Source organism: Bombyx mori, chromosome 23 (genome assembly GCF_030269925.1).
Source record: "Bombyx mori chromosome 23, ASM3026992v2".
In the NCBI taxonomy this organism is placed as follows: domain Eukaryota; kingdom Metazoa; phylum Arthropoda; class Insecta; order Lepidoptera; family Bombycidae; genus Bombyx; species Bombyx mori.
In genome coordinates, this window is record NC_085129.1 from 19,426,333 (window position 1) to 19,549,054 (window position 122,722).

The following is a 122,722-nucleotide window of genomic DNA, read 5'->3' on the forward strand; positions in this document are numbered from 1 at the left end:
TGAACACATAAAGAAAGTGCATATCATTATGTGCTTTTTTAGGGTTAGATGATGACAATTATTTTTCTATTAATGTGGACCGTCTTTATATCGAGAGGTAAAAGGCTATTTGGTTTAAGCGAAATTTCTTTTAATACGCAGCATTTATCTTTGCAATTAAAGGTCCGTTTTATTCGGTATGAGAATCAACAGTTCGATGTTTTTAATTGAATATCAATTAAGATTATTTTTATTGCTTACATGGGTAGGCGAGCTCACAGCCCACCTGGTGTTAAGTAGTTACTGGAGCCCATAGACATCTACAACGTAAATGCGCCACCCACCTTGAGATATAAGTTCTAAGGTCTCAAGTATAGTTACAACGGCTGCTCCACCCTTCAAACCGAAACGCATTACTGCTTCACGGCAGAAATAGGCATGTAAGTTCACTCCATTCAAATAGTTGAAGAAGTTTTGTTATAATATTTTTGCAAGTTTGAAGCTTCTGTAATGTTGCAAAAATGTCGTTTATACCAAATTGCCTTTCACCCCTCGATAAAAAGTAGCTAGAGATTAACAAGCCTCCAAGGTTGAGCCCGTGAGCTCACCCATCAAGCCACGGATAGAATAATAGCCCAGTATTAACTACTAACGTTTTCCTTTGTCGTATCGCTCTTGTCAGAGCGGTCGTGGTCGTCATTCTGTATCATTGCTGTGGGCAGATGTTGTGGACCTCACGAGCAATCGCCACTCCTCCCGGTTTGTGGTGAGCCTGGTACACTCATGCGAACAGCCGCCAACTGTCGACTTACTTGGGCGGTCCATCGCATGGACAATTAACAATTATATAGTAGTACCTAGTAGTTTTATTTTTCCAACTGAAAAGCCAAAGGTGTCATACCATACAGCCTAATCTTTTATATGTATATTATTATATAAAACATGACATGAAATGAAATGAAAAGAGATGAGATGATATGGGATGACACATAATCTCAGTAAAAGGGTGGTCATTGGCTAAGACTTTTTCAGTGGCCTTTTTGAAGGATCCCGAAAAGTTTTTTTTCTTTTTTATTGCCGTATAGGCAGACGAGCATACGGCCCACCTGATGGTGAGTGGTTACCGTCGCTCATGGACGTCAGCAATGCCAGGGGCAGAGCCAAGCCGCTGCCTACCGTTTAAAAGTTATGTCCAGCAGCTTTGTTTTATTTTCCTCCATTTGTGACCTTACACAGTTATACTAAACAGTTAATAAACCACCGTTATTACGCATTTAAACCTGAAGAAACACTAAATAGACAAAATAAAACAAATCACACAACTTCAATCCTCGCGTTCCCGCCAAAAAGTCTCTAACGATTAATTAGGGGAAAAAAGTCAGTTCTACACTAACATACATACGAACCTGTATATTTCTGCCTAGGTGCTGATTTTATGTATCATTTTAAGGAGTTCCCGCAATCACATTTTAAGGTAGTATTTAAATAGAACACTTTCGCAAATGCACCTTTAGTTTTGGAGGTGTTTTTGACGTTAATGGCAAATGAAAGATCTTCCACTCAACTGCTGTTTTTTTTCGGTAGACCGATGCTCCGAATGACCTTAGAAAATTGCAAAAAAATGTCATAAATTAATTTTGAAAACACTTTTAGCTGAACCATCCACCTGAAATTTATTTGTCTCAAGTTCAAAGTCAAGAACGGAATTATCTTACAAATTTACCTCTAGCCGACACAAAGCTGGATAATTTGTATCACTGAGCAAAAATCGTCCAACCCAGCCCGATTATTTACATCGTAAGCGTTCAACAATCAAACAATGTTTAATGTATTTCAATCATTGATTAGTAAATATTGTTAAAACCGACGCACTGATTTATCTATCCAATCAGAATTCGTGTCGCGTTAACACAAATCAATCCGTGAAGTAAATACTGAAATGTCATCCTTGTTGTGATTTACGTTTAATTTTCATGTGGTTTTCGTCACGTTAATCGTATTTAGTGAATAATAATAGACACGAGCCGCTTAAAGCATAGCGGTGGACATAGGCAGTGACGGATTTACGCCTAGGCTATTTTACTGGTGGTAGGACCTCTTGTGAGTCCGCACGGGTAGGTACCACCACCTTGCCTATTTCTGTCGTGAAGCAGTAATGCGTTTCGGTTGGAAGAGTAGGGCAGCCGTTGTAACTATACTGAGACCTTAGAACTTATATCTCAAGGTGGGTGGCGCATTTACGTTGTAGATGTCTACGGGCTCCAGTAACCACTTAACACCAGGTGGGCTTTGAGCTCGTCTACCCATCTAAGCAATAATAAAAATTAAAAAATAGGCCTGTAAGGTACTCACTCTAACCGGCGCTATCAAGGCGGGCTTCGGATAGCCTGCCGACCGAGAGGGCTGGTGGCCGTGGCGCCGACGACCGCCGTTCCGGCGTCCCGAGGGGGAGGGTGATGGGAGAGATGTGCTCCGCACTAAGCGCTTCACTTTCCCCCCTTTGCCTTTTAATGAGTTCTGTCTGATGCGAGTCTTGGGCGTTGGTTGTTGAGTGACAGGAGGTTTTAGTCGGTTCGACTCCGACTTTCCCCGCCCTCCATCCCCAGCCTGTGAGGTCTGCGCCCAGGGCGACAAGGTTTGAGGGGCGGTAAAATGTTTGAAATGCCAAAATATCAGAGACGAAAAAAAGTAAAGACAGTAGTCTCCTTTCAAAATGAGTTCAGAAAGTTATTTTAATATACAAATAGTCGACTAAAATTAATAATATTTATTCTATTATTAACCTTTTAACTGATATGTAGGTCACCGGTACCCTACGTGACGCACTGAAGTAATTATGTCGATTTTTGGTACTAAGGCGCCGGAATATCTAGTAGACACCGAAGATACTGGAAAAGGAATATGTTTCTAAGAGACCTAAAAGACAGACAAACATTAACAAACAAAAGAAGGCAAAGTTAGGCAACTCAGGCGCCTTAGTAACAGAATACAACAAATACTTTAGCGCGCCGCGTAGGGCACCGGTGACCTACATGGCAATCAATGTGTTAAGGACGGCGCAATAAACAGGGTCTAAGGCGCCATCAAGTCTAAATCCATTACAGGACTTTTTTTTTTTCTTTCTTTTTTTTTTTTTTTCTTGTATGTGTGGACGAGCTCACAGCCCACCTGGTGTTAAGTGGTTACTGGAGCCCATAGACATCTACAACGTAAATGCCGTCACCCACCTTGAGATAAGAGTTCTAAGGTCCCAGCATAGTTACAACGGCTGCCGCACCCTTCAAACCGAAACGCATTACTGCTTCACGGCAGAAATAGACGGGGTGGTGATACCTACCCGTGCGGACTCACAAGAAGTCCTATCAGCAGTTTATGTCAGTATATACCTCTGGATTTAATTAATTCAATTCTACTTGTCATAGCTCGCAATTTTATTTAAGCCTCCGATAATTTTGTTCTGATTTCATTACCCGACGTTCCACCGTGGCCCATCTCCATGATGACCTGGACTTAGAGTCCATCAGTAAGTATGTTTACTTATTATTTTTCTATGGTTGATGATATATTTTATTACAAAGTGCATACCTATGTAATTTATGTATGAAGCATTAACGTAGTGAATGTATCATTTTGTGTCAAGTTTCAAGTCGGGGTCAAGTGTTTTATATTGGCAAATACCGGTTCGTTAGCCCTTGGTCATAGATAAATGTTGCCATTAAGTCTGGACAATAGACACAACTTTTACAGAATCGCACAGAATACTGTAGGCAACTTTTTTTTAGGTATATGGAAATACTAGCACAGGATTCCTTACTGTTTTTTTGTTTTTTTTTTTAATTTTTTTTTTTACACGCCATGTTAACTTGTCCCTTGATAAGTTCGTAAAGAACTTGTGTTACAAGTACCAGATAACGGAAATAAATATAAGATTTTTATTATACACATACATATATTTTTTTAATATACATCCATAACCCTGGAAAAGACATTTATATTTATCATACAAATATCTTTCCCTTAGCGGGATTCGAACCCGCGACCCCCGTATGTAGTGACCATGTCACTTACCACTACACCAAACGGCCGTTTGAATACCGATACCCGAATTAAAACGAGAGTCTCAATTGACTTTACGAGGACGATAAAGAGGAGGGATCTTCCACCGAGCGGGTGTCTGTTCTGTAGACCGACGAAGGGCGGAACTTAATGTTACGAATGTTTTGTAAGTTGCTGTTTACAACTGCACACTTATCTCCAACTCTACCCTTCATAATTTAACAGATTACTACGATCATCAATATACTGGCGGCTGGACATATTGCACCACCTAATGGTGCAACATCGACCTGCCAAACTCTGATGTGAAGTAATCACAGTCTGGTGTGAATAATTGAATATCTAATTATACAATTGAGGTTTCAATCTAGTATCTCGAATTTGCGGCAAACATTTTGTATTATCTGTGGGTTCTAACTGAATAACGGTTGAACCGTGATTTAGTTTACCAATCCAAAAAGTTAGCAGATTCGTTTAAACCATAATAAAACGCACCCAATTTTGACTCCGCTTGAAAAAAATAAATAAAAAAAGGCAATTTTGAGGCTTAAAATTTTGCTATTTTGCATAAATATGATGGCAACATTACAGGTTTTAAAAGAACTAGTTCATTCACTATATTAAGGGTTGCAATATTTTACACATGACTATTATATGTTTAATATGGTATACCCTAGTTTAGCGGTCGGCAACATGCGTCTCTTTGAGTCCTGGACTATGTCTCTTCCGCGAAATGCTTAGTTCAAGCAACGAATAACACTTATTGTCTGGCCTTGTTAGAGACGAGTGAACATATAGAAATATATCGAGGGGTGGTTTAAGCGAGATTTCGCTGAACACGCGACGAGGTTTTTAATTGAACTTCAAATAAGCTTACTCCATTCAAATAGCTGAGGAATTGTTTTTAGTGGTATTTTTTTACAAATTTTAAACGTATCCCCTGTAAAGTTGCAAAAATTTCACTTGAATCAAGTAGTCGATAGTATATTTAAAAAAAGTGGCTCTTTAAATAAATGTTCAATTGTGTGTTAGCTATATTTAGCTCTTTGGTTGACGAGTTTGCTGACCACTGCCCTAGTATATCGCTCTAAAAACAAATTGCTTACTTAAAAAAAAAAAACATTAGGCAATTCCGTTTTAGGAAGCAATTAAAACTATTTTTCTCGATAGATAAAAAGGTCGGTGACCCTTTGACAATCATCCACGGAAAACGTCTTAGATGGTTTCTTATCATTTGAGTTAGTAACCTTTTTTATCTGTGGTCGAAAAAAAAAACCAATTTATGTAATGACTTTCAAAATCGTATTTTATTGCGTCGTGTACGTGCATCTTTTCTTTTTTTGAAGTGAGCTCTCGGGACTCAAACCAGGAGGCGTTGCTAACGCTAGCCCTAGCAAGAGCAGTGTGCTTACTTAGTACGAGTTTTTGAACATTCTCGATAGCGTAAAAGTTAACTAAAATTTGTATGGAGTGGCCTGAAAGCTTTTACAGCTCTACCAGGCCACGTGGGTGAGCGCGCGGTTAGCCAGTAGGATTTGCTAACATTCGCCCGAGTGGCCCTGAACAAGACCTCGAAGGCAGCTGCCTTGCGAATGCGTCTACTTACGGATCAGGATCGCGACCCGCTGAGAAGATCCTGCGAGAAACTCAGCGGGCAGATGTTTCGGTTTGAATGGGGGGGGGTAGCCGTTGTCTTGTAAAAACTGAGATCTTAGAACTCTTCTCTCAAGGTGGGTAGTGGCATTTCGTTGTAGATGTCTATGGGCTTCGACAACCACTTAATATTGTCCGCCCATCTAAGCAAAAAAAAACAGTTCATAAAAACATATAAATAAATTAAAAGTTCTTACAGATACTAAACTTACTATACAGATATACTTAGGAACTACCTGATTTAACAATTATAATTATAAAAAAAAGAACACAATATTCCTAATAAATTAAACTAACTAGCTAACTACATAAATTAAACATCAACACTATTGTTATTATTGCTTGAATTCAATTTTTTAACGTAACCACCTCAGAAGCACAGGGTAATGCATTCTTTTTCTTTTCATTTTCATTTTCTTTTTCTTTTTCTTTTTTTTTTCTTTTCTTTTTCTTTTTCTTTTTCTTTTTCTTTTTCTTTTTCTTTTTCTTTTTCTTTTTCTTTTTCTTTTCTTTTCTTTTCTTTTTCTTTTCTTTTCTTTTCATTCTTTTTCATTCTTTTTTCAACTTTTACGCTTTAGAGAACATTAAAAAGCTCGCACAGTACTTCGCAGAATCTACCGCCGGATCGGAAAAGCGACCCACCGAGAAGATCCGGCGAGAAACTCCGCGGTCTACAACGTTATCGTTATAAACACCCGTTATCGAATTTACCAGAAGCTCGAATAGCCGATTTATCACTGAAATAGTTTTTTTTTTTACATAAATATTTTCATAAACATCTTCGCTGATACATCAAGACTTTAATTTATATTTATGTATAAAAATTTTTTTTTTTTTTTTGTTTGTTTCTGGAACATCTGTTATCTCTCTCTTTATCTATATAATAATATTTTGTTTGGGTTTCGCCAATCTTAGACATAGTTAACACTATTTTAACTGTTCAATATATTTGTCTGAAGGATAAGACGTCCGGTGCATTCGTGTTGAAGCGATGCAACGGTGTTCGAATCCCGCTGACGGATACCAATTTTTCTAATGAAATACGTACTTAACAAACGTTCACAGTTGACTTCCACGGTGAAGGAATAACATCGTGTAATAAAAATCAAACTCACAAAATTATAATTTGTGTAATTACTGGTAGTAGGACGTCTTGTGAGTTCGCACGGGTAGGTATGATCGCCCTATCTATTTCTGCCGTGAAGCAGTAATGCGTTTCCGTTTGAAGGGTGGGGCAGCCGTTTTAATTATACTGAGAGCTCATATCTCAAGGTGGGTGGCGGCATTTACGTCGTAGATGCCTATGGGCTCCGGTAACCACTTAACACCATGTGGGCTGTGAGCTGGTCCACCCATATAAGCAATTAAAAAAAGGAGCAACTTTTTTTATTATCGCCATATTAAATAACATTTGTCCGATTTATCAAATACTCAATAATGCGATAACATTGCGTTTGGTTTATATTACTCGTTGTTATTCCTACACCGTGGAAGTCAATCGTGAACATTTGTTGAGTAGGTACGTATTTCATTAGAAAAATAATAATTAATATTTAGTTAAAACTGAGTTATTTTTTTTATTTTTTTTTATTGCTTAGATGGATGGACGAGCTCACAGCCCACCTGGTGTTAAGTGGTTACTGGAGCCCATGGACATCTACAACGTAAATGCGCCACCCACCTTGAGATATAAGTTCTAAGGTCTCAGTATAGTTACAACGGCTGCCCCACCCTTCAAACCGAAACGCATTACTGCTTCACGGCAGAAATAGGCAAGGCGGTGGTACCTACCCGCGCGGACTCACAAGAGGTCCTACCACCAGTGAAATGTTATTACAATGTTACAACGTTATTCCTTGCATCTGTCGAATTTAATGTACCTACTGCCATCGGTCCGCGATGCGCGTGCAAATTCTTAAGTTTAACGAACCAACGTCATGAAAGTCGATTAAAATGACATTCCGACGACGTACGAACTAATTAAAAGCTAGATACAAATGTCAAAATCTATTTTTTTTTTTTTTCCAAATTTTTTTTCGTATGTCATTTTAAGCTGCCTGCACGTTTTGCACTCTTTTTTTTTTTGTTACTCCAAAAATATATTTAGCTCGCTGTGTTTGAGAAAAAAGGAAATAAAGATTGGTACCTAATTCATTACGCGACATTTACAAATACTAGGGGCAGAAATTTACCAATTTGTTTACAATAAAATTCACTGTTGTTTTATAATATTTTTAAATTGACTGAAGGCAACTAGCGTTTCTCCTTTTCTAATATTAAAGATCTATGTTTTATTATTCCAATATCAAAAACCTTTAAAAAAAAACAACTGCTAGAAGAATTTTTAAAAAATATGTAGTTTTACCGCCAATATCTACGAGTCAAAGTTCCGGTCAGCACCTAATACTTCGGATCTTCAAGGCAAAGGCTTCTAAAACACTTATTCGTGGATTATAATTATATGAAGGAGAGGCCATAGATGACAGATGAATGGTAGCGCGCTAAGGTTAAAAGTTTCGCAATAGTACGACTCGAGCCTTACCCGTACGACGTACGAGAATGCGCGCGCGCTTATTTCGAATATTTAAAAAAAGTTTTTAGTGAAAATAAAATTTGTTTTGAGGATTTGCTGTGCACGAAAAAATTGTGCGCTCTATTTTTGGATTCCGTGGTTTGTATTTTTTTCTTTTCTTTCTATAACCTATATTTATGAACCCTTTTAAGTTTACTATTAAAATGTATATTAATTTCATTGATGTATCGATATAAACACCTTTGCCTATAAATTGGTAAAATATATCTTAACATAAATACTTTTATTTGAAGTTTGATATTACATTACTAATTTATAATTTAATGAAATTTTTTAAATAAAAAAAATATATATAAATTTTAGAACTCAAATGCCATTGCCATTTGCCATCTTTAAGTTTTAAACTAATTTTAAAATCAATTCAGAATTGATAGCAATGTTATTAACATCTTTATTAACTTTAACTGACTCCGTGGTGCAGTAGTTAGCGGCTCTGACTGTTGCGCCGGGGGTCGTGGGTTCGGTTCCCACATCGGCTAAACATTGTCTGATGAACAGATTTGTTTGTTCTTCGTCTGGGTGTAACAAATAATGTTCAATTTCTGAACGTGAAAGTGTCAATGAGCGAAGTCCGCCATGACACCAACTCTCTTTCAAATTCAGCCGCCAAGAGCAACGCATCAATTATAAATTTCTCTTATATTTAATCTTTAAATATGTCTTAAAAGGACAACTACTTAAATATCTCAAAACAATAAATACAAGTCACGCTCAATTACCATTACGAAACAAATATATTTATCTATTTCTATTTATCTATGTATATATTTAAACAATATTACGTAATTTTATGTATATGTATGTACTGGTGGTAAGAACTCTTGTAAGTCCGCACAGGTAGGTACTACCCCCTGCCTATTTCTGCCGTGAAGCAGTAATGCGTTTCGGTTTGAAGGGTGGGGCAGCCGTTGTAACTATACTGAGACCTTAGAACATATAATATCTCAAGGTGGTTGGCGCAATTACGTTGTAGATGTATATGGTCTCCAGTAACCACTTAACACCGGGTGGGCTGTGAGCTCGTTCACCCATCGAAGCGATAAAAAAATAAAAAAAATATATGTTTATCGGTCTCCCGTACCAATAATATAGGGTTATTATAAATAGGTATGACCTTGCGTGATTTGTTCCCAGTTAATTAGGTATATGTATTTATTAATGTTTCTTTATTTATTTATTTTTTATCAAAACCACAAAATGAATATTTCAAGTTATCAATTATATGTAGGTAATTGGTTTCCAGTTATCAATTACATGTAGTTACTAGCTGGCCCGGCAAACGTTGTTTTGTCATATAAATAATTTCTAGGAAAGATAAATAACCTAGATACCGACTGCAGCGCCATCTGTCGGGCTGATTTGTAAATCTAAACCATTCTCGAATCCACCTGAAGGTACACAGAAAATTTCCTTAAAATCGGTCCAGCCGTTTATGAGGAATTCAGTCACAAACACACGCACAGAAGAAATATATACTTAGTCTGGCCATAAATACTGTTACAATAAAAAATAATAAAAAATCTATTGCAAATAACATTTATTACTTTTACAGTGTGTTAGTTTAATACATAAATATAAAACAATTTAAAGTATAAAAAGCTTATTCGAAGTGGTCTCCATTAGCTGCAATACAGTCCTTTAAACGTTGAGGCCAGTTATCAATAGAAGCACGCACTCTTTCCATGGGAAAATTTTTCACTGCCAATCGTCCGGATTGTTTTAGCGACTCCAAATTTTCATGGCGTTTAGAGCAAGCCGTACTCTCTAAAACATTTTACTAATACCAAGCGTATGGAGAGTTTTAAGAATTGCATTTGGCTCCATACCTACTTTGTGTAATGCAATCACAGCGATTCGGTTCTCTTTATCACTCCACTCCATTTTAATATCGCAAAATATTGTACAATGTATTGGCGCCAAAATGAGAAAACTCAATGAGCAATCATATAAAAATGACAAATTCCAAATTCAAATGTAATATTTTGTTTATTTTTAATTGTAACAGTATTTATGGCCAGACTAAGTATAGATTAATGTTTCTGATTTTAAAAGCACTAAAAAAACCACTATATTATGAGTAATGTTTTAGAACTAAATATCTTCGACTGCGCAATTTGTAGTGCAGTTATGACCATGAACCGTCTCTTATATTTATAAATCAATAAAAAAAAATCGTAACCCGAATAAGTAACTTATTTATTGAGAGTTATTTATCATTTAACAGTCCTTGGATTGTAGTAGCCATTTTTGTATGTGTTTTATTTATTTATTACGTAGATGGGTGGACGAGCTCACAGCCCACCTAGTCACTGGAGCCCATAGACATCTAGAACATGAATGCCGCCATCCACCTTAAGATGTAAGTTCTAAGGTCTCAAGTATAGTTACAACGGCTGCCCCGCCCTTCAAACCGAAACGCATTACTGCTTCACGGCAGAAATATGCAGGGTGGTGGTACCTACCCGTGCGGACTCACAAGAGGTCCTACCACCAGTAATTATGCAAATTATAATTTTGCGGGTTTCATTTTTATTACACGATGTTATTCCTTCACCTTGGGAGTCAATCGTGAACATTTGTTAAGTACGTATTTCATTAGAAAAATTGACACCCGCTTGCGGGATTCGAACACCGTTGCATCGCTACATACGAATGCACCGGACGTCTTATCCTTTAGGCCACGACGTGTTTGTCTGTTATACTGTTCTATATTATAAAATTTTATTTTCGATTGAAGCTAGTTGTTAAAGGTTACATTATTAATAAATTACTACGGTCATCCGTGACCATGAAGACTGGCGTTCGAAATTTCGGAAACAATATCGAGTTTTATTTTATTTTATTTATTGCTTATGTGTGTGAACGAGCTCACAGCCCACCTGATGTTAAGTGGTTACTGGAGCCCATAGACATCTACAATGTAAATGCGCAACACACCTTGAGATTTAAGTTCTAAGGTCTCACTCAGAATAGTCACAACGGCTGCCCCACCCTTCAAACCGAAAAGCATTACTACTTCACGGCAGAAATAGGCGGGGTGGTGGTACCTACCCGTGCGGACTCACAAGAGGTCCTACCACCAGTGGTCAAAGGCTAGCTATTTGGTTTAAGGGACATTTTTGCAACTCACACGAGAGCCATTTAAGGTTTGGAAAAAATATCATAAGAAAAATACTTCTTTAGCTATTCGAATGGAGTAAGCCTAATTGAAGTTCAATTAAAAACATCGAACCGTTGATGCTAATGCCAAACAAAACGCACCTTTAATTACAAAAATAAATGTAGCGTGTTAAGCGAAATATCACTTTAATCTAATAATAAATCGCCTTTCTCCCCTCGATATAATGGCGACAGTAACAAAACACGGTAAACAGTCGACGTCGCCCTAAACACGTCATTACGGATCCTCCCGATCCACTGACGGTGCTTTTAGTTACCTCAAGCACCGGTCATCGTTCTGGTCGAATCCCCACTTTTTACCAAACAACTAACCCACAGACACACCCCGCTGAGTTTCTCGCTGGATTTTCTCAGTGGGTCGCGTTTCCGATCCGGTGGTAGATTCTGCGAAGCGCTGCTCTTGCTAGGGTTCGCGTTAGCAACAACGTCAGGTTTGAGCCCCGTAAGCTTACCTACTTGCTCGCTTACGCTAGCATAGCCTCTCAAGGCTACCAGCTTTGGTAGGAAAGAGAAAGAACTAGATCAAACCGTAAAAGCTGGTTCTAACCATTAATTAATCTATACTAATAATGTTTTAAAGCTGAAGAGTTTGTTTGTTTGAACGCGCTAATCTCAGGAACTACTGGTCCGATTTGAAAAGTTCTTTCAGCGTTAAATAGCCCATTTATTGAGGAAGGCTATAGGCTATATAACACAACGGTAAGACCAATACAAGTGGAGCACCAATAAAGAATGTTTCAAAATAGGGGTTTAAATAGCTCCCTAACATTCTATAATTCAAAAATATTTTCACTTTCTACGTAAATAAAGTGGGCGGTAAAATTTAGCGTTATGCCAAAGTAATTATTCCATGCGGACGGAGTCGCGGGCAAAAGCTAATTTAAATATAATTTAATTTAAATCATTAATAATATAATCTAATTAGTAAACGGAGAACATAAAACACACACACATACACACACACATACACAAACACACACAAATGAGCATACACGGAAAAAAACTACATGAACCCGTGAACCCTGTAATCGAAACGCTTTGTAAAAGTTCCATTGTAACTTGTAATAATCACTTGTTTACTTTCTTCGTATCGTCAGTTCAATCTGTAAATGAAGCTAATGGAACACGATCAAAAATTCTTATTTGTAATTTGTAATTTTGTTTTCAATAGCCAAAGCTATGTACATTAATAGGGGTTTGCTGAGTGCACAAATCATTTTGATTGAGATTAGATCTAGGCACTACTTGTACGATTTAGCTAATATGTACTGTAATGATTGGAATTGGTTTTGTGCATAAATAAATTAAAAAAAAATACAAAAAAAATTGTGTCTTTTTTAATTGCATAGCGTTGGAACTCTTGATTAATGAGGTTGAGGTTTATATCTCAATTGCTAAAGTACAGAGGCTGTCTTAACCTTAAATTCGCTTATCAATGCTTCTTCAAGGTGTGTGGCGCATTTACATTGTAGATGTCTATGGGTTCCAGTAACCACTTAACACCAGGTGGGCTGTGAGCTCGTCCACATACCTAGGCAATAAAAAAAAAATAAAAAAATCATTGATCCCCGAGCTATTTACGAGCGGGTTTGATTTTTGTTCCACAATGCTATTCTTTCATCTCCAAGTCACTCGGGAATTTTTCTTCGAGTATGTATTTAATAAAATAAAAAAACTTAAATTAATAATAATCTTACGCGCTGGGGTTCGGGATAAATAAAAATTCTACCGAAGTACAAATTGCAGCTGGTTTAACGCTTAGAACACTTTAAAATTCTTAATTCACTTCTTCCGCTTCGCTTCAGGTGATCCGTTCGCTGTTTCGCTTCGAGTAGATCCGATTACTAACTGACTTCGTGTGTTGCGTCTATTTCTTAGATGTATCTTGAGGTGGCCAAGAAAATGAATAAATGCGTTTACTTCTTCAAATACTCATTATATTGTTTTTAATTATTTTACAAATACAAAATTGAAATGCGCGTCCATCTTTTTTCTTCGTGTTATATTAATTTTAAATTTTGGCAATTGGTGCCACTGTTGCGTTTCCTGTTTTGTGATTGGTTCGTGCGATATGACGTCATCGTTGGCCAATCACAGCCATCAATGTATCACGTGACGTTGATTCGTTAACATGCTCCCGGCCTTGGAAGCACCAGGTTCCAACAATTGGCGATGATCATTCAGGAACCCAGCAGCTGCTATCGTGCGTAATCATTCTTCATGTAAGGGAAGCGGACAGATTTTGGAGAATGCCCGTCTCACTATCCCATCCTCTTTGCGAATATCAGCCACACGTGACAAGCTGTCTTTGCCTGGATATGTTTTGATAATTCGTCCCAAGCTCCATTTCAATGGCGGTAAGTTGTCATCTTTTATAAGAACCAACATGTTTTCCTTGAGCTCACCCTTATGTTGGTACCATTTGCTCCTGGTTTGCATCTCTGACACGTATTCTTTAGCCCAGCGGCTCCAGAAGTGCTGGCGGATCTGTTCAACTCTCTGGTATCTGGTAAGTCGACTAGCCGGAACATCGTGAAGGTCATCAGGTACAGGTGCAGTTAGCGGACGGCCAACCAAAAAATGAGCTGGGGTAAGTGGAAGAAAATCCTGTGGATCTGAGGACATAGGGTTTAAGGGTCGGGAGTTGAGGACAGCTTCAACCTGCGATAGTACTGTGCTCATTTCTTCAAATGTAAGGTGTGCGTTGCCAACCACACGCCGCAAATGATACTTACAGCTTTTAACACCAGCCTCCCACAAGCCCCCAAAATGACTAGCATAACACGGTATCAATCTAAAATTTATATTTTGAGAAATCGCGTATGCCTTAATGTCATCTGAACAATAATTTAAAAACTTTGCGAATTCATTCATTGCGCCTACAAAGTTGCGCCCGTTATCGGAGTATATTTCAATAGGTTTTCCTCGACGTGAAATGAACCTCTTCAGTGCCAACAAATAAGCATCTGATGAAAGGTCGGTCACAAGCTCGAGATGTACGGCGCGTGAAGCAAAACATACAAATAAACATATATACGATTTTTGTAATCTTGCTCCCCTACCCCTACGATTTAAAATGAACACTGGTCCTGCATAATCCACTCCACAGCGTAAGAAGGGAAAACCTGGCTGCAGTCGTTCTCGAGGCAGGTTCCCCATTATGGGATTTACAGTTACTGCGCGCAATCGAGCACACTTCATACAACTATGTACCACCTTCTTGGCAAGATTACGACCTCCAATAGGCCACCATGACTCTCGTAACGTATACAAAAGAAGTTGCGGCGCAGCATGCATCATTCGAGTGTGTTCATATTTAAACAATAAAACTGTAAAATTATGTTTAGAATGTAACAAAATAGGATGACGTTTATCGTAGCTAAAGTCGAGTGAATTCTGAATACGTCCACCGACGCGTATTAAAAGATTATTATCAATAAATAAATTCAATTTTAATAACTGAGCACTAGCTTTTATTTTTTCTCTTTTTACTAAAGACCCGTATATATCAGGGAAAGATTCTTGTTGACAAAATTTAACTAAAATTATTTCAGCACAATTAAGCTCATTTAATGTTAATAAACCAGTCCGTTTGTTATTCTTGTAACGCGCATTGTTTATAAAACGCAATACATACGCTGCTGCACGCTTCATTCTTATGAACTGAGAGTATCTAGAAAATGGATATAGAATATTATCATTATTACAATTAGCTACTTGACAAGCAATATTTGACCTTAGTTCAGGTAAATCTTCTTCATTTAGATATTTATTATTGACTACATTTGGTACCTCAAAATTGGAATCTTTCAAAAATTCAGGGCCTTCCCACCATAATGATGATGTACTAAGCGTATCTAGACCTATACCTCGCGAAACCAGGTCAGCTGGGTTTTATTTTCCAGATACATGGCGCCATGGATGATCTTTCGTTAAGCAATGAATTTCTGCAGTTCTATTTTGAACATATGATTTCAGTAAGTTAGTCGGCATACCCAACCACCCCAGGACAATAGTTGAGTCTGTCCAGAACACAACCTTATTGAAATTAGAACGCAAAGATTCATTAATTTTTTTATATAGTCTCGCACCTAGAACAGCGCCGCATAGTTCCAACCTAGGTATAGTTATAGCTTTAAGCGGAGCCACTTTACCTTTAGAACACAATAAACGCGTAACAACGCTTGAATCTTTATCAATAGTACGAATATAAGCGCAAGCACCATAGGCTGTTTGCGAAGCGTCTGTAAATATATGTAGTTCTATACATATGGGTTCAATACACATAGCATAGCGCGGTATGTGTATGTTATTTAACAATGATAGGCAAGAAACAAACCGATCCCATGATTGCGCGACGTCACAAGGAACCGGTTCATCCCAATTAAGTTTCAACAGCCAACATTTTTGTAATAATATCTTAGCGATAGTAATAACTGGACTAATTATTAAACCTAAGGGGTCATAAATTTGTGATGCGCCCATAAAATAATGCGTTTCGTAATGATGTTGTTGGCATCATACTTAATTTGCGTGTAAAACATTAATTCATCCAATACCTAAAGTTTTGCTTTGAACGTTATCTCCTGCTAGGCCGAGTTTTTTTTTTAACATTTTGCGCGTCGTCATTAGTAGCGCAGTCAAAGTTACAAATCCATTTACGTAAAATTAAATAAGCCGATTTTAAAGCCTTCGCAAATTTGATTTAATCTTGAAATACTATTTTCAATACAAATTAAGTCGTCCACGTAAAAATTATCATTAGGTTTCTTTCACGTACGGAACCTCACACTCTTGCGCTAAATGTTTTAAACACACCGTGATGAGGTAAAAAATAATGTGGTGTTTGATAACTATGTACAAGACTCATGTGGCCTAAGTTAATGTATTTGTGTATAAAGTTGATCTACATTTGTTTGTAACTAGGATTGCGTTGCAGCCTTTTCTCTAAGGCATAAAAACGACGTTCAGCTTGTGTGCGCGTGTCACCTTCACAACTTCGGAGAGTGCTTAAACGGAAATCGAACCTTAAGCCGCCCGTCGGCCATCCATGAGGCTGTTTTAATAAAGTGCTCCTCACAAGCGCGCTTCTCGTTACTTAACTTAGGAAAATTAATTGGTAATTCTTCGATTTCCCAAAAATTGCGTATATAATTGATCTAATGAGCATGTGTCACTGTCAACGGTTTGCGTAAAGTTGCAGCTAACATGTCTTTGTTTGCGTGTAATAGATTGAAATGAGCCCGAGATTATCCAACCAAGATGCGTATTTTGTAGATAGGGGCCATTTTTAAGTCGCATTTTACCTTCTCTAACTAATTCCCAAAACAAATCCGCGCCTATTAATAAGTCAATCGGCTGACTATCATAAAACGTTGGATCTGCAAGTACAATGTTATCCGGTATGGTAAACAAATTAACGTTATATGTCTTCATAGGTAAGTTTGATGTTATTTGTGGTAGAATTAAACACTGAATGCGTGCAGTATAACTACCAGTGCGTGATTGGATCTCAATATCACAGGACTGCGAACACTGTGTTATTGTATTCCCTACGCCGTGGATTTTTTGAGTGGACTGTAATATAGGTGGATTTAATTTGTCACAAAGTGTTTGTGTGATGAATGAACGTTCGCTGCCACTATCGAGTAGAGCGCGCGCTTGATGGTAAACACCCGACTGGCTACGTATTTCTACAATAGCTGTGGACAGCAAAACTGGTTGCGCTGGATGCATGCTATCAATTGTGTCAGTAGTTTGCGCCTGAAAAGAGTGTGCGTTCGAATTATCTTTCGTATTAGACGGGACTACTGATTGTTCACAAGATGGCAACGTAACTTTAGGGAAACTATGATCATAATTTTTAATTACATCGCAAATTAACGAATTATGTTTTTGATCACATTTTCGACATGGCCCGAACACACAGGTGTCAACAGTATGTCCTGGACGCATGCAATTAGGGCACAACTGTTTAGTTTGGATAAATTTTAATCTATTTTGTACACTAAGGTCCAAAAACTTTTGACATGAATATAGCGGATGTAAATCATTACACATTATACAGGGTCTGTAATTACGTGCATTCTTTCCTTGTGATTTATTATTATTATTTGGTTTATTTGAAACTATATTGCAATGAAATTTAGATGTTAACTGGTTACTGAATTGCTTTTTATTATTGTCTGTCGCGCTATATACGCCTGCTTTACTGTGTGATACTATAAGTGTTTCCAAAATATCCGCCCTATTTCTAAGAAACTGAAGTAAGTCATTTAGTTGAACTACAGTTTTGGTGTTATTGGTTGATGTAATTAAACTACACTTATGCTGTTCCCATTCCCGTTCGGTAATGGAATCAAATTTTGTGACAATGATGTAAATGATTAACGTATCCCAATACTCTGTAGGTTCCCCTAAAAGCTTTAAAGCGCGAAGGTTTTTTAAAATATTATCAATTAATCTGCGTAATTGCACTGGTGATTCTTTAGTCAACGATTGCATGGTAAACATGGATTTGACATGGTTATGTACTAATAGTTTCGTATTATCAAATCGATTTAACAGTAGTTCCCAAGCAACTTTATAATTATTAGCAGAGAATTCTATGGAATCTATGACCGATTTAGCGTTCCCGGACAAAGACGATTTTAAATAATGAAATTTTTGAATTTCTGTAATTGTTTCACTATTATGTATCAATGACAAAAATGTATCGCGGAACTCTAACCAGTGCTCATATAAGCCGTCAAAGGTGGGGACAGATATAGTGGGTAATTTAATACTTTTGGAACTTGTAATCGGTGGTTCAGACATCATACCTTTTGACTTTTCATCAGCGGTGGTCAGACATTCAGCAAGGGCAAGAATATTATAATATTTTTGCTCGAAATCTTCACGCGATTCTAACTGTTTTTCAATATCAATTTCAACACTAATGTCTTCTATTTGAGTCTGAACGAGGTTAAAATCATTCATTAAACTTTGCGATCCTGCCATCCGCAGTTTTAGCTCGGTACGTTGATGAATAGTTAATTCTACACCTTCGAATGAATTCACGTATTTTCCAAAGTTATTCAAACGACATTTAATAGATGCGCGTTTTTTTGTAAGATCTTTCATCAATAATTCTACCTTATGATCTGATGTAGTCATTGTGGAAACAAGTAAATGGTGGTGTACTTACAGTTTTTAAATAATAAAACAACAAAGTACGTACGTACGCAAAATGAAAAACAAAAAGGGTTTGAAGAAAGCAGAGTACTACTATATACGCGAAGGGGAAAAATTTTTTGCAAATTTTGGTTAGCACGCCTTGCCAAAGCACTGTAATCTTGCGAATTTGGTGAGATTTTTCGAATTTTCCTTTTCAATGGCCGATGCGTCTCTCAAGTAAGCGTCTGGTTCAACTTAATTGATGATCCGGTGCTGAAGGTCCAATAGAAATGTTGCGTCTATTTCTTAGATGTATCTTGAGGTGGCCAAGAAAATGAATAAATGCGTTTACTTCTTCAAATACTCATTATATTGTTTTTAATTATTTTACAAATACAAAATTGAAATGCGCGTCCATCTTTTTTCTTCGTGTTATATTAATTTTAAATTTTGGCAATTGGTGCCACTGTTGCGTTTCCTGTTTTGTGATTGGTTCGTGCGATATGACGTCATCGTTGGCCAATCACAGCCATCAATGTATCACGTGACGTTGATTCGTTAACATCGTGTCATTTCTGCAACGCTTTTATAGTCGATACGACATCCCTAGAATTATCGAGAGTATTCCTGACAAGTCGAGTAGTTTCAATATTTATTTCTGCCATTTGACAATAGACGGCGTTGTACTTCTCGAGCGCTCTCAATTTTACCAATTCTTTTAATATTCATTTCTCGTATTCGACGATAGATGATGTTGCTTTTACTGCGGCGTAACAATTTTTTTTTTATTCCTTACACAACCCACCTGGTGTTAAGTGGTTACTGATTACTGGAGCCCATAGACATCTACAACGTAAATGCGCCACCCACCTTGAGATAATATAAGTTCTAATGTCTCTCTAAGACCTCTTGTGTCCGCACGGGTAGGTACCATCACCCTGCCTATTTCTGCCGTGACGCAGTAATGCGTTTCGGTTTGAAGGGTGGGGCAGCCTCTGTAACTATACTTGAGACTTTAGAACTTATATCTCAAGATGAGTTGCGCATTTACGTTGTAGATGTCTTGGGCCTCCAGAACCACTTAAGACCAGGTGGGGCTGTGAGCTCGTTCACCCATCTAAGCAATAAAAAAACAATAAAAAACAATAAATAATACTTAATATAGAAGCAATATTGTCATACACTTTTATGTCACGATAATGTTTATAACAATACAATTAATCGCAATAGTTCTATTTATTGTACTACAGTAAGATTATCGGCGGGACATGGATAGCCCGACACTTCTGCGGTTAAAGATATGACAATCCATACTAAGGTCATAGGTAACTATACTGAGACCTTACAACTTATATCTCAAGGTGGTTGGCGCATTTACGTTCTAGATGTCTATGGGCTCCAGTAACCACTTAACACCAGGTGGACTATGAGCTCGTCCAACCATCAAAGCAATAAAAAAAAAAAAGGTCTTCGATTCTGACAATCCATACTAAGCTCTTACAAAGAACCTGCAAGACAGGTCACCAGCTAACCAAATCAACCCGTGTGTATGGCTGTGTTTTAATTTTATTTATCTTCAACCCTTTCATAGCCACTGCTAGGCACAGGCTCTCTCTTTTTTAATGCTATAATGTTCGATCACCCGCTACCCGCTTCGTTATATTGAATGTTGGAACACTAACGGGGAAGACAAAGGAACTTGCTTCACTCAAATGCAATGTTGTTGACGAGCATGTCGAAGACAAAGCGAAGTGAAGGAGTAGAATAGGGAAAGCCTACCACAATGTGGGATAAATAATGGAGAGTTCGATCACCCGCCAATCTCGTCCAGGTCCGCCCGTCCTGACTATCCCATCGGTCCACCGTGTCTTTTATTTATTTTTTATTCCTTAGTCCGCGCGGATAGGTACCCTGCTATTTCTGCCGTGAAGCAGTAATGCGTTTCGGTTGGAAGGGTGGGGCAGCCGTTGAGACATTAGAACTTATATCTCAAGGTGGGTGGCGCATTTACGTCGTAGGTGTCTATGGGCTCCAGTAACCACTTAACACCAGGTAGGCTGTGGGCTCGTCCACCCATCTAAGTAATAAAAAATAAAACTTCGGGCTACCAATTAAACCCGCTTAAAGGATCTCCCGTTGAAACACGAAACGTAAACGGTACAAAAAGGGTCTTTGAACTGGTCTTTCGTTTTGTCCCTATTAGCAATTTAGAAGCAGTTTGAATTGATCACAATCAAATATAAAATTTCGGTACTTACGTATTGACGCCACCGCGGCAAAAATTTAATGGTTAGCAAGTGTGGACAACTCGAAAAATATGGTATATTTCGAAGTCGTTGTGGCCTAAAGGATAAGACGTCCGGTGCATTCGTATGTAGCGATGCATTCGTATGTCGTCCGATGCATTCGTATGTCGTCCGGTGCATTCATATGTAGCGATGCACCGGTGTTCGAATCCCGCAGGCGGGTACCAATTTTTCTAATGAAATACGTACTCAACAAATGTTTACGATTGACTTCCACGGTGAAGGAATAACATCGTGTAATAAAAATCAAACCCGCAAAATTATAATTTGCTTAATCACTGGTGGTAGGACCTCTTGGGAGTCCGCACGGTTAGGTACCACCATCCCGCCTATTTCCGCCGTGAAGCAGTAATGCGTTTCGGTTCGAAGGGTGGGGTAGCCGTTGTAACTATACTGAGTGAGATCTTAGACCTTATATCTCGAGGTGGGTGGCGCATTTACGCTGTAGATGTCTATGGGCTCCAGTAACCACTTAACACCAGGTGGCCTGTGAGCTCGTCCATCCATCAAAAAGGAATAAAATATATATATATATATGGAAAAGCGAATCAGAGCACCCCACTTTCCACCTGGTCTTGTCTGCCCTACCCCTAGAGTGTATTTAAAAAACCGGAGGCGCGGAGGGAGAGCAGTTCTCGCCCGCTGTGACGGAGCACGTGTGACCGTGCTTCGGCACGCAAGGGCGGAAGGGCTGCTCTTCCCACAGCGCCGGAGATAAGGCGGATTCAAACTTAAGCTCCCTTCGAGTTTGACTAAATAATGCAATTTTAATCAAAAAAATTAACCGTGGATATCTTCATAACCACGGAGTTCCGGGGGGTGGGATTGGTGGGGGTAAACCTTATCCCCCCCCATCCCGACCCAAAATCAACGGACAATAGAGGAAAGTTTATCCGAATTTTTGCCGCGGTGGCGTTAATACGTAAGTACCAAAATTTCTTGCGATAAAAACTAGATCAGATTTTATTTATCAATCTCTGACCTAATGAACGACGATACGTTCTCTTTGTGACCGGCGAGCGAGCGACCGAAGACTGGACTAGCTCTGGTTCCAACTTAATGTATCAATACTAAATGACCTGAATAGATATTGATTAACGGTTCATTGAAAGTGAATTGGGTCCGTCAACCGCTATCAATATATGAACGAATTTATTGTTTCGTAATGAATTCGCAAGGAATTGTTTTCACTATCAAATACACAATAAAGTATTATTGAGTGATTATTTTCGGTTGGAGATGTTTAAGGGAGTGGAATTAAAAAAAAGCACCTGTGTTGTCGTTTCCACGTCTTAGGGTCGTTTTCAAATTTGGGCCCAAAAGCGAGTTATTTGATTTAATTCTCATAACCATAATGTTACCGTAATTATAAGTACAGTTTTGTTGTCATGACAACAGGCACGTGGTCCTTTAACTATATATTATAAATACCGTTAAATTAGGAGTTATACATTAAAAACTACCCCGAATCTCATTCGTGTCACTGGTTCGAAATTCAAATTCTAACTTGTTTGCTATTTTTCCAGTAATGCGTGTTGAAATTCGGCAATTTTATTTAATCAGTATATAATACAATAATAAAGGAAAACAAACTAGATATTAGAACATTATTAAAAACAAAAGAAGTACGATTTGTAAGCTTTTTAAAAAAGTTCCTATTTAAATTGTCATCCGTGTTGGCGTTGTCAAATGCGTAAAATGCAAAATAAAAATTAATATTATATTATATTATCAATAAATGAATGATTGACTTGATTGTGATGAAGCATTTTTTATTCTGAACATGTCTAAATACAAAAAAATGGAAAATTACAGAAAGCTTAAATTCATGAAATCGTTACTTTTTTAAGACCCCTTAATCGTTGACGTGTGTGGAAAGCTAATACACAAATACCTAGCCACTAGTAAACTATTTCTTCGAGGACTTTAACGTGAAAAAAAAAACTACCTCTTAATTTCAAATGACGCCATTACAAGTTTGTTTTATCTGTGGCACGGTTTATGCTGTCTAGATCCCTGTGCTCGGTGCTATTAAAACATACTCGATTTATCATTTATTTAGTATTAAAGCTACACATTTGCGGTCTCATACAGATGTAGGTGAGGGGACGACCTCCGTGCGAGTGCAGAGCGGTCAATGACACCTCCCGATGCACATTACGTTACGTCTCTTAGTTTAAAGATTGAAATTAATTTTGTGAGTACGGCTCGATATTTGTTGCTTAGAGATACTTGAGCGAACTCACAGCCCAGTTGACAGCTAAGCGGCTGCAGGAGTCCGTAGACATCATTAAAGTAAAGCCAAGTCCACCTTGAGAAATGCTTACGTACCCGATCCTGGGGACCGAATGGTACACAGTTGACGTCGCCCTAAACACGTCATTTCGGATCCTCCCGATCGTCGCGTTTCCGATCCGGTGGTGGATTCAGCGCGGTACTGCTCTTGCTAGGGCTAGTGTTAGCAAATTCTCTCAGGTTGAGTCCGTGAGCTCACCCACACGTCCGCGCGTATCTGGAATAGCCCCTTAGGCTACCAACAAATAGATGGGGAAAAAAGGTACCACCACCCTGCATCTCTCTGAGGCGAGGCTTTAACTTAAATATAAAAGCGAGACTTCGTGAGAGAGAACTCGTGTCTCAAGTAGCGTTTACGTAGTTGATGTCTATGGGCTCCGGTAACCACTTAACACCAGGAGGGGCGTGAGCTCGTCAAAAAAAGTTCGCCAAATTATAGAAGAGATGGCACATTGACCTACACCTGCCTCGCATCTTCGAAACAATGGCTACTTTCATTTAGGGTTGTCAGATGACAGGCGCGCGCCAAGGTTGTCCCGGAATTAGAGTCTATAGTAGATTTTTTTTTCCGTGCAGTTTGGGTCATACAATATCGGAGCGGTGAAGCGAGTATTTCGCTCTCTCTTCCACTCACGAGCCTCATGGACGGGCATAGTGATGCGCATTATTGCTGTCGATAAGCGTTATCGATAGTGTATTTAGTTTTGTCATTTAGTGGGTTAGTGATAAAATGAAAGAAAAAATCACTAATCGAACACTTACATCACATATCGCCGTAGAAAGTTAACGAGAACGGCAGAAATTAACACTTTGTAACTTTTCGGGATCTATTTTTATTTCAGTGAAAATTTTTAACACATTGTTGATAGCAACACGTACGTGCAAATATAATTTTGAATAAATTCTGCCGTTTTGATTCAAAACAAAGGAGTAGCCATTGTGTCACTAAAGAAATTCAAAGAACGAATGCATAAATACACATTTCTCTTCGACATAATGTACTATAATTTGCAGGTAAGTACAAATGACTCATAACATAACAATGTCTCACCACCCTTCGTCTACCACCCCGCCGCCGTGTACCTGCCTTCGACGACTCATTTGTTTTTATAGATAATGGCGTTACGCCCGCGCAACATGTCACCGCCCTAGCTGAGCTATGTTTTATGACCCAAACTGCACGGACAAAATAATGGAGCTATCAGGGGATTGAGTGCTCATATAAGTAATAAATAATAATTTAAAAAAAACTAAAGAACACGCTTTATATAAAATTCAACTAAAAAATAGAAAATAAATTTTAATAAATTTGCATTAAAATAGTGTAAGAAAAATGATTTTATTGTAAAAAAAGAAGCTAATATAAAGCGTGTAAAAATTTTATTAAAGGGGACGGGAACGAAAAAGATTGGGAAGCACTGGACATAAACTAACAAATGCCATACACGTGATTGTCCTATGAGACGCAAGTTGGCAAGAAAACGCTGAATAGTTTTGACAGACATCAATTAATTGCTGTTATAGCAAAGCAAGGAGAAATGTTGAAGTTAAATAAGTTTAAAAAGCCTTGTGTTTTTTTTTTGTTTGTTACATTCAAATTAAACAAATGATGGATTCGTTGTGGCCTAAAAGATAAGACGGCCGGTGTATCGGGCGACGCAATCGTGCCAGTGTTCGAATCCCGCAGGCGGATACCAATTTCTCTAATGAAATACGTCCTTAACAAATATTCACGATTGACCTCCACGGTGAAGGAATAACATCGTGCAATAAAACTCAAACCCGCAAAAAATTTAATTTGCGTAACCACTGGTGGTAGTACGTCTTGTGAGTCTGCACAGATAGGTACCACCGTCCTGCCTATTTCTGTCCTGAAGCAGTAATTCGTTTCGGTTTGAAGGGTGGGGCAGCTGTTGTAACTATACTTGAGACCTTAGAACTCATATCTCAGAGTAGGGGGTGGCATTTACTTTGTAGATGTCTATGGGCTACGGTTATTACTTAACCCGTCTAAGCAATAAAAAATAAAGACATAACGAACGACGATTGACGATAATCAAACCTGCAAAATAATTAACAAATCCCAGTACACCGAAATCTCGGAATCTAAGCCTGCAAGTCTGGCAATCTACATAAACCCTGACTGTGCGATTGTGATGTTACAAAACACGCTTTTAATATACATTACGAAACTTGACCTTGAAAACGTACATTCTAAGAGTCATATTAAGAAATTCACAAAGCTCTAAAACTGTTTAGTGCTGTTTATGCTGTTCTAATTTATTGAATCAACGCGAATTATTTCTGGAGGGGTGGAAGATTCATATTCACTTAACCTGAACAGCAGCCCGCTGAGTTTCTCGCCGAATCTCCTCAGCGAGTCGCGATTCCGATCCGATAGTAGATTTATTCGCGAAACATCTACTCTACAGTTCTTAGGTCTCCTTTGAAGGCGATCTGGTAGTTGTTAGCAAACCCTATCCCTCCTGGCTGAGCCCTTGCTCGCCCACCTGTCCTGGTGAAACTGGAGAGGCCTCCGGGCCACCAGTAATGTCACAATCATAGAAAAAATATTTATATTCTTCGGGTGCCGAATCGTCACGTTGTTCTGATGCCTTATTCGTGACCTGCCCTATCCATAGATAACATGCGTCATGTTGGCGATCGAACATTTGCGAGCTGATTTAAGCAAACACGTAGCGCTCGCTCAATGACCTCCACGATGAATAAATTTAATAACATTGAATGATTATGGTTATGATCTAGTTGACTATTTGTTGACCATTTGTGCTGCGAATAACGTTTTCTAAAGGACAGCCGATCCACAGTAAAATTATGAGACATCGATCTGAGATTCCGAATTGTGGCGATATTCGCGTCATGATGATCTTGTATAGACGTAAGGTCTGAGGAATCGTTAGAGGTGATAACATTGGCCTATCTAGATACCTAAAGTCACGGCATTCATCCACAGTGCGTTTCCAGAGATCTTTTTTCCACGTACCATCCTGCTCTGGAATGAGCTTACTCTCAACGGTGTTTCCCGGGCGCCGTGACATGTCCTTCTTCAAACGAGGCTTGTGGACAGTACTTAACGGTATGCAGCGGCTTGACTCTGCCCCTAGCATTACTGACATCTATGTGCGACGGTAACCACTCATCATCATGGGCCGTATGCTCGTCAGCCTTTTTTTTCTTCGTCGTTTTCTTCATTACTGAAGGTCATGTCCTTGAAACTTGACCGTAGTTTGTCTCGTTAGCTGTTTCCACTTCGTTCAGTACTCAGCATCTCGTAGAGCGCTTGCGACAGCCCAGTTAGGGTGGTTATTTGGTCACACCAGAGGCTAGGTAATCGGCCACGGTGTCTCTTTCCTTCCACCTTACCCATCACAATCACTTTGTCTAAGTTATCCGGCTGTCGGCGGGAAATGTGACCGAAGTAGCTGAGGATTTGTCTATCTATAGCAGATTGTACTGATAGTAGGACCTCTTGTGAGTCCGCATGGATAGGTACCACCACCCTGCCTATTTGCCTATTTCTGCCGTGATGCAGTAATGCGTTTCGGTTTGAAGGATGGAGCAGCCGTTGTAACTATACTGAGAACTTAGAACTTATATCTCAAGGTGGGTGGCGTATTTGCGTTTTAGATGTTTATGGGCTCCAGTAACCACTTAGCTCGTCCGCCAATCTAACCTCTACCTACAAGCGCAATAATAAAAAACTTGAAAATACCGTCAGAACGATTCAACTGGGTTCGGCCTTCACTTTCTTTCCTACTATAGTTCCAATGTAATGCACCTGTGAGCCGTCTACCCGTGAGCACCGATAACAATAAAGCCTTTGAGAATAATAAACAGTAATCTTTAAAATCCGTTCTCTGTTCGCGGGATATTCGTTTCCTCAGATTAAAATGTGATTGTAAAAGAATTGCTCGATGTGCCACTGACCGTGTTTCCTACGAGAATTCACCTTGGTTCGCAGCATCTTCCGAACCTTCTAAAGCCCCGAAAGATGCCTATCTAAAATATTTTTCTTTGTCGTATCACTCTTGGCAGATAGGTTGAGGTCGTCAGTTAGTATCATTGCTGTGGGCAGATGTTATATTATGCCTCACGAGCAATCGCCAATCTAAGATAATTATTATTATGACAAAAAAAAAAATTTACCAGATTTTCTTTCTTTTGAACTCAAGAACGCCCGTGAACATAAGCACCAGGGGTATATCTGAGTAGATGCATTAAACTAGCACTATTTTCAATCGTCGTTTGAAGAAGGTTATGTTATATTGTTAAGATTGCGGGATAGACAGCAGTACTCATCCAAGCAGTCTACAATACACCTTTTTTATTTTTTTGCGGGTCGAAAGTCAAACTTCACACAAGCGTGCAGAGTATGTGGGTCTGCAAACGTTGGCAGTAGACCACGGGCTCAAAGATATACGTGCTCTACCCTAAACGACTCCCTTTGCACTTTCTTACTCGACGTTCAATATCCAGCCGGGGTTAGAACCCGTGCAGAGTAAGGAGGTTCCCGCGATCAACCCTGTGTTACAATTCATCTATACTTTTTATACTTTAAACTATAACTATAGTTCGGTCATATTGCTCGGAAAACACCTGACAGCTTAGAAAGACTATTCGTGACATAGAAGATCGAGGGAAAAAGACCGTGCGGGTGCAGTCCGACAAGGTGGTTCGACCAAATCCGCACCACACTAGAGGTCCCATTCCACGACGCCCTTTATGCGGCCAATGATTGGAGGCGCTGGAGGGACATTTCAAGGAATAAAATCCTGTTGAAACATGATGGTCACGATCCTCAACAGGGAGGAAACGACGCGAAGAGGAGGAGGAGATACCCTGAATTATAGATCCATTGGTAAAATCACGAACCAGCAAACATTCTGTCATATTTCCTAATGCAAATATAACCGGCGTTGTCCGGTCGTGTCAACTCATTTTCTGTTATGATACCTATCACTTAGTGCCACATAGTCTCAGAACTTATTCACCCATCTAAGCGGTTCAGTTTTTTTTTTGTACTAATTAACCCCTTAATATTCCCCTAATACCTTTATTTTGTTTTTATTTTGGCACACGGTATTTTGTTGTTGTAATGAACCCTTAATATCCCCTTAATCTCCCTCATTAAGTTTTTATTTTGGCACACGGAGCCCGCGATTAAATGGGTAAGAGACTTCGTGTTTCTGTCGTATGAAGGTGGAGGAAACTTACATGTCGAATTCCAAAATTCTAACAAGCGTCGGTCATTTGTTCACTTCACGACTCCAACGATGAATCAAAGGATTTAAAAAGAAAACCGACTTCAACAAACTAAAAAATGAGAATACCGTCCATAGACACAGCCCAATGAGTTTCTCGCCGGATCTTCTCAGTGTTTCGCGATTCCGATCCGGTGATAGACTCAGCGAAGCACAGCTCTTACTAGTGCTAGCAAATTCTCTCAGGTTGAGTCCGTGAGCTGACCCAACCGTCCGCGCGTAGCTGGAAGTTATTCCACCAGGCTTAGGCTACCAGCAAATAGATATGGAAAAAAGAGAATATCATCAATGCAGTCGAAGTCAACTGAATATGCTGTATCGTTAAGAATACTGGTGGTAGGACCTCTTGTCAGTCCGCGCAGGTGGGTACCAAAACCCTGCCCATTTCTGCCGTGAAGCAGTAATGTGTTTCGGTTTGAAGGGTGGGGCAGCTGTTGTAACTATACTTGAGACCTTAGAACTTATATCTCAAGGTGGGTGGCGCATTTACGTTGTGAATGTCTATGGGCTTCAGTAACCACTTAACACCAGGTGGGCTGTGAGCTCGTCCACCCATCTAAGCAATCAAAAAATGTGTCTTCTCATTCTCTTCACATGCACTCCATTCTTTTAAGTCTCTTTCCTTTCGCATCCAGTCCTAACCAACTATTTTGACCAGGTCAACCTCATTGATGGTCTGTCCAAGTTACGACGTCCAGTACCAAGTTTTCATGGCCTCCGGGCCACCAGTAATCCTTTATTCCAAAAAACCTCGACTGAGGAAAAATTAAGGCGTATTTTATCTTTTTTTTATTTAGTGCCTAGATGGGTGGACGAGCTCACAGTCCACCTGGTGTTAAGTGGTTACTGGAGCCCATAGACATCTACGATGTAAATGCGCCACCCGCCTTGAAATATAAGTTCTAAGGTCTCAAATATAGTTAGAACGGCTGCCCCACCCTTCAAACCGAAACGCATTACTGCTTCACGGCAGAAATAGGGAGGGCGGTGGTACCTACTCGCGTGGACTCACAAGAGACTCCTACCACCAGTAAATAATAATCTAAGTATACCGATTACCTTGAATTCGATAGAGTGGGCTCCAGGAGGATTCCAACTTATGCTCAGCATTCGTCACTTTGATTGACTGAACCATAAACGTTAACGAATTGATTTTCTTGTGATCAGCTATCGAAATGTCGGCGGAAGCCATCCTGCCGGCGGTCGGCGGTGAAGCTTCCGGGGCGGCCTCCGTCAGATCCGAGGACAGCGATTCGGGAGACAGCGAGACGACGCCCGAGACGAGCTGCCACAACCTAGACACCGCCGACTTTAAGATATGCGCCGCGAGCCGCTCTGATGGCAAAAGAAGACAGACCAATTACTGCGGTGAGCTTTGTACTACCTTGATTGATTGAATGATTCTTGTTGGCTTCGTAGCGGACTCGGTGGCGGAGTAGTTAGCGCCGCTGACTGTTGTGCCGAGGGTCGTGGGTTCGATTCCCACATCGGAGAAACATTCGTGTGATGAACAGGTTTGTATGCTCTTCGTCTGGACGTTTATTATCTTGTACATATTTAAACGTATATAAGTATGTATGTATGTCAGTCTCTGGTGGCCATAACATAGGGAATTTTAAATTGGGGCTGAATGACCCCTGCGTGATTTGTTCCCAGTTATTATTATAATGCTTCGCTCGTGCGTTGACACGAAAAACATTAGTTTCTCAATTAATTCGGGTAAAGAAATCGGTAGTGCCCTACGACGCGGCTACTGCCGGTGTTTTATAATATTATCATTGCCTGAGATGGCCTGAGGTTTTTTTTGCTCTTTTCCTACCTAATCCTCGAGCTTCGCCGACCAAGTAGGTGAGCTCACGGCGCTCTAATCTGGTGACGTTATCATTACCCCTAGTAAGAGAGTGCTTCTCTAAATGTACCACCGAATCCGGAATGCGACCCACCGAGAAGATCCGGCGAGAGACTCAGTGGGCGGTGTCTGAGGGTTTAAACCCTTAATAATATCCCCTTAAAACCATTATTAAGTTTTTATTTTGAAAGACGGCGTCCTTGACCTAATGTGTAAGGCTTGGCGTTTCTGTCGTATGAAGGTGAAATACCAAATCTAGGCTGTGAATATAACCGAACTATTGTCTGTTAGGCTACCAAAAATCGCTTTTGTTATCTTATCCAGGGGCTTGTTGCCATTTACTCACGTCACTAGAATCTCTGAGGTGTTCAGAGACCTGATTATTTATAGAAGAAACTTAGCACGATCCTATGTTACGATCATCACGAACGAATTCTAAATGCAAAATTTGTATTCAGTCGACGCGTGATAACTATTTATGTAATCAGTTCCTAGGTCACTTATAGCCTGTTTAAGCCGCTCGTGTGTTGTCACAAGCGATAGCGGATTGAACAGTTTCGCAAAGCTTATTCGCGGTCGCATAAAATTCACATAATATGTTGCAAATGACAAATGCAACTGCAACAAAAAACAATGCAGCAATATTAAAGATCTTAATTAAATTTAAACAATATTTCATTTCTAAAATATAAACAATTAAAAACATTAAAATCATTTAAATTGTTCGTAACAAATGACGTCATTTGTGTCTAAAGGTTGTGTCTTAATGTATGTTTTATGAATAGCTCATATGTTTTGGGTCAACAAGACGTCTACATCATAAGTTCAAAATGGAACTTTCTTGGAAATGGATAATGCTGAGCTAATTAAAAAAAAATACCAATCGTAATCGTTTACAATTTTGAGGCAGATGTATTTTTTTTTTATTGCTTAGATGGGTGGACGAGCTCACAGACCACCTGGTGCTAAGTGGTTACTGGAACCCATAAACATCTACAAACGTAAATGCGCCACCTACCTTGAGATATAAGTTCAAAGCTCTCAATATAGTTACAACAGCTGCCTCACCCTTCAAACCGAAACGCATTACTGCTTCACGGCAGAAATAGGCGGGGTGTTGGTACCTACCCGTGCGGACTCACAAGAGGTCCTACCACCAGTGTTCGGTGATATATTACCGGACACCTTTGTCAGCATAATTCGCGTGACGCGTTAACTTCATTTCCACAAATCGTCAGTGCACGATCAACAACCGCGTCACCCGGGTGCATTCATAATATTAACATTTAATTTATTTTCTCTATATTTTAACAATAAACATTTTTAAGTAACATTATCTTTAAATAACAAACTCACACCGCACCCTACAACGAGTAAAAAGTTATCTTGTCCGCTCCGGTCGTCAACAAGACCTCTATCATTCATAATTAGGCCCATAGATTCTTTTGTTACAGAACATTAAAACAGCGTACGTTATTTTATAGTTCTCCCTACGTTTATAGAATAAGTGAGGTCAGAAAAGACAAAAGACTTTGTTGTTTCCTTGGATTTTTTTTATTCATCAGATGAGCAGAGAAGCTCGCGGTGCACAAAGCCTTAAATGGAGTCGGAAATAAATAAACGAAATAAGAAAATCCATAGTGACTATTTCGATACGTGTCGATGAATAATTGAGCAAATTAATCCACTGAGTTTCTTGCCGGATCTCCTCAAGTCGCGATTCTAATCCGATTGTAGAAGAAGCACTTTTATTGCTAGGGTCAATGTCAGCAAGCTCGTTCATGCTGAGAACCGTGGGCTCACACAACAATCATGATGGATGGTTTGTTTTTAAGAGATTTTATGACCCGGTAACTAAGACCTTTAAGTCATGTCTTATTTTAATTTATAAATACTCTTACTTTTATGAAAAATTATAATATGAAGTGAAATGAAATGAAATGAACTATAGATGATTAATTTGAGACATTAATCAACTGGGATGAAATTAAATGAAATGAGAGAAGAGAGAAATATAATCTCAGTACCTAGTATTAGCATTCTTAAAGTCAAATCTCGATCTCTGTCAGCAGTGTCTATGGACTATACTGGCTTTACCATCCATCATGGGCTTTTTGGCGGGAACGCGAGGAGTGAAGTTGTGTAATTTGTTTTATTTTGTCTATTTAGTGTTTCCTCAGGCTTAAATGTGTAATAGCGGTAATTTTTTAACCGTTTAATATCTGTGAAAGTGCACAAATGTGGGAAAATGAAAAAAGGCGCTGGACGTAGCTTCTCGGGATCCTCCAAAAATTCCATTAAAAAAATCTCAGTAAATGATCACCTGAGATTTCTGAGATTATATTTCATCCCATATCATCACATCTCATATCATTTAATTTCATCCCAGTGGATTAATGTCTCAAATTAATCATCTTCATTTCATTTCACTCCATATTATCATTTTTCATAAAAAAAAGAATATAAATTAAAATAAGATATGACTTAAAGGTCTAAGTTACCAGGACATAAAATCCCTTAAAAAAAAGCAAGCAATAAAACCTCAAAGCGATACCAGCAAATCTTTGATCGAGAAAGTTCGACGTGTTCCATTCTGACGCTGATGAAGCCGCGGGCCAAGTGTATCTATTACTTCTTTATTTTAAATATATATTTCTTAACATGTTGACTGCCGTGTAGGTCACCGGTGCCCTACGCGGCGCAATGAAGTAATTATGTCGATGTCTCTCTTCGATCTTTTTACTTAGGTGCCATAATTTCTAGTAGTTTCTGAGAAAGATGAATAATTGAAAGATGAAGAATGAATCTATTTCTAAGTGATCTAAACTACTATAACACACATTAACATACAAAAGAAGGAGAAATTACGTCTCGTTTCATCGCACCGCCCGCCACCGAAGTAGAGTTCATCCATACTACCTGGAGCCACTGCGGTTATCCACAGTGCGTTTCCAGAGGTCTTTTTTGCCACGTACCATTCGGCCATGGAATGAGCTCCCCTCCACGGTGTTTCCCGAGCGCTATGACATGTCCTTCTTCAAACGAGGCTTTTGGAGAGTATTAAGCGGTAGTCAGCTGCTTGGCTTTGCCCTTGGCATTGCTGAAGTCCATGGGCGAGGGTAACCAATCACCATCAGGCCGCATGCTCGTCTGCCTACAAAAGCAAAAAAAAAAAACTAAAAAAAAAGTTAGGTAATCCAGGCGCCTTAGTAACAGAAATCGACACAATTACTTCAGTGCGCCGCGTAGGGCACCGGTGACCTACACGGCAGTCAATGAGTTAAACAAGTTCGCTCACTTGTCATTCGATGAATAATTCAATCTTACGTAACACAATAATATTGTTTAAAATATTAAATTCAATAGAGCCACGAAGGACGTTAAATGTTATTTTCGTATTTATATTACAGTTGAGTGAATATTTTGTTAGATGAATTTATTATGGTTTTTTTGTCCTACCTATGCTGATAGCCTGAGAGGCTATTTCAGCTTCGCCCTAACATATAGGTGAGCTCACGGGGCTCAAACCGGAGTGTTGCTAACACTGGTCCTAGTAAGGACAGTGTTTCACAAAATCTACCACCAGATCGGAAACGCGACCCACTGAAAAGATCCAGCGAGAAACTCGGTGGGCTGTCTATGGGTTAATTCGCTCGCCGAGCCCTTCGTCGCAAGCGACGGGTTCGACGAGGGCAGTGACCGGTGCTTGTGGTACCTAAAAGTACCGTTAATGGATCGGGAGGATCCGTAATGACGTGTTTTGGGCGACGTCGACTATTGTCGATTTAATTTTATATGGTCAATACGCTTAGCGTGGTATGGACATGTGATGCGTAGAGAGGAGATGCATGTGACTAGGAGATGTATGGAAATGGTAGTGCAAGGGAGAGGGGGAAGAGGTCAACCGAAAAATACATTTTTATTTATTTATGGCATAGTGGGGTGGACGAACTCCCAGACCACCTGGTGTTAAGTGGTCACCGGAGCCCATAGACATCTACAACGTAAATGCCACCACCCACCTTGATATATAAGTTCTAAAGTTTAAGTATAGCTACAACGGCTGCCCCACCTTTCAAACCAAAACGCATTGCTGCTTCACGGCAGAAATAGGCAGGGCGGTAGTACCTACCTGTGCGGACTCACAAGAGGTCCTTCCACCAGAGGATGGAGTGTGTGAATGACGATATGAGAGAGAGAGAGAGAGAGAGAGAGAGAGGAGTGAGTGTTGAGCTGACGGCTGATAGAGGAAAATGTAGTAGAAAATTCGCTGTGCCGACCCTACCTAGGGGGATAAGGTGGACAAAAAGAGTAAGATTGTTAATACATTCATATTTATATTTACAGAAAGCGCAGTTAGGTCTTTCATTGTCTGGAGTATTTGATATCATTATAATAATAGCAAAATGAACTGCTACGAAGGCTTCTAATTGTAATTCCATAGAGACGACCCTTTGTTTGAAGATGGCGACTGAAGTGACGTCATTATATTGTTCGGAATGATTTTAGAAAATAGGGCAATGGGTCGTTGTGTTGTTACGGATCTATTCTAATATGGTTTACGATTTGCGTATCTATTACGTCATGTTGATATCGTCTACAAGTGGTAAATTTATTAAAGAAAGCCATGACGGTTGATTGGATTGATTCGAACAAAGGTTGGATAAGATCAAGATTTTTTTGAACATGATTTTGTAACTTAGTTTACAAAACAATCGGTGTTAAATCACATAGACTCTTTTTTTTATGATTGAAGGATTATTGGTGGCCTGGAGGTATTTCCAGTTTCACCAGGACAGATGGGCGAGCAAAGGCTCAGCCAAGAGGGGTGGGATTTGCTAACAGCTGCCCGAGCGCCTCCGAAGCTCAAGAGCAGCTGCTTCGCGAATGAATCTACTACCGGATCGGAATCGCGACCCGCTGAGCAGATCCGGCGAAAAACTCAGCGAGCTGATTCATGGGTTAGGTTCCACGTCGAACGCTTTGTCGAGTTCGACGAGTACGGTTACCGGGGTCTCTAAGCCTGCTCCTAGTGTTAGAGCTGAAGGCGTCTAATGCAAAGGTTATTGGATCTGACGGATCCGTAAGGACGTGCACATAGACTCATTACGCATCAAATTAGATTTTGGGGCTACAGGAACTAGAAGTACGTTACTATTTTTCCTACCTACTCGCTGGGAGCCTAAGAGGCCTTTCAACTACGCCCGGACGGGTGGGTGAGCTTATGAGAGAATGAACACTAGCCCTACCAAGATCAGTGCTTCGCTAAATCTACTACCGGATCTGACTCCATTCATGTATTCATCGGTCGACCTCTTCCCCTTCTCCCTTGCACTACCATTTCCATACATCTCCTAGTCACATGCATCTCCTCTCTACGCATCACATGTCCACACCACGCTAACCGTCCGCTCTTTAATTTGTTGATTACCGGGGCTACTTTCACACTTCCTCTGATATACTCATTTATAATGTTTATAATACCAAGTTAAAAATATTTGTAATACCAAGCATTTGTTAAATATTATAAATTATTTTTATGAAATGTATCTTTTGTTCCCAGGGCCCAAGGTTCAGTGTGTATTGGGCATCACCTTCATAGTGTTGTCCGTGATGGGGCTTATCTTCACGCCCCTGGATTTTATGCTGTGGGAGAAGCTTAACATGAGACCAGGTGCGTTCAATCATGAATACGTTGTAAGCGATCTACTGGTGGTAGGATGTATTGTGAGTCCGCGCGGGTAGGTACCACCGCTCTGCCTATTTCTGCCGTGAAGCAGTAATGCGTTTCGGTTTGAAGGGCGAGATAGCCATTGTAGTGATTTAAAAACTGAGACATTAGAACTTAGACAATTATTTTTTGTGTACGGAAACTAGCGACATCTTGTAGCGGATGCCCCTTAACTTATATGTTGTTAAAGTTAAGATATTTCATTATTGTTTAACTAAACATAGAAAAAAAAACATGAAAGTCTTTATTTGTTATAGGTAAATTGATTAAATTTTATCAATTTGTGGTTTCTGAAAATTTACGAAATCCTTCATTAAAAATAAAATTTAGGATAGGGAATATTTTACTGCCATCTACAGGAGCGCTGAAAATCTAATCGAAGCGAAGCCATCTAGTGGCCGACGCTCGTAAACCTTTTGTTGAGCGTTTGAGTTGCCTATCTATAACTAATTAATGTGTATTATCTATGGCTAGTCATTCGTGCTCGCCCCTCTGTACCCATTAGATTGCGCGGTCAATATCAGTGTGCTTAGTGCGAGTTTTTTAACGTTCTCGATAGCGTAAAAGTTAGCTCAGATTTGTATGGAGTTGGAACGTTTGCCTACGTTTGCCGCTAGGGGCGCTGTTCGCCTGTTAAAAAACTCGCACTAAGCACACTGCGTGGTTGTCGATTCTAGGGCTCCCGCCGTACGACTGGTGGGCAGATCCCCCCGATGAAGTGAAGCTCAGGGTGTACGCGTTCAACATCACGAACCACGATCGGTTCATGCAAGGACTGGATCCGAAGCTGAACGTCGAAGAAATAGGACCTATCGTTTATTTGTGAGTAACAAAAATTTTGTACCCTTTTTACGAAAATTGCGCGGACTTCATTTTCTATTTTTAGTTGCATTTTCTATAAAAGCGTATTTTTTTAGTTTTTTAAAACTATTATTTATTTTTCATTTTTTAGTTGAATTTAAATTTTAATTTCTTTTCTTAAATATTGAATTGTCATCGGTCCGTAATAAGTATGCCAAATTTCGAGTTAATCCGACGTTTTGAAGGGGGTCAAAATCATGTTCAAAGATTCCGTTACATAATACGTCTGAAGCTAATAAAAGCGTATTAAAAACATCACCTAGCTTGGTTTTGAACTTTAGCGCATTTCATTATATACAGGATGCAATATTGTAGATAATAATTATCCCGAGACAAATAAATCTTTAGATTAAGTCGTTGCATCTTAACGACGACTCTAAGGTCAATGATATTATGTACACGACGTGAAAGGCGCAACAGAAGCTAGAAGAGATGCGTTGCTACGCTATTTAATTGATTTAACGTGCTTGTTTTAAAATGACTGGTAATGGATATTTTTTATTATTTTTTATTATTGCTTAGATGGGTGGACGAGCTCACAGCCCACCTGGCGTTAAGTGGTTACTGGAGCCCATAGTCATCTACAACGTCAATGCTCCACTCACCTTGAGATATAAGTTCTAAGATCTCAGTATAGTTACAACGGCTGCCCCACCTTTCAAACCGAAACTCATTACTGCTTCATAATAAATAGCATAGCATAGATAAGCATGGCCCATTTTTTTTTTGTTTTTCAACGATTCTTCATCATCATCAGCCTATAGCAGTCCACTGCTGGACACAGGCCTCTCCAATTGTACGATCCTCGGTGTCTCTCATCCAGCTTTTGTCAGCTACCCCCATAGATTAATTTTAACCGATTACGTGCAACCTAAGGAGGGTTCTGGTTTCAACGGCGAAACCAAGTTAGGAGGTTCATAATTTAAACTCTTTGCGTCGCTTTCCTCATTACTGTGGGTCATAACTGCATCATTTTCTCACGTGCGATTTCCTTCTGACCCTTGGCCTCGTGAAGGGCATCGTGGAACTTGATGTCTAGGTAAAATCAAATTTGGTCCGACCATCACGTGGGATTACGTCCTCTGGGACGGTTGCCATATATTGCCTTTCACCATTAGATGTTTGAATTTGTGACTGTTTGAAATGTGTCCAAACAATTCCAGTACCCTATAAAGGCTTAATTTATTTTTAATAAGTATTTCAAACTTCTATTATACTATTTGCGAAGTTCAAATTCTTTACAGTTTTTTTAATCGCGAAAGACCGCAAATTCATCTTCAGCATTTAAATATGGTGTTTGCTACATACCCTCTATTTTCCTAATAAAATAATATTTCCAGATTTTTACGTGCTATTTCAATGTAATGACAATGAAAAGCACGAAATTAAATCTTAAAGGTAGTTTTTAATTGTCTGCTACACGCGAATACCGCAGGGAAGATTGGTACGTTTATTATTTCTGTTGTAGCTCCTAATGAATAAGTATTTATTGTATTGAATTGTATTGTTTGGATGGTTCATTAATGTAGATACCGAAGCTCTTACCAGCCCACTGACTTTCTTGCAGGATCTTCTCAGTGGGTCGCGGCTCCGATCCATTGGTAGATTCTGCACTGCTCTTGGTACCGTTAGTGTTAGCAAATCCTCTCAGATTGAGCCCGTGAGCTGTCCTACCCACCCACGCGTAGCTGCAAAAATCGCCTAGGCTACCAGCGAATAGGGAGGCTAAAAAAAAAGAAACTCGTCGCAACTTTTAGCGCCGTTAAGCTATAAGATCGAAGACTCAATCGTATATACAGTCCGCGCGCGAGCTCCGAGGATTTTTAAGGAATGTTGACGTAATGAGCTAGTGTTGTAATTAGTCGATATTGCGCTATCGATACTAGCACATCTTAAGCCTCCGTGCGAGTGTAAATTATAAAATAGTTTTATGAGGGTATTATGTACTTGAAAAAAAAAAAAAAAAACAATTGATCACGTATGAATTTCATTTCATGAACTGATTTTTATTGAACAAAATGAACGTGAAATCTTATTAATTACTCTCGCAATCAGATTAATCAGTAGTTGAAGAATTTTATGTACTCTCCTCTTGATGTCACTCTCCTCACATACTTCAATAAATGATTCGACAACGTCCTCCATTAAGCCATCCTTTTGCCAGTAATATTCCTCTAATGCTAAGACATGTTTATTATGCTAATGGTCGCCATTCCTTTTTCATCAAATTAAATAATTATTTGTGCAAACAAAAAGACTATTTGTAGAGTGTAAGACTATTTATATTAGAAATCATACGTAATTAACACTGCTATCGCAAAATTAAAAACAACGAGTCGGTAAGCGTACTCTCACGTTAAGGTCAACACTCAGTACTGGGAGAGTGCGGGGTATGAAGCGACGGTCGGGCGCGGTGCACACCCGCCCGCTTCCTCAGCCCCCGAATCCTCGGAGCTCGCGCGCGGAGTATATTTTGAGGCGCAAATAAGTAGTCAACCCTCAAAAATCTTGTTCCAACAAAATACCTTTGAAGTCCGGAAGGAAGCATCTCGCGTCCTTCAAAACACGATGTTAAACACGAAACGACACTCCAATTGTGCTTTGAGACATAACTATAATAACAAGTCGGTGTTAGCGTAACCTTGATGCAAGATAAGTTCATTCAGATGAGATTACATCATTCGCCCTTTGTCTCTTATCTCTCTCGGTCATAAATATCGTTATAAGGAAAATTTTTGTATTCTTGTTTGTTTATTACGTAAAACATTGATTACATTTAGATAAACAATGTCCGTTTAATTCGTGATTAGACGTTAAAAATTATAATATTTATTTAACCGGTTTTTACAGCGATTTATGTTTGTTAATGCTTCGCCCGATATTTTGAATTTGGTGCGATATTCCTTTCGCAGTCGTGTGAAGCACCATCATTTTGGAGCTTGTCAAGTTATTAAAGTAGATAGCCGCGGAAGCTTTACTGTTTGCTTAGTGCGTGTTTTTTAACATCTCGATCGCGTAAAAGTTAAATCCTTCCTTCCCTTCCTTTGCTGCTAAGGGCGCTGTTCCAACTCCATACAAATTTGAGTTGACTTTTACGTTATCGAGAACATTAAAAAACTTGCACTAAGCACACTGATGCCAGGTGTCTGTCTTGTGAGCCAGTACGGGTATACACCACTTGCATATTTCTACTATACTGTAGTTGTAACTTAGAACTGATAGAACTCATGACACGAAATGGGTGACGGCATTTACGTTGTAGATGTCTATGGGCCGCGGTAACCACTTATTAGCGTGGTTCGTGACCGCGTTCACCCATCTAAGCAATAAAAACAAAATTGATGATGAGGTTTTTAAATGTGACTAGAGGTCCCGCAGTAGTCGAAATTCGACTATAATTAATTGGAATTGTAAGTTTGTACACTATTATGATTGTATTTTATACTTCTATAATCACAAATTTCGCCAAGACTACACTATAAAAAATATTAACAAAGACAAACAATATTTAATCTCAATTTGACAACAGACGTCAAGAACAAAAGTTTGACAATAAATAGTATGCATGCGGGTGTGCGTCAAGTACATGGTATGTAGCGTGTGTAATGTTTTCTTTATTAATTTAATGTATCTTTTATTCATTATTTAAAAAAAATATTGTGCACTCCTTCTCTATATTCTCTATAAGTGTGGAAATTTTCATACTCCTCCGTCCGCGCAATTTTCGTAAAAAGGGATACAAAGTTTTTGCTTCACGTATTTATATATAGATATTTCGGGTTTGATTCTGATATCGGTAGATGTCTTAAAGGTTCAACTATTAGATAGGTTCTTCGATATTCTTGATACGTATAAAATTAGTATAGACAAATCGCTCTCATATGCGCATGACCTTTATACATAATTGAGATGTGTTCGAACGCTAGTGTAGGAAGCGCGGTCTAAAACTAACCATTCACAATTCGATGATTATTTCCTCACTAAAAACTCGACTAACATAATCGTTAGACTACCAAGGTCATATCGCGGTGTTATACTGGTCAAAAAATCCAATAAATAGAAAAAACAAAATGTGTGCAATTCACACGTGGTAGAAGTGAAACCTTCCAAAATTAAAATACAATTATCCTAAACGTCTTAAGTATATGTAAAATTTTGTCATTAGTAAATAATTGTAAGGTAGCGCCCTCTGTGAATTGATATTTTAATTTCACGTATAATCCTAAATTAAAATTCACTACAAGAGCTTTCATACACACGTTAGTATTAAAAAATCTCACAGATGGCGCTGTATTAAATAGTATGTATATTTCTGTCTCATTCTTTGCTGGCATCATCCTACACATTTTTGTATTTGTGTCTCTTACCTGTCGTTTTTTCCGTTGCATCCGGTTTGAAATCACAACGATTCTAAAGAAGTTTTCACTTCAATAAATATCGGGTAGTAGATTCTGCGAAGCACTGCTCTTACTAGTGTTAGCAAATTCTCAAGTTGAGCCTGTGAGCCACCTGTCCGCGCGTAGCTAGCTTAACCCACAGACACAGCCCATTGAATTTCTTGCCAGATCTTCTTAGTGGGTCGCGTCTCCGATCCGGTGGTAGATTCTGCGAAGCACGGCTCTTGCTAGGGTTCGTGTTAGCAACATCGTCAGGTTTGAGCTCCATGGGCTCACCTACTAGTTAAGGTTACGCTGATATGGTCTCTGTAGATCAGGGGCTCCCAAACTTATGTTGTATACTGCCCACTTTGAGAATAAATCCTTTTAGCGCTCCCATTTTTTCACTTAGGTATTTAAAAACCACTATAGCGAGAACTGTCTAAGAGTCCTCCTAAATGAAATTACAAATCGCCTCCAATCCTCTATACAACGCCTCCATTTTTTTTCTGGGTCTCTTACCGCCCCCTTACGCCTGCAGCGCCCACGAGGGGGCGTTAGCGACCACTTCGGGAAAGGCTACTCTAGACCATCAGCTTAGGCAGGAAAAAAATAAGAAAAAAATAAGCGTAGCTACAATAGTTTCATCGGCTACCAGTGAATAGGTCAATAGACCAATGTACTGAGCAATGGGACACACCGACTAAACACACCCAGGGATATTGCCCTCCGGGTTCCCGACTCGATTTAATAGTCTATGTAGTATTAAGTATTGCTTAGATGGATGGACGAGCTCACAGGTCATCTGGTGTTAAGCGGTTACTCGAGCCCATAGACATCTACAACGCAAATGCGCCACCCACCTTGAGATATAACTCCTAAGGTCTCAGTATAGTTACAGCGGCTGTACTCACTCAGTAAAATGGTGGTCATTTACTGAGACTTTTTCAGTGGGGTTTTTGGAGGATCCCGAGAAGTTACGTTGGGCGACTTTGGTTCATTTTCCCACATTTGTGCAATTTCACAGATATTAAACAGTTAATAAACTACCGTTATTACACATTTAAGCCTAAAGAAACAGTAAATAGACAAAATAAAATATATCACACAACTTCACTCCTCGCGTTCCCGCCCAAAAGTCCGGGAGAACAACGACCAGTTTCGGAGCATAGATAATAAATACACTTTTACAAAGCCACCACGCGGGCGATCCACATCAAGGTGGCGGCGTTGCCTACATTTTTCCCGGATAAATAGAGCTTACTTAACAATTTATTTTTGTTTTTCTATTCACAGAGAGAAACTCGTCCATACCGGGATAAAGTTTAACGAGAACAGCACTATGACGTATATAGCAAAACGTCACACCATATATTTGCCCGACGAAAACAATGTTGACATGAATGCGACCCTGATAGTGCCAAATCTGGCGGTGCTGGTAAGTTTAACGAAAAAAAAACCCATGACATACCAACTATACTGCCTAGCTCTAGCGAAGCAGTTCACTTTAAAAGCTAGGAATATGTGCAATAAGATTGAGATTTCAATGACAAAACAGATGGAGTGCTATTCACTGGTAGCCTATGAAACTATTGTAGCTACGCTTATTTTTTTCCTACCTAAGCTGATGGTCTAGAGTAGCCTTTCCCAAAGTGGTCGATAACAGTGTTAAAGATATTGACTGCCCTGTAGGTCACCGGTGTCCTTACAATTTTGCCGGTTTGATTTTTATTACACGATGCTATTCCTTCACCGTGGAGGTTAATCGTGAACACTAGTCAAGTACGTATTTCATTAGAAAAATTGGTACCCGCCTGGGATTCGAACATCGTTGCTTCGCTCAACACGAATGCATCGGACGTCTTATCCTTAGGCCACGACGACTTATACATAAACTAAAAACTTATACAAAAATACTTATACATAAATAAAATACTTATATCTAAAGTATATTTGTTAATATCCTCAAAAAAAGCTTTTAATTCTAACCAAACATCAGTCTATTATCGTTTACTGCAATTATTATTAATTAAGATAGTGGTGTTTTTGACGTCAAATGACTGCTGTTTTTTTGGAGGGAATAATGTCAAAGCGAATAGTTTCGAAAAAATAGAATTGACAATTAATTTACCGCCAGCGTCTCAATCTAAGATCCGATTATGTCACCATATAATAGTTGCTAAAATAAATAGTATTCTGTAAATCACAGAAAGATAAATTGTGTGTCAAGGGTGTTTACATTTAGTGCTGTTAGGAGAGGCAATTGTTTGATTCATAGTAATTTTTATCAATTATTCGCGACGCCATGACACGCAAAGTGACACGCTTAATGAAATATTATGTAGTTTAAATAATAATGTACCTTTACAATAATTAATTTCATCTTTTTTGATGCTGTTAACTCTGATCAGGATTTCAGAACGAGGCTATAAATGATTATACTTTCATTAGTCCTTCATGTAGGTGCAAGTTTTCAAGTCAAACGCATATCTTGAAGTCGGTGAAAATGACAATCAATGATCCCGTTAACGGTTATATATAAGCAAACATATGTACCAATCTGATAAAAGCGTCTTATAAATAACGCGCTATCTATACTTATGGGAGATGCCACCTAGCAACCTAGGTCGTCAGGAACATCGACCTCCACAACGACCTGGACCTAGAGTCCATCAGTAAGTATTTACAGTAGGCATCAATGCGCCATTTCGGGAAAGCGGTACGACACGAGAACCCTCTCATCGTGGCCGCCGGTAACAAAATCCCCGATCCTGCGGACCGAATGGTAAGTTAAACAGTCGACGTCGCCCTAAACACGTCATTTCGGTTCCTCCCGATCCACTAACGGAACTTTTAGGTACTCCAAGCACCGGTCATCGTTCTTGCCGAACCCGTCGCTTGCGACGAAGGGCTCGGCGAGTAAATTAACCCACAGACACAGCCCACTGAGCTTCTCGCCGGACCTTCTCAGTGGGTCGCGTTTCCGATCCGCTGGTAGATTCTGCGAAGCACGGCTCTTCCTAGGATTCGTGTTATCAACAACGTCAGGTTTGAGCCCCGTGAGCTCACATACTCGCCCAGTGACGCTGATATGGTCTCTCAAGACCATCAGCTAAGGTAGGAAAAAAAAAACAATCTAGGCTTTATTTTTCACGAAGTATGAAATCATTAAAACAACAAAGTTTTTGTAAATGAATAACACTTTTTTTTTTAATGATTGATGGATTACTGGTGGCCCGTAGGCCTTTCCAGTTTCACCAGGACATGTGGGCGAGCAAAGGCTCAGCCAGGAGAGAATAATACTGTTAACCGCTAAGTTTAAACAAGTAACACTCCTTTAACACGGCAGATACATTCCTTTTTTATGATTGAATGATTACTGGTGGCCCGGAGGCCTTTCCAGTCTTACCAGGACAGGTGGGCGAGCAAAGGCTCAGCCAGGAGGGGTGGAGTTTGCTAACAGCTGCCCGAGCGCCTCCGAAGGAGACTTAACAACTCAAGAGCAGCTGCTTCGCAAATGAATGTACTACCGGATCGGAATCGCGACCCGCTGAGAATATCCGGCGAGAAACTCAGCGAGCTGATGCATGGGTTAGGTAGCACGTCGACCTCTTTGTCGAGTTCGCCGAGTACGGTTACCGGGGTCCCTAAGCCTGCTCCTAGTGTTAGAGCTAAAGGCGTCTAATGCAAAGGTTATTGGATCCGTAAGGACGTGCGATACGTTCCTACAAACTATGTTATACGAAGTCGTGTTATACGAGAATATAACAACACCTCAACTATGTATTTATTATAAACTATGTATTTATTATAAATAAAAAACATAAAAAATAAGCAGTAAAATTTAGGCTATTCCTATCCTGTATTCATGGAATGATATTTAGTAAGTAATTTTAAACAATAATTTAATTACCTAACGCATACTTAACCTGTACCTTATTCTCGCTGAGGCACAGGGAACAGTAACAATACAGCCTGTATTACTAAACCTTTTCAGGGCATTGCGTCTTATCTACACAACTCGATGTTTTTTGTACAATCGGCATTCACAATACTGGCCAGTTCATATGGAAGCGAATTATTTGTAAAGAAGACTGTTCACCAATACCTTTGGGATTTTAGAGAACCAGTTTTGGATTTATCCAAGAACTTAGCTCCGGGTCTGGTGCCCGTCAACAATATGGGCATATTGGCTAGGGTGAGTTGAAGATTTAGAATTTGCATTAGTTAGTATGAAATTTCTGTTGTCTAACCTATAAAATGCCTAAATAAAGAAAAAATAAAACTGCATGAATTTGAACGCCGAAATCTCACAGTCCACATTGGACAGTACAACTGACACTTCGACCGAATGTCTCAAGGTAGGTAACGTTGTTTTCATGGTATGTCCATGGGCTCCTTTGACTTAGGTACACTAGAATAGACATGTGAGCTCATCTTTTGTGTTGAACTGTAAAAAGTAATTTTAGATATAGGTTAGCTAAGTCGCTATCTTCCACTGAGGACTATGATGATATTAGGTTTGGTGCATGTATTTACTACACACCTGACCCAGACGACCGGGCAAAAAAAATGTCTAAAATAGCGCTAATACTCATCATCAAACCACCATAGACAAAAGCAAGTTCTGACCTATTACAACTTATTATTTCCAGATATACGCCAATTTCCAAGACGAGATGACGGTGAAAATAGGTCCGCGCTGGGGCCACGACGAGTTCTTTCAAATAGACAGGTTCTGGGGGAACCCGCAGCTGCCTGGATACGATCCCGAGGTAAAATCTCGTAACGATTGTCGCTTTTACGTGCGTTACCTATGTAGTGATCGATTGGACATTGGTCGATTACTGGTGGTAGGACCTCTTGTGAGTCCGCACGGGTAGGTACCACCACCCTGCTTATTTCTGCCGTGAAGCAGTAATGCGTTTCGGTTTGAAGGGTGGGGTAGCCGTTGTAAGGGGTAGCAGAGACTTTAGAACTTATATCTCAAGGTGGTTGGTTCATTTACGTTGTAGATGTCTATGGGCTCCGGTAACCACTTAACACCAGGTGGGCTGTGAGCTCGCCCACCTATGTATGCAATAAAAAAATGGTCATTTTAAATTATAATTTTATTTAAGCGGCTCTGGCATGGCGCTCTGTTTGTTGTCTATGTCTCGGTAAAAAAATTATAATTATTAAGCTTGAATTTTGACGTTTTCTCAGGTGTGTCCAGATCGAATCGCGGGTTCTACTGAAGGCGTAATGTACCGGCAGCGCCTCACAAAAAACGATACCTTATTATACTGGAGGAAGACTGTCTGCAAAATTATGCCACTTTACTTTGATAGTAAGTTCATGATTCGGGAAGGGGAGAAAAGAGATGATCGAAGAGTGTGAGGGGAAGCGGAGATGGAGAAAAGAGAATTGAGGATACTAAGTTCAGTGCATTGTTGACACTCGTATCCCATAGACACAGCCGACTGAGTTCCTCGCCGGATCTTCTCAGTGTGTCGCGTTTCCGATCCGGTGGTGGATTCTGCGAAGCACGGCTCTTGCTAGGGCCAGTGTTAGCAACACTCCCGGCTTGAGCCCCGTGAGTTCATCTACTAACTCGGTGAATCTAGATTATCCCCTCAAAGTTACTAGAATCCATCGACGCGTCACGTCTCAACATACGGAATTCATACAGAACTTAAATAGCCAACGCTTTCATTTTTAGTATGAGGCCTTGTGAGACCGGATAGTTGGATTCCAATCTGAAGGATGAGACAGCCGTTATACTATATAATTGAGATGTCAAACTCACGCTTTTTTTTATTGCCTTTGTAGGCAGACAAGTTAGGGGGTATAGTCCCATGCGCTGGTAAGATCAAATTAAGGCGACATTGGACTTCAGTATCAGTGTCGCTATCCACTGGCAAGAGCACAGGAAGGAATGGAGGAACATAGTCCTAACAAAAGTGTTCCGTAAAGGTTACGACCCTCAACATTGAGGAACACGACGCCAGGGGGAGGAGGCAGACAAGCATACGGCCCACCTGATGGTGAGTGGTTACTGTCGCCCATGGACTTCAGCAATGCGAGGGGCAGAACCAAGCCGCTGCCTACCATTAGGCCTCAAGGTTTTCTATGAGATCCGTTTTTTTTTAATGCTTAGATGGGTAGACGAGCTCACAGCCAACCTGGTGTTAAGTGGTTACCGGAGCCCATAAAAATCTACAACGTAAATGCGCCACCCACCTTGAGATATAAGTTCTAAGATCTCAGTATAGTTACAACGGCTGCCCAACTCTTCAAGTTGAAACGCATTACTGCTTCACGGCAGAAATAGGCAGGGCGGTGGTACCCGCCTTGCGGACTCACAAGAGGTCCTACCACCAGTAACAAGTTTATTGCGAGTGTGATGAGTATCCCTTTGGTTGTCAGGCGAAATGACCTTAGAAGGAGTGCCGGTGTACAGATACAACTTGTCGGAGAGTGTGCACGAACGTCTGACGAACGGAACAGACTGTTACGCCAGCAGCCCGACCTTGCCGGACGGCGTCAGTGACGCTTCGAAATGCTATTACAGTAAGTTCTAGAACATATTTTGAGTGACTAGGATTCTCCACTATGTACAGTGCATTTGAATGAAAAGCGTTCGTGATAGGATTTGATCGTGGCATCATCTTCTTTATTATTGATTGTACACATATTTAATACAATACAATACAATAATTACGAAAAGTTATAAAATGGCGAGCTTAACTCAACAATTGAGTTATCTACCAGCTAACCGTTCTTAAAGAGGGAGAGCTTTACGTAAGTGGGTAGAAGAGTACAATCTAATCAATTTACTTATTGATACAATACACAATAACAATAATAATAATAACGACCTGGCGCACGAGGTGACCGACATGTGGAGGGTGGTATCTACAGAAATAATCCCGGTAGTTGTATCGGTGAATGGTTTGGTCCCTAAAAGCCTCTCAAAACATCTCGAGAGGCTTGGTCTCAACAAAAAGTCGGTGGTGGCCCAAAGGCAAAAAGCAGTCTTGCTCGACAATGCCCGTATAGTTCGCCGGTTTCTCTCCCAATAGTCCCTAACGCTCCGGCCGATTGTTGCCCACCTCGCCGGATTGTGTCCCGCCGTCTTCCCAGGCGAGGCAGTGCTTAATACACATAATAATAAATAAAAAAACACTAATCATCCTGAGGAAACTATAAATAAGTTCGTCGTTGAAGTCGTCGTGGCTTAAATGGTAAGACGTCCGGTGCATTCGTGTTGAGCAATGCACCGGTGTTCGTATCCCAGGCGGTAAAAGAGCGACTTGTCTATTCTATTAATTTTTTTTATTGCTAGATGAGTGGACGAGCTCACAGCCCACCTGGTGTTAAGTGGTTACTGAAGCCCATAGACATTTACGACGTAAATGCGCCACCCACCTTGAGATATAAGTTCTAAGGTCTCAAGTATAGTTACAACGGCTGCCCCACCCTTCAAACCGAAACGCATTACTGCTTCACGGCAGAAATAGGCAGGGTGGTGGTACCCACCCGCGCGGACTCACAAGAGGTCCTACCACCTATTCGAGAATCAAACCCGGTATTGAAAAGTATTGAAAAATATCATCGACAATTTTGTTTTTATTGCTTAGATGGGTGAACGCGATCGCGGTCCAAGCTAATAAGAGGTTAACGGAGCCTATAGACATCTACTTTTTTTTTCTATTTTTTCTTATTCTTTATTGCCCTAGTAGACAGACGAGCAACATCCCACCTGATGAGTGGTTACCGTCGCCCATGGACGTCACCAATGCCAAGGACAGAGCCAAGCCGCTGCCTACCGTTACGTACTCTCCACAAGCCACGCTTAAAGGACATATCACAGCGCTCGGGAAACACCGGTTTTGCGGTTGTCTTAAAAGCTTTTCGGCAATTTTAATACGCCTTAAAACTTACTCGTGAATTCTGTTCTTGCAGATTTCCCAATGGTGTCGTCCTATCCACATTTCTACGCGGGCGGTGTTCTCAAAGACCAGTTTGTGACCGGCCTCAAGCCTGATAGAATTAAGCACAATTCTTACGTGATTGTTGAACCGGTAAGTGCTAAAAGCGTTTGACTTTGCCATGAAACTAAAACAACTATGAAGTCGTCGTGGCCTAAAGGATAAAACGTCCGGTGCATTCGAGTTGAGCGATGCAACTATGTTCGAATCCCGCAGGCGGATATTATTTTTTCTAATGAAATACCTACTTGACAAATGTTCGCGATTGACTTCCACGGTGAAGGATTAACATAGTGTTATAAAAATCAAACCCGCAAAATTATAATTTGCGTAATTACTGTTGGTAGGACCTCGTGTGAGTCCGCGCGGGTAGGTACCACCGTCCTGCCGATTTCTGCCGTGAAGCAGTAATGCGTTTCGGTTTGAAGGGTGGGGCAGCCATTGTAACTATATTAAGACCTTAGAACTTAAATCTCATGGTGGGTGGCACATTTACGTTGTAGATGTCTATGGGCTCCAGTAACCGCTTAACACCAGGTGGGCCGTGAGCTCGTGCACCTATCTAAGCAATAAAAGAATAAACAAACTGTAGTAGGAAAAAAGCATCTTTTGACAAATTTCTACCATAAGCATGAAAAGCATTTCAAAATAAATTTTAGTGACTTATTTTTTTAATTTAATTTGTTTTTCAGCTAACGGGTACTCCGTTTCACTCTGTGGCGCGAATGCAAAGTAATCTGCACATTAGAGATTTGTCAGGGTTCAATTACAACTATGACAAGCTCTCGAATTTAATATTACCACTTTTCTGGGCAGAATATGTAAGTTGACTCCGTTTTTTTTTAATCCTTTTTATACGTTTTACTAATCTGACACTAGGGGAAGTGTGACCATAATTACATTATCATCTATGGGTGTGACAACTGAATACCACACACCCTTCGATATTTCAACGAAATTTGGATTAAGATACAAAGCTTTTAGTTAGCTAGCTAGCTTATAGTGGTTTTAAATTAAATCTATTCTTACAAATTAAACTTATAAACTATTATGCTGTTAGCTTAAAAATATACATCAACTACACGCATTACAGTGGTTATGTTCTCCCTCCTAGATGACCATTCGCCCACATGTCCTGGTGAAGTTGGAAAGGCCTTCGGTCCACCAGTAATCCATAGTTCAGGGTTTAATCATGTTTCCATGCTTAGAGTAAATGTCAAACAGTTTGACAGCAGCTGTCATTGTTTTAAAAAGTTTCTAATCCAACTTTTTTGTAAATTTCAGAATCAAGAAAATCTGCCTTCGAAAATAAAAAACGTGATATACTTCATGGTCGTGATACTGCCGCCCCTAACGATCATAGTTTTATCAATAATAATAATATTAGGTTTCTATTTAATAGCGAAAAACGTATACGAAACGAAACTGCGTTACGACAAAATAAAAACGTTATTGCATTTCAATAGTGACGCTTCGAACGTGAAGACGAATACAATATTTAATTATGAGAAAGAAACGTTCTTGAAGAGTCCTAGTTAACCATTGTAGACTTTAGTTATATATTTTTGTTTGTGTTTAAAGAAATGGATGGAAAGCCTTTGGTTAAAATGAGGCTTTAAGATGACTAATCTGTAGCAAAATTTGTTTTTTTTTCCAGATTTATTAATAAAGTAAAAAAAGAGCGTGACAAAGTGTGTATATTATATAATAGATACTGCTCTTTGCATGGAAGGAGTAAGTACTACGTAGTACTTATTACTTCCATGGCTCTTTGTGACATTAATTCACATTGTATGAATGCTGCCGCCTTCTTTCCTTCAATGTGACAGCGAAATTTCAATCGTTTCGAAAGAATATTCTATAATAATATACTCTGAGGAATAACTACTATATCACTGTTTAAACTACAAAATTGCTTCCATCAGTGTTCAACTTAGAATGTGTAGTGTGGTCAGGGCTGTTCACGTTTGGTCGCCTCTGCAATACATAAGCGTAACTTTCAGATTGCAATAAATTATTAAAAGCATCTAACTTTTCCACTATTTCCGAAAATTTCCTTTTTTATTCCTCGGTAGGATATTGTCACGAACTACCCTAATTTCGAACGAAAGTCTAGAATTTTGATAGTAAATAAAAAAAAATCTTTCCCAAAAAGCGTCCCATAGACAATAATAATGCGCTGCCATTAGATTTTTTTTTTTTTTATTAAATATTTAGAACTTTGTGCCTCAAATAAAAGACATTCAAAGAAGCTATCAAGTAATACCTATGAACAAACAAGATTGCTAGTTAATTATTTAGTTTTAAGTACAAAAGGAGCCCTTAAATTGTAATGTTTGACAAAAAAAAGACTGAATACATAAAAAATGTGTTATTCATAACATGACATAAAACAGACATACAGTTAAGACTACCTTCAATATACGATTCAAGACGATATAACGATTGCAATCTTAAAATCCTATAAAAATATGGAGGTACGAGATAAGATGTGAAAATGTTACGAGAAAAAGTTACTACCAATTACAGTTGCGCCACCGTAGCTAAAGGTAACATTTCAATGATAATGCCAAAAGTTAATATTTGATTTTAAATGTTTTCAACTCTGCTCGTTTAGAACTACTACGTTCATATAACATCACTAGCCACGCTAGAGTTATTATGGTGGGCATTTTTAGACAAAAGACAGTTCTCTTTGCCCCTGCTCTCCGTATATTTAAAACATTTTTGAAATTTCCAAATTTTAAAACCAGAACAATTTGGATTCTATTCTTAGTTTTAGTCCCAGGGGCTAAGCGATAATCTACTTAAAACTTTCACAGCTATGTTTTTTCAGTCATTCCCTTAATGTTTATTTTTGATCCTACGGAGGGTAGAAGTAAGTAGTATCATCTCAGTGTATTAAAGTGTCCGCTAAAAGCCAATTAAGGTGGCGCCACAGTAGCAAGTGGAAAGATTTAATCTTCTTCTGAGTCGGTCTCTTCATTACTGAAAGTCGTGTCTAATCGAAAATGTGGACCACTCGATGCACAATGCTTCCCCACGTCTTCCTGTCCTCGGCGGTCTTTATAACCTCGGTTATTGGCAGGCCGGTGAGCGTCTTAACCAGATCAGACCAGCGGATAGGTGAGCGTCCGCGTGATCTTCTCCCGTCAGCCTGACCAACTACCATCAGCTTCTCCAAGTTATCGGGGCCTCTACGAGCGATGTTGCCGAAGTACCCGAGAATACGTTGGAAGCAGATAGCGGACAGCCTTGTGGCAATACCGAGTTCCTTCAGAATGGACAGGTTGGTCCGGCGTGTTGTCCATGGAATTCGCAACATCCGTCTCCAACACCACATTTCAAAATCGTCGACCTTTGCTCTCTCACTTCGTCTTATCGTCCAGGATTCGGCGCCATAAAGAAAAATTGAGAAGACCAATGTACGTACCAGCCTCACTTTGGTTTTGCGGGATATATTGCGGTTTTTCCATATCCTAGTGAGCTTAGTCATAGCTCCTTTCGACATTTGGGTTCTTCTAGCTATCTCCTTTTCGCTGCCACCCTCGCCATAAAGAAGAGAGCCAAGATAAACGAACTGGTCAACAAATTCCAAGTCATGCAGTTCATTAGAGCGAATAAGCATACCGGGTCTGTCCACCGTCAATACCTTGGTCTTCGCCTTATTAATGGTTAGGCCAACTAATTCACTCTCCTCCGCCACCCTAGTAAAGAGTTGGGCTAGTTCTTGCTCGGATGATGCGAACAGTGTGGTGTCATCTGCATAACGGAAGTTGCTGATTTTTCTGCCGCCAATGGATATTCCACCCTCCCAGCCATCTAAGGCTCGTCTCATAATGTATTTCCCATATATGTTGAAGAGAATCGGAGATAATATACATCCTTGCCTAACACCTAAAGATTTAATAAACGGCTCCATAAATTGCAATTCACTTTATGCCGGCACATTTTGCTTAAAACTGCTATATTCATATAAATTCTTCTTCCACTAATAACTTGCTGTTTACAAGTGGACACTTTTTCGACTTGTTCCTTATACAATATAGTGCTATTTACCTCTACCCTCCATATTACATGTTGTGTGTTAAAATTTTAGGATAGTGTAGAATATAAGCCCTATACCTAATGATCCAGATAGCCAAGAATAGGATGTCATGAAGCAATGACAGTGATCTAATTTCCAGGTATACTTGGGGTGTATACACGGCATTGTTCAATAATAATGATGCCATGATAGTTTTTGAGTTTCCACAAAGAAAGGGTAAATTAGTACATGTATGTTATCGTTCCTAATTATAAGATAGTGAAATATTGTATACATTAAAATTTGCTCATTTTTATAATGTTTAAGAAAATATTATTTTATTAAAAAGAAAAAAATATTTTAAAGTTTCTGTTCGTTTTTTACTCGCGTGCGTGTGTGTATGTGTGAGTGAGATGACAAAAACCACAATATGTCTAGCTTTAGTTTAGCTTTTAGTTTCTTCATAAGATCTTCTAAGGGCCTGAATCTCGGCCCCGAGGAAGCATACATTATATCTATATAATTATTTTTCTTATATCTAGTACTACCGAATTCATCCACTGACTCCCTTGTGCTCTCACCCAAAGACCAGTATACGGGAGACGTAGGAGGGGGTGAACCTGGTGACTAGACAAGCGGTCAACCTTAAGGATGCTTTTGTCAGCTTTGTTTTTTTGTTTGGTAGTACTGCTCGTGTTCGGAGATACCCCGCTAAACCAGAACCAGCCTAACTTACTGGCGGTAGGACCTCTTTACTGGTGGTAGGACTGCTTTTCCTGGCGGCAGGACCTCTTGTGAGTCTGCACGGGTAGGTACCACCACCCCGCCTATTTCTGCCGTGAAGCAGTAATGCGTTTCGGTTTGAAGGGTGGAGTAGTCGTTATAACTATACTGAGACCTTAGAACTTATATCTCAAGATGGGTGGCGCATTTACGTTTTAGATGTCTATGGGCTCCAGTAACCACTTAACACCAGGTGGACTGTGAGCTCGTCCACCCTTTTAGGCAATAAAAAAATAAAAAAGCCTGCCAGGTTAGAATACGATACACTGCCAACCCGTCGGGCTAAATTTATCATTTGTGCAGCGTGTACGGCTGTAGTTTAAATCTATATATACATATTTTATACATAATACGATGGGTTTGACTGTTGTGCGGAGTGGTGCCCGTGAACGGTACGCCCCGGCGCTGGCTGCTGTCCTCTGCTTCTTTTTTTTTGTTTTTTGTTTCCCTTACAACTAACTAACCTAACTACAAACTAACTAAAACTATCTACAGCTACTAACTACTATTTACAAGGCAGATGGACAACAGTCAGCCAAAAATCCGGGGCCCGCCACCGGCCCCATGCTGCGGCCCCACCTCTACAAAACAGAGGGTGAGCCGTGGCACTACTTTAGGCGCTCACCCGCTCTGGGCTCCCCAGAAGGGGAAGATGGAAGCGGGGAGAGACCGACTTAAAACATTCTCTTGACGGAGGAGTGATCCACCCACGGGGTTGGTGCAATGGGTCTGCATAGGGGGCATCCCAATAAGTGGAGGGAACGATGAGTGTGAACAGCTTAGTCCCATGGGGGCACTCGTTATGAGCACTCCCATATCACTCCGGTTAAGCCTACTATTTTGACATAAAAGGGGGTTCCAGTAGCTCCCTTGGTAGCGCCCGACCATCAGGTGGTCTGGCGTGCAATACCGACCGGAGGAGATACCTTGCATAGCAGGTGGTCGCCAAAGCCGATATGACGTGGGCGGGCATTTTCAAAGACTATAGGTATTTTCTGACAGAAATTCAATAAGTCTCTCATTGTTTGAGTATTCTCAAACAAATTCTAAAAGGGCATCGATTCCGACTGCTTGATAAAGATATAAGGTTAAAGTCTCATCAGTATTACTTCTTTACCGTTCCATACATAAACCATAACATTTATAATAAAAGAAACTATATCGGCTGTATGGGCTTAAACCCGAAGAACTACAAAAATTCACAAAACAAAAACACAATTTCGCTCCTCACGTTCCCGCCAAAAAGTTTATACAGATTAAAAATCAATGTCAAAAGTCATAGATGAAACAGATTGAAATTTAATGAGAATCCGCGGGTCTAAACAAAATCATGAGTTTTGTTTATTTTAAGATCAGATTACATTCCTATTATTTCCTATTGTAGTACTTTTTAAGTTTCGTGTAATTTTGTAATGGGTTGAATTTTCCAACAAATTATGTACTAAAACATAAATGAATAAGTTGTTAAAATGAATACTAATAATCATGGTTGGACCTTATGCCCTTCCAAAAGATTTCCCGGTAAATTTTATTATTTTAACGTCTTGAATGGTGAGGCAGCTTGGAGTTTGACTGATAATGAAGTAAGTAATCATAATTTATTAAAGTTAACCATCTCTAACCAATGTTGCGTTCTAGAAAAGCTGTTTAGTAATATTAATGGCTTTTTCTATTTATATTATTCATCCGTAGTTTATCGTAAAAGTCAATCTATACAAAAAAAATATATATTTAACAAAAAATAAATTGCGTACACATTTTCAAAATACCCGAAGTTGCAATTACATGATGCAAACAATAAAATTTGGATCGAAGGGAAAATCTTGACTTTCGTCAAATGATAATTATTAACTCAGTATTATTATTAAATCAGCAAATAAAACCAATAATCCTAACATTTCATCGACTATTTACAAGAACATTGTACATGCTAGACTTATTGTATATTTTGGCCGCGAATGACGTCATACACAGTAAAGTTTCGCTCGCTCCCATTGTTTAAATTTAGGCGGTTAATTCGAAAAATGAGTATTCTGATCCCTAATACTAAAGCTACTGTTTCCTGTTACTATCTTAATAACGTTTTTGCTTTATCGAAATTCATGTTCTTTTATGGATTAACAGCAGTGTCTATCACAATAATATAAGCTTAGCAAATGTTGTCCATTTTAGCTTTGATAATTGTCCATTATAAATACATGTAATGCTAAAAGATAAACAACTAGTTTATTAATTAACTTTCAGGGTACAGCCGTGGAAAAGAATAAAGAAATACATAAAATCACAGACAACAAGCACAATTATGCCGAACCAAGCAATCCTCCTGAAAATTCCAGACCAATGACAGGGCCAAAGTATTATCCCAAAATCGTACCAGAATTTGGTCAAGCAGTCTTCCCTAAGTATGTTCAGCCTTCTGTACCAAATATTGTTTGGACACCAATACCTTTGCCAACACCTCTGTTTGCTACTTACAATGTCAAGTCCACTGAAGATAAATTGACACAAACCGAGATAGATACACATTTCCAAATCCAAAATACTAGGATCCCTCTAAATGAACGATTCATGAATTATAAAAGACCTGGAATACATTTCAATGAAGACATGAATCTACAAAATAAACCTGTTTTGAATAATGCTCATTCTCCATATGAAACATTTGGTACATTTAGTCCATTTAGTCCAATAACTAAATGTTTAATTAAAGAACCAATACTGAAATTAAATACTGACTTTCCTTCATTGACCCCAAAAACACAATCTCAAAACAAATCCCTTCAAGATTTTTCTAAAGTAAACCAAAATGTTTTTTTTAAAGTAAACAATAACATTAAATCCAATAGTGAAAACACTTTTGCAAGACAGGAAAATGGTAAGGCTAATAATGAATCATTTAAAAACGAAGAATGTCTGATGATAAATTCACAAAGAGTACAAGATCACAAAGATCTAATGAAGTTGGAAAAACATGATCTGAGGCTATTACTGCTTGCCAAAAAGAGAGGAACATCTGAAAGGGTACATCCTAGTATTGGTAAGTTGATGAAAATTCTGTACACAACTTTAAATCATTACTTGTTAAGGAAACTTTGTGTACAAACAACTCAGTCCATTCTGTATTTTAAAAGATTATTCGAGGCTCTATATTACCTTTACATTAAATTACCTTTTTTAATTCCTTTGACATGAAACAATATCATTTTATCACAGAAAAAAAAACCAAGACAGTATCGGATGAACCATCTAAACTGCTAACGTCGATGAGGGTTACGTTCAATTTAAACAATCAAGATTACAATGAAGAGGATAAACAGGTATGTTTCATTAAATTCCTGATTCTAGAATGAATTACAATGATATTTTTTTTATCCACGGAAAAAAATATCGTCGTGATGTTACCGTTAATGGTATTCACAAAATAATAAGTTAAGTTAATATTAAGAATATTTATGAGACAGAAAATAATTTTTATTTTTTTTGCTTTTATGGGTGGACGAGCGCACAGCCCACCTGGTGTTAAGTGGTTACTGGAGCCCATAGACATCTACAACGCAAATACGCCATCCACCTTGATACATAAGTTTTAAGGTCTCAAGTATAGTTACAACGGCTGCCCCACCCTTCAAACCAAAACGCATTACTGCTTCACGGCAGAAATAGGCAGGGTGGTGCTACCTACCCCTGCGGACTCACAAGAGGTCCTACCACAAGTATATATTAATGTAGAGAACTGATATTTGATCTTGAGATCTTGAGAATAATATATAATCTCATATATATCTGTTTTCAGAACCAGAATGTGACATGGAATTTGAGAAATTTGTTTCTGGAAGACATCAATAGTTATTTTCTCATTGACATCGAAACGTTTTTGGAGAAATTGAATTTGATAGAATGTTACATTGCAGAAGGTGAGTGTGCTTAGTGCGGATTTATTACGGGTTGGGGCTGAGTATAAATTAAAACCCTTCAACTGATATATTAATTAAAACTCAATTTAATTATTACGACAATTAATGTAGATATCACAATACACTTATTTGCTTTCTTGAAGCGATCCGTTCGACTTTTATAGTTGTTTCGACTATATCTATTTTCCAGAAGGTTTCCGATAGAACTGTATGTATATCAAGCAGCAGTGCTTCTCGTACAAAGAATACAACAGCTTTACTTCAGATACACAAAAATAGAAAGTTAATAGACAAGAATTAAACTGAAAATCATGGATTGCATAAAAGTGACAAAATGTGAACTTAAAAATATAAAAATTAGCAAAAAATATTGAAATGAATGTATTAATGTACCCTCTGTGTGTAATGAGTCTGAGCATGAGTGAGTGTAAGAGGGTGTGTGGTGTGGGTGTAGTCAAAAACATTAAAAGCTGTATAACAAACTTTCAGACCAATTAAATATAGAAGTTCTGCATTTCTTACTGTTTAGGGGATATATATATTAAGGTGTTTATTAATTTTATTATAAGCAGTGGGCAAAAGAACCTATGGATAAATTGGATTTTAAATCGGATGGTTCTACAGACATTATGATTATGTCGCCTCTTAACATAAATTATTAATCTTATTCTCAGATGAGAACCGACGTCTACTGATACCGGAGCTGATGAGGAACGAAATTGATGCCTTCTCTAGGGTCGAAGCTCGTGACATTAAAATTGTATGTGCGGCCAGGAAAATAACGCGGATGCTGGCAAGAGCGACACAGCAATTTATTATCTGTGAGTATTTTTTTTCTAATATTTTTGACTTTTTGGCGGGAACGCGAGAAGTGAAGTTGTGTGATTTGTTTTATTTTGTCTATTTAGTGTTTCTTCGGGTTTAAATGTGTAATAACGGTGGTTTATTAACTGTTTATTATCTGTGAAAGTGCACAAATGTGGGAAAATGAAACAAAGCCGCTGGACGTAACTTCTCGGGATCCTCCAAAAAGTCCACTGAAAAAATCATCATCAGTAAATGACCATCGTTTTACTGAGATTATATTTCATCCTATATCATCTCATTTCATTTAATTTCACTCGATATTATCATTTTTCATAAAGTAAGAATATAAATTAAAATAAGACATGGCTTAAAGGTCTTAGTTACCAGTTCATAAAATCTAAATCTAAAAGTATAAAGTGTTCCAATTTTAAAAAGGAAAGTGTTAATTTGCTAAACTCAAACTCAAGTGCATAACTATTGGTCGGTCTGATGCTGGTGTGCGCGTCACGCCGCAGTACCGATTGTTTTGGTACTGTTAGGCATTGCTGAGCCGGTAACCGTTTTCAAGCCTCGTTATTTGTGTTATCTTTGTTTTTAATTTTTGTACCTAATGTATGTTTGGAATAAATGTTTATTATTATTATTGTTTTTCGGAAAGGTAATCTTTTCTTAGCACTTTGGCTAGTCTGAACCACATCCACGGGCCTAAACCAAGTGAATGCTGAGTGTAGTAAGGAAAATTTATTATTATTATTATTATTATTAGTACTTCCGTTTCGTTATTGTTTCAGTGCAAAATAAATGGGGCGAACATTTGAGAATGTCGACGAACGATCTGATATTGAACTACTGTATCGAGATGGGTCACAGAGCGGTGAGTTTGCATTGTAGATATTCAATCTTGGTAGCTTAGAAGCCCTTAGATATCGTAACGTGAATATGGACGGCAATTGAACGCCTTAAAGATCCACGTTTTGGGCACTGGAAACATACAGGATATGGTAAGAATACACACACAAGAAAGTATTGCGACGGTAGCTATTGCAGAAGAGAAGACATCTGATATACGAAAGATGTCTGAATAGCGCTAACAACACTCAAAATTTTACCTACACTTCACAAGATACCTTGAAGAACTAATGTACATAGTCGATGTAGCGGCAGTCGTCGCGGCCTAAAGGATAAGACGTCCGGTGTATTCGTATCTGGCGATGCAACGGTGTTCGAATCCCGCAGGCGGGTACCAGATTTCTAATGAAATACGTACTTTTATATATTTATTAGAATAATTTTAATTTGCGTAATTACTGGTGGTAGGACCTCTTGTGAATCCGCACGGGTAGGTACCACCATCCTGCCTATTTTTGCCGTGAAGCAGTAATGCATTGCGGCTTGAACGGTAGGGCTGCCGTTGTAACTATACTAAGACCTTAGAACCCATATCTCAAGGTGGGGCATTTACGTTGTAGATGTCTATGAGCTCCAGTAACCATTTAACACCAGGTGTGCTGTGAGCTCGTCCATCCGACTAAATAATAAAAAGTCATCATAGAACTATGGAGGGGATAGGAGCACCTTGTATAGGGGACAAGATGATAAAGTGTCCGCTTGTAAACAGCAAGTTGTTATTGGAAGACTCACCGAAATAGCGCTAGTGTAGAAAGTGGAAATGATATGAATATAGCAGTTTTAAACAGAGCGAAATGCGCTGAATTGAAGTGAAGTAGTTGTTTATGGCGCTATTTTTAAAATCTTTCCCTTCGCTACAGTGGCGCCACCTTAATTGACTCTCATTCAACGGACACTTTTTAATGCACTGAGATGATGCTCCATACTTCTACCCTCCATGTATAGAACCCAAGATATTTGACAGACGTCTGAATTTCGCTAATGACATTTTCAAAGCTTGCGTATATACAAGTTCCGAGCAATGAATGGCATTGGGACCGTCGGTCTACCGAGCAATATTCACAGTGGAAGACCTTCGTTATGTCATTACTTGTGTGAAAACTGGTAACCGCGATCAGACATGTAAAACCAAACAACAGAGAGTATGTACGTAATAATAATTAATGATAATAAGTGTTCGGTGTAATACGGCCGAACATCTTAGTAAGCTATAACGCCACACTGCACGCTTATTTAAAGTTGCAGTTGAACAGTATCAACAGTCGTGAAACAACCCGGTTACGCGGAAGTTGGCTCTTGTCCTCGCGACCGTAACATTTAACATTTACATTTAGTAATTAAAACATTAACATTAACATATAACAATAACATTTAGAGCATTGAACCTTTGTACAACCTAGAACATTTGTACAACCTAGAACATTTGTAGAGCATAGAACATTTGTACAACCTAGAACATTTGTAGAGCATAGAAAATATTTGTAAGTGATTGTGAATTAAAGTGAATTAGTAAAATCCAGACTTATCATTGGTGAACAACTACTGCAAACCAGCTCTGTGCCCCCACAATAAGTTTTAAAGTATGTGATATGTGGTCTAGTTTCGATTGTAGGCCGCGCGAACTGGCTATAAAAAAAAATACGTTCCATAATTAATTTTAATTAATCTTTACAGATACTGATAACGGACGATTCGAATCTGCGAAAACGGGCGGTAAATTTAAAAATAAAATGCTTGAGCACTCAACAGATCAGTTCAGAACGAAACGACTGTGACATTCGTTTGTACAGAAATAAAAGTCAAAATGACGTCACTCATCACTCTGAAGCAACAAGGAGCTGGCGCATTGGCGATGGCGCATATAAACTGACATGCGACAATAACACTGACGGCCAAAGGAAGTTGTCATTTAAAAACACGAAAGGAACGGAAAACTTCGAGTTCAATACCAACGAGATTGGGAATGAATGGAATGAACGGTTTTTGAATTTCGTTCCCGCAGACCACAGTCTAAGTTCCATAGACAACGAATTGAAAGGTTTCTCCGTGGTGAACGATTTGATCGAGCACAGATTAAGGAGCAGATTCGACGAATGGACCTGTAGCTTCACGCAGATCATGGAGAGCACTATTTTGAATATAATACAGGTAGTTTTTTTTTTTTTTTTTTTTCATTTCAATAACATTTGATAACGTCGGTTAACGGTGGACAGCGGCTTGGTTATGTTCATGAGAGCGACGGTAACCACTCACCATCGTGTGGACCGGGGGGCAGCCGTTGTAACTATACTCGAGACCTTAGACCTTACATCTCAAGGTGGGTGGCGCATTTACGTTGTAGATGTCTATGGGCTCCAGTAACCACTTAACACCAGGTGGGCTGTGAGCTCGTCCATCCATCTAAGCAACAAAAAAAAATTAAAAAAAAATTTGGACCTCATGCCTCAAGCAGTTTAGAGCTCTTTAATTTTTATTAATTTTTTTCCAGCCAAACGACAGACAACCTATCAATAGTTTAATAGAAGCATTAATGAAACTCCGAAATTATTGTGAAGACGAAAATATTAATAACATCATAGAGAAACTAAAGGACCTGTTCGAAAATAATTGTCAGAGAGGTACGTATGTTAACTGTGCTATTAACAGTGTCATCGCTGTTTTAGTACGCGCTAAAGTTAAATTCTGTGCTGAAGTTTTGCTGTGAACATAACAGGTGACTCTTAGTAAGTATTAATGATATTAAGAAGGCATTTGAACATAATTTTCGTGTAATATTAATGATTTCGATTTAAAATCACTAGATATTTCTTAATGTCTAAAAACTAAACACGTATCTCTCCACGTGTTGTGGTATGCAACTAATCGTTGTTTGTTCTTGTATAATCTATATTTATTTTAGCCGCTTATGACGTCACACCAAACGTTGTTGCGTGCCGTAATACTTTATTATACTATAATATAATACTAATAATTTTAAAAAAACACTTTAAATTTACCAGAAGATTGATCATTAAAATTAATAAATAGTTTATATAATAATAATAATAAAAATATAGAAACTATAGATTTTTTTTTATTGCGTAGATGTGTGGACGTGCTCACAGCCCACCTGGTGTTAAGTGGTTACTGGAACCCATAGACATCTACAACGTAAATGCGCCACCCACCTTGAGATAGAAGTTCTAAGGTCTCAGTATAGTTACAACGGCTGCCCCGCCCTTCAAACCGAAACGCATTACTGCTTCACGGCAGAAATAGGCAGGGCGGTGGTACCTACCCGTGCGGACTCATAAGAGTTCCTACCACCAGTAATAGATGTAATAATAATGTGTTTATGTAAGTTGTATTGAGAGAAAAACAAAACATGTGTTTATAAAAGCTATATAAAACTTTAAAGCACAGATAGGTGGCGAACTCATGGTCCATCTGATGTAAAGTGGTCACCGTATTCCATAGATATGCTCCAGCTCGATACATGGGCTAAAGTATCATTTGGTTCTTTCTGTTCTCAACTAATCATAATGTTGTATTATTCTTTTTACAGGTAAAATAAAGAAAGACATTAACGGGAATGAATTTATGAAAATAATCGGCTGCGGTTTTATTTTATTAAAGAATCTACAGGTAAATGTATACGATTCGAGATGGCTCTTTGGCGTAGCGGTTAGTGAGCCAGGCTTGGGAAACACGAACGCCGGATTCGAGACCCGATCAAAGGCGATGTCTTCGGTAGACCTATTAGTTTAAAACACCTTTGTTTCTAATACAAAATTACACGTACCAATAGATTTTTGTATGTATAATTTTATAAATATACCGGTATTTTTTTTTAAATTGTAAATCTAAATCGTCTAGAGATCACCACTGATAGACAAAAATAAAAATAAAAATGAAGATAGCTCAAGCAGAATTCGAGGAACGTCTGCTCTAACACACTCTAAAATCTTCGATGGCGATTGCAGCGCCATCTGCTCTTCGAATAATTTTTCTATAAAAAATATGATTAGTATTATTAGGAACGTATGTACCAAGATCAAAAAAAAAAATTCTTGAAACTACTCGCGCGCCCCCTGTGGTCCGCTGCCGGTACTAAAACAGATATTTTCTGTGGCGTGCCAACCATGACTGTGCTAAGTTTTATTGCGACTTAGTAACACTGTACAGGACCAACATTATTATATCGAGGGACGAAACTCTGCAATTCGTTTATTACGTGGCATTTATCTTTGTAATTAAAGCTCCGTTTTATTTGGTATCAGCATCAACAAATCGATATTTGTAGTTGTAGTAATATAATAAATAGTTGAAAAAGTTGTCATAAAATTCTTTTAAATTTTAAACATTAAATGGTTCTCGTGTAATGTTGCAAAAATTTCGCTTAAATAGCCTTCGATATAATATGTATTATTATATAAATAGGCTGCGTTGTCGTTTGCAGATATACTACGCCAACGACCGGGACCTCGAGGAAGCCTGCGAGTCCATGGACCACTTGATACGTAACATCGTGGACCCGGCCGCCGACCCGCACGCGCCCGACCACAGCGCCAGCGACGCGCAGCATCCGCCCGCCGGGACGGACGCACAGCACGAGAGGCGGATCTGTGAGTTGTCGCATTCAACACGTCATTCAGATTTATTTTTATTGGATATTATGACCTGGTAACTAAGACCTTTAGGTCATGTCTTATTTTAATTTATATTCTTATTTTTTATGAAAAATGATAATATGGATTGAAATGAAATGAAATGAGAATTAATATTATTTGTCTTGGCGAAATCTTTGATTATAGAAGTATTACATGGTTCTTAGTTATTAAGTCTTTCACAACAGGACCATAATAACGTTTAAACTTATAATTTCAATGAATTATAGTCAAATTTCGACTACTGGGGGACCACTAGTTATTATTATTGAGTCATTAATTCTGAATGAGGACTTTTTGGCGGCAACGCAAGGAGTGAAGTTGTGTAATTTGTTTTATTTAGTGTTTCTTCAGGTTTAAATGTGTAATACTGGTGGTTTATTAACTGTTTGTTATCTGTAAAAGTGCACAAATGTGCGAAAATGATACAAAGCCGCTGGACGTAACTTCTCGAGATCCTTCAAAAAGTCCACTGAAAAAATCTTAATCAATGACCACCATTTTACTGAGATTATATTTCATCCCATATCATCTCATCTCATTTCATTTAATTTCATCACAGTTGATGAATATCTCAAATTAATCATCTTCATTTCATTTCACTCCATATTGTCATTTTTCATAAAAATAAGAATATAAATTAAAATAAGACATGACTTAACGGTCTTAGTTACCAGGGCATAAAATGCCTTTAAAAAAAAAGAACAAGTATATTGGTTTCTATTAGTTCGCTTTTGTACATAAGAACTGTTAACATAATAATTGTATCATTACAGTCAGAAAGAAATCAACGGAAGTACTAAATTACGTGATGAAGCACTACCCTCAGTGGGAGAGCTGCGAGGGAAACGACGTGACGAGGATCGCTGATGAAAAGGTAATCATGAGAAACTCTGCTGGTTTTTTTTTCTACCTAAGCTGGTAGCCTTGAGAGGCTATGTCAGCGTAACTTTAACTTGTAGGCGACCTCGCGGGGCTCAAACCTGACGACGTTGCTAACGAACCCTAGCAAGAGCGGTGCTTCGCAGAATCTACCACCGGATCGAATTCGCGACCCAACGAGAACTCGGCTGATCTGCAAGACTGCAGTTCGCAATTAAGAGACGATAACTAGTTTTGCGAGACCTAGTATTTTCGACTATACCACACAGTCGTACGGTATATATTTGCGTAACGCATTCGATGTTCTTTACGCGTTCTACGTACCAAACGGAAATTCGTCTAAAATAAATTAAGATTCGTTGCGAAATGCGACTTTATAGCATCCGCTTTAAAGACGTGTTTCATTTAAACGATCTACAAAAATATGCATTAATATATGTATTAACTATGTATTAAAAAAGTAAGGAGCACGATCTTTTATAGGAGGAAAGTTGAAAAGGTGTCCGCCTGTAAACAGCAAGTTGTTGTTGGAAGTCTTATCGACATAGCGCTAGTGTAGGAAGTGGTAGTTATATAAATATATCAATTTTGAACAAAGTGAAGTGCGGTAGTTTATGGCGCTGTGTTTTAAATATTTCTTGCTACAGTGGCGCCACCTTAATTGGCTCCTTTTCAGCGGACACTTTTTAACACACTGAGACAGTGCTATTTACTTCTACCCTCCATCATTTTAGAGGTGAAACTATGGAACTAATGCGGATATATTTTTGCAGGCACAAAAAATTCCTGACAGCCGGAAGGTATTCAGGGCTTTGGGTAAAGATTTGAATCACGTCAAAATAGACAGAAACAACAATATGTCTATGACTAAAGCCAATTTCTTACCCAAGAAGACGACCCAAAAAGCTGTTAATAATACCGGGAAAATCATTGAAAATGGCAACATCGAAACGGCCAGACCTATGCTGGAACATCAAAACGATAAGATTCAAACGCAGAACAGAATTGAGAAGAAAATCGATTTAAACACGAAGGAAGGGATCAATGGAAAGAAACTGAACAATGAAGGTTCGAAATTTGAAAATTCAAATGTCATTACCGGCGCGGTTCGGTGCGATAGTGATGTGCGACTGGCGATGAACATGAACAGTTCCGATTTGAATCGAGACGATTTGAATGACGTTGATGATGTCATGTCCGTCAACGATTTATACGACAGCGGTATTGAAAACGACAGCTACCAAGCTTATTCGCTGGCCAAGTCATTTTTCTACGAGCTCAGCACTACTTTCATTGAAGTACACGAATTCATGTATGTATGAGATTTTTATTATTTCAATTGGTCTTTAGTTCTATTAGTAAAGTCACAAGAGCCCGTGGATATCATTCAATCCACGAGACTTATATTTTGCGTCAGTAAATCAGATCAAGGGTCACGATGTACTTTGTGCTAAGTGGTTACCAGAGCCTATAGACATTACAATGTATTTGTAGACAGCGGCTTGACCGAGCGTCGGTAACTACTTACTGCATGCCCGTCTGTCTACAAAGGCAATAAAAGAAAAAAATGTGTGCGTGTACTAGTGTACACACGTAAGAAGTGAAACTTCTTTATGGCCTTATTTTTCGAAAAATGATCTACATGCAACTTTCTAGAAATTTGTTAAATAAAGTTAAATTAGATAAAGTTTAAACAAAAGGATTTTATTATCATAGACATGAATACAAAAAAGTTAAATTAGATAAAGTTTAAACAAAAGGATTTTATTATCATAGACATGAATACAAAAAAGATGGCGCGTAACGGAAAAATGTGACGCGTAACCGAAAAATGTGACGGTAAATTTTTTTCCAACGCCGATAAGGAAGTTTCACTTCAAAACGAATTCAGTCATAAATTTAGAGACATGAGATTATTTTTAAATTGGAAATAGACAAGGCGGTGGTCTCACTAAATGTCCTACCTACCTAACTGTATCCTTACATAATCTTATCCCTGTTTTTCTTAGTCCACTGCTCACTGACTATACTGACACTTGCTTTCCCTAGTTTAAGTCACATTAGTTATAAAATATGTTAGTAATTTCATAATACGCTTTTATGATGCACACATCTGTGGATGATCGTGTTGATTCCCACTTATTTCCCCTACCTATTCGCTGTTAGCCTAAAGGGCTATTACAGTTACGCCCAGACGGGTAGGTGAGCTTATAGGCTCAACTTGAGAGTTTGCTAACATCAGTCCTAGTAAGAGCAGTGCTTTGCTGAATCCACCACCGGATCGGAGTTGCGACCCACTGAGAAGATCCGCCCAGAAACTCAGTGGGTTCTGTCGACGAAGTTCGATTGTTGATTAATTATTTTCAACTGCCGACGAGTGTCGATTAAAAATGGTCCCTAAAACCCTGTACTACAACAATAATAATACACTTTAGTATTTATATATTTGTAACTTTTCAGAAACGAAACCGGCTCGTTGATCCGACACAAGGACATGGAGGAGCCGGAGAAGATGGAAATTAATAATAAAATAAGGAAGACCTTAGAATTGGTTAATAATGTTACTGGGAACTTGAAGAGGTACATTGAATTTGGTTAATAGCATGATCCGATCATGGAACGTATGTAATGTTTGTAGTCGATTAGAGGATAACACGCGGGGCGTTGGGGGGGGGTGTAAGCATCTAAAGACTTGGAGGTAACTGGGCGTAGGACGTGTTGTGAGTCCGCGCGGGTAGGTACCACCGCCCTACCTATTTCTGTTGTGAAGCAGTAATGCGTTTCGGTTTGAAGGATGGGGCAGTCGTTGTAACTATACTGAAACCTTACTCGAAGAACCTTACTCCCCTTCTACGATAGTCTAGTAAACCTTTGTTGTTATTAGTATTTAGGTTGTATATGTCTATTATAATGATCTTTTTGTTATTAACGAACGTAAAAATCCCAGGATAATAGAACGTGAAGACGACGGGGACAGGACAATAAGACGGTACCTCATTAAGGCGGGCATCGAAGCAACCGCTGACCGGCGAATGGACAAGTACGGGTAAGTGGAGCCGCGAACGCAGATATGTACATTATTAAATTAAAAGATTTTTCCCTCGAGCGTTTAGCGTCGCTCCGTCAGCGGCATTAACGTCGTTGATGCCCATGGGCTCCGTTAGCTTAACATTGGACGGCTGATGATGATTTTTACTGGTGGTAGAACCTCTTGTGAGTCCGCACGGGTAGGTATCACCACCTCGCCTATTTCTGCCGTGAAGCAGTAACGCGTTTCGGTTCGAAGGGTGGGGCAGCCGTTGTAACTATACTGAAACCTTAGAACTATATCTCAAGGTGGGTGGCGGCATTTATGTTGTAAATGTCCATGGACTCCAGTAAACAATTAACACCAGGTGGGCTGGTGAGCTCGTCAACCAATCTAAAATTTTAAGACTAGTATACAAATAATCTTGTTAATTTCACAGTCAAGTAACGAAGAAATGCCTGGAGCAATGGCGCCACTCGCAATCCGCGCTGCGGGCGATGTTGGCACTGACCGATATCGTTAGCGACGAAACGTACGATTTTGATAACGCGACGAGCTCAGGTAGCGTGCAGTATATTAATATATTCGAATAATCAATCTTCAAGGCTAAGATTGTCCGGAAAAATTCCTAATCGGGTTTCCGTGTCGGAAATCGCGGTTTAGAGTAGTCGGAATGCTGGCGTTTCGAACAGAATGCTCTATAAGGGGGATCTATTAAAACAAAATTGAATTTGTTAAATGTTCGTAAAAAAAAAACTCAGCGATAATAGATTTGGAATTTCTGTTTGCGTATTGCATCGTAAAAATCTACGAGCTTCTACGACGCGTCGAAAGAATTTGCGAATTGATTCGCGTCCCGCATTCCTGCGATGTTAAAGGCTTCGTCAAACAGAACGCGTAATTAGCGCGCGTCAGAACGCTAAACTGACGCCGCGCTATGACCCCGAGATGTGTTGTGCTACTATGGTAACATACCGTCACACAGAGCCCCAGCGTTATAAGTACGCAGCGCTCTGTCGCGGCGTTAGGACGCTTTGACGTCAGGCGTTGTCATTTTTTACAAATTTTATTTTAGCGTCCTAGTGAATGTATATTAAAATACTAGATCATGCCCGAAAAATTTATAGGATACGTTAGAAAACACCCATGCTTATACAATGCCACATCTGAATCACTCGACATCTCAATACTTTTAATTTTTCACACTGCTATCGAAAGGCACTATGATTTGGCGAATGTTACGTTGCGTCAAGGAGCGTTGGACTCATCTAGTCAATTTGCGTTACATGAAAAGAGCGCGACGTTAAAACGCGGCGCTAAGTACGCGTTCTGTTTGACGAAGGCTTTAAAGGATTGTGAAATTGAACGCTAATTGTAGAAAGGAAACGCCTTGATGCACGAAATCGCATTGCAGACATTCGTGTTGCGAATTCGCATCGCGCTGATTCGCAGATTTGTGTACAAACCCTTTGTTATTGAAATTCAACATATCGATATGGATGAAAGGCTATTTGGTTTAAGCTACATTTTACCAACTTTACAAGAGAGCAATTTCAAATTTATAATTTACAAAAAAAATACCATGACAAAAAAAACTTCTTCAGCTGTTCGAATAGAGTAAACTTAATTGAAGTTCAATTAAAAAACATCGAACTGTTGATGCTGATACCAAGCTGATTTACTGGTGGACCTCTTGAGAGTTTGCGCGGGTAGGTACCATCGCCCTGCCTATTTCTGCCGTGAAGCAGTAATGCGTTTCGGTTTGAAGGGCGGGGCAGCCGTTGTAACTATACTCAGACCTTAGAACTCGAGGTGGGTGGCGCATTTACGTTGTAGATGTCTATGAGCTCCAGTAACCACTAAACACAAGATGGGCTGTGAGCTCGTCCACCCATCTAAGTTATAAAAAAAAACCTTTTTTTAAAATAAATGTTGCGTATTAAGCGAAATGTAGCTTAAACCAAATCGCCTTTCGCCCTTTGATATATTTGTTTTTATTATTAAACTAATTCATAGGAACATTATATTTACTTTGTAAATTTAAAAAACTATTTTTTCTGAGTTCGGTCCCCCAGGGACGTACTCAGGCGTTTATTTTTTACAAATATAATTTGTTGGCTGTGCGTTGGTTGCTTGTTACTCAATCGGCCAGGATATTATTGTATAGTCAAGGAGTTTCTAGCCCGTGTGCGCCTTACACCATTATCATCACCCAAGCGCCCTCTGGTGAATGCGCGCTCAAATGGAATAGGTACGAATGTAACGGGTTCATTGAAAGCGCAGAGGTCGACACGATCTAACTCCTAAAGCCGCCTCTATCCATAGTTATAAGTTATAAACAGGAGTGATTGTTATAAAATAACATAAACTCCGCTTTTAAATATCGGCTCAGACACGCTCATTATGCCAATCAATTAAGGGGTAGGCAGCGGTTTGGCTCTGTCCCTGGCATTGCTGACATCCATGGGCGACAGTAGCTGCTTACCATCAGGAGGGCCGTATGCTCGTCTGCCTGCTCGGGCAATAAAAAATATGTTAAATATAAACAGAAAAATCTACATGTTTCGATAGTCTAGCACCACTGACCCGCTTTTTAACAAATGTAATCCGTGTTTGAAAATTTCCAAGTCTGACATAAATGACAGCTGTCAAAAATGTATCTGTCACATTGTTTTCGTATATTTTTTCTAATGAGATAACAGCGTATAAAATGGTGATAAGTTAAAAAAATGTTGGGTAATATAATATGTTATCGTTTACCTCATTTTGTAACTCAATTTATTGTTTTTGAGAAATAAATTTACAAATTTTCGTTATGTATTTTTTTTTGTTGTTTTATTTATTACATTTATCCCGAAGTGAAGGATCCTAAAGAAATACAAAAAGAATGTTTTTGGTATAATAAATTTATTTTAGATCACAATGTATTATATATTATGTATAATTTATAGGCGCAATTACAATATATTACTGAAATATTAATACTAAACAATTTTATTATGTACGTACCTACATACATTTATGACTTGTGTATTATGTACGTAAATACATTTTTTTTTTATAGCTTAGACGGGTGGACGATCTCACAGCCCACCTGGTGTTTAGTGGTTACTGGAGCCCATAGACATCTACGACGTAAATGCGCCACCCACCTTGAGATATAAGTTCTAAGGTCTCAGTATAGTTACAACGGCTGCCCCGCCCTTCAAACTTATTAGGGTGTTTCCATTTTTCCACAGACGTTAATGTAACCTTGCAGGGATATCTTAATATCTATATATTAAATACGTGAAGCAAAAACTTTGTATCCCTTTTTACGAAAATTGCGCGGACGGAGGAGTATGAAATTTTCCACACTTATAGAGAATATAGAGAAGAAGTGCACAATGCTAATATATTTTTTTAATAATGCATAAAAGATACATTAAATCGATAAAGAAAACATTACACACACTACATACCATGTATTTGACGCACACACGCATGCATACTATTTATTGTCAAACTTTTGTTCTTGACGTCTGTTGTCAAATTGAGAATAGATTAAATATTGTTTGTCTTTGTTAATATTTTTTATAGTGTAATCTTGGCGAAATTTGTGATTATAGAAGTATAAAATACAATCATAATAGTGTACAAACTTACAATTCCAATTAATTATAGTCGAATTTCGACTACTGCGGGACCTCTATATTATATAAATACGTGTCACGTTGTTTGTCCGCGATGGACACTTAAACTACTGAACCGAATTTAACTTTTTTATTTATATAATATGCGCTTTGTTCCAACTTAGGCCATAGGATGATTTTTATTTCGATTAATGGTCGCAATATTTATTAATTAATAATAAAATGATTTCTTATGTTGATTATTGTTATTAATTGTAAGTTTCATAAGTCTAAAACAGATGGCGCCTTAAATCAGTTTTTACAGACAATTGTAATACTGTCTGACATTATTATTTCATAGATGGCGCTGTGTTAAAAATATCAACGGTTCACATAAGCTACAATTTAATGGCATAAACACGTGTTACCGAGGCTAAAGTATAAGTGAAATTTATTTAGTAGTGAACGGAATACAGTGAAATCTAATTGTTCTTACTTTGTTAATATTTGGTATCAGCATAGCCGGCCACGTGTTATTTAGAAACAATAACCTTAGCCACAGCAACGTGTGGTCGGGTCTGCTAGTATATTATTATATCTCTCCTATTTCTGTCACGCGTTCGTATTTAAAGTTGTGCGTCAATCACGAAAATCTTATCAAATTCGTAATGTAAATGTATAGTTGTCGATAAGAAAACGGATCGTTAAATTAGACGGTAGTACTCGACAGCCAGCCTTCGGGATTTACGTCACCGCATGTCAAATCGATTTTCGTGCTCTCGATCACGAGTATAAGTTTCGAGACGGGACGATTCGATTGCGAAACGAAAGTAAGTGAATTCATTCGCGCTGCTGAAATTAGTTCCTTCTACGGTCGGTAGGGGCGCTATTTTAACCGCTGTTTACATTGTTTCTCGATAGCGTTACGAATACTTTTTCGATAGTCATTCGTGCTCGCCCCTCTGTGAACGTATTACAATTGAGAGTTCGACCTCATGAGGTCTCAAGGTCTCAAGGTGGGTGACATCATTCATATTGCCATGTCTATGAACTCCTGTAGCAGCATCGTCTGCGTCATTAGCTCGCTCAACCATCGGTTTTATAAATAAAAATGTATTATTCTTATTGTACAATATACGCTCAGTTAAGTACGTTTTGTAATATAATTCTAGTATTTATAGTGTAACGTTGGACTATGTCTGATGGTGTATTAATAATGTACTTAGTTTTTCAATGATGCAACATGATATACAGTTACATAATATTTGTGGAAAAATGAATCCTCATAAACATTTTAAAAATTTAATTTCAATTTGTTGCTATATAAATGCTGATATTAGAAATACACCTACTGTGTAAGTTAAGTAAAAATTCTTAAACATTAAACGAATAAAGATGAACACCGACTACAGACCTGCTTCTCCCCTCATCCGACTGACTATTAGTGTACAAATGACTAGATTTAACCCACAGCCGCCAAGAGTAGTTGAGCTACGTCTTCCCGGGGTGATCGGGCCGATAACTTCATAGTGACGCCAGCACTGCTACCCGCTAAGCGAGCTCTAACCAAAACCGGCGCCCCGCCCCTAAATATACCCCCACCACGGATCTCCTTAACTGCATCACCGCTTATCGAACCGTTCGGGAGGCCGAGATGCTCGCAAACAGCCTTCGCAGCGTCACCGACATCGGTCTGCGACAACACGAACGTGTCATTAGCTTCTGGAACGTTCGCAGCTCTCTCCCAAGTCTGTTCCCAATCGTCTCCCCCAGCCCTAGCCCTGATCTGGTCAGAACAACCCATTTCGAACTCTTCCAGGGGATAAGAGTCGGCGTAACCCTCGCCAGGGTCCGGAGTTCCGGTATTAGGGTCGCAGTCGCGCACGACGAACTCCAACGTAGCCATAAACGAACCCAAACTGTCTATAAACGCGCAAGGGTATTCGACGACCACGAAAACGTTGTCCTGTGTGTTGTAGACCAGCTTCTGACAAGGAACGATAGATTTGATTTCGTATTCTGGTGGAACTTCCAATCGGACGTGGACGTCCTCTAGTATTTGATCGTTCAACGTGTTCACGCATTCGAATTGGAATATAACGTGGCGTGCGTACACGTGTTTCACTACGCGAACCCGGTACTCGATCTCCGCTTCGGTCAGATCTATTGGCAAATTCGTTTTGAACAACGGCCCTAATTTCTCGATGCCCGGTATTTTAGCCAACTGCTCAGCGTAGATCTCTTCGATAGACATTTGCACCGGTTTGCGAACTTCGATTTCGACTATAGGCTTTTTAGTTTCCTTGACCACCTCCTCGGCCGGAACGGACAAAATATTAAACGGTTCTTCGGGGTGCAACAAATGATCTCTCAAGGCCTTTTCTAGCAACACCACATTCGGTTTCGGTATATTAACAATGAAATCATTGATGAGCTGAGGGTTCTCGGTCTCTAGTATCGTACTGTAATATACTGCTCTATCTCTGACTTCATCTTCTTCGTCTAACTGACAGCGAGCCAATAACACCTTGATATTTGGCAATAGTTCCGGTACTTGTGCTCCGAACTGTGCTACGGCGGAAACTGCCGCGGCTCTGACCGGGCCGGACTCCAAAATAACTCTATTGTAAATGAATCTTATATATCTTGACGGGTGACGAGACTTAGGACCTTCTCGTCCCAACAGATGCAGTATACGAACTGCCAATGCCGTGTGCTCGCAATCTTCAATGAACTCGCATAAATGAGACAGTCCTGTTTCTTTAGCGTCAGGATTTTCTTCGACCAAAGCTATAATCGCGTCGGCTATAGCTGCTTTGTATTCCAGGCCACCTTCGTCTCTCAACATTCCGGCTAAGAATGCAGCCAGCGACTGATGCTTCCTCGGGAACTTGCTGCACAGCTGCCTGATGGCTCTGACGACGATTATTTTGAACTCATCTGGAATTTCCGATACAAAGCTCGAAATCTGCTTCATCAGCCTGTCCACGGAACTTTCTGCGCCTGTCGCTAATAGCGTTGTTACAGCTAAGGTCGCCACGGACCGATTAGAATCTGAGATTAAGTTTTCCAAGTCAATAGCGCATGCAGCGACTGCTGTAGGGTGTTCTGTCGTCAACCGGGCCAAAGTCCTGGCTCCAGCCAATCTGAGAGCCGCCTTCGAAGAGCTGCAGAACAATTGCAAAACTGATACTGCCGGAGCAAGATCCCGGGCGGTCTTTCTCAAGTTGACGATTGCATGGGCCGCCTCATAGATAACCATTTCAGATTTATGACGTAAGCAGCACTCTATAAAGTCTATGTAAGGTTGAGATGCTTCAGAATCATCACCGTCACATAGCTGAGCAGCTAAACGTATAAGCAAGCAGAGGGAGTATGGTGATTTTATGTGGGACTTAGAAAGTCGTGTCACCAGTTTAACTGTAGATAACTTATCATTTCGACGCGATAATACCAGAACACCCAATGCGTGATACGACACCATCGCATTGTCCGAATTGATTGTTTCCTGTAAAGATAGATAATGGTATGTTGTTAAAAATTACAGAGGTTAAGTGGAACTTTTAAAATATCAATAATTTGAAGTAAAGTCATGATATCATTATCACAAGTTACGGTAACCTAAAAGAAAAGCTGCCCAGTGTACTTATATTCGGCAATCTAACTATGCCAGTATTTAGTCGTAGCAAAGCACGTAACAAATTTTTCAAAGAAACGGTTAATATTTGTTTACGAATTACTTCCATGGTGAAGACATAACACACTGTAGTGAACATCTCACTTGGAACATTTCTCTAATTATTGGTTGTAAGCTTTAGTGTAAAATCACTTGGGTAAGTATTCTAGCTACGAAGCACAAAGCAGTCATGCATTCTGGTTTGCGGAGCAGGGCTGCTACCATTATGAGTTCTATCAATGTCTCAAGATTGGTGACAGCATTTACGTTGTGTTGTCCATAAGCTCTGGTAACATTTTAATACCAGACAGACATTGATCTCACAATATTAAAAAAAATAGTAATATCAAAAACTATCAGAGAGAAGTATCTCAAGTCAGGTTACTGACAACTGTATTTTTATATACAACAGTATTCTTTCTTCCTATGTACCCCAGTTTATAGGACTGTAGAATTGTTATATAATCTATGAAAACTGTTTGCAACACATCAGACAAGACGAACGGTTTGTGTAAAATGGCACCTCAAAGGAAAACTGTTAATATCAATATTTATTTTCAGATCAGTAAGTTTAAATATAACACCTCATACATACTTGTCATCCAAAACACCAGTATCTATGATTTCTATTCAAGTCATTCTAGCCCTCAGAAAATTCACAGTATTAATCCCATCATCAATAAAATAACTAGCTTCCCACCTGAAGCCTCAACTGCATTCCACAGTTTAAATTGCATGGGTAGAATCACAATCCTAACAGTAAGATGAAAACCTTGTGCTCAAACTATTTCAGTGCTATGTTACTATCGACATTAGATGAATATTTAACGGACAGTCTCATCCTTGCCCATGGAACTTGAAATATATTATATTTATATTTAAACTAGCTAACCCATGGCTTCATCTGTTTGGTTAAGGGAAACAGTGAACTAATTTTACTATTTGCCATTTTTTAATAAATAAATAAGTTTGCTGAGACAATCAGATTTTTTTTTAGTGTAAACGGTATTTAATGTAATGGTAAAGGTATAAGGGCATATATCACTCGCCTGAACTAAAACTACCACTTTAGAAAAGTCAGATAAATCTATTGCTTCGTTTCGGCCCTAAAGAAGGACAAACAAACACACTTTTACATTTATAATATTAGTAAGAACTAGTGTGGATACATACCTGAGCTTCATTAGCCCATCGCCGAACAAGATCCGGTGCGGTAGAAGACAAATGAAGCGCAGAGACTAATGCCGCAGAACTGACGGCCGGGTTCTTGTCCACAATCGCCTGTTTCATATATCGTTCGATAGCTTGTAGCATAGAGGCGTCCGTGATGCTGCACAACGCTCTTATTGCGGCCGCCCGGTACAGATCCTCTTTACCGGTCATGTCTTTAGTCAAAGAGGAAGTCACTATGATCACATCTTGCGCCAATTTACTCAGTTCTTTGATGCAAAGATAAACCATACGTCGCAGCATGATTTCTTTGGACTGAAACAGTTTTGTTGTCGCAAAGAAAGCGTCCGTAGCCTCCTGAGTGGTGAAATTTTCGCCTTGATTCAGTAAATACAGTATTTTCGTAAGTATTAATGAACATTTTCTCGGGATAACGAGCGTTTGATTAAACTCTCGTGTTTCTTGAAGTACTATAGTTTTATCGAGATTCTGGTATGGGTTACTGCTGTTATCATCTTCATCCTTAACATCTCGCTTGAGAGAGCTCATCTTGAGCTTTTTCTTTGATGTAATGAGAAAATTATGAGGCGCTAACGAATACAGTTTTACACGTCTACTGTTTTGGGTTGTGTGTGTATGTCAAAACAGTGTTACTAGATCACTTTTTTAATTCAGTTCAATTATGTTGTTGATTGTGCCAATACTTGGATTCAAATTTTTTAATGGTGACCAAAGTTTAATTGAAGGCGAAAAGTTTCTTCTTCTCAAGCTTGTCAAAACTTTCCCTTTATTAAAATGTAATTTTACCCCTAGGAACTATATTAAGATAAAAGGCACATTCCTTCTTTATAACTTCTAGTCTTTGAACTCAAATTACATGTAAGTGTAGCGTAAACTACAAACCCTTCCCTGAAACGGTCATGTCATACATGACATGGCTGTTCAATTCCATTCTGTTCACAGGACACTTCCCGGGAATTTGGAAGTTGGGCAAGATTATTGCCTTGCCCAAACCCAGCAAGGACAGGAGAAATCCCTCCAGTTATCATCCGATCACCTTGCTGTTGCATGTGGGCAAGTTGTTTGAGCGGCTGCTGCTGAGAAGGGTGTCGCCGCACATCCTTCTCAGACCCGAGCAATTCGGATTTCGCAGCGGTCACTCGGCAACGCTGCAATTGGTCCGCGTTATGCATCACTTGGCGGATCCATCCAACGCGCGCCAGTACACGGCCTCAGTCTTTCTCGATATCGGATATCGAGAAAGCCTTCGACCGTGTCTGGCATGCGGGACTGATCTAAAAGCTGTTGCAGAACATGGGCCTCCAGCACGCTTACGTACGACTGCTGGGGTCGTACTTGGTGGGAAGATCCTTCCTTGTCGCGGTCGAAGGCGCCAAGTCGTCGGTGCGCCAAGTCAAGGCCGGAGTTCCCCAGGGAAGCGTCTTGGCACCACTCCTCTACGCTCTCTACACCAACGACATTCCCACCCTCGAGGGCAACCTCCGAGAGTGGGAAACCGACGTGAAGTTGGCGCTGTTTGCCGACGACAGCGCTTACTTCGCGTCATCGAACATTCCCTCTGCGGCCATCTCGAGGATGCAGAGACTTTAGACTTACTGCCCCAGTGGCTAGACCGATGGAGGGTCGCGGTCAACGTGGGGAAGACCGCGGCAATACTCTTCGGTCCAGTCCGCATAAGAGTCGTCCCGGGACAGCTCAGTCTCCGTGACGCTAATGTCGAGTTTAGATCCAGCGTCCGGTACTTGGGGGTCGATGAGGATGACCGCCCACGCCAATTTGGCGTTGGTGGCCGCTTGCTAGTAAGAGCAGGCCGTTACGTCAGAAATTTCGTAATAGCCCGGGATCTAGATGAGGAGTCGCTCGAGGAGTTCATCCGGAGGCTAGCTCGTAATCTCTACGAGCGGGCTGACGGTGGACCCCACGGGCATCTCCACAATATAGCTCCCTTGCACGCCAGACCACCTGATGGTCGGGCGCTACCAAGGGAGCTACTAGAACCCCCCACTATGGCAAGATAGTCGGTTTAATCGGAGTGATATAGAAGTGCTTATAATGAGTGCCCCCATGGGACTGAGCTGTCCACACTCGTCGTTCCCCCCACATTGTTGGGGTGCCCCCCTATGGGGACCCTTCTTACCACCCCCGAGGGTGGACTACTCCCCCGTCTGGAGAGTGATTTAAATCGGTCCCTCCCCGATCTGGTCTTCCCCTTCTGGGGAGCCCGGAACGGGTGATCGCTTAAAACTAGTTCCGTGGCTCCCCCTCTGTTTTGTAGATATGGGGCCGCGGCATGGGGCCGGTGGTGGGCCCCTCGTCTGCTGACTATTGTCTATGTGTTTGTAAATAGTAGTCCTGGTTAGTTTTAGTTAGTCTAGTTGCCTGCAAGTTGCCAGCGGGCAGAAGCTCCCCGCCCTACGTGGCAGGGAGCTTCTGCCCGGGCAGTGGGGTTCGCCCCGAGGCCCGTTCCGTGGCCCCGTAAGGGGGTACGACGACCCCTCTTACTACAAACCAGAATGATCTGTTCTACGACGCAAGTAGCAAAATCTGCATGACTCAGTGCCCCTTGATGTTTATTACATTTGTTACCATAATAATGTAAAATAATTATGCTCGTTTGTTTCACTCTGTAAAGTATTGGAAAATAATTTCGTTTTCAGCTATGCAGACAACATTGACAAATTACATTCAAAGTCAGTTCTGTGGAATTGAAGGAGTTTCCGGGGAACGTCTTGGAAATTTTAAATGTGTATGTGTGTAAAAGGCAAAATCGTCATTCCCTTTTAAACTTGGTATCCCACGGATTTGTTTTTTCTCAACAGCTGGCGAAGTTTGACCGATCAATATTTATATTCGGATACATTAGTAACTTTATCACCATCCATCCTTATTTTAACTATGGCCTAATTTTGGGAAAAATGAAACTGTCATAAAGAATTTTTCTTATTCAGCTTTTGCTTTTAATAATTAATAAATTTGATCACTTTTAACAATTGGATATTGACTTATTTGTTTTGGAATGAAACTTTATCTGATTACTACGTTTTTTTAAAAATTAATATTAGGACTAACATGATTATGATAAATATTATTTATATTATATAGCTCACAATTTTATTGCAATTTAAAGCACAAAAACATGAAAAATATCTCGCTTTAACTCTGGCTGTATGTTCGATAGCGTTTGCTAACACCAACAATAACAGAAAGGTGTTTATAAAAAAACATTCGATTGTATTGATTTTCTGAGGTCGGCCCCTAGATTTTCAGGGAATATTCCTAGAATTATACTATTAATAACTCGGGTCCCTCACACAAAGGGGTACTGGAACTATATAAAATTCTAGAACTGCATATTACAACTTCATACATTTAGTAAACTAGTTATCTATCGATCCGTGTCCGCAGAACTTTTAACTATATTTTCGGTCTGTTTTGCGTGTAATTTACCTTGTTTTAAGCTAAAATGAGTGCTATAGCGCAACAAGAGTCTTTTGTTAAGGAGAGTCTATTTCAATTTATCATTAAAAACGTTCCAAAAGCAGACTTAAATGTTATTGACGATATAGTCTTGTCTTATGTGATTTCGATACTAGAAGAGGCATCCCAGGATCCCTGCTTCGATGTTGAAGGTAGGTAGTCCATTATAATTTACTTTACTTGTAGATAAACATCTCAATAAATCAAAATAAGTAGGTAATGATGAAAATAAATAAATAAAAAAAAACAAAAAAAACGAAACAGTAGTTTTATTTTAAAAAAATATAACACTGATAACTACAAACATACTGCCCTAAATAAATTAAAGAATTAATGGGATATTATATTATTTTTTTATTTTTAATATGCCAAAATATTAATAATATGAATATTCAGCTTAATTAAAAATAAGTTGACTGTCTATTAGCAGTAATTAGCTTTATCATAAAAAAAAAACTGAAAAAAAAAATTGAGAATATTGAAAGTAATGTAGACTACACAGCAAGGTCCACTTTTAAGCTCCAAGCTGCAGTGTCATTTATCTGTTAGAATCTAAAATTGACTATAAGATTTTACTGCTATCTTAACTATTGAAATAATTTTCTATTGCGGTAGATTGAACTAAACATTTTAAAATTTCTTCTTCTTCATTGTCACATCCTCATTACTGAGGGTTGTGACCACCTTGGTCCAGTTTCTCCAACAGCTTACTCCAACATTGCCTGCATTTGGCGTCCTTAATGGCACCCGGGACGCTGGTGGTCCTTTACAATGTCCGTTCACCTGGTTGCTGATCTTCCTCAACTTCAATTTACAATATAAATAATTCTTATGTGGTCCTGAAAAACTATAAAAAATCATAAGACATGCATTACAAAAAAAATAATCTGAAATATTACCAATCAGAATATACAGATGATATGGCTTTTTAATATGGATATAGAGAGCCATATATTGCTTAGTAGGCGTAGTGATGGTAATTCTGGCTAGTATAGGTTTGATTTCCAGTAAATGTTATTCGGATCCTGTTGAAATTTCATGTTCTTGTCTAAAGGTCTGGTTTATGTGCATGGCCTTTCATTTGACCCAGCAGCTGCTTAGAGCTTAGCGAGATTGTTGATGCAATTGGCTGTGGTTAAAGCATTTAGTTGTAGTTAGTAATTTCTAAACCCATGTGTGAACGTTTTTTTTTTATTGCTTAGATGGGTGGATGAACTCACAGCCTACCTGGTGTTAAGTGGTTACTGGAGCCCATAGACATCTACAACGTAAATGCGCCACCCAACTTGAGATATGAGTTCTAAGGTCTCAGTATAGTTACAATGTCTGGCCCACCGTTTAAGCCGAAACGCATTACTGCTTCACGGCAGAAATAGGCGGGGTGTGGTACCTATACGCGCGAACTCATAACACGTACTACCACCAGTAATTACGCAAATTATAATTTTGCGGGTTTGATTTTTACTACACGATGTTATTCCTTCACTGTGGAGGTCAATCATGAACATTTGTTGAGTACGTATTTCATAAAAAAAATTGGTACCCGCCTGCGGGATTCGGAACACCGGTGCATCGCTAGATACGAATGCACCGGACGTCTTATCCTTTAGGCCACGACGACTTCTTTAGGCCATGACGACTTAACGACGACGACGACTTTTTGTTAATGATATTAATGTGGCGACGCGTTAGAGCGACCCGGTTCACCACCGTGGAGGACGCCCCTAAGGGGGTCAAGGCTGGGCAAAGACCCTTCTATGACCCCCCGGTCCGACGGCAGCGGATCGGTGCGGAGAAAGATGGCTTCTTTATTTTATTTGGAAGACAAACAGCGAACTTAACGATGAATGTCTCCGCATTTAAATAACGTAACGCCTGTAACGTCGAATCGCCTAGAATTAAAATACATAACACAAAATGAAAAACAAAAAGAATTGAGAAAAACGTTGCAATTAGAAAATAATCAATGAAAAAATTGCATTTAACTATCTTTCCTTATTGTCGACTTTTTTTGTGTTAGCAATAAAAAGTTTTTCGAAATACATAGTTCGTTTTTCATTTCTAAACACCTATTATTAACAAAACGCGTTAATTTAATACGTAAAATAAATTTAGGCTTTAGTGCCGTCGAATTCGGATGGTTAGGCAAACACAAGGAACAAAATCGCTAACAAAGCATTGCTTTTACGGCACAAGAGCACTAATAGACTCTCAGAATAGCGCCACAGATGTCCAAAATGACCGCCTGAATATGACCCTTTTTAATAATCAGTTTTAACGAAACAAAGCTTTAGAATCGAGTGTTTACCACAACAAAAGCTACCCTTAACCTATTTTCCGAAGAACGATGTAACAAAACTCCATTCTTTGTTGTCTGAAGTGTTGCCCTAGCGCAAATACGGGAATCAATGCAAACATGGTAAGGATAGAGACGTTATTATCTGCCCTGTATTAACATAACTAGGTCAGTTCGATGAATGCAGGTGGGAAACATCTAACGCGGTAGCTTTTGAGAACGAGTGATGCAGTAAAGTAACGTCGGGTCTGTATTTATCATCGTGTTATTGTTTTATTTGATCAGCCCGGTACAAAGCACGCATAAAGCCCCAAAAAGTAATAATAATAATAATAAGCCATTTATTTCTTGCTTTACAAAGTTTAAAAAAAAAATGTAATAAATATAAATGTATGTATTAGTATTTAGGATGTAAAAGAGTTTTGTAATGAATCAGTAAAATTTAATTAGCAAGAACCCCGGATCGGGTAAAGGCCTCCTCCAAAGATGCCCAAGCGTCTCTATTCTGTGCTACGTCTATCCAGTTTGGGCCAGCTGTTCGTCTAAGATCGTCTTCCCATCTGGTTAGTGGTCTCTCTCGACTTCTCTTGCCCGTTGGGCCGCTCCAAGATGTAACTTTCGCAGTCCATCTCTGATCTGTATATCTCGCGACATGGCCAGCAAAAGTAATAATATCAACAGCATAATTTCAGCGGATTCCGAAGTTTCACACGTGATTCAAGGGTAATTAGGATGAATCCCTTTTCTCCCTACTTATTTGCTGGTAGTCTGTGCTATTCCGGATACGCTATGGCTGACAGGTGAACTCACGGTGCTCAACCTGGGAGGGTTTGCTAACAGTGGCCCTAGCAAGAGTAGTGCTTCGCTGAATCTACCACCGGATCGTAAACGCGACCCACTGAGAAGATCCGGCGAGAAACTCAGTGGGCAAATGATTTTGACACTTCACCAGTTTTGATATTTAGCTGTACGAGGGGATAATAGTGTGTATAATAAGCACTTCTTCGAATAGACGCGAAGACTTTGTTAATAATAGCGTATAAATATTGATTTTCTTGAAAACCTTTATTTCGCGTCCACGTTTTTAGGGAGATCCACTTGTTTTAGGATTCATCGAGATGATGGCAGCTTACGTACCGGAATTCGCGCACATCGACGCGGGCCTGGTCTGCTCCTGGGTTCTGGAACTGGAAGCCGAGATCTCCCGTCACGAGGAGACCGACTCCAGCAATGGCAACGGTAAGAGATCGTAAACCATGATAGTTCCTTGTTAGAGAGAGGGAGAGAGAGAGAGAGAGAGAGAGAGAGAGAGAGAGAGAGAGAGAGAGAGAGAGAGAGAGAGAGAGAGAAAGAGAGAGAGTATTTTTTAATGTAGGTACACCACCAAAAAAAAAACAATGCGAAACATTAAATACAAAAAAGAGTACAATTAACGGTTTGTTAGATGACATATATTATTATCACAGACTGATACGCTATATGTATAGAAGCGTCAAAGAGGTAGCGAATTTTATTATTCTCTTGTTCGGTTAATAAAAAAAACATGTTTTATTAATTAAATTAATGTTTTATATCGAACGAATTTAAGTCAATTAAAAACCGTTAACATATCAAGGACCGAAGATATCGTTTTAATTATATTACGAGTAGGTACTTGGGTCCAATTAATCATTCTGATTAAGAATAAAATAATGAAAGAAAAACAATGTTTACTGCTTTTTAATTGGGCTTGATATAATTAAAAACGTGTTTTGTGTTGTTATATATTTATTTATTATTTATTAATGCTTTATGTGTACGTTATGTTGTTTTATGGCGTATATAAAACAAAGATAAGTTTTACATCTATATATTAATACGTGAAGCAAAAACTTTGTATCCCTTTTTACGAAAATTGCGCGGACGGAGGAGTATGAAATTTCTCACATTTATAGAGAATATAGAGAAGAAGTGCACAATGCCAATATTTTTTTTAAATAATGCATAAAAGATACATTAAATCAATAAAGAAAACATTACACACACTACATACCGTGTATTTGACGCTCACACGCATGCATACTATTTATTGTCAAACTTTTGTTCTTGACGTCTGTTGTCAAATTGAGAATAGAATATGGTTTGTCTTTTTTAATATCGACGCTTGAAAGGCAAACGTGACTAAGCGACAATGCGTGAACTTTATAGTAGACTAATTTAAAGTTGAAATACCTGAAAACAAAATTTATTTTAAAGAATCTAGCTGTAGTAGAATCTAGCTAGTAGCTGTAGGATTGAAATGATTTTAATAGACCTAGAAATATATATTTTTTGCGCATCGAATATGGTTATTGCCTATAATTTATGTACAAAGCAGTTATTGTCGCTTAGTCATGTTTGCCTTTCAAGCGTCGATATGTTTTATAGTGTAGTCTTGGCGAAATTTGTGATTATAGAAGTATAAAATACAATCATAATAGTGTACAAACTTACAATTCTAATTAATTATAGTCGCATTTCGACTACTGCGGGACCTCTAGTCATAATAAATTTACGTTCCGACTCCGAACGCATTGTACGCTGTTTATTTATTTATTAAGTTGCACCAATAAAGTGATCATCAATAGAACACATTGAAAAACTGACAAAAGTACATGACAGATGTCACCTCCATTATAGGTGCAATCGACAGTGCATTATCAACAAAAATAAAAAATTATATACCTAACTAAGATTTGATTACATTTGATTGATTGCTTAAGATAGTTAATTTATATTTAATTGAGAAATGAAAATATATATTATACTAGCTGACACGGCAAACTTTGTTTTGCGATATAAATTATTTTCAGGAAAGATAAATAATCTAAATACCGACTGCAGCGCCATCTGTCGAGCTGATTTGTGAATCTAAACCATCTAGGGTGCCACCCAAAGGCATACAAAAAAAAACATTCAAATCGTTCAAGCTGTTTAGAAGTTCAGTGGCATACACACTTACAGTAGGTACAATTATCTATACAATAATAGTACGTGAAGCAAAAACTTTGTACCTATCCGTTTTTACGAAAATTGCGCGGACGGAGGAGCATGAAATTTTCCACACTTATAGAGAATATAGAGGAGTTCAGAATGCTATTTTTTTTTAAATATGCCTAAAAAATACATTAAATTGATTAAAAAAAATATTACGCACACTACTGTGTATTTGACAGACACGCCCGTAATATATTTATTGTTAAAGTCTGTGGTCAACTCAATTTGACTAGGAATACAATAAATTAATATTGTTTGTGTTTAATATTATTTGTATATCTATAGTATAGCCTTGGCGAAATCTGTAATTATAGTCTTTGACAATAAAACCACAATAATGTTCAATGTTAGCGGTAGGCAGCGACTTGGCTCTGCCCCTGGCATTGCTGAAGTCCATGGGCGACGGTAACCACTCACCATCAGGTGGGCCGTATGCTCGTCTGCCTACAAGGGCAATAAAAAAAAAAAACTTATAATTTTAATAAATTATCGTCGTTTTTCAACTACTGAGGGTGGGCAACTAGTATATGTAAAGATGTATTATTTGAAAAATTTCGTATCAAACCGACGTTTTGAAGGGGATCACAATCATGCTCAAGGTTTCCGTTGTATACTTAAACTAGCGACCCGCCCTCGCTTCGCTTCGGAAACATTAAAACACACATGAAACCAAAAAAATAAAAATAAAAAAATAAATAATAAAAATTTGCCTATGTTCATCAGGGACAATGTCGGCTACTAATGGAAAAAGAATTTTTCAAATCGGTCCAGTAGTTTCGCAGCCTATTCGAAACAAACAAACAAACAAATCTTTCCTCTTTATAATATTTATATACTTAAATATAACGTATGTACGTATGAAGCTATTAAAATCGTGTTAAATAATCGGAGTTACCCATTTATGTTACTTTTTTTTTATTGCTCAGATGGGTGGACGAGCTCACAGCCCACCTGATGTTAAGTGGTTACCGGAGCCCAAAGACATCTACAACGTAAATGCGCCACCCACCTTGAGATATAAGTTCTAAGGTCTCAAGTATAGTTACAACGGTTGCCCCACCCTTCAAACCGAAACGTATTACTGCTTCACGGCAGAAATAGGCAGGGTGGCGGTACCTACCCGCGCGGACTCTCAAGAGGTCCTACCACCAGTAAATTCAGACATTATTATCATTACATTTCAGAAACTTTAATATGGTTTGTTCTGAACAGATGATTCGAGCAGCGATAAAGTGAGCCTTACCCTGCAGAGCCTCTCCGAGATGCTGCCCCCACCACCGAAGAATGATCGGTAAGCATCGCTTAGAAGCTGTCCGGTCTTGTGACACCGGAAGGCTGTAAAAACTTGTTATGGGAGGGTAAAGCGCTTCGTTACGTAACGCGTTACGGCGCCAATCTGCCTTCCCTTTCTCTCACGCATACGGCACCGGTACCGATTACGTTTGTAACTTTTAACTATTTATATATATTTTTCAATTTATGTCACAATTTTCTTTCCATTGTCATATATATGTGACTAAGCGACTATGACTACTGATAACTTTTACGCTATTTAGAACGTTAAAAAACTCGAATTAAGCACACAGTACTTTAGATACGCACAAGCTCGAACAAGGAAACCTAAGTCCAAGGAAATAGGGGTTTGATAGGAAAATTGTTGAAGATATTACAGTTACAGAAGTGTAGTAGAAAAATAGAGGTTTGAAGACGTCAAGGCTGCAACTCCTATTGTAACAATGTAGTTAAAGTTCCGATATGACGTATGATAAGTTCTCATATCCATTGAACACATGCCGGATCGGCAAAATGTATGTGCAAGTAAATTTGACTTCTTCGTCAGCTCCCACACGAACTCCGAGAGTTCCGGCTCTGAGAAGGAGGTGGAAGGAGCCGGGGTGAACATACCCACCTTGGAAGTTCATCAGTGCCAGGTGCTGGCTGAGATGTTTCCTAACGCATGCGCTATGGAGGTTAGTGGTCTTAGGCCTCTGAAGACAGTCCAGGGTTCGCTTAGAGGACCCTTTTCATTTAATTTTTTCCATCTTAGCCCATTTAGAACGTGACACATGAGGTCGAAGTTACAGTTGTATTGTGCATGGGAATATCGCCAATCAAACCAGAGCGCATAATCGTTTAGCGGATAAAATAGGCAGGATGGTGGTGCTTATCGATGCGAGCTCAGAAGACGCCATACCAGTATTAAGGCCGCTTGTCAGAGAACGCTACAGCCTAATCTCCGGTGAATCCCTTGGTCGCCCCACGACCCCTCAGTTGGGGGGTGTTATTCTAGAACACCGGCCATTTAATCGGCGTCCCCGATTCCTAGATAAAGCACTGCCTCTCAATTGCCTTTGGCGACGTGGAAAGGGCGGCCGCAACCTTGCTCCACCGCAGGGAGTTGGGCCTCACTCAGTCGGCTCTACACGCTCCGGTCCACCGGACAAAGCCGGTTGACGAACAAGAGGTCAAGCAGAGAATAATCGATCGGTAAGCTTAATGCGTGCTTTTGGTTTATCGTTCGTGAAGCTTCTTCAGCAAAATTAACGCAGTCGAAGCCAATTGAACATACATCATTAATGATAACTAAAAAACTACAAGTCGTACAGTTAACTGGTGGTAGGACCTCTTGTGAGTCCGCGCGGGTAGGTACCACCGCCCTGCCTATTTCTGCCGTGAAGCAGTGAGGCGTTTCGGTTTGAAGGGTGGGGCAGCCGTTGTAACTATTCTGAGACTTTAAGAGCTTATATCTCAAGGTGGGTGGCGCATTTACGTTGTAGATGTCTATGGGCTCCAGTACACGAAATCGGTTTACTTCGAAAAAAGTTCGGGGTTAACGCACATTGGAAAAAAAACAGTCAATATCAGCTCCATCCGGCACATTAACATAGCTATTAGACGCCTGCAGCTCTAGGCTTAGGGACCCTGGTCACCTTACTCGTCGATGTTCACCAAGAGTTCGACGTGCGACCTAACCCATACATCAGCCCGCTGAGTTTCTCGCCGGATCTTTTCAGAGGGTCGCGATCCCGATCCGGTTGTAGATGCATTCGCGAAGCAGCTACCTTCGAGTGGTTAGGTCTCCTTTGCTCGTCACCAGTCTTAATGAAACTGGAAAGGCCTACAGGTCACCAGTAATTCTGGCATCTTAAAAAGTTGAGTCGAGAACTTCAGAGAGAGTCAAAGGCCTTCAGGTCCAGGACAGTAGTTGTACAATATTCTTAAGACTACGACCTCACGTCTCAAGCTTGGCAGCATTTACGTCTGCATAACCTAATCAACCCCATCCAGATCATGACGCATCAGAGAGTATACAATTTCCACTTGAACGTTCTAGTTACTCGTACGTGGACGAAAACTCTGGTACGAAGGAGCATAGGCCCTTGGCCCCCAAGATCGAGCCCAAAAAGATGGTCCGGTACAGGGACAATAAGATCGTCTCGTTGAAGGGGGAGCGTTATACCGAGGTAGGCACATTAATCTGGAGTTGAGGCTTGTTGGCCTGACTTTCTGACATGCTCATGCACCTCGTTGATCTCATTGCGCAAATCATTCGCGTACTCTGTCACACTACGAGGAGTGTTTGACGTCGTCGTGGCCTGAAGGATAAGATGTCCGGTCCATACGTATGTAGCGATGCACCGGTGTTCGAATCCCGCAGGCGGGTACCAATTTTTCTAATGAAATACGTACCCAACAAATTTTCATGATTAAATAATTTATTTAATTAAATAATATATTGTTCAATCATTCTAGAATATTCCATATCATTATAAAAGTCGACGGTCTTAGTATAAATATTTTAATATTATAGTTTAAATATTTATTTGCACTGGTACTTAGTATTTTATTTAGTATGGCAATCGGTTTTTTTCGATGCCATTGTTGCCAGTGTCGAGTTAATAAAATCATACCATCATAACACCATACAGCCTAATCTTTTGCATATTCTGTTTTATGAAAAATGATATGAAACGAAATTAAATGAAACTAGAGGAGATATACTCTCAATGAAAAGGTGACAGAAATAAATCGAAAACGCCATACATCTGTAACTTAAGATTGGTTTTGATGACGGATTCCAGGTCCCCAAATCCGGCGCCGACGAGGAACACCTGAAGAAGCCCAAGAAGCAGCATGCCCCTTAACCATTACCCAGAAGTCAGTACAATGGAAGTGCGGCGCAAGCGCCTTTCCCCTCGTCTGCCTCCCAAATTGATGTTGTGTACTCGACTCGTCCGTACGTATATGCCGAATTGTTTTACCGGTCCCATTTGAACTTCTCCAGAATCCAAAATCCAAAATTAGTGACGTCACTGAACACGTGCGTTTTCTTTAGTAACCGCAATGGTTACGGTGACGCGCAATGTATCGCATTCCCTTATGTTTCAAGCGTTTTTACTGACGCTGGCAACACCGAAGCTGATTCGATGGTTTTATTGTTATCAGGCAAAGGCGTATTCGCTTGTGCGATATTTTTTCGTAACGCCAACAAAACGATGGAATGTGACGGAGACTTGTTTAAAATCGATTCGGTCCGATCGAAATTAATTCTCGATTTAACTAGTCATAGTGAGGCGACACGTGACCCGAATCGCTTCGAAGCAAACACAATGTGTTCATGTCTGATGCATATGAATTTGAATAATAGTTTATTATTATTAATATATGTATTATCATATGTAAATGCGTACGGACGATATAATAATATATTTAGTGTTAGGTCATCGAAAGCGCGTCATACGACCGTAATAGGTTGTCCACCGTCATTTTGTTGTACTGATTTATTTAAAAGACTTTTGTCTCGAATTAATTTATTTAATATATTTATTCGTAATTTTAAGTTTATTGAATTAATTCGCAGTATTATTATTATTATTTGGATCGTTTTAGTTATTATTTGGGACGAGACTTCGTTCGTGTACTTTAGTAAGTGTTACGTGATATATCTAGTTTCGTCTGTAACGTCATTTGTGATTTTAAACGTTACGACAATTAATATGATTCCTATTAACGATACGTTTTACACGTCTGTGATTTTGATGCCATTTTTATTTTTAATTTTAATCCCTAAATTAATTATTTTACGTTTTGCGTCCGGTGTGACGTGATGCCGTACGTGAGCGCGGTCTGTTTCAATGATTCCCTTCGAATTGACAGATGACGTCTCTGACCGACGTCAGTGTGACAGTTCTGATTTTTGGCAACTTTGACGTTTCGATGCGTAGGCATCGTAAGCGATGACGTTTGACAAGTTTGACGTTTGTGTATTATGTCTTGGGCGTTCGAAGTGAAACTTATGGTGTGCCTACTAAAATATAAGCCCGACGGCGAATATTCGCTGGTTTTCGTAACAATGACTGTGACAGTCGCTCTGTCTGTAAAGAAAAAAAGAGAAAGATATAATATAGTGTAACTAAAACTACATACTTTTACAATTTAAACCTTTTTAGTGCGGAGCATATTTTTTTCATATTTTGCAGAAATTGCTGAAGTAGGACTTTTAAAGAAATATAAAATATCGATACTAAATTCAGAGCAAAATAATTTTGAACTATGCGCGCGCTCTAAGATACGTCCATTCGGGTCGATGCCTAATACCTGTAATCGAACTGCGCTATAGTCGGTATTTCAACGCTCCGTCGCACTTTATACACATTAATAGAGAGTCGATCTATCGACTCAAGTATTCAAAGCGTCGCAACTAATTTTTTTTATTGCTTAGATGGGTGGACGAGCTTACAGCCCACCTGGTGTTAAGTGGTTACTGGAGCCCATAGACATCTACGACGTAAATGCGCCACCCACCTTGAGAGATGAGTTCAAGATCTCAAGTATAGTTACACCGGCTGCCCCACCCTTCAAACCGAAACGCATTACTGCTTCACGGCAGAAATAGGTAGAGCGGTGGTAACTACCCGTGCGGACTCACAAAACGTCCTACCACCAGTAATTACGCAAATTATAATTTTGCGGGTTTGATTTTTATTACATGATGTTATTCCTTCACCGTGGAAACCGATCGTGAACAATTGTTAAGTACGTATTTCATTAGAAAAATTGGTACCCGCCTGCGGTATTCGAACACCGGTGCATCGCTAGATACGAATGCAGAATGCACCGACGTCTTTATCCTTTAGGCCACGACGATTTCTAAATCATTATTATCAGGGGCATCAGTAACTTCTTTCCTGTGATAGTAAAAAAAGTAAATGAAAGGCTTTATCTTACAGCTACGAATGAATCATTGAAACAAATCATTTAAGATGTACCTTCTTTATACCTACTTAGACTGATTTTAATGGATGTTTTTTTTTTATATAAATATATGTATATATATATAAGTGATCTCATGCAATGAGGAATGAATTCTTTATGTTTTTTGTGTTTGTTTTTTTTTTATTTGTATCGTAAGAATAAGTGAGGATTCATGAAGAAGTTATCTAACTATTGCCTGAACCAAAATTTCGAAACGTTTTTGACGTAAATGATTTTGAAAACAGACCTTATTAAGTTTTAACCTCTTCAGGGATTATGGCACATATGAGTGTACGATTTTTTTTTTAAATAATGTACAAATTTAACTCTACGCTAAATGGCCACATATTTGACCTATTTTTTTTAAATTAATGGAATGAAATGAAAAAAATGAACGGAGTAAAAAAATTACTGTCATCTAGTTTTAATATGCATGGTGATTCCCAAGGTTTTTTTTTATTGCCCTTGTAGGCAGACGGGCGTAGGGCTCACCTGATGGTGAGTGGTTACCGTCGCACATGGACTTCAGCACTGCAGAGCCAAGCCGCTGCCTACCGAGTCTGGCCACTCTCTATAAATATAATGATTCGCCGTAATAGAAGCTCTTCCCGCCGAGGCTATTAAAGTGAAAAAAGGTTATCAATTTCAGAATTCAATATGAATAAAATAATAAAACCTCACTTAATTTTACGGATACGTTTTACCTAACTATAGTTAGCTCAGCTAAAAATTTTGAAAATTGACAAGACCATCGGTTGACATTTTGGATTTGCTGTCACTGTCACGTACGAGGTGTGTAGGGACAGATCCCTGTGCCGAAACGACTACTAGCGAACGCGAACCGGAAACAATTTTGTTTTAGAACTGCTATATTGGTTTATCAACACTTGGGCTGTGCGGGTGGGTTTTTGAGGTGCAATTTTACTGTTTACAACTGGACTATGGAGGGTAGAGGTAAGTTGCACCGTCTTGTATAAGGTACAAGTTGAAAAAGAGTGGTAGCTTATGGCGCTATTTTTAAAATCCTTCCACATGCTATTGTGTCGCCACCTAATTGGCTGCTCCCTTTCAGCGGACACTTTCTAATACACTGAGAGGGTGCTTCTTACTTCTAACTTCCATATACAAAACTAAGCCTAAAATAATTGCAGTTCTGATATTTAATGAAGCCGCAGTGCAATCAGATCGTATCTCAATGCCTTGTGCGGTTTCGCGCGTTATTTACTGTCACATGTCATAAAAGTCATTTGAACTTTGAAGTAAAAAAAAAAACAATAATTATACGAATACATATCGACGCTTGAAAGGCAAACGTGACTAAGCGACAATGCGTGAACTTTACAGTAGAGTAATTTATAGCTGAAATACCTGAAAAAAAATCTATTTTAACGAATCTAGCTGTAGCGTTGAAATGATTTTAATAGACCCAGAAATATATTTTTTTTTGCGCATCGAATATGGTTATTGCCTATCATTTATGTACAAAGCAGTTATTGTCGCTTAGTCACGTTTGCCTTTCAAGCGTCGATATGTATATAATTGTTTTGTTTTGCCCTTATCCTGTCGACAATTAACGGTTCTACGCATCTGGTCGGTGTTTGGCTATGTGGTCTGTTAATGACATGGTCAAAAATAAAACGTACACTAGTCAATCTAAGAAAATGTGATACGCATTGAACGAAAACAACCGATGGCGCTTTTGTGTTGTATATTTATTTGTTTGTCTAGACTTAAAATTAAAATTGAATTTTAGCCAAAATTCGGTGCTAAATTAATGATTCGAATTGACTTAGAGATTGCCAAAAGAAAAGATAAAAAAAATGCATTTTTACAAGTCTAAAAAAATTTTTTAAAACTCTTCGTTCTGTTATTTAAATTGTTCTATTTATTTTTAGATTTTTTTATTTTTATTTTTATTATGTGTGTTTTACGTCGTAATATTGTGTAAACTAAAAGCGAACGTTTTTTAATCAAATTTAAATATTGACATAGAGAAAATAAAAAATTAAAAAAAGTTTTATTTTTACTCTATCGAAATAGTTCTATTTTGTAATGAAATTAATATTTTAATATGAATTTTAACAAGATTATTTACTGTTATTGTGGATGGTCGCATTTAGGACTGCTAGCTCGGTAAAGGTAATAATTTATTTATAGGTACAATTTCGCTTTCGGTACATAATATTCGCCCTGCTTAGACAAGGTTACAAAGGCTATGTTTATTTCAAAGAATCTCATTAAATCAACAATTAATAATCTAATTCTCATTCACTTGGAACGAATGATAGGATTTTTTTTTTAATTCACAATATGCTTCTAGGTTAAGTCTACCAATTATATTTAAGAATTGCAGTTTTGTACAGATGTTTATATTTTTTTGTTGTATAATATCTTTAATTAAATAGGATTAATTTTGTAATGAATATTATCTGTAAGACGTAATAATTATAAGTTTTAAATGCAATTTAAATCGAATATTTGTATGAAAAAAAAAACAAGTGAATGAGATTGATTTAAAAAGAATTCAGATGAATGAATGAGTTAAGAACTTAATTTTGACATTGAAAATTAGTTTTAATTTTGATGAATCTTTCGTCTCTATTACGAGACAAGCCTATTTAAAACATTCCAATCCACCCGGTCAATTCGCTCATTCGTTCGTGTGGTATCAAAATCACAGATTTTTCAAACGTTCTCGGGAACAATGTCGCATTTATTTTCTGTATGAGTTTTTTTTTTAATTTAATCTTAATACGTGTGTGTTTTTTTTGTAATTTTGCGTTTATGATTTTTTTTTAATGGTGGGCGCGCACTATTTGATGTCATATCTAGAAAATGTGTGAATACAAATAATGTATTCAGATAATATCGATTTCCCCCCTATGAATTGTGTTTTATTTCGCACCCCTTTCCTTCAGTTTTTGTATGAAGTTTGCGTTCGTGCAGTGGCGTAGCGAGCTTAACTTACGTCCCGGGCACAATACCTTTTTGACGTACCTATTTTAGACTATTACCTAGTGTTCCTTTTTTCTTTTTAGTTACGAATTAAAATTTATTATATTACACTGGCACTAAATTTAAAATATATTTTGCTGAAATCAATTATACTAAAAATAAAAATTAGAGATTTATTTTTTGTTTTGCGGATTATTTTTGGCGCCTCTGTGAATAGCGCCCGGGGCATGATGCTCCCCCTTTCCCCTCGCTGCGTCACTGCATTTGTGTACAAGAATACAATATCAAATAACTCATTTTTTAATCGTACAGCTTCAGGAAACACTCAAAGAATTCTCTGCACCTCGGAAATTTATTTAATCAACCCATAAATGTAAAGGTATCCGGATACATTTATCTTAGATTTTTTTGATAAACACCATCCTACTGTGATTAAAAACGAATTCACGATTACGAAAATTTGTTTATTAGTCGAATGACACTTTTTTTTTTATTGCTTTGATGGGTTCATGAGCTCACGACCCACCTGGTGTTAAGTGGTTACCTGAGCCCATAGACATCTACAATGTAAATGCGCCACCCACCTTGAGATATAAGTTCTATAGTTTCAACGGCTGCTTCACCCTTCAAACCGAAACGCATTACTGCTTCACGGCAGAAATAGGCAGGGTGGTGGTATCTACCCGTGCGGACTCACAAGAGGTCCTACGACCAGTAACAGGGGCTACCAGCTAATACAGAGGGAAAAGAAAAATATATATCTTTAATTTCGAGTACCACCAAAAAGCTACTAGCAATAGATTTTAGAATAATTGTATTTAAACATATTACACTTTAAAAACGGAAATGTCACGATGCTGTGATAGAAACAATTTCAGAAAATAAAACCGCTAATTCAAAACTAAACGAATTAATCATGTCTATTTGTTGAATGATTAAAGTTCCATTTTCAAACTAATCGCAAAAATAACGCGCGATCAATAGATAGATGCACTAAAATGCAGTTGCACAGAGACTTTGTTTATAATTAAACAAAAAAAAACTACAAAATTATGTAAAATATATCTAATTTATTTACATCAGTCATTACAAAAACCTTACAATATTATATATTACAAAACACTTCTCTCCATATTTCAAATTAGAAGAAAACAGAAATAAAAACCGAAAATTAAATATTTCATTACAGTTAAACACATTCAAAATAGCTCTTGAATATTAAATAAGCAAATGATTTCGGAATTCATTGCTTTTAACACAACCTATCAATACTGGTGGTCAAATTGAGTGTTTTCAAACTTTAAGACCATTAGAATATGCATATATTTTCTTCACTCTTTACTTCTGATGTTTTCCTCTTTTTCAAGAACCTATTATATGCATTGAATAATAAAATAGATTTTTTTACCCATCAATTTGACCAAACTTGGTAGGAATACTCTAATTAGTTCATACATATATCGAGAACACAATGTCCTATAGATACTATTCCCCAACCTGACTTGACCTGCCTTGTCAGGTAATTCCAAAGTGTTACCAGGTCAGCAATCAGTAGTCGAGTTGAGAGCATAAGAATGCTTAAGTAATAACTTCACAGTTAACATATTATTACGTATATTGCACAATGACATTAAAAATACTTCAAAAGGGCACACATTGTGGTTCTCTACATTCTTAAATATACCGATGATATAGAAATTTCATAAATTTAAGATTTAAAAATCTTGTTAAAATTAGAAACAAAATGTTTGTGGACAAATTTAGTAGAAATGCATAGATTCACTGTATGAATGTTGTGGAGGGGAGCAGTTATTCACAGGACTTTTAAACCCAGAAAAAAATTAAGATACCCTATAAGTAAATCTTTATTAACCGTGGAAGACTAACGTCATAACAAATGTTATATATCTACATACTTATAACAGTGACCAGATATCTCAGTTTCACTAACTGTACTCCCCTGAACTGCTGTTATAGTTTGTAAATGGTACGGTATCTTGTGAGCTTCCTAGAGAGGTTTTCTTTTAGCTGAAAACTCACTACCAATTCTACCGTATAATAATGAACCACGCAGTATTTCATATTATAATCAGTATCCGAGCTCAATTCAAATGTGTTTAACTTTAAATGGTGTAAAAACATGAGAGAATTAAATACATTTCTTTAAATTTACTCATCAAAATAAAGTTTTGTAAATTACACAAAGTGTAATTTTCCATTTTACCTTTCGATATTAATGTAATCGAGTACCGATCTGGTATAACTCAAGATTTATGCTACATACAACACAACAGGAATTGCAACATTGGTTTCACTATAGTGAACTAAAATTTTCATCGTGACACAAATTGGATCACTATTTGAATCATAAAGAGTGCTGTAATTTATTTATTTATTTAGTTCGCATATGAATGTGTAGTGTGTTTACCTTATAGTCAATTATCAGATCCTGAACTATAAAATGTAAAAATAGGAAGTGCTATCACACAAGCAAATTTAGGGGTTCGGGTTGGGTTGCAATTTTATTTATTTAGCTAAATGGGTATTAAAGCTTCGAAGTGTAAATACTACTTTGAAGTATAGGTAATTATTAGGCTATGACAATGTAAAACCATTAGAATTGTCTGTTTGTTATCTTATTAATGTTTGAAGAAAAAATTTAATACTGAGTAAAGCAGTTCATTACAGTTGCATATCGTAAACGGTATTGAAGACAATGATATTCCAGAAAATTAATAAGAAAATCTCTCTTGCAATGGTAGGTTTTGAAAAGATACTAGAGTTTTAGTACTATTACTATTTCTAAGATTATTATTTGAGTTGGTTAAAGTAATATTCAGCCCAGCAATGTCTTATGACATGAATTTCACAAATTATCATTCAGTTCATTTGGACTTTTTACAGTAAAATGATAACATAAACATATGACTACATAAATATGTATTCCACAAGGAACGAAGTGACAGAACAGAAAGAAATCCAAACCAGATCAGTTTTGCCAATACACTGAATGCATATTGCTACATTTATAAGCCCCAGTTTTCACTGAATATCAGGTGATCTTTTCGGCATATAACAAACTGTATAGTTTCATCAACCTCGATCTAACAAAAAGAATATTTGATCGGCAGTTTGGTCACTTAATTTTCTTCTAATAAATGGAATAGTGCAGTTGACAGGCTCCTCGAGGAAGATTTCTTTCAAACGTTGGGTAACTCCAAGTATGTCTAAATTAGACACATTGAGAATGAGTCACTTGCAGGTAAAGACATAATAAGAATTGTAATTTTAGCTAATGGTAGCACAAAAATTGCAAAAAATATGCATTGCCTTGGGGATTGTATTAGTTTTTGGTATCATTTGGACTTACTCAGCAACAAGGACTTAGAAGGGAGTGATTTAATCCAAATTAGTAAAAAGTACAAAGAAACCTAGCAAAAACTTACAATGCATCACCAATAGTTTCCGGTGATCTTACAATAGCTGTTCTTAACCAGCACTCATAAACCATTATTGTTCTGATCACTATACATGTAATATATTAGCAATGTAAATTTTCACAGTTGTTTATGACAATGCTGAGCTGAAGTTAAGAAGACATTCCATTTTGTATGATTCGTAGGAGAAATAAGTGTATAGAAACATTTAGATTAATTATGAAATAAAATTTGGACCGATAAACTACTTACCTAAATATTAGTACATGTACAATGGACATTATTTTATTATATCAAAAGAAGCGCTTCATTTTTCACATCACTTAGTTAAAGAGTCACTCTCACCCACCATTTATATTAACGTAGACTATAAATTATTTACAACTTATCGAATTTACACTATATCGTTTATTTGGTCACATATTTCCAGTTTCCTCTTACAATGCACTTATCACGGAACACCGTTGTTCTTACGCTGTGTAGAAATCACACAAGACCGATCATTAACCACACAAAATAGCACAGTAGTAACCATGTTGTTCGTTCGATCACAGCCTTTCACTCGTGCGTGTAGAACACGAGTTGTGGATTAGAATCATCCGGTGACATTTCCAATTGAACGTACTGTGGGGTCGTTCGTGCCGACTCATACGAATTCCCGCCGTTCCTTGATAATGAATTTCTTGATCTGTAAAAATATACATTTATTAAATTTAAAACTTAAAATAGTTTCCAGATTTTCGTCATTTTATTTTTTAAAGGTAAACATTTGTGTAGAAAGAGTCACAGTCGTCACGGAATACATTTTAGACCAGCCTCTCCCAAGTGGGCGATAACGCCCCCTCGTGGGCGCTGCAGGTCTAAAGGGGGGCGGTAAGACACTGAAAAAAATAAGGGTGTTGTGTAGAGACTTGGGAGGCGGTTTGTAATTTCATCTAGAAGGATTCTTTGACACTGACTGAGCTCTCGCTATAGTGATTTTTTTAAATGGAGGCGCTAAAAAGTAATTTATTCTCAAAGACGGCAGTAGACAGAATAAGTTTGGGAGTCCCTGTTTTAGACTTCGACTGCATTGCTTCAATGTGAGTGACGGCATTTACGTTTTTGATGTCCATGGGCTCCGGTAGCCGCTTAACATCAGACGGGCGCTGAGATCGTTCAACCGTCTAAGCAATAAAAAAAAACCAGATATTTTTGTACTCACTTCGCTTTCGCGTGCGTTAGTATGTGCGACTTCAGGTTTGTGCTCTGAGCGAATTTTTTGTTGCAACCGTCGAAGGGACAAACGTACGGTCGATCTCCAGTATGGATGCGGACGTGCGTTCTGGAATAACAAAATAAAAAATTTCCCATAAAGTAACAGACATTTCACAAAGCTAGCAACGAATGCACAAGAAATAGTACATTTTGCACAAAGGGAGAAAAGTTGGACATCTCATCCCGCGTATAAAAACACTTTTACACTAAACACAATATTGCAAATTACCCGAGCATATCAATGGTGGAGAATTTTAGGTGCGTGAGAGCAGACGTAGACACTAACGCGCATGCGCACTTGTCAGTGCCCGGGGAGGAAAAGTTACACTTTCTTCCCTGTACACTGGGACGAAAACCGAACTTTCGGCGTAGGTAGGAGAAAAAATTAATTGATATTTTAATATTCAACATGTCTAAGTTTGTATTTAATTTATATTATACCCTTTCTTATGCATTTGATTGACAGATTAGACATCTCTCTTCATACAAAGTTTGACAAGACTAACTTATGTTACTTCTATACCCACTCCATACTTATACTTCACCCCGGAAAGTAAAGCTCAGATAGTTTTCGCAGGTAAGATACTGTGTACATCTTTAGATTTGTGTGCCTACGATTTGGCAGGTGGTCGTACTGTTACGGTGCACGGTTTCAACTTCTTCCAATTGGACTCTACAGGTAGTCGCTAAAGTTTAAAGGTCCCTCTTGGTGCTCTCCGTTTATATTCATGCAACTTAACCTTTTCCTTACCTATACACTGGTAACCTAAGAGGCTATTCCAGATACGCCCGGACGGGTAGGTGAGCTCACAGGCTCAAACTGAGTGAATCTATCACCGGATCGGAATCGCGACCCTTTGAGAAGCTTCGGCGAGAAACTTAGTGGGCTGTGTCTATGCGTTACTTCGCTCGTCGAGTTCAATGGTTCAATGAAGACAGTGACCGGTTACGTCACTATATAATGCCATTTGTATAGATTTTTTTCTTTATACATGTAGAATAGGGGTTGCAGTGCATAAAATAAAATTTATACTGTTCAAAAATTTCCAGTTATAATAATAATTAATACTTTTATTACGTCTTGCTCATTTTTCAACCGTCTTCGCCGTTCTTTCAATTCTCTGTCATTCTCTTCTCTCTTTCTTTCCGTTTTCTCTCACTCACATTTTAACGCTCCATTTCACACTCTTTTCATACGTTCCGTTCTTACAAATCCTACATACACTTAACTGTTTCTTTGTAGCATGAATTAAAATACTACTTTGGACTTTACCAAATATATGTTGCAGAAAAACTGGCTCTAGAAAGAAATCGCTCAATGCGATAAACATACCTCAAATTAAAATCTAGTGAGAATCTCTTCCCGCAGCCCTCAAACGTACATTGAAAGGGCTTCTCTCCAGTGTGTACTAGCTGATGTCGTTTCAATTTAGAGCTTTCTACAAAGGCTTTTCCTGAAATAAGAATAATCATTATGCTGAAAAGAGTCCATATTGGTTTGCATTAACAGAAAACTAATAAATAAATGAATAGAGTTCAGTGTGCGTATCCATCTACCTTTCTGGAACAATTTAGATAGGCAGGCGAATTTACATCCTACCTCAAGTTATGTACTGGATTCGTGAGTCGAAGCACCAAAAGTGAAAACTTTGAAAGTGTCTAGGAGCTCTAAGTGATTGCGAGAGCTCAAACACCACAATATGAATGACGCTACCCACTTCAAGACATGAGGTCCAAGTCGTCTATTGTATTGCATATCAGTTTAGAATTATATTAATTTATTAGGCAGACAGTATACATATTAAAATTAAAAATCAAATTTATGGGTTTCAACACAACCATGGCGACTGCATTTAGTAAATCTTATGACTTGGTTATGTTGCCCTCTAGTGATGAAATATAGATCCTCTCCAACGTGCTCCTGCGTGAGTCCGCAGGCTCAGCGATGCTCACCACATTCGGCGCACACGTGCACCCTCGGTCCGTGCGTGTGCAGATGCTTCCTCATCGCTGAATTGTCTCTGAACATTTTTGTGCAGCCTTTGTGTGGACATGCTAAACAAAATAAACGATTCATTAAATACAGTAATTTTTATTCAAGGTAGTAACGGCAATGACATTGTTAATGTCTACGAGCTTTGGTAACCATTCAAAACCAAGTGGATTGTGAGTTCGTTCACCCAGTAAAAAATATCATCAGTTTTTGCAAATTGTACAGATAATTAAAGTTACTTTTACTGGCCAAAGTTTTGAACAATTTAAAGTTTACGAGGTCACATACCATGGACATCAAACAATGCAAAAACTTTATTTTAAGCATTAATTACATTATTTATACAAAACAATTACACTGAGAGCTGTGGAATATATATTGCCAATAGAGGAGCCAACTACTATTTCAGCTGAGAAGTATTCTTGGGTTCCAGTTCGAAGGTTGGAACAACTGTTACATCATACTATTGAGATTTCGAGCTCATGTCTTAAGACGGTGGGCGGTATTCATGCTGTGATGTCCATGGGCAACTGTAGCCCACCACCAGAGGCCCATACTGCAAACAAAAACTACATTACCTATTGTTCTATCTGAAGTTTCGGGGGATGGTTTCTTTAGTCTGATCTTGTGTCCGGGCCGCGCGAACTCCGCCAGTTGCTTCGGATCCGATAAATCTAGACCTGGAATTATAATCACGTAACAATAAATAGATAAATAAAATGTTGGCTAGTTTCATGTTTTCGAGTGTCTTAAACAGCTAGTGGGAACTACCTACAGCTCAAATTACTATGATTATTATATAAATTAATACAATTATTATAACTTAATTATTAAAAATTTCCGAAAACTACACTCAAAAAAATTCTAAGTAAATCTATGCGGTGAACTAGAATAGCACCCCCATTTCTCCCCATCTGTGTGGCGAGACTACTAGTTTTCCCAGAGACAGTGCAGCAACGTTCTCTGAGTAATATGCCTGTGGTATCTACTGGTGGCCAATCGTCCTAAGTCTGTGACAAAATAGTCAGTGTTTCCCAACATTGATGCATTGTATATTCCGTCTATCTTACCCGGCATAGATTCGTTTCCTAATATATTCTTCTTCCCAGTCATGTACTCTGTGTAGTCAGGGTCTGGTTCAGGATTTGACGTTTCATCTGAAATTCAACAAGTATATTATTTATTCGCTAAGTAGAATATTAATTAAAAAACAATTACTTATCCCTTGAAGACTGTCAATGTCTGTAATGATAATGTTTATTTCCAAAGATACATTACAATTAAAACTGAACTCACTACACACTAAATACAAGGAACAAATCAAATTTAAAACAGAACAGTCATATAAATCTTCAAGAATAATGTCTTATCAGTTCGGGAACTATTGTCTTACCATCGTCTTCTCCTGTAGCCCACATGGTGACTGAGAACTCTCCCTCCATTGTCCTGATCTGGACCTTCTTCTGTTCCCACTTTCTAGTGGTGCCCCTGGTCGCGCTCATACCGTCCATTAACCCCATTGGTACTTCACCTCAAAAATCAGATTTGTTTTTTGGATATCGTTGTTTTCATTAAAGATCTGGATTTTAGTTCTTAAGTCAAATTTTTATTGTAAGATTTAGTATATAAATTAATGAGTTTACGCCCCACAAGCAGTTAAGTTGATATAATTCCAGACAGACTTGCCGCCATATCGAGACATGAGATTAAACATTTGTATTGGGCGTTTCGCCCTTTAATCCGGAGCTAATGACTGCTTCCCGGTAGATATAAGCACGACGGTACCTACCCTTGTGGCTACGTCCTCTCACGGTATCTATAGTATTCCAGTTGCTAGTTAACTTTATTGGCCACTAATACAACCAGTAACAAAAACATACTGACTTAGGGATTTTGATGTGCGCACTACAATCTATAGATATTCCAGAATGGAATCCCGATGGAAACCATTCAATGGATACAGAAAGCTGGATATATATAATACATACCTATTGGCATTAGATGTTGTATGTTGCTCGATATATTATTAGCTCTAGGTCTGCTTCGATTTGTCCTGCAACAACGTAAAACATAGGTTCTTAGTCTTTTACGATCAGCCCTTCACTATATATTTGGTAAAGACACCACAGTCACCAGTTTTACTGGTGGTATGACGTCTTGTGAACCCGCACGGGTAGGTACCATCACCCTTCCTAACTCTGCCGTGAAGCAGTAATGCGTTTCGTTTCTTAAGCCGTTGTACATTAACTGAGACCTTATAACTCATGTCTCATTGGAATCATCTCAAACAATTCCTCAGAGCACTCCCCATGGAACATACGATACAAACTACAAAGAAAAGCGAAGTGCCTCCGCAAACCCAGAGGTTTCAAACGATCCGTGAGAATGGGATTATCGACAATCAGAACGACCCTCTTCTCTATAGGGTAAAACGGAAGTAGCTGGTATTTGTGAGCTAAGGCCCAGAGATGGGAGCAGTACTCCACGCGAGGACGGCCTTTGTCCAGGCGTGAACTACCGCTTCGCTCTGTTGAGGACTCCCAGCATTTTGGACGCCAACTTGGCTTTGCCCTCTAGATGAGTCCGAAATTGGTCATCGCTGGAAATGTCATTAATTAACAGATCATTCATTGGATCTCCTGTTTTTTATCTTGACATTTTATGGATTACTGGCCTGTAAATTGGATTTTGACTGTTTGCTTCAGCTACAGTTTCAGACCTCTCTATGCCCTCGAATAAATTGCGCTAATAAACTGAGCGAATGTCCCGATTACGTCAAGTCCATCCGTCACAGTCGGTGCCCAAGTTGCTACCAGCACCATACGACGGGCGAGAGAGAAGTCTCGTCCTTCAGACTAGGACGCGTGACTGCTCAGTGGTTAAGATATACACAGTAATAACCAGTGGTCGGAGTAGGTAGATTGATTTTATATACTTGCGTCAAGATATTATAATATGGGCATGCCAGTTTATCCATAATGATAATTTTTTTGAATGGAAAAAAAATATTTTAGTCCTCATCGGATACAATTTCTATATTTATGGGATAAAGTAACAAAAAGCCCTGTCTAAGTTTTGTCTCATATATGTCTCAGATATCACAATAAATATGAAGTTCCGGTATTTCGGAGGCATATCCATATTATCCTCTAAGTTTGACGTCAACGACCTTAAATCAATCTACCTACTCCGACCTCTAGTAATAATCCATATAGGCTCACAATACACCATAGCAACAGTAATTTCGCAAATGTATTTGAGCACTTTGAAAAATGATGTATAATTTGTTAATTTAGTTATGATTCTTCCATCAAACTAGCAGTTCATAATGGTTATCCTCTATATCGTCCTAGAAAAGAGGCGTCACTAGTTCTAAGAGAAAATATTAACATAATTTTTTCTTCACGTTTGTCTTCGAGTCTTTCCTTAGACTTATATCAATGGACCACAACTATATAATTCGAGCAATTTAATTACCTGTTGCTGGTGGAAGCAGAATCCGTGTAGAGAGGATCAAAAGGATTCTCACCAGCTGATGTCAGGACTTCTTCTCCAGATATACCTGGTAATACAACCTCTTCACTCCCAACTGGAAAAAGGTTACATTATCGAACAACATATACATAATTATAATCAGAAGATCTTCCACCGAATATAGCTTGGTAGATCTTGCAACAATTAATATATTATGTGCAATAACATTATTCAATATAGTTAGTGAATACGTCAATAGTGAAAGTGGTTTGAATTTCGGATCCACATAGGAACATGGGTAGATCCATGTCCAGTACTCGGTCAAAGTGCGTAGTGCAATTTTTTTTTTCACGCAGAGCACACAGAACTGATTCTTTTAATCATCTTTACGCACTCAATTAATAAGGTTTTGTATATTTTATGGGATGTGCACAATAGCCTTGTTTTTGGAACACCCTGTGTATTTATTAATAAGCAAGCCCAGAGTTCCTGAAGGCGAATTCTTATGGCTCAAACTGAATTAGTAGTAAAGTGATGATTTAATTTTTTGATGTAATGTTTAATATATATAAAAATGAATTGCTGTTCGATAGTCTCGCTAAAAATCGAGAACGGCTAGACTGATTTGATTAATTTTGGTCTTGAATTATTTGTGGAAGTGCAGAGAAGGTTTAAAAGGATGATAAATATGAAAATGCTCAGAATGAAATAAAAATAAAATTTTGTTTTTCCTTTCATGTGTTCCTTTTGTTTGTTTTAAGTTTATTTTATACAAAAGTTTAGGTCCTTTATTTATCGATTGGGGCACTACAAAGTCTGCCGAGTCAGCTAGTGTTTAATATAAATTTGATTTTCTGGCTTCTATTCAATAATGCATATAACTACAGTACTGACAGTTCTGGAGAAGTAACCCTGACTTTCAAAGAGCTTTCTAGCAAACCACTAGCAGAATACATACTTTCTTCCAGATGCTGCATCCCAATGACCTGCTCTTCAACCTCTTCATATTGATCATCAGTTATATATTCCTCATACTGGCCCGTTTCTATTTCTTCATACTAAAATTTAACAAGTGATTTTCATTACTTTACACTGGAAGTCGATTGGTCATGTTGTAGGCAAGAGTCAGCCTGCAACTTCTAGGTGTGGCATGCAGAACACATTTAAAAGTCAGGGACGTCTTAAACTAGGATGGGGCCCTTGGGCACACAAGAATTTGAGGCCCTTTTGGAAAGTAAAAAAAGCGAATTATAATATTTTTTTACTGAGTATGACCATTTATTATAGGTGATCAAATACAGTATGATATAATATGTCATTAATGATATTAGAATGCTGCTGGTTTTAAAGTCAGGGACGTCTTTAACTAGGATGGGGCCCTTGGACACACAAGAATTTGAGGCCCTTTTGAAAAGTAAAAAAAGCGAATTATAATAACATTTTTTTACAGAGTATGACCATTTATTATAGGTAATCAAATACAGTATGATATAATATGTCATTAATGATATTAGAATGCTGCTGGTTTTTTGGTTACGATTTCGATAACGGTTTCTTTCGGGATTTCTGTTGAGCAAAATCTTCTATTATGGGCATCGTATATGCCTTGTAACCTTCTGATTACTGATTTGTGAAAGAAGTGTAATGTGCCCGACAAAAATATTTTGAGAATAAACGTGTGAGAAAAATTGTCGGTCTTTCGGGACCCCCTGAGAATGGGGGCCCTGGGTACGGGCCCCGTGTGCCCTTATGGTAAAGACGGTATTGTTAAAAGTCTCATAACAAAAAATAATAATAAGGAAATATTTAAAAAATATTTAGAAACTATAAATATGAAAAAATTTGCTAATTTATTTTTTCTGGAGTCTTCACGGTTAACATTTAGTTCATTTGGCCTGCTAATTCGTGTCGATTTTTTTGGCCACATATCTAAACTGGGCAGCCTTGGTTCACACCATTAACTTTGCTAATTATAAATTGTAAAACATGTGATAAGTTCATATTTATTTCAGCATAAATTCAATAATCTGGTGGTAGGACCTCTTGTGAGTGCACACGGGTAGGTATCACCACCCTGCCTATTTTTGCCGTGAAGCAGTAATGTGTTTCGGTTTGTCTATACTTGAGACCTTAGAACAGATCTCAAGGTGGGTGGCGCATTTACATTGTAGATGTCTATGGGCACCAGTAACCACTTAACACCAGGTGGGCTGTGAGCTCGTCGCTAAATATTAGGACCGTAGACATTACATTGTGAACACCGCCAGCTAACTAGAAACATGGAGTCACAGTCTGAATTGTTATGTTGTAATGATTGTTTTACCATTTAGACTAGTAGAAAGGAATACCCCTTCACAATCAAACACATGATGTATGCATAGTTACCAGTTGAGTTTTGATGTCTCTGAGGGCTGGTCTCTACCATGAAATGACTTTTCTGCATAAAGTGGGGATTCTCAGCTGTGAAGAATGTAGTTTTTAGACTCTATAAAAATTACCTTAACACCAACTTGAACTTGATCATCCCCGTCTATTTCTATAGCTCCATGAGTGCCAATTTCCACTTCACACATAATCTCTTGATTCATCATCTTGATGGAGCCCTGGAATTATCAGAGTAAGGATTATATAAATTTTTGGAACACCTTCACAAAATGTATTAATTCCTTTTTTATCACATTAACTATAATTTAATTATTTTCAGACTTTATCCAAAAAGGAGATTCAATAGAATGTTTTTTTACGTTATTTATGTGAATCTAAACACCAATCATAATTTACGAATTATATAATGGATGATCATTAGAGGAAGAGGTAGACCTAAGAAAAAATGGTTGGACAGCGTGAAAGGCTAAAAGGAAGAGGGGAGTGAGCCAAGAAATGATATGAGAGGAGTATGGAAGGAGAAAACATGTTGCGCCGACCCCAGGTGACTGGGAGAAGGGCAGGATAATAATGATAATGGATGATCATTTTAAACGAATACCTGTTGTTAGCTCTTCACTATATTGACTACAAATGATGTCACGCATATTCAGAAATGTTAAGTGGCATTAAAAAGGTGTCTTTTTCCAAATGGGTATGGAATTTTCTTCAAAATAAATCTACATGGAAACCATAAGCTATTAATGGCTATTGGATACAGGCCATACTTTATTATGGCTATTGGGTAATCTATTATACTGATTATTCATTATGAGGCATCACAGTATGAAGGGTCAAATCAGTTATAATAATGACGCTTAAATGCATATTTCAGACGAAAAGAAATCCACAAACAGTATCTGCTAATATTTATCAGCAGTTAGAGGCAATAGAGCTACATTTTTACATAGAGAGATTTACATAGAGATACATGTTTAACAATAACATAAATCTATTATTATTTTGAGAAAGAGCCATACTTTATGTTTTTTTAGAATACAAAGAGAATATTTTATTACGAAAATAAGTAATATTTAAAGAATCTATTTCAGACCTCTAATGCTCACTCATTTAGTTATATTAATATTAGTGTTCAATACATAATTTAATTTATATAGTAATAAGACCCAAAAGTGACCCTATAGTTTTTGCTTATGAAAACCATAATAACTTAATAAAAGTATTCATAAATAGTCCAAGAAATGTTTTAATAAATTAATTAAACAAAGTTTCTTCATAAGCCAAGACAACATTAATTCACTAATATCACTAAAGATACTAACACTAATTTTTTCTTTAATTTTTGTCACATCTTCTAGATACATATAATTTTTATTATTCTATAATGAATTATATATTTCAAAAATGATTTTCATATATTAAAACATTGTATTAAGCTAATTATTATAACTTTCTGTAGTTAACATTTTATTACAATTTACATAGATCTGGGACTGTTTCATGTAATGTCATTAATATAAAATAAGTTCTAATTCAATAAAGAAACAAAAAAACAACAAGTCATCATTATACATTATTTATAATCATTTTAATGTGTATCAATATTAAACAATGCATAAGTAGATAATATTCAGTTCTATTATCAACAAAAAAAAAAAAAAACAAAACAACATCCATTGAATTTATAAACAGATGTTCGCGAATTCAATTGTAATTAAAACAAGACGATAATTTTTTAATGGAATATACGTCATCGAGCCGAATCGTTTTCTCATTTGAGTTGTATCTCGGTAACAATAGCTTTATTTTAATTTGTAAATACATAATTAACAATTTTATTGCATTAAAGTACAGAGTGGAAAAATTCATTGTTGACAACCGTCCGTATTACCGGCCGGGTGAAACTTCCCGTTTTTTTTAGGTATTTATAAATTGACCACGCCACAATCGTAACGTAACTCACTTCCACCTTTTGACCTTCACTCACACGCCCTTAAATAGAACCCTGATTTGTTAATAACACGAAAATATTCTAAACACTTGTTACTCGTACGTCAAAAACTTAGATGTTTTCGAATGAAATAATTTACCTGTATTTATCTTGTAACAAAAGCTCCGTCAGACCCCAGGAGACAATTATGTATAGACGAGTTGGCACTAAATTTTTTAAAGCTGTTATTACCGCAATCGACACCACTGTTTTCACTGAAAAAAAGTTCGGTAATTTGATTGAAAAATATTTGAAATTTACGCGAAAATGTTTATAAAATATGTCTGACTAAACATGGCGTCCAAAGATGTCCGACCAAATTCAATATGGCGTAGGAAAATGGACGCCCGTACTTTCAGCCGCTCTCAGTCGAGAACTCTGTAAGCAATAAGGGATAAAATCGTACTTGTCAGCTGTCACTGTCAGAACATTCAGTGCTACCATTTATTGTCAAAAAAAACATTTTTAAATTCATAAGAACAAAATGTAAAATGAATAGGTAATAGTGCTGTTTTATGTATAAAAATTGTTAATTTTATTCTAGCTCATACTAAAATAGTAAAACAAAGGATTGTTGTTATTTGGGTTGGTTGTGATAAAATTCCGTTTTGCGGAAATTATCTTACGTTAACGACAAAAATTGTGTTAAATTTGCCTCTTTCTTGATTAAGTTGCAGTCCGTGACATAAATAATACACATAAATTAGTATCCATAACCAGACCATTTGAGATTTAATATATAAATATAACTTAGCTTAAAGAAAATAATTTTAAATTTTGAAATGAAATAGAAGTCGTAATTGCCAAAAGCTTAAGACACCCGAAGACCCGATTCGTATCCAGCGATTTCACTGTGCGGCATTCAATCCCCTCAGGCAGGTACAATTTTTTAAATGAAATACGTACTTAACCAAATGTTCTTTTTTTTAAATGCTTATATGCGTAGACGAGCTCACAGCCCATCTGGTTATTAAGTGGTTACTGGAGCCCATAGGCATCTACAACGTAAATGCGCCACCCACCTTGAGATATAACTTCTAAGGTCTCAGTACAGTTACAGCCGCTGCCTCACCTTTCAAACCGAAACGCATTACTGCTTGACCGCAGAAATAGGCAGGGTACTTACCCGTGTGGACTCACAAGACGTCCTACCACCAGTAATGTTGTATGTTCTCGTTCACGAATGATTTCGATGATGAAGAAAATAGCATCGTCTAATAATAAATCAAACCCACACAAATCAAATCATATATTTTGCGTAATTACTGGTGTTTGAGTAATTTGTGGGCTTGCGCCGACCTCAACTTGCCTATTTCTTACGTGAAGCAGGGTTTGAAGGGTCGGGTAGTCGTTGTATTGTAAAACTGAGATTTCGAATTCATCTTTCAAGATGGGTGGTTGACATTAACGTTGTTTAACGTCTATGGGCTCCTATGACCACCATTAGGCGGGCTATGAGCTCACCCCATTCATCTTGGCCATAAAGAATAACGTCACATAAATAATTAAAAAAAAAAAACAGTATAAAACAAGCTGCAAAATGTCGATATTGTCATGGCAACTCAATTTTTTCAGTTCTCCCTCAGTAGCGACATCTATTCAATTCGATCTTATGACCTGGAAGTTAAACGTTACAGCGCCACCTGATGGCGAAAAATTAGCGACACGGATTAACGAGTTTTCCACTTCCTGTGATTATTTAACCAGTTTTCAATCCCAAACAGCTGTTTTTAGTTCAAAATTCAGGATGGCTGTGCGTTTGTTAACTAAATTGAAGGTTTTGCCTGATGTGCGCGGGTCTGTGAATCTCAGCTCGAAAGCAGCGCCCGCTACATTATCGGATTTCGATGTCCAGCACAAGACTCCCGTTATCAGGAAACAGAAGCTGATTCCTAAGGCGCAATACGGCGGTCGTCACGCGGTGACCATGCTCCCTGGAGGCGGTATCGGTCCTGAGTGCATGGGATACGTTCGCGACATATTCAAGTAAGTTGACCTTTTTGATGCAGTGCCAAGTTTTGTGAACTCCCAGGATAAAATTCTTCGGAGTAAGGATACATTATGGGCCTCAAGGCCAGTGTTTCGTAAATATCTCCAGATTTTCTAGTAGTACAAAGCGAATAACAACGGATATATTTTTTGAAGGCTGCAATTTAGTTGTAGAACCCAAAAGTGTGATAATTTCAAGAGTATCAGGTTCTGAAGTTCTCTCCGTCAGTGCTGTAGAGACAAAAAACACTAGCTGATTGCTCTCTTACTCCTGAATGCACATGGATTTCAATCTGTAGATGTTAAATGAACTCCTTTTTTGTTCTATATGGGTTAAGGAGCTCACGGCCCATCTGATCTGAAGTATTGGCTGGAAAATGGTTATTATAATATAATTGAGATAAGTTGAAGTCTCAATTGTATGTTATAATATAACATCTATGTTTGTAATGTCGCAAACCAGACTTATTTTTGTGTGCAAGAGTGGGACTTTTGTTGGGTCGCGAAACTCATGTTGTAATGGCTACTGGCTCCGGTAACCAATTAGCACCGGTGGGTGGTGAGCTAGTTCACCAATCTATGTTATAATAAAGGAAAATGTAGCTTACGAACAGACAAAGCAATAGAAACAAGAATATAATTTACAATAAAATAATTTTATTTGTGAATTATAACAATAATGGGTTAATGTTCATCATTAGTAGCTCTTTTATACTAAAATTTATGTAAATATCATTCAGTCTTAGTCACAAAACACCTATACGAGCATAATCATAGAAATTCTACTGTGGTATACAAAATATATTTTAATATCTGTGATTTTATTAAGAAAGTAGAATAAAAAAATAACTACTCTAATAACAACACTAATTTAATTTGATAAATTTACACAAACTTCAGAATAATTCATAAAGAAAGTTAGTAATACCTACATGATATAATTTGGGTTGCCTAGTTTTGTGAAATGAAAAATTTAATACCCCTCAGAAAAGAGGAAATGATTTGAGTCTGAAATGAAAAATAATTCAAACATGTTTTAGATACATCGGTGCTCCTATTGACTTCGAAGTGGTGGACATTGACCCAACGATGGACAATGATGATGATGTCCAATATGCTATAACGACCATTAAGAGGAACGGTGTGGGGCTAAAGGTAAATAGTTTTATTTCATGAAACATATGTAGAGTAAAATCAAGATCATAATGCAGCAATCTGTATTACATAACTACCAAGCTACAGAATTGTGTGCATAGCATCCATTTATTGACGTAATAAGCAGCTCATAAACATTCCACATTAATTGACTCCAATCTATATTTATCATCTCCTATGTTTCTGTTTTCTTACATATATGGAAACAAGAGTAAATAGAGTCTAATTTTAATGCCACATATATTTAATAAAGATGACCTATCAGTTCAGCAGTCAGCAGCTCTCACTGCTATGCTAAGGGTCATTTGTTTGATCCCCATTTTGTACAATCATCGAAGTGACGATGTTGCTCGATTCTTATTCTCCTTAGTTGCATACTTCATTGCTGAAGGTCGTGTCCCTGAAAGCCCTTCGTGGCTCTTTGTACCATAGGCTTCCATTTCCCTCGGTTTTCGACTTCTCTCAGGGCGGTCGCAACAGAGACTATACTGTTGTGTTTATGTAAGTATGGGACAGTCTATGGTTCTCATTGAATCCTAGTTAGGAGAAGAATCACATTCAAGCTGAACGAGAAGAATCAACATAAAATTAGGCTTATTACTGTATTATTTAAAATTAACACTTCAGGTGTGAATGTAATCAAGGTTGGATGATGTAGGCTTTAATCAGGGTTATTGACCGCTATGTCAATTTACCGATCAATTCAGAATGAAATTCCATAAATTTATTTCATTTGAAATTCAATGAAGAAAATACTGTAGGAAATGAAATGAATTCTGAGTAAAATGGTGAGAATTTACTAAGAATACAATAAATATAATATCTTGCAGCAGGCTATCATAGAACACAATATATTTGACAGATACCGGAACCTCGCTAATGACATTTTCATGATACACTTGCGAATTTACAAGTTTCGTACAATAACATTCGACTATCAAAGCTACCGCATATTCGTGGTTAAACATAAAACTGGAAGATCTTACTTTTGTCAGTATACCTCCAGAGCCTTAAAAATTACCAAAAAATTTTTTTTTTTCTCAGGGCAACATTGAAACCAAAAGTGAGGCAGCCTATGTGACGTCACGCAATGTGGCTCTCAGAAACGAACTGGACATGTATGCTTACATACTGAACTGTAAATCTTACCCTGGCGTTGCGACCAGACATAAGGACATTGATGTTGTTATTATCAGGTAATGATGAAACTCGCTATTAATTTTAAATTGGTGCTCTCATCTGAGTATTACTTGCATATTATATATTTTAGAGATATTAATTGTGGAGCTTAAAATCAAGAAATTCTCTATTGAAAATATCACAATAGTAATAGACATTTACAGTTTTTATCAATTTAATGGCAGTCTGAGCGTGCATTACATAAGGTTATATAAATAATTATAATTAATTAAATAGATAATACACAAATAAATGGACAAATTACTATATCGGAAAGCGATAGTGTAATAATCGTATTGTACAAATGCACGCGCATGCATGGTCGTCTTTCGGAAAAAAATGTCAGACCCACAACAAATGTGTATTGTTGGAAGAATCAAAAACTAAGGAAATCATCATTTACCGCCTCACAGTTTTAAATTGCGCGGTTTGCCATCCCTAAATTTATCACTGGTTTTATTTTTTACTGGTATCCCTATTTTGCCTATTTCTGTGTTGAAGCAATTACTCGCACCAGTTTCAAAATTGGAACAGTAACATCAGATGGTCGGTGAGCTCGTTCACCTATCTATGCAATAGAAAAACATAACATTGGCCACAATACATTAAAGTATTTATTTTGGTATTGGTGATTTGTAGATATAATTGAAGTCGTCGTGGCCTAAAGGATAAGACGTCCGGTGCATTTGTATGTAGCGATGCACCGGTGTTCCGAATCCCGCAGGCGGGTACCAATTTTTGTAATGAAATACGTACTCCACAAATGTTGACTTCCACGGTGAAGGAATAACATCGTGTAATAAAAATCAAACCCGCAAAAATTATAATTTGCGTAATCACTGGTGGTAGGACCTCTTGGGAGTCCGCACGAGTAGGTACCACCACCCCGCCTATTTCCGCCGTGCGTTTCGGTTCGAAGGGTGGGGGGTAGCCGTTGTAACTATACTGAGACCTTAGAACTTATATCTCGAGGTGGGTGGCGCATTTACGTTGTAGATGTCTATGGGCTCCAGTAACCACTTAACACCAGGTGGGCTGTGAGCTCTTCCATCCATCAAAGCAATAAAAAAAAAAAACTCTTACGATTCAAACTGGCGTTTATTATTAACAATGCCCGTCCACGTGTAGCTGGAATAGACCATTAGGCTACATTTTTAGGATTGTTGGACAGTTTTCATTTTCAGTTATTTGTTGATATTTTAATATTGTGCTAAGTAACTACCCTCAAATTTTCTACTTTTGTATTCACACAGAAAAAACTTTTAGATTTTTGAGGGCCGGAAGTTTGTTTGATTTGGGTTTAGTCCTTAATGATAAGAGCATTCCAGATTCAGATAATATACTAAAAGTAAGTAGTTGTATTATATTTTATAGATTAAAAATAAATTTTCAGACAGAACACAGAAGGTGAATACGCTATGTTGGAACACGAATCCGTGAATGGTGTGGTCGAGTCAATGAAAGTGGTGACAGCTGACAACTCGGAGAGGGTGGCCAGGTTCGCCTTCGAATTCGCCAAGAAAAACGGCAGGAAGAAGGTATTAATGGATGTCACTTCAATACTTTTTGCCTAAGGGCTAGTACACCTTGGCAGTCCTTATAATAAAGTGGTGCAAATAATACTTTCTGAAGTATTTTATGTAATTTTCTCATAAGCTAAATTCTATGGATACATATTTATGTCTCTCTAGTGTGAGTTCATTACTGACATAGCCCGAAGGATTGTTAAGTTAAGGTGGCAGTTGAGTAAGACACATTGCTCACAGAACAGTTGGTAGCTGAGATCTCCCACAAGATGGATCGATGATCTGTTGATGGTTGTGGAAATTCACTGGATGCAGGCAGTGCAGGACTGATTGTTGTGGCTTTGAGGGCAGCCTGTGCCTAGCAGTGGACCTCTGTGGGTTGTTTTTTTTTCCTGCCTATTCTAGTAACCTCCAGGGGTTATTCTAGATTCACCGAACTAGTAGGTGAGCTGGCGGGGCTCTCAAACCTGACGACGTTGCTAACACGGACCCTAGCAAGAGCCGTGATTCGCAGAATCTACCACCGGATCGGAAACGCGACCCACTGAGAAGATCCGGCGAGAAACTCAGTGGGCTGTGTCTGTGGGTTAATTTACTCGCCGAGCCCTTCGTCGCAAGCGACGGGTTCGACGAGAACGATGACCAGAGTGTCGATAGTACCAATAGTAGTGTTCTGGTTTTTTGTTTAAACTCAAATTTCAAACCATTCCAATGCTAAAGATGTTTTCATTTCTTAATTTCTTACCTTACATTCCAGGTAACAACGGTTCACAAAGCCAACATCATGAAGTTATCCGATGGCTTATTCTTGGAGACGTCACGTCGGCTCGCCAAGGAGTACCCGGACATAGAACACAACGATATGATCATTGACAACTGTTGCATGCAGCTCGTCGCAAAGTCAGTACATCTAAAATTAATATCTATAGATTAAGAATAACATCATACGTATTTCAGGGCTCACCTATTATTAGAGCTCATAGACATAATTCTGTGCATTTTACAGTCCCATCACACAGCACGATGTCAAGGTCTTACTCATAGGTCTCCTTCCAGGCTGTCAAATCCTCCGGACTGGACTTATGATTTTGATCGCAGAAATCTTTTTTTTATTGCCTAGTCGGGGGGAAAAGCTCACGGCCTACCTGATGTTAAGTGGTCACCTGAGCCCATAGACATCTACAACGTAAATTCCGCCACCTGTCTTGAGATATGAGTTCTAAGTACGATAATACGGTAATTTATTTATATTATGTATGTTTTTCGTTTACGCGGTTCTTCAGAGAGCGAGTGGCAAGCGGCTGCGAGAGGCCTGAGAGACTGATACTTTTCATACCAGTAACGTTATTTACACCGGAGCTTGATCGAGTTTCAATAGTAATAATAACATATTTATGTTAGTCATAGACGCTGTCTGTATAAGCGTAAAAAGTTCTCAGAGTTATTGAATCACTTAATTAGATTTCTGTGGTAGTTTCCTTGCTTCATGTATGAAAATAAATAATAATTTTAAAAAAAACTAACAAAATACGCTCTTATAGAAAATCCAAATACAAAAAAGTAGAACATAAATTTTAATAAATTTTAATTAAAAATAATGTATGAATAAAATGATATTATTGCAAAAAAGCGTGGGGTGCATGGTATAAGTAGTTATAAATATTTTATGAACAGATATGAGCAGAAGGGTTATTTTGATAATATCCTGAAAAGCACCCCACGCTTTTTTACAATAATATCATTTTTTTCATACATTATTTTTAATTCAAATTTATTAAAATTGATTTTCTATTTTTTAGTTGGATTTCCTATAAAAGCATATTTTGTTATTTTTTTTAAACTATTATTTATTTTTCATTTTTTAGTTGAATTTAAATTTTTTCTATATTTTTTTGAATATTGTATTGTCATCGGTCCTTAATAAGTATATAAAATTTCGAGTTAATCCGACGTTTTGAAGGGGCTCAAAATCATGTTCAAAGATTCCGTTACAAACATACATACATACGTCTGAAGCTAATAAAAGCGTATTAAAAAAGCTTTAACTGTTACGTTTGTTTTATTCGCAGGCCACACCAGTTTGATGTTATGCTGATGACTAATCTGTACGGGTCCATTGTCTCGAACGTGGTCTGCGGGCTGTTGGGCGGAGCCGGCCTGCTCTCCGGTAGGAACTACGGCGACCACTACGCTGTATTCGAACCTGGCACTAGGAACACAGGTATGACGGTTTGAATGTAGATATTATACGAGTGATATTGGCTTTTTGGTTTTGGCCTGCGGGTGAGCGATGATTAATCGACTTCAAAGAGGTAGGAGGTACTACAATTCGACTGTATTTGTTGAAATGAAACTTCTTTAGGCGCGTTGAGCGCGTGATCTTTTTTTTATTGCCTTTGTAGGCAGACGAGCGTACGGCCCACCTGATGGTGAGTGGTTACCGTCGCCCATGGACTTCAGCAATGCCAGGGGCAGAGCCACGCCGCTGCTTACCAAAATCGTGTCATTGTCTGAATATTGTCTTCAAAAACGTTTTAAAGGTACCGCCATCGCCGGGAAGAACATTGCCAATCCGATCGCCATGATCAACGCCTCCATAGACATGCTGGAGCATTTGGGCCATCAGTTCCACGCGTCGCTACTCCGCCGCGCCATAAACAAGACGATCAATGTGGACCGCGTACTCACCCCGGATTTGGGCGGATCTAATACCTCCACAGATGTCGTGGGCGCCATCTTACAAAATGTCGGGCGCTGCTAGTGTTGCCATATGTAAATGCCGTTTGACTGGTGGTAGGACAGTGAGTCCGCGCGGGTAGGTACCACCACCCCGCCTATTTTTGCCGTGAAGCAGCAATGCGTTTCGGTCCGAAGGGTGGGGCAGCCGTTGTAACTATACTTGAGACCGCAGAGCTTATGTCTCAAGGTGGGTGGCGCATTTACGTTGTAGATGCTGTGCGCTCCGGTAACCACTTAACACCAAGTGGGCTTTGAGCTCGTCCACCCATCTAAGCAATAAATAAAAAAAACAGACCATAGACAAAACGTGACACGTTACACTGATGTAATCTATGCAGCTGTCAATTTGAAGCGTCAAAGTCGCAAATGACGAAGAATTTTCGAGAATGTTGCCGATGCGAATTATTTTCTAATTCGCGATTATGGAAATTGTATTTATTTATTTATATATTTTAATCGAACGGGTTCTTGGGACTTTTTGAAGTGAAACTTCTTTATCGGCGTTGGAAAAAAATTTACCGTCACATTTTTCGGTTACGCGTCACATTTTTCCGTTACGCGCCATCTTTTTTGTATTCATGTCTATGATAATAAAATCCTTTTGTTTAAACTTTATCTAATTTAACTTTATTTAACCAATTTCTAGAAAGTTGCATGTAGATCATTTTTCGAAAAATAAGTTTCACTTCTTACGTGTGTACACTAGTACACGCACACATTTTTTTTTATGTGTTACGCAAGAGCATGGACAACCCTTTGCTGCCAGGCTTGGTGATTAGTTGTATTACATTAGAAACATCGACTGGACCATACGCCGGTGGCTCTCAAAGTTTTTTGCGGCGTATTTTTTTTAACGATTTTAAAATTTGACTACACTTGTTTTATGATACAAAATACGCTAAATGTCAAATAGTTTATATCGACAGGTGAAAGGCTGTTTGGTTTAAGCGACATTTCGGTTAATACGCGACATTTCTCTTTAAAATTGAAGGTTCGTTTTATTTGGATCAGCATCAACAGTTCGATGTTTTTAATTTAACTACAATTTAGTTTAGTCCGTTCAAATAACTGAAGAAGTTTTTTTGTTATGGTATTTTATTCTAAATAATAAATTTTAAATGGCTTTCCTGTAAAAGTGCAAAAATGTCGCTTAAACCAAATAGCCTTTTACCCCCTCGATATCATTTGAAATATGTATTACCAGAAATCACCAAGCTCTGTTTTGCTTTTAGCGATGAGAACTATTTCATTTTTTCTTATCAAATTACATTTTAAAAGGTCTGCACCTACGTAATTTATTTATTTATTTTGAAGAAGTGCCAATCAAATGTCACTTTGACAATTGAAAGCTAGTGTGTGACGTGTTAGAAACAAAAAACTTCATCAAGTAGAAATTAGATCTGTCTTTATTTATATTAAACTATATTTGTAGTAGTATTTTTTTTTTGTAATTTAATTACACAATTTAACTAGACACGCTTGTTTTACGGGGTTCCTGTTTTTTAAATTACCCAACAAACAAGCTACCAGAAATTATAAATTGTTATTAAAACGTCATTATTAATTATGAACTGTACAACTCATTGTAAATTTCACAGTACAGAAATATAACGCGTGAAATCCTCGCGTTATATGGGGGAATAACCGTGTTATACGAGGAACTGAAATCGCGTTAGAGAACCGTGTTATAACGGGGATTACTGTGCTAAAAAAAAAGTAACAAAATTCATCTCATTGTTGTGGGTTAATTAGAATTGATAAGAGTTAACCAACATTTTTTTGGTTAAAATGACGCTGAGGCGTACTTGGGCTCAGCCAGATATCGATTAATTAACCGGCCTCCATTTTAATTTTAATTTTTAAGATTTTTTCAGTTGCTTAATGACAGGACCCGGATTTAACGTTGCGTATTTGATAAATCAAATTTGTAAAATCGAAACTGTTAGAAATTGTTTAAGCGAACGATCAAAATATTTATCGTCTGTGGATGACAGCTGTCAAAATTGACAACTGTCATTAAAATTTCAAAAGGGTATGAAAGTTGTACGAATTAATATTACGTCGATTAGTTTCATTGGTTAAAGTTAACAAAAGAAAAATAAAAGTATTATGTCGTAGTGTTTAATTTTTATTTATTGTGTGAATGTAAATAAATAAAATTGTCGTTTTAATTTTGTTTTTTTTTTATTCTTGTCACCTGGAATAAATATTTTGTCGGCCGATTTTATATCGACGGCGAATAGAGGTGTAGTGGTAATTGGAACGAAGTTCCTTATCGCGCGTTGTGAAAGGGGGCTAGACGGAAAAAAATCTTACGAAAAGTTGTCACGACACTTTTTAGATCCGCCATTCTGGCCAATCAACGTGTAGGCGCTTATCGCGTGACATTGCTCGTATCCGATTGGTCCGCGTAATGAGTACAGTTTCTCGAGATAGCGTTTCAACAATAGTAATGTAGTTCATAGTATTGTTTTTTTTTCTTCATAATGCCGTAATTTATTATTATAACTTAAAAAAAAAATTACAATTCCTTCACTAATTAATCGAAAGGAACTTCGTTCCATCCGGGTGTCCCTTGACACATCTGAAGTTTTTTTTTTCAAAATTTATTGTTTTTTTACCTATCCGTTTGTTGTTAAGTTGTTGCCGAAATGCACGCAAGGTGCTAATAACCACTTTGAGATACGAGGTCCTATCTGAATCATATCTTGACCTTACCGGTCTTCAAAACGTGATGTTCGGTTGCTCTACTACGCGAGCGAACTCTACATACCTCATCTTCATTAATCGACAAAGATATTACGAAAGAGTTTCTATTCAGACAAACATAGATATTATATTGAAGTGAAACTACTAATGCGACTTCCAACAAGGTTGCGTTAAACGTTTAACGCTACCATGCTAGAAAGAGATAGAGCTAGAATGAATGCCTAACACTCGCACGCATGCGCGTAGTATACCGGTTACAGGCCAGCGCGAGCGTTAGCAACGAGTGGCGTCCAATATTTTAATGAAGTATTTAAAATCTGATTTAAGGATGAAAAATGAAGAAAACCACAATACTACACACATCGAAAAAGAAGTTTCACTTCATTCACGTGCACCAAGTTGCACGCGCGCCGCTTTTTTAATTTGAGACAAAGGCTTAAAAAGATTAGTAATTCAAGGGTTCAAAAACGGTTTGGTGATTTAAAAAAAACCACCAATGAGATGTGAGCGCATGTCAAATTGCATTCTACTTATGGAGGGTAGAAGTAAGGAGAACCATCTCTGTGTGTGAAAAAGTGTCCGTTAAAATCTGCTAAATAAGAGTGGCGCTACAGTAGCAACCCGGCAAATTTAAAAAAAGGCGCTGAAAGTTATTAGAATAAGACAGAAATAAAAAAGGACGAAAGAACTGTAAGTTTTTGAAAGGATAAGACGTCCGGTGCATTCGTGTCTAGCGATGCACCGATATTCGAATCTCGCAGGCAGGTACCAATTTTTCCAATGAAATACGTACTTAACAAATGTTCACGATTGACTTCCACGGTGAAGGAATAACATCGTGTAATAAAAATGAAATCCGCAAAAATTATGATTTGCGTAATTACTGGTGGTAGGACCTCTTGTGAGTCCGCACGGGTAGGTACCACCACCCTGCCTATTTCTGCCAGGAAGCAGTTACGCGTTTCGGTTTGAAGGGTGGGGCAGCCGTTGTAATTATACTTCAGACCTTAGAACTTATATCTCAAGGTGAGTGGCGCATTAACGTCGTAGATGTCTATGGGCTCCAGTAACCACTTCATATCAGGTGAGCTGTGAGCTCGTCCAGCCATCTAAGCAATAAAAAAAAGCACTACAAAATCACAAAAAGTAACTTATTTAAAGCTGATAAGAAAATGCAATCGATGTCTCCACGTTTTACCACAGCAATAATTTTAGGTTATATTGACGAAATTAGTTTAGACTACGTAAACATGTATTACACTGTCACTAACTATTCTAGTCATTAAATATATTAAATTTCCTAATTCAGCATACTTCAATCAGTTAACAACTGCTCAGTTCATATCATACCCTGTGCCTATGCTAGCGCCATTCTGAAGGATTTTTGAACTGTTATTTAATTTTAGTGCTGAAAGTGGTACGCTTTTTCAAGCTTCTCCGATATGAGACGGTTCTCCTTACATCTTAATTCTACTAGTGTCAAAGCTACAGGACATGACATTTTGTTGACATTTTGTTAGCTTACGTCAGTACCATATGTTATCAAGAGTTGATCCTAGGGCTGACCTGGTCTGTAGATTTTTCAGCCGAATCTCAAGAAATAAAACGCCAATATTCATTATCAATTAAATATAATTCATTTTTATATATATTAATTATTTGTAATAATATAACGAACAACCATACTGTTTTTATTTTTATTTATATATATATCGATATTTTTTGTGAACAGCTGTCACAACTACACACAACAACATTTTTGCATGATTTTAAAAATTAATTTTATTATATATTATATTTGTATCACATAATAATTTTATTTTAATCTAAATTCAAGGACAAGTTATGTATTTTTTTTGTTTTTGTTCTTCGCAAGATTTTTAGAAAAATACTATTCTATGAAACGTTTTGTTTGAAAGGCGAGTATATATTATTATGTGGGTTAATTTTTTTTTGCTAATCTCTTTTAATGAATAAAAGCAAAATAAATGGTTATGTTTCAAATAATTAATAAGTCACTGAGTATGTACTTATGAAAGCGTTATATTTTAATACTAAACTCTTTGCTATACACATTTAAAAAAAAACTATGCATACAGTTTATAAAAATACATTATTTATTTGAGAT

The 122,722-nt window shown here is 38.3% G+C and overlaps 6 protein-coding genes and 2 long non-coding RNA genes across 10 annotated transcripts; 4 read left to right on the top strand and 4 right to left on the bottom strand.

Moving 5' to 3' along the window:
• Positions 1-982: 982 nt before the first annotated feature.
• Positions 983-29,699, bottom strand: LOC134201146 (uncharacterized). Its single transcript, XR_009976352.1, has 5 exons — positions 29,559-29,699; positions 28,569-28,748; positions 2,763-2,867; positions 2,332-2,595; positions 983-1,581 (listed from the first exon to the last, which is right to left on the bottom strand). It is a non-coding gene; the product is annotated as an uncharacterized LOC134201146 (long non-coding RNA).
• On the top strand, positions 8,212-53,683 carry LOC101743088 (scavenger receptor class B member 1). The gene is made up of 12 exons (XM_004930730.5): positions 8,212-8,359; positions 29,667-29,867; positions 35,912-36,022; positions 36,757-36,901; positions 42,613-42,754; positions 45,314-45,514; positions 45,972-46,091; positions 46,522-46,645; positions 47,725-47,868; positions 49,264-49,382; positions 49,982-50,110; positions 50,574-53,683. Exons 2-12 carry the CDS (start codon positions 29,675-29,677, stop codon positions 50,826-50,828), a joined length of 1,683 nt encoding a protein of 560 aa, XP_004930787.1. The 5' UTR covers positions 8,212-8,359; positions 29,667-29,674; the 3' UTR covers positions 50,829-53,683.
• Positions 53,684-55,345: 1,662 nt separating this feature from the next.
• LOC101743235 (uncharacterized) lies at positions 55,346-71,105 on the top strand. Of its 2 annotated transcripts, XM_062675395.1 has the most exons (16): positions 55,346-55,682; positions 56,344-56,501; positions 56,946-57,136; positions 57,313-57,416; positions 57,893-58,013; positions 58,688-58,834; positions 59,612-59,694; positions 61,404-61,877; positions 62,218-62,347; positions 63,274-63,353; positions 64,168-64,333; positions 65,152-65,252; positions 66,031-66,569; positions 67,718-67,837; positions 68,205-68,303; positions 68,725-71,105. In XM_062675395.1, the coding sequence occupies exons 1-16, from the start codon at positions 55,569-55,571 to the stop codon at positions 68,876-68,878; spliced, it is 2,781 nt and encodes a 926-aa protein (XP_062531379.1). In that variant the 5' UTR covers positions 55,346-55,568; the 3' UTR covers positions 68,879-71,105. The 2 variants fall into 2 exon arrangements, with proteins under 2 accessions (XP_062531379.1, XP_012549854.1); XM_012694400.4 differs by having other exon boundaries at positions 56,344-57,136.
• A 2,079-nt stretch (positions 71,106-73,184) lies between these two features.
• Positions 73,185-77,454, bottom strand: LOC692402 (coatomer subunit gamma). The gene is made up of 2 exons (XM_004930732.5): positions 76,746-77,454; positions 73,185-75,404 (listed from the first exon to the last, which is right to left on the bottom strand). The coding sequence occupies exons 1-2, from the start codon at positions 77,289-77,291 to the stop codon at positions 73,359-73,361; spliced, it is 2,592 nt and encodes an 863-aa protein (XP_004930789.2). The 5' UTR covers positions 77,292-77,454; the 3' UTR covers positions 73,185-73,358.
• Positions 77,455-79,981: 2,527 nt separating this feature from the next.
• Positions 79,982-94,689, top strand: LOC101743236 (CUE domain-containing protein 2). Its single transcript, XM_038019146.2, has 7 exons — positions 79,982-80,392; positions 83,644-83,775; positions 86,764-86,842; positions 87,392-87,521; positions 87,878-88,038; positions 88,886-89,015; positions 89,634-94,689. The coding sequence occupies exons 1-7, from the start codon at positions 80,227-80,229 to the stop codon at positions 89,694-89,696; spliced, it is 861 nt and encodes a 286-aa protein (XP_037875074.1). The 5' UTR covers positions 79,982-80,226; the 3' UTR covers positions 89,697-94,689.
• On the bottom strand, positions 80,493-83,818 carry LOC119630300 (uncharacterized). Its single transcript, XR_009976350.1, has 2 exons — positions 83,674-83,818; positions 80,493-81,087 (listed from the first exon to the last, which is right to left on the bottom strand). It is a non-coding gene; the product is annotated as an uncharacterized LOC119630300 (long non-coding RNA).
• Positions 94,690-95,811: 1,122 nt separating the features above from the next.
• PHO (pleiohomeotic) lies at positions 95,812-109,703 on the bottom strand. Of its 2 annotated transcripts, XM_038019111.2 has the most exons (12): positions 109,398-109,703; positions 107,421-107,525; positions 105,881-105,980; positions 104,926-105,037; positions 103,437-103,501; positions 102,842-102,979; positions 102,519-102,605; positions 102,027-102,128; positions 101,409-101,510; positions 100,789-100,909; positions 99,403-99,522; positions 95,812-98,886 (listed from the first exon to the last, which is right to left on the bottom strand). In XM_038019111.2, the coding sequence occupies exons 2-12, from the start codon at positions 107,511-107,513 to the stop codon at positions 98,757-98,759; spliced, it is 1,170 nt and encodes a 389-aa protein (XP_037875039.1). In that variant the 5' UTR covers positions 107,514-107,525; positions 109,398-109,703; the 3' UTR covers positions 95,812-98,756. The 2 variants fall into 2 exon arrangements, with proteins under 2 accessions (XP_037875039.1, NP_001188362.1); NM_001201433.1 differs by lacking the exon at positions 109,398-109,703 and having other exon boundaries at positions 98,757-98,886; positions 107,421-107,510.
• A 1,341-nt stretch (positions 109,704-111,044) lies between these two features.
• On the top strand, positions 111,045-117,907 carry LOC100329146 (isocitrate dehydrogenase). Its single transcript, NM_001171915.1, is given in 7 exon segments — positions 111,045-111,283; positions 112,327-112,441; positions 113,486-113,637; positions 115,014-115,158; positions 115,904-116,046; positions 117,216-117,367; positions 117,687-117,907. Coding segments are annotated over 7 exon segments (1,167 nt in total).
• The last annotated feature ends 4,815 nt before the right edge of the window (positions 117,908-122,722 follow it).

Excerpts from the sequence above, each read along its gene's own strand:
- LOC101743088 (XM_004930730.5), top strand. The coding sequence starts at position 29,675 with ATGTCGGCGGAAGCCATCCTGCCGGCGGTCGGCGGTGAAGCTTCCGGG. Across the intron at positions 36,023-36,756 it reads GAAGCTTAACATGAGACCAG|GGCTCCCGCCGTACGACTGG; the intron begins GTGCGTTCAATC and ends TGTCGATTCTAG. Across the intron at positions 36,902-42,612 it reads ATAGGACCTATCGTTTATTT|AGAGAAACTCGTCCATACCG; the intron begins GTGAGTAACAAA and ends TTCTATTCACAG.
- LOC101743235 (XM_012694400.4), top strand. The coding sequence starts at position 55,569 with ATGAATACTAATAATCATGGTTGGACCTTATGCCCTTCCAAAAGATTT. Across the intron at positions 61,878-62,217 it reads CTATTTTGAATATAATACAG|CCAAACGACAGACAACCTAT; the intron begins GTAGTTTTTTTT and ends ATTTTTTTCCAG. Across the intron at positions 65,253-66,030 it reads CGAGGATCGCTGATGAAAAG|GCACAAAAAATTCCTGACAG; the intron begins GTAATCATGAGA and ends ATATTTTTGCAG.
- LOC692402 (XM_004930732.5), bottom strand. The coding sequence starts at position 77,291 with ATGAGCTCTCTCAAGCGAGATGTTAAGGATGAAGATGATAACAGCAGT. Across the intron at positions 75,405-76,745 it reads GATGGGCTAATGAAGCTCAG|GAAACAATCAATTCGGACAA; the intron begins GTATGTATCCAC and ends CTATCTTTACAG.
- LOC101743236 (XM_038019146.2), top strand. The coding sequence starts at position 80,227 with ATGAGTGCTATAGCGCAACAAGAGTCTTTTGTTAAGGAGAGTCTATTT. Across the intron at positions 83,776-86,763 it reads CGACTCCAGCAATGGCAACG|ATGATTCGAGCAGCGATAAA; the intron begins GTAAGAGATCGT and ends TGTTCTGAACAG. Across the intron at positions 89,016-89,633 it reads AGGGGGAGCGTTATACCGAG|GTCCCCAAATCCGGCGCCGA; the intron begins GTAGGCACATTA and ends GACGGATTCCAG.
- PHO (XM_038019111.2), bottom strand. The coding sequence starts at position 107,513 with ATGATGAATCAAGAGATTATGTGTGAAGTGGAAATTGGCACTCATGGA. Across the intron at positions 102,606-102,841 it reads GGCTACAGGAGAAGACGATG|ATGAAACGTCAAATCCTGAA; the intron begins GTAAGACAATAG and ends GTTGAATTTCAG. Across the intron at positions 99,523-100,788 it reads TCACTAGATTTTAATTTGAG|AACGCACGTCCGCATCCATA; the intron begins GTATGTTTATCG and ends TTGTTATTCCAG.